The sequence below is a fragment of the Scomber japonicus genome, chromosome 21 (genome assembly GCF_027409825.1).
Source record: "Scomber japonicus isolate fScoJap1 chromosome 21, fScoJap1.pri, whole genome shotgun sequence".
In the NCBI taxonomy this organism is placed as follows: Eukaryota; Metazoa; Chordata; class Actinopteri; order Scombriformes; family Scombridae; genus Scomber; species Scomber japonicus.
In genome coordinates, this window is record NC_070598.1 from 7,425,323 (window position 1) to 7,569,501 (window position 144,179).

General features: G+C 40.1%; 5 protein-coding genes across 6 annotated transcripts; 2 read left to right on the top strand and 3 right to left on the bottom strand.

Annotated features, from left to right (window-relative positions):
• Positions 1–13,051: 13,051 nt before the first annotated feature.
• gpr158a (G protein-coupled receptor 158a) lies at positions 13,052–81,594 on the bottom strand. Its single transcript, XM_053342495.1, has 12 exons — positions 80,720–81,594; positions 64,601–64,706; positions 46,947–47,049; positions 43,063–43,289; positions 40,411–40,479; positions 24,080–24,189; positions 21,566–21,804; positions 18,487–18,625; positions 16,033–16,138; positions 15,567–15,713; positions 15,376–15,459; positions 13,052–14,893 (listed from the first exon to the last, which is right to left on the bottom strand). The coding sequence occupies exons 1-12, from the start codon at positions 81,592–81,594 to the stop codon at positions 13,052–13,054; spliced, it is 4,047 nt and encodes a 1,348-aa protein (XP_053198470.1).
• Positions 81,595–86,164: 4,570 nt separating this feature from the next.
• LOC128382591 (patched domain-containing protein 3-like) lies at positions 86,165–90,886 on the bottom strand. Its single transcript, XM_053342593.1, has 4 exons — positions 90,161–90,886; positions 88,738–88,859; positions 88,050–88,195; positions 86,165–87,744 (listed from the first exon to the last, which is right to left on the bottom strand). Exons 1-4 carry the CDS (start codon positions 90,881–90,883, stop codon positions 86,165–86,167), a joined length of 2,571 nt encoding a protein of 856 aa, XP_053198568.1. The 5' UTR covers positions 90,884–90,886.
• Positions 90,887–97,982: 7,096 nt separating this feature from the next.
• On the bottom strand, positions 97,983–101,859 carry LOC128382506 (threonine synthase-like 1). Its single transcript, XM_053342497.1, has 3 exons — positions 101,758–101,859; positions 100,167–101,575; positions 97,983–98,917 (listed from the first exon to the last, which is right to left on the bottom strand). The coding sequence occupies exons 2-3, from the start codon at positions 101,538–101,540 to the stop codon at positions 98,114–98,116; spliced, it is 2,178 nt and encodes a 725-aa protein (XP_053198472.1). The 5' UTR covers positions 101,541–101,575; positions 101,758–101,859; the 3' UTR covers positions 97,983–98,113.
• Positions 101,860–102,655: 796 nt separating this feature from the next.
• Positions 102,656–104,276, top strand: enkur (enkurin, TRPC channel interacting protein). 2 transcript variants are annotated; one of them, XM_053342556.1, is made up of 5 exons: positions 102,656–102,735; positions 102,960–103,137; positions 103,201–103,404; positions 103,589–103,735; positions 104,103–104,276. In XM_053342556.1, the coding sequence occupies exons 1-5, from the start codon at positions 102,656–102,658 to the stop codon at positions 104,274–104,276; spliced, it is 783 nt and encodes a 260-aa protein (XP_053198531.1). The 2 variants fall into 2 exon arrangements, with proteins under 2 accessions (XP_053198531.1, XP_053198532.1); XM_053342557.1 differs by having other exon boundaries at positions 102,960–103,105; positions 103,181–103,404.
• Positions 104,277–105,238: 962 nt separating this feature from the next.
• Positions 105,239–114,975, top strand: prtfdc1a (phosphoribosyl transferase domain containing 1a). Its single transcript, XM_053342414.1, has 9 exons — positions 105,239–105,271; positions 105,916–106,022; positions 106,114–106,297; positions 108,532–108,597; positions 110,945–110,962; positions 111,634–111,716; positions 112,110–112,156; positions 112,730–112,806; positions 114,928–114,975. The coding sequence occupies exons 1-9, from the start codon at positions 105,239–105,241 to the stop codon at positions 114,973–114,975; spliced, it is 663 nt and encodes a 220-aa protein (XP_053198389.1).
• The last annotated feature ends 29,204 nt before the right edge of the window (positions 114,976–144,179 follow it).

Consider the following 144,179-nt stretch of genomic DNA (forward strand, 5'->3'; position numbering starts at 1 on the left):
GCATCAGTATAAGGCTACAGTATGTACACTAACACAATGCCACCATTTCCAACTTTAACCATACTAATTAACAAAACACAGGTAGCAAATGTAAGTTAAAGGTATGCGCAGTAAAAAAAAGATAATTGATTAATTAATTAAACTTCTGCTAACTTTTGCCTGCAGTTTGAGTCATTCTTTGGGAGGGTTTTTTTTTGTTTCCTAACATGTGATTGACATTTACGAAAATAAACTTTACATTTAAATCAAGATAGATAAGATAAACCTCGAAATAACACACTGGCAATAACATGAATTTAACTGCTTTAACATATTTACCTTTGGAGGTGATGGCTCTTAAATCGTGACTTGGGATGGGAGGGGGGCGGTGGAGCAAACAGGGGTCAAATGAGTAGGAGCAGAGCCGAAGGAGAGTGGTGAATTTTAATTTGTGAACATTTAAAACCTTCAGAATGGAGCTCACGACGGATCAGACGTCATCGCCAGCTGAGGACGTCATGACGTGGAGCTCTCCCGCCACGAGGGGGCGGTGCGTAGCTGAGCGTCCACTCTGCCGTCTGAGAGCTGCTTCCTCTCATTGAACATTGAAACAAGACATGTGACCTTTAACCACAGGTGATTTAACAAGGTGGACAAGACAGAACAACAACCTGCTTTAAGTAATACAAACAGACAGAGCTCTAGGTCTCAGTATTGTTTGAAACTTCTTGTATGTGGTTATAATAGTAATAATACTATATATTTAACGTGTACTGCACATATTATTCACAATGAAACTCAAAGTGCTACAATATTAATACAATAGAAGACACAACATAAAGAAAATACTAAGACTGTCATGTCCAGGATGTATTAAATATGTAAGTGGAGGGTTACAAACACAAGAAGAAAGGCTGCTTTAAATAATACTTTTGATAATTAAAAAAAAATTGAGGAGGAAAAACAATAACTTACTGTAAAAGAAAGAAAACAAAAGAAAAAAGAACTGCTTTATTGATTCTGGTTTCTGGTGGTTCTCAATGTGCACAGTTTGAAGAACAACATTCAGGAAGATACATATTGACATATAACTCAAAACAAGGACAACAAAGCTGAACAAAGATAATTGAACATAAATACGTGACTATTAGGTACAAGCAAGAAGGCGAAAAATAAATACAATATCTATACACAATGTCTGCAGGTAAATCTCTTTCTGTAAACTGGAAACAAGGATAAAAGTTGTGCAGAGGTATGTAAAAGTGCATGGACGGCAGTTAAATATTGAATAAATATTGAATGGGTAATCTAGGTTACTATGTACAGTCTATGCATGTGTGCATGTTTGTGTGTCAGTATATACAGCCTGCCTAAATCTATTTTGACAGTGATGAATGACATGTTATTGCACATGTGTATTTAAAACTCAACATTTTTATCATTTGTAGGTACAGAAGACGTTTTTAAGTCTTACAGGGTTATGCACAGTAGTTGATTCTGACATCATGCGACTGATTTAAGTGTTTGATGATCAAAGAGTGAGGCATGTGTGAAGAAACTGTTCTAATTTTAGATATTTATTTAAATATGTTTTTTGTATTTGATCTTCAAATCAGTGTGTGATCTATATGTTTCACCTGGCTGCAAGACAGGGACAATAAACTCAACTCAAAAAAGATTAATTGAATTTTTACTTCAGCTCCAAGCAGTCATTTTTGCCACTTATGCTCAATTTTTTTCCCTTTATTGTCCTTTCCGAATAGTTTTGCTTATGTTGAGTAAAGTAAAGGCACTTAGAAGGATACTGACCTGTTCACATTTTAATTTCTAGCATTTCCAGTTAAAATAACACCTACAGTAAGATACATTATTTTTATTACTATGCATTAAACAGCATCTTCAGAGACAGACTGACACATAGAAGACATACATATGGTAGAGTCACAGTCAGAAACACACATTTTCAAGTTCACAGCTGGAGTGTGTCCATGTGTGTGTTCATGTGGATCGGCGGGGGTGTTGTGTCTTCCAAAAAGGCAGACGATATTGTCTGACAGCACAGCAAGAAGAAGAGTTTGGAATGGTCTCCTCTCAGCACACAAGGGCTGAAGGGCTTTCCTAATTGGGAGAGGTGTCATCGCTTCCCCCATCAGTTAATCACAGCAATATGGAAGAGAGAATTGCTGCCAAGGAGAAGTTGTTATTTGGGAAAACAGTACTCCTTTTTCCCCTACAAGTGTTCGCACATTGGGCCCAGGAAATTCACAACCTCCTGTCATGTCTACAGGGACTGTAATTGCCACAGAGGACAGAAAATACTGTGACAGTGCCCTCTAAGTTGCCACCCAAAGGAGATAACATACCAAAGTTCTGTTATCACTGTCTTAGTTATGGTTAAATCAGGATGAAGTGCCCTGTAAAGTTCCTCTAAGGGCATGTCTGGTATTACATGCCCTTGTGGATGCTCTTTCAGTGGAAGTAAGTGCTCAGTAGAGAACCAAAAGATGAAATGCACAGGTGTAATGCAAATATGTAGTGTCCTATGAGTTGCTGTTGTAATGGGATGAGCTGGAAGTTATGTATGGATGTCCTTCCAGTGGAAAACTGTGTGATTTAAGGTTCCCCTAAGTCTAGTATACTGAAATGCAGAATTTGCTGCCCTTTCAATGAAAAAAAGGGATAAGGTGCCCTTTACATTACTCTACTGACATTACTCCAATTAGTTGATTTTGGCTCAGTACTAATCACTAGTTTGGTCAGCCACATCCTCTTTAGATTGTTCTGTTGTCATTGAGTCGGTTTAGTCTAAACTGCCTCAGTCAACTGTTCATTCTCCAAACTGAAGGTGATCTTGATCCATCTTAAAAACAGAGGTGGAGAAGGAAGGCCTTGTTATGGTCAGAGGGACACCCCAGCTGATCATAACAAGGTCATTACTGTAATTGTCAGGGTCTCATTTGGGGTGAGAGAGGTCCTGGGTTCAAATTCCAAACATTTGTCATGAACTGGCACAGAGTCACTGACAAAAAAGGGAATCACACATGTATAAAGAATTTATTGTCAATTTGAGTTAAAATATAATGTTAGTCAGCTAAGTCAGAAGGCTAATTAATGCAATATTCAGATGAGTGAAGTATGTCATGCGTACAGACAAAACAAAGCCCTAATCCATCTGGGTGATGGAGGTCTGGGAGGAAGAAAATAGGGAAAGGCTAACAAAGAAGCTGACTAAATAGGCTAAGGGCGTAAACTACCCTGATGCAGTTACACATCTTATCCAATCCTGCCCACTGTCTCTCCTGAGCCAGGAGGCCATAAAAGCCATCAAAGTTTTTACTACAGACGTGTCTGTGAAATAAACGTTTAAAACATAAATACCCTATCCTTGTTTTTTATAACAGAGCTATTTGCAAAATAAATCTTAAAAAGTAAAACCTTTTTAATACAGAGGTGTTGTTTTCCCTACATACTCAACCACCCTATTAAATTTTACCCCCAACTTAATGGGGGATGTAGCTTTTTTACTGCTGATGGCGGCCCATTGAAAGTATCAGGTGCCTATTATATTTTTTCACCCCTGACCCTCAGACAGCCTGAGTCCGCCTCTAACGTTTCTGGTATCATCTGACGTTGCTGGGCAGTTTAGATCTAATTCGGCTCATAAATACCTAATGAACCCCGGTTGCGGAGGAGGAGACTGTCGATTAATGACATCTTGACTTTCAGTAACACTAATAACAACATTGATTGCCAATACTGGAAGAGTTCATCTCCAAAAATACTATATATCATTTTTGGCCCAAGCCATTACCTAAAGTTAGTCATTGAATATCACAGAGGAGCCAAATTTGGCCTCATCCTGTCAAGCGAGGAGATAAATTGGCTATTAGCCTTTTAGAGTTATGATAATTCTGTGCAATCAATCATATTATAAGAATGGGTGCCAAATGTTGGCTCATCTCATTATTACAAAACTGTCCTCAGCTGTATTAATAAGGAGTCTATGTGTGTTTGTTTTTGGGAGATAATGTAGGAATTAGTTGATTAGGGCACACAACCTTTATATTACAGTGAGAAGCATACACTCCTAACAAATAAAAGAAAATACAGAGGAAAAAACATCTAAATTATATTGTGTTGTTTTCTTCTATCTTCATACCTGTTTGTGAGACTTTGACACCAGCTAGCTTTTGGACTTTTTCCTGCCTGCATGATCCCTTATTGACTGAATAAAGCCTGCCTTTATCCTACTACTCCTATCTATTGAGTATACTTGTGGACATATTGACAAATCAAATCTACTAATTGTTTCAGCACAGATTTTTATATTGGTTGTTTTTTTTTCATTACTCATTTAACATTTACATAACCTGACCCTTCACAGCATCCCCTCATAATTAGTCTCTACCAAACCACTGAATAAATATTAGTCAAATTTAACCCAGAACACACTATTGGTTCAAAAAATTTGTGTAAGCTGAACAAACGTCAACATTTCAGGCTGAAAAAAAGGTCTTACTGCTCTCAAATGTAAAAATGGATCAAATTGTCCTTTTTCTGTGACATCTGGAAGGTATAAATACATTTTATACGTCTTACACCATACTCCGTGACTCATCAGATTTTGTGGCCTGATACTTTTCCCCCTTAAATTAACCTCAACTTCACCTCAGTTGTAGCTCAAACCACTAATCTCTGTGATGCCTTACCATAACCTAAACCCAAGAGGATCTTGTGAAAACTAAAATGCACAAGATCACAGATTCTAAGGGGTGCCTTGTGCATCAAACATCATTTTTGTTAACATCTTTGAGAGTAATTTGAGATTTTGGACTATCTAAATAAAAATGACTGAACATGACTTGAATGAAAAATGTTATCCTAGCTGTAAAGAGCTGTAAAGTCTAACTACACAGTCATTACATTTAATACAATGCATACAGTAGCTTGCCATTATTTAACTAAAAAGGGAAGCTTGTCTTATAAATCCTGTGAAATGAAAGCCTTAGGAAGACACTGATTGCCTGGAATAATTCTTTACAGCTTTTCAGTATTGATTTAAAAGGTCCGGAAGGTGCATGTGGAGATGAAAATGAAGTCAATTGCATAGGCATGTTAATGGGTGTTTTTAAATGACGTTAGCTTGTCAGTCCTTCAGAGTTACGTCAGTAGCTGCTAAGAGTTGATCTACCAGCTACAATACAGCAGCTGAGTGACTCCAGCTTCAAGGTTTTTCTGAGCTGCCTCTCCAGTTGTTCGTCACTACAGCAGTCAAATGAGGACATTTTTTTGACGAGGGCATGAAATGACTCATTGAATGACCTATTCATTATCTTACGCATGCATGAGTGCGTAAGTAATTGTAATCGTGCGTGTGTGTGGATCTGAATGCTGAATTGCAAGTATGTAAATGTGTTAATGTGTATATTGTGGATTATCTGCCAGCGTTCCAGCTGTGGAGGTGGCAGCGGTGGCGGAGGAGCGTTAGGCATAGGCTCACGGTGAGTCATGGATGCTCGCATCACCAGGGGCTCCTCTAATGATGATGCCACCATTGAGGCTGTGTAGGAGTCCAGATCGGAGTGTGGCTTCAGAGGAACAGGACCTTGTGGGTGGCTATCTGCTTACTGGCTTTGGTCTCCAGCATATCAAACATCGATTACTGGATGCTACAATAAATCATGCATCACAAGAGACTCTGCTTTCCATACCAAAGCTGCTTGTGTAAGAGTGATTTCTTAAAGGTTCAGTACACCCAAATTCACCAGTAAAAGAAAGTGTAATGTGTAAATGATCTGAACTCAAAAGCCTTCAACTGTATCTTATTATCTACTTCAGCAAATGGATCTCAATCAAGTGTCATAATGTGATCTATGTGGGTGTTAAGGAGAGAAAGAAGCAGAGAAAGATGTCTTTATTTATCTTTTTTAAAGTTTTGGGTGCAGAAAGCATGAAATGTAAATGTCTGATTAAGAAAACCACATGATTTCTGGATATTAAAGTCCGAGGGGTTGTCAGGTGCACTATGAGTAAAACACAACTCTGCACTTGTAATTATGTAGTGTAGTATTTAGTGCTTGTTTGCTTCCACTTGTGAGTATCTACCTGTGTCTGTCCCTACACATCGCCTGCTCGGTGTATCCCACGCACGCAACCCTTCTTTATGAGTCATGAGTCCACTGTGACACACGAGATGTCCTCAACATTGCGCCCCCTCCCACTCCTCCCCCCCTTCACCACCCCCTCCCTCCTGGCCGTCCCTGCATCAGAAAGACAGATGAGTCAGCAATGGAGCATGCTGGCTTGTGCCAAGTGATCAGCTTCCTCTCATCTCCTGTCCGTCCTCTTCCCCACCGCCGTCCATCTCTACCCACATGGCCCCTACCACAAAAGGCTGTGATTCATGCACCGAGTACCGTCTGAGGTTTAAAAATAAGTCCTGCCATGCTGGAAGATGTATCCCGCTGTCCCAGAAAGACAACAAAGAGACACACAAACATCCAGCTGTGACTCTCACATGCACCACGGGAGATCCAGAGCGCTCAGTTTGCATTGGATATTGGGTGTGTCTTTTGCAGCCACATAGTAGCTGCAGGAGTCTGTGTCCTGCAGTTATGTGGTTTAATGATGACAAAACAAAACAAACAAGCAAACACAAAAGCAGATTTGTGGCTATAGAGTTTATACCTGAAACTTGATCTGAATGTTTTTGAGATGACTGATGTGCAGACAGGTAATTGGGATTGGTTTGTGTTTGGCTTTATGTCAGTAAAAAGAAGAAAAAACCTGGCATGGTGATTTGAGTGGAGGAGAAATTGAAGAACTTGAGTCCTCTCCAAGTGACTGGTGTTTTTATGGGATTTAAAGATCTGAATGCATCTCCTTAACACTTTAGATTGTCCTCATTAAATGAAAATTCACACTCAAGCACATGTTGGATCAATATGGGACAGCGATCGCAAGGTACCAGTGTGGTCCCAATCTACTGAATTCACTTCAAAAATGTTTGATTTGCTGGATTTAATTTCATAATTTTTTTCCCCCTTCAATTTTCAATAAATGACTTCATAAGGATACTTGCATGGTAGCAGTGATTCTGTCAGTATTTTATGAATAAAGTCCTCATTTGTTTTAAGTACAGCTAACAAAAATGCCAACATCAAACAGACATTGAACAAACATTCATTGGTGTCGGTAAAGTGTCAGTGTGTGCAATTTGGTGCTGGGCAGGTAGTGTACAGTTGGTTTATGAGAGATTTTTCAGTGAAAATCTGAAACTGCAGCAGGGTAGTCTTAGTAGGTATCAGAAACAGAAAAATGGTCATTAAATTCCTTTAATGGCCAAATTGTGTTCATCAGCACATTCTGTCATGGTAACGTGCAATTGAGCAAGGCGGCCAAGCAGAACCAAGTGGTAACTAGCTGCAGGCTGAATGCCAATTTGGAAGTACCTTAAAGTGTAATGATGCCAACAGCCACTAGATGCCAGCTCCAAAGAAATCTCTGGCTCCAATTTACTCCAGTTTAAACAGTATCAACTTTTCTTTAGAGATACTAAGTCAATATATTTTTTCTACAACCCATTATGGTCTCAATCAATAAATTCAGATCCTCTAATAAAGTAAGTGTGCTGGTGATCATTTTGGAAATTATTGCTCCGTCAAACAAGATGTGAAGACTTGGAATAGCTTACATGTCTGCTGTGTGGGTGTTGACAGCTGTGATTGACACATGGCTCACCTGTGGCTATCTCCGGCACACTGAGTGCAACTATTGTTAATATTTCTGTTAGTGCAATATGGCAATATTAATTGATTCCAATACTTTCTATGATAGAGCAATTTAGCTAAGGTAACTAACATTTGTAGCTACATTTGCCCAAGTAGTCCAGTCCAAGGTCCAGAGGCATCATCCTGCACTCTTTATGTGGAGGGTCCTGGCTCCAAATGGAAAAGATAGGGCCGGCCATAAGCTGCAGCTCAGGTCTTCTCACTGTCTCCAATGCGAAGCAATAGCTGACGTCAAATCTCATTACATCCATCTTTATATACAGTCTATTGTCTGAACTATCCACTTTAGTAAACGTCCTTGGTGCATGATAACAAAATATGGATGAACATCTAAAACTCCTCTAATCACCCTTATCATCATCCTGGACATGTTTAATACTTTAAATGTTATATAAATGTTAAATACTCCCCTCATGGATGACGCACACTGCTAATATATCTTACTATAATGAATATCAAATGGAACATCAATACTTATCTCTTCATCACAGGTTATTTCTCATAGTTAACTGTTTTCTTCTCTGACGTTTCTCTATTTTAGTTCCCTGCAGCAGCACATATTGATCTTCTATTTATTAGAAAGGCTTGGAAAGTGCTTTTGTAAACAGAAATCAATGCTAACATGTTTGGTTTATACAATACCCTTTTGCGATGTTATTTTGGTGCATCGCTGTGTGTACATTCACAGAGACATACTAAAAGTACTACTGACACTTCATGTAATGTTTGTCAGGCTAAATTCATGAGGCTGAAAAAGTATTAATAGAGCAAGTTCTGGATATAATTTATTTTGGCATAGGAAAAAAAATCACCTTGGCCAGTAATTATTTTGGAAGTGGAAAATAACAGTGTTTTTTTTTTCTTTTTTCTGCAGGGGTCTGGAGTCAGCATTTGATACCATCTTCTATCTTTTGCTTCCTGCAGAGCCTTCATTGATCTCTGTCCAAAAGACCACAACAAACCATAAAAGCATTTCAGGACAGTCGCCAAGATGCGCATATCCTAAAGTGGTTATGATGCACAAGGCTTTTAAAGGCCTGCATTTCTCCAACTGCATGTCTACATGAGGAATAAGCAAACAAACCAGAGGCAGGGATGATTACTAAGCACAAATGCATCATGGGAGTGTCTTGTATCTTTTTCCCTATGGGATTACAATTATTGCAGTAAGAGTGAAGATGCTTTGAGATCTTTTTTCTCAAGTTTTTTGGTTTGTAATAGCACATTTGGAAATACAGCAAAGCATATTCAGAAACACAGTAAGCATGCACTTCATTTTCATATAAATATTTATTGCAGAGGAGGTATCTTTTATGTACATGCTATCACAATATAACACAATATAAATCTACCAAATATTCCCATATATTGATGCTATAAGCTTGTCATAGAGCAATAATTATAACAAGCACATAATACAGTGGGTTAGGGACAGAATCACTCACTATACAACTTGTAACAGTCCATAAAAGATCAATTTTTTTTCTTTTTTGTTCTATCAAGGGCAGTGAAACATCGGTCCTACTAATTTCTTGAATTCATGCAGAAGCCACAAGAGCAAGATTTACGACGTTACAGCATTGAATAGTAGTAGTAGCAATAGTAGTAGTTGTATTTTCCATCGGGTGACTTGATTTGGTCACAAGAGAGAAGTCAGGTTTGAAATGAGAGCAGCTAGCCAACAGAATGCACCATGGTAAAGATCTGATTCGTGGACAAAGAGCTACAGGACACAGTATTGTCTATGTCAAGATGGTACAAGAACAATGGTCTTGGTTTGTACACCCAAGTAAATGGTTGAGGTTCAAACTTTCACTGATTCATCCATGATACGGCTAAAATACAATGTCTCCAGAGAAACAGACAATAAGACACTGGATATGCATACACAATTTAATACACAGACAGCTATGGACTGACTTAACTGAGGAAAGCTACGGCAAACACTCTAGTTTTGAAATTATGCAAATAATACAACAGATCAGATTGATTTTTCTGTACTAAATGTGACATAATTCCATAATATAATGGTGGGATATTGCACTGTTATTATGTTCTGCTTTAAGACAGTATAACTGTAATCCTTTGTGCTCCAACGCTCTCTGATCAGTAAATCTCATGGGCCAAGAGTGTTAAAGTTTAAAATCAACATAAGCAAATACATAAATAAATAGAAATTTGTTTAGACACCAGAAAAAGTTCCTTCTTTGCTTGAAATTGCCATAAAATATTGCTTGTATTGGTGTTCTTTGAAACAAATGTTTTGAATTTCACCCAGATCATAGTTGTTTGAGAGCCTGTATGAGCTCAAGTCATTTCGACTTCGAAAATAATCATCATGAACTAAACTAATCTCCTCATTTATAATAGCTTTCCTACAAGGACAAAAAAGAGGTATGTTTTTTTTTTTTTTAAATATACAGAATATTATTCATCACCCAGGGCAGTAAAGTCTAACGCGGCAGTGGTTCCAAAGACTTAAGTCAGTTAAAAACAGAAAGGGCTTTTTGAAATGTCGCTGTTCTCATACCATGGGTCAGGATTCACTGTATCATGGGAGAGCGCATCCGCTACTACAATGCAGATGATGGATGATGCCTAACATCTGGTTCATAAATATCATATAGATCCATCAAGGCATTACAATCAATCCATGCACGGTGACGCCTCTTCTCAGATACTATTCCTAAAGGAGCTCATAAAGCAGAGGTGATGACAAAACCACACTGTAAGGCAAACACTCCACATTTGAAATATTTCAGACAAGCAAGGTCAATGGCAGAGGTAATTTCTCAGTAGGTGGAGGCAAGATATAAAACGTAGTGTCTAAATCATGTTTATAGAGTCTAGCTGTAGAATCATGTTAAACAAAATCGGATAAGCACGCAGCTACAAATATTTGTCACTGGATTGTTTACAGTGCAAAATAAAAATTTAGCAGTTGGAGAACTGTGTTTAATTAAATGAGGACTTTGTAAAATTCTCACTGACAAGCACTGATTTTAATGACAGTAAGGACTCCTACAGAGCTTTAATATTTTGTCATGAGGAATTTGACATCAATTACAGATAATTACAATCAGTGACAACATTCAGTGATACCATGTAATTCTCACAAGATACCGTAAAGTACTGTAGATGCTATATTGATACATAGTTTTCCTCACAATACAGCAACTCTTGTCAGGTTTTCAGCTGTAATTATTTTGAATGTAAAGTGGGAGATTTCTTATTTTTACTGTGGTCCTAGGATGGATAGTGCATGATGAATATTTAGACATTTTGATACAAAACACTGAACGAATCAACCTTCAAAGGGTTTAGTAAGATAAGTAATTGATAACCACATTGCTAAGCGTAAGTCTAAAATGATTACCATAATTAATCAATTGGGCTATAGCCTATTTTGTATTAAGTTGGGACAAAAACATGCATTACACTACTTGTGAACTTGCAATATAGAAATGCATTAAAAAAAATGGCAGTATAATGCTTATTAAAGAATAGTTCCAGCTTATAAAAGCTTGTGTCGTATTTTTCATAGTTTTGACCATTGTTTCTATCTGTGACAACAACATTTTACTCATCACAGTAATTGGTAAGATCTGGGAGCAGAGAAACACGGTATGTAAACTGGAACCAATGTTGGACAATGGACAGCAATGGACAAGTTGGGAGGGTTTGCATTTCTTTTCTTTTCCAGATAAGGGTATGCATATATGCCTGTCTGACTGCTCATGTTTCTTGCCCCATTAGACTTTGTTGTAGCTTCTTTGGTTCCAGATCTCAGCAACTAATTTGATGAGTACAATGTTACTTGCAAGAATCATGGTTAAAACAAAAAACACCCAAGTGGTGATCAACCAATATTATCCTTCAAGCTGCAGGTTGTATGTATCAGCTGTAAAATAAAATTGGCGACCTGTTCACCTTTTACAAAGCGCTGCCAGGACTCGATCAAATATGAGACTCCAGAGGTTCAGCTCTCAGGGAAATGCATCACATTTTTAACTTTAAACTTTTGATACTGTGTGAAAGGACACACACACATATACACAAACTTGGTGCAAGCTGACAAAAAAGATCCATGCTGGATTCATCAACAAAGCTGGTGCAAATTATTTCCTCAGAATCCCTTCAGTATTTCTCTATGCTTTGTTTTTACAGTGTACATATGAGCCATTTTGACACATTCATATTAATGTTCTCTTATAATATTTACCACCCTGAAGGAGCTTTTAAAAATATGAAAGCAGGAAAGTGAGTGCCTCTGGTATTTTAAAAAAGTCAACTATAACGACATTATACTTGTCAACACATTAACTGCTTTAGTTGACAAACTGGTAGGGATCAACAACTCTCGTTACCTGGCTGTGCATGCTGTTTATATAATTCACCGTCACAAAATGCTGAAGAAGAAGCCACTTGCTTCACTTCAGACTGATACAAGACAATGCTAGTTAGTTAGGCACATACAGAACATCTCTGCAGACTTGGAAGCATTTTAATCTGCTGAGAACTACAATTAAATAGATCTAAAAGAACAAAAAGATGCCTACGTTTGGTAGGTGTGATATCCTGTTTGATACCATGCCATGAGGTTGAAAGTAAGAAGACGAAATGTACAAGAAGGACAGTCTGTCCTCAGTTCTTAATTTATGGAGTTGGCTAAAGTGCTTTAGACTGATTTCCTCATTGAGTCCTTCCTTCTGTGCAAAGGCTTGGACACTAACTAATAAATTAACTTCATCACCTTAAAGACCAACATTCCTTTTTGCAATTGTTCCCTTATTCTTTGGCTTTCACTTTTGCTGTTTTGTAGTTAATGTCATACTTCCTGTTCCTATACACAGCAGTATTTTTCTCTACACATCTGTCATGCCATATCCTAGTCCAAGTAATGATTTTAATGCACAAAAAAAATCGATGTAAGATTTGCTGGCGGAATACAGAACATGGATAAATGCAGATTTTCAACATTGCTCATGAAGTGAAAAGGCTGAATCAAAAGTTGCATAATTAGTCTAAGATTCATCGTCAGGATTTTCCTGTAATAATCTGGAATGCTCGTCATGACTTTGTTTGGTTTTTTGTACATTTTACTTATTTTCAAAATAGGTAAAACCGGAACAAAACCTCGGAAAGGAAGGCAACTTGTGGAACTTGATCAACTTTTCTTCCAAGTCACCGTACTAATAGTAAAAGGTAATATTTAACGATTTCAAAGTGAAAAAAAGTATACATCAACAACTATAGTTTCAGTGGTCCATTAAGGTTGAGTGTCACGCCTTCTTGCTCGATGTACTATCCTCAAAGTCCCAGGGACATACATCTGCCTTTTTTGGAGCACTTACAACCCCGCCTTTAGGATTTGGATTGCTCTGTTTCACTACAGAAGCACTTTTGTCAGTACCTTTCTTATCTGATGTATCCTCAAAATCCCACGGACAGACTTCAGCCTTCTTTCCTTTGGCTGCTCCAACATTAGCACTTTTCCTTTTTTCTACCACTGGCACCTCCTGATGACTCTCTACATCCCAGGGGCATACCTCAGCCATTTTTGGTTGGCTCATGTGTTTCTCTGCTGATTTACTCTTGTCCTTTGCTTTTGTTCTACTTCTCTCATCATCAGTGTCTTTTGATTTCTCTTTCTCAACTGTTCTTGTGGAAGTGGTACCCGCCATTTTTGAGGGTGAATCCTTGGTTTTGGAACCTCGAGAGGGACTAGGTGTTCTCTCAGAATTTGGAGATACTGAAGTGCTTTCATAGTCCCAGGGACATACATCAGCTTTCGCAGTTGGTGGCTGCAGTGAGACTCCTATTTTAGATGGATCTGAAAGGGTACTTCTCCCTTGCCCATCCACTGGAGAGGTGCTTTTTCTCTGCTTTGTCGTATTTGGTGAACAAGCTAACTCTGCTGTCTTTTGTGCCTCGTCGATGTTCCAAGGACAAACCTCTGCCAGATGTGTTTGGGAGCTTTCTACTTTGGAATGAGTTTGTTGCTTCAACCCTTCGACTTGACTGGTTGGACTGTCACCTCCATCCTCCCATGGACAAACGTCTGCTCGAACAGCGGTTGTCCTCTGAATTTCCTTTGAATGCCTCGCACTTGATGGAGATTGATCAGAAGCTTTTTGCTTCTGCTGCTGAGATTTGTTGCTTTTGGTGCTACCTCCGTGAACCGTTGTGGTTTCCTTTGGTGCTATGGATACATGCTTCTGGACCTTGTTTTCAGAAGGTGTTGGAAGATCTTCTACTTCCCAGGGACACACTTCTGAGAGATCGTAGAGATCTTTTCCCTTAACTGGATCGGAACAGATTGAAGGCTGGCTGCCACTCACTGGCTGTTTCATGATTCTGCCTTTTGCCGCCGTCTGTTTGTACTCAACTGACTGGCTAATGATCATCTTGGGTTGACATTCATTCTCTGACTCTGCATTTGCCCTTGTGTCTTTGCCCTTTGGCTGACTCTTCTTATTGCTGTCCTCAGTACTCTGGGTCTTTCCTGTCAAGCCCAAAGTCTTCTCTTTGGCACTGGCAATGACACTGAGGGACTTCTGCAACATGGAGGCTCGAGGATGAATTGGTTTCTTGTCTGCAGTGAGGTTATGGGCACTGGCTGACTTGCAGACCAGGGGTACTGATTCCGTAGATTCACTGGGGACACTTACATTCTCACTGGACTTCTTCTTGACTAGTTTCTTGCCCATAAGTGTATCCAGGAGGGATCCTTCAGCTGTGGTCACCTCCATCTTGTCTGTTGCTGAGCTGTTGGAGTCTTCACTCTGGTCACGGACATGGTCATAGCTACTGTGGGACTTCTTCAGGGAGAAAACCTTGTTCTTCAGTGTCTCCTCCTTTGCTGGCTTTACTGGGTGAGTCGGATCGAACGGGTTCTTCTTCAACATACAAATGCTGTTACGATTGCTCCCATGTTCTCCAGCCTCTTTGTCCTCACGGCTGCATTGCCGGTGCACTGATTCGGGAATCTCAGTAATGCGCCTCATCAGAGAGCGACCCAGCCCTTTCTTTGAGCTCCGCTTCTTTTGGAGATGAGGGTTGTTTGCCAACATCTTCTTCCTCTTGTAAATCTCTAATTGGGAGTAGAGTTTCTTCAACTCCTCCTACAGATTCATGAAAGAATTTAGGAAAAGACAGGAGCAAAGTGATCAGTCACTCTTTACAAATAAATAACTGTATTATTCCATATTTTAAAAAAGGGACATCATCAAAACACTTATAATAAAAAAGCAGACATTCTACTGCACAGAAAACATGCAGTACAAATTCATGACACGTGACTACCAACGGTTGTTAATGATGCACTACATAATATAACATGCGTGCCGAAAAAAAAGCAAGGACAGGACAGTCTTGGACAGCATCAAATAAGGAAACAGAGCGCGTTTAATGTTAGGTCTGAAATAGCCTCTAAGCTCAGGTCTTGAATTTTCATGTTTTTTTGTCTATATGAATCTTCTCAAGTAGCAGGATGTCATTATAATACCACTCCCTCGGTTAAATAGACTTGAAGTGGACAAAGTGCCAAACTCATAGGTAGAAAGACTTCTTCAGCTCTAACAGACAAACAGGAATCTCTGCTCACGTTGGTACGTTTTTCCCAAAGACTGTCGCAAGACCTTACGCCACAGCCATTAATAGAACTGAGATGGCCCATTTCGTCTGGTGTCTGCAATAAAAAACTGCCATTGCTCAGTATTTTTGGAGGATTCAAAAGGTATCACCAGGTTATACAATGAAGAATGAAAGCCAAAAAAGAGTGGAAACGGTGCTTACCCGAATGTCTTCAGGATCCAGACTGTGTTCACTCCATGCTGATGTGATGCTGCTGTTAAGATACGACCCAGAACGTCCCATGTCAAGCTCGTCCTCATAGGCCTCTGAGGCTATATCATCTCTCATGTGGGTGCCAGCAAAAAGGAACTGTTGGGAAAACATTAAAAGAGAACAAAATGTGTTTGTTCAAAGGTGGACCTTATTGAAATTGGACCACACAATGTCATATGATTATCAAGAACAGTACTTCCTAATGTTACTCTAAATTGAATAATGATGACTTAATTTATGTATGAAAGCTAGGAAATGCATGGATCAAACTAAAACATAAGATCAAATGAAAAGTAAGAATATAATCAGTCAAATTGTACAACTTCAATTAAAATTTGGTCAAAAAGCAAAAGCCCACACTGTCTTTTTTGTATTTTTCATAATGGTACAGTAAAGTATGAATTGGGTCATTTACCTTAGGGATGAGAAGTAGCCCCATTGTGACTGTTACAGTTAAGTGGGTGTGGGTGAAGAACAGTAGCAGCATCCAGTCTGGATGAAGCTCAGGAGCAAGTGTAAACCTATGAGGATGTGAAGAAAAGTGACAGAGAGGGGACAGAGAATAACAGGAAGAAAAAAAAGGAGTCAGAAAACTAGAAATCGAATCCTGAATGAGAAACCCAGAGCTGATTAGTGACCGCAGACAGCATTACTATTGGTTATACTACAGTATATATAATATTATGCAGGATCATTATTCAAGCTGCTCAACCCCACTGTGTACATAGTGTGTTTTAGTATCTATGCTCATATTTTCTTTTACTACAAGAATTTAGTTATGAATCACATCCTGAGCGTCTTTAAGAGAGCTGATTCCAGTACGTAAATACAGTGAACTATGACTAATTAACGTTGTGATATTCAAACACATTTCTCTGTCCGCAGTAAACCTCTTAGAGAACAGCAGCCTAAGTAGATTAATACACAAGCTGTCTAGGCGTCAGTTCCCCTGCTTTAAGTAGGCTCATATAATGTTCCACTTGGCTGATCCTTTTGCCAGCAAAGACACAATATTTTCCTCATTCTTTTTACTGGACTCTTAATGAAGGGGAGTGACCTTGATCTGGTCACAAGATTTGGTCTATTTATACATCAGACAATAATACACAGGGACGACTGGTGTAGCAGCTGCTGCAAAATGAGATAATTACTGGCAGAAACAGTAGTGGTGCGAAGAGTAGCTCAGGCCTTTTATTTAAAATGAGCTAACAGGCTTTCAGCACAGTGAGACCCTGCATGCTGGATATGAACGCATGTCCTGTCAGTTGCTAATTCAACCACTGGAGACCTTCTATCCAAGCAAATGTCATCTACCAGGCCGATTACGTCGTTGAAGTTGGCAAATGGCTAATTATGGCAGTAATAGCTTAAAGGCGCAAATGAAGGCAAACGTCCAGCAAATGAAACGACCCAAAGCTTTGAAGTCTCTCCTTCATATTTTGCAAGAAGTTTTCTGTGCAGATGAGGATTTAATAACCATGGCATGCCGTTTCCTCACAGTGTGCAGCGTCTCACTTCATGCTTCGACCTCCAGCTATTACCTTCCATTCATTTTCTCTCAGTATCCTGTTCGCACCTGCACCTGGACCTGACTAAAACCTGATGACTATCATAGAAAACAAGAAAGGTCTGGGCTTTAACTGGTCACTGTGGGATCAAATAGCAGGTTCTGTGACTAGCATAAATGGACACCGCATGCCTCTAACAAGCCCCAGTGTACAGTATAGTCTCTGGTGTCAGCCAGTCAGAATCAACCCGCTGCACCAGGCAACTGTCCCAATTTATTACGGGTCTTATATGGCTATTTTCTACGGAGAAAAGCCTCACAACAAGGCTGAAAAGGCCCATTATGGGTGTTGGCAAAGTAATCGCAAAGAGCCAGATGTTCAAATACCTAAAAAAAAATGTGTATATGTTTATATGTTGATGATACAAAATTTATTGGTAATGAATGCTAATATATAACTGAAAAAATGGCTGCCAATAATTCAAGCTATTTATGCTGTCTTGAAAAAAATACATAAATCATTCTGACATGGTTCATTAGTAAATGATGTGATGGAGCTGAGCTCTCAATTAGGGGGGACTCCAACGAGGAATAGCTGTGGCGATGTCAGCTGAAACGTCTCATTTATAAACTACACAGTGCAGCTATTTGACATGTACACTGGAGAGAGAGGGGTGATTTCACTACAATAAAAGACAACTCCCTGATGAACAGAGGGGATGAGCTTCATGCCATAGCTTACATGTGATGAAAATGAGACAATGTGGCGGGGGACGTAAATGTCAAAATGACAAAACCGGAGAGCAATCAAAGGCCATAATATTAAAAAATGGAGCTGGTAAATGTGGAACGGCATGTATGTTGAAAACTATGCAATTGATAGTATTTATGTGTGTTTTTATCCTCCTTTGAGCATCGGTGTAGCTACTCAGAACAGGAGTTGATATTTTAACATTGTACTGTGATTGTCTAAACCTGAAGGTCCAGTTCAAAAAATTTAGAAAATATAGTCTAGAGTTCTGTTTTATTAATAAAGTGTCTGAAATCACTCCTTATTTACCATATCATGCACTATAGTTATCCTTAGCCACTTCATTTGAGTTTCTGAATTCTCTGTGTGAAATGTACGCACTATATAGTACCCTAAAATCCCACAAAAGAATAAAAAAGAGCAAAATCACAATCCCTCAATGCATCCCATTTTTACAAAAATGATTTGCGAATGATGCAAACTGATGAATTTCAATTGAATCTCAATTTACTGCTCACTATTTAATACCTATTATATAGGGAGTGGTGAGTGAACTGTAATTGCCATATATCCACTAAGAAATCCAGATGATTGGTGGTGAGAGTTGTTACCTGATGACATAGAATATTGCTGTCAGGATGAGTTCATTGTGAACAGCAATGGCCATGTAGCGAGGCTCGTGAAACGCCGACGGCACCGTCCTCACAGCGTAACACAGGTACACTGCCCACAGCAGGAAGAGGAACTCAGCTGTAAAGAAAGCCGTAGGAACAAGTAGTGAACACAGTGGAAGCACAGGCCAAGAAATCATTTCTATGCGGTGCACATGCATTCTATACAGGCCAAAAAAAAGGATTTGCACCCACTGAGCAGCCACTTCACAGTTCAATGCTCTCATGAAGCTGGTGCAAACGGTTGTACAACACAGGTATACAGGAAAATACCCTGTTCAATCGAAGCTATTAAAATCATTTGTAACAGCTGTGGTTGCATTCTCTGGGCACTAAATAAATCCCCATGCAACCACCATGGCAACCCCATCTAATGTTTCCCAGGTAGCCATCTCCACAGCAATAAACACACTGCTTTTTCTATGAAAATCTGTGGGCATCATTTTGACATTTATGTTGTTGTCTGCTTGGACTGTGGCGCTGTCAGGTCTGGGTGAATCACATTTTTTGCTCACAACAGAACAACAGTGAACATTAGATGTGATGTCCCATTCAGAGAAGTATTATTTGTTAGGGTTGTATGAGGGCATATGGAGATCAAAATACTTTAGATGAATGAAAGGAATCTACAGTGCATCAGCAAAAAATCTTCATCATCTTCTTTTTGTGTAGTATATTTAACTACTAATACCTTATATCTTTAAAAATATAAATACATTTAAGTAAATTATGGTCTATATCCTGAAACAAGAAAGAATAAGGCAGTTTACTAATGAGAAAATGAAGCAGGTTGAAATAGTTTTAAAAATAGCACTGGCATATTTTTCACCTATTTTAAAGGCACAATATGTTATATATAATGTTTCTGCCTAGGGGTCCCTCGATCAAAACAATAACAAAAGACAGAGTTTGATAACATTGTAAAGTATAGTGGAAGGCCAAATAATCTACAGAGGCAAAAAAATGGACCTGATGATTAAAACAGGTAAAAACACTGAATAAAGCAGTTTCACGTAAAATAATTTGAATTTCTCCGGTGCTGTTCAGCAGGATGTGAGCTGAACTGCAGCTAATGTTTGTTTAACCTGTTTCTCTGATAAGATCCAGATGTCAAGTGACTACAATCTTTCATCCCTATAAGATACACAGTTAAAACAAACAAGATCTAAAAAGTCTTATAAATGTGGTTTAAAAGTGGATAAAAAGTCTTCTGGCAGACACCCACAATGCTGGCACATATGCAAAGGGAATATGACGTCATTGACAGGCAACCAAATGAAACAGGCCTTTCCCTTGATTAAAATTATGGATTTCTCTGGGTTTGAACATTGTTGGATAATGTAAGTACACAACTCATTTTACACATTGGGCCTATAAAGTGGACGTATTACACACATTTCCAGGTCTATAGTTTCATTCCATGACTCTACTGGGATATTTTTACATTACTTATAATTAAAAAAACTCATTATTTATCCTATACTGGCCCAAAGGCAGACCATCAGTTCAGTTCATCCCCCCTCCCACCTTGAGCTGATGAGCCTACACTGTTCTGATTGGTTTTCAAAGGCGAAAAGGACCAAGGTTTTCTCTCATGAAGCCTGAGTCAGCAGACTCGACACAGCATGCAGATTTCTTAAACGCAAGAGATGCTGCTGCCCTCCGAGCATCTTTGATCTATCATCTGTCTTTATCTAGTGCTGGTTGCTCTCTCCAACACAGGAAAACATCCAAAAGTGCAGCACCAGTTGAGAGGATTAATGTCTTCTTTTGGGAAACATAAGAGCAGTGCCAAATGTGGATGGAGGCCAACTGTCTTACTCATCCAAGTTCCTCTCAACTCATCACTCACTCTTCCCTCTCTTTGAACTCCAAATGCTGCAATGCTGTCACTCCTAACAAATTACTTCTTGATTTTATGCCATGAAAATAACCTGTGTTTTCTCACCCCTGGTGTGCACAGTGTGTATTAATCTATTCACAATCCCTATGCAGCCCCTCAGTTCATCTTCTTTCTAGCTCCTGTCTCTTAAAAGGATCTTGATAAGCCCACTCTGTTCTGATTGGTTAGCTTCTCAAAATACAAAGTTCTCAAATAGATCCATAAATGGTTAAGCCGAAATCTGATCCGAAATATGTGAGTGAACAAAGCAAACTACCCGTGGAACAACTTTAGCAACAAAGGCTGCGGAACAGACGGCCATTTGTGGCCGTCTGTTCCGTCTGTCCCGTTTCAGGACATGTCATTAACTTAAATGTAATATTTTAGATCAAATGCATTAAATTGCATTTTTGTTGCGTATACTGGAGCCAAATGATACATTGTTATTGACTTATTTCCTTGTTGGCTTTTGTGTGGTGAAAATAAAGTAGAATGTAATGTGGTATAAAGTATAAAGTATAAAGTTACCTTACTACTACAGTAAGGCTGACTTTCTTGATCTGAAAGAGGTTTTTATAATCTGTACGCAGATGATGTCAGAGTTGACCCACACATCCCTATTAGCAAGCTATTTTTACCTCCTAATAAACATAATGAAAACGCCTCCTCAGTATACAGTATCACAGCATGAGGGCTCTGTTGGGGGTCCATATGTTTCCCCAGAAGTCAGAAAGGACCAAGATTTTCTCTCATGAAGCCTGAGTCAGCAGACACAGAACAATATGCAGATTTCTTGAATGCAAGAGATGTTGCTCCCTTCCGAGCACCTTTGATTTATCATCTGTCTTTGTCTGGTGCTGGTTGCCCTCTCCAACACAGGAAAACATCAAAAAGTGTAGCACCAGTTGAGAGGATTAATGTCTTTTGGGAAAAGCATTGCCAAATGTGGATGGAGACAGACTGTCTTACTCATTCAAGTTCTCCTTCAGCTAATGCTATCACTCCTAAGAAATTACATTTTGATTTTATGCCATGAATACCTCAAATAACCCATGCTCTCTCACTGTGCACAGACCACAGCACAGTATAATCTATTCATAACACCGTATGCAAGCAGGGAGCAGTTGTAAGGCTTACCGACAGCCATCATGTAGTCCCAGCGATCCAACAGGCACATACTGAACTGCAGCCCGTCAGGCGTGTAGCCCACGTCGATGAGAGCCAACTTCCTGTCCGGGTTCTGGCAAACAGCAGATGTCCACGCCACCAGGAACCAGAGGACGATAAGCAGGATGATGACCAGCAGACGTAACACTCGCCAGCTGGTCATATATGGGATCCTCTGGGCTGTACGGGACAGGAACACCTTCAGCACCCTGTGGGGGAGAGGGGGGGGGGGGCACTCACTTTGTAAACATAATCATGTTTGGACAGTAAAAGATAGCATCCATCAAAGGGAGATGTCTCATATTGTTGTAAATCATCATTGACGAGAGTTTTGATGATTTACTTTAGCCAACTTCTCTTTGTAAGTTCCTTCAATTTCCAATATCCAATGCAGAAATCTCAACCTTTTTCTGTCAGCCCCTGAGGGAAAGTAAGTAAGTAAAAGTCAAGTAAAAGCTCTTACTAAAACACAACAATTCTGGTGGCTGCAAATCATTGCAGTCTATTGAGAATAGCACTGGTGGAGAAACTGCAATTGCTTTTTCCATTATACATCTGTCACTGTATGATTGTTGAACATTAGTGGGGAATGTTCATGAGTCGACAGTAGGAATTACCCTCAGGTCCATGAGACTGTCCTCACCATAAATACAACAGTATTCATCAAGAAAATCAAACACTTAAAGCAACCTTTCACTGTGTTTTTGCTGACGAGGACCTGTTGTCGCTGTGCAAATCATGACGGAAGTAGTGTGATGTTGTTCTTTTGCTGCAAAGTACTGCAAGTATGAGAGTCGATAGTTGGGTCAACAGAATGTGTGACTGTGATACCAGACTTCAGTTCACATCTCTTTTCCTACCAAGAGCATATGTTAGTTTAGGTTAGGGGAAGATTGCAATTAAACAGAGTAGTTTTAGTCTTTTTAGGTTCAGATTTCTTCAAGTCTATCTTAATAGAACGCTCACATAGACATATGTACATTGAGAGAGTTGGGTCACTTTACTCCCTTTATCCATAGAGGTCATGATGCAATACCTTGGTAGAGTAACTATTCTAATAAATTGAGTGGATATGTTTGAGTGTTATATAGTCCAAATGAGCCAGTTGATATATCCATCCATGTGTATAGATTTATTGGTGGTGTTTTGTCCTGGCAATGTACCTGACAGGACACATGACCCCCAACAGCAGCTCAGCAATAAAACATTGTCCCATGAGGCACAAATAGGGTATTTTGGGGTTTTTTTACACCTTGATTTGATAAACTCAGAAAGCTGAAATCTTATATGAGCATTGATTAAAATTATGAAAGCATTTCTGCACATAAGTCCCTTATTACTTACAGTTTAGTGCAGCCAGTATGGACAGGAATGGATCTAATGACCAATATTTATTTTAAATGGTAGGTGAGTACAGTCACATGATTAATTTGTAACAGAGTTGACACAAATGACAGAAAACTCTCATATGGGTTCATTTTGGAAGGCAATGACAATCTGTTTGGTCATTTAGTTTGGAGGACTTACACATTTTCTTGTCTTATCTTTTTTTAATGTTTTCAAAATATTTTTAAAAAGCTGGAATTATGTCAAGTGCAAGGTGCATGTGCAACAGCTGTGAAAACTCAACACGTCAAAAGCTTCATAATTCAAAGCAGTTATTTGTTGCACCTCTACAAGACATTAACAGCTTTAACACAGACAAACACTGCTAACCAGGAATTATACTATACCCAAACATATGACCAACCGCTGCTATTATTAGGCTTTGCCCTTCACACACATTGATGAAGTGTCCACTGAGCTCCCTGCTAATGAGCCCCCCATCAAAAATTGATCTGTGCAATATGTTAACTTACACCTCTAAGGGTTTTCTCAGCTCCCATCCGCGTTAGCCACATCTCTTAATCAGCATCTTCATTAAGCCTTTTTGACAGATTCACCTGACAAAAAGCCCCACAGATGAACAATTCCAAGTGTATTACTTTAAATACAGCAGGCCCCTGTCTCATTATCAGCTATTCAGTGCCGGATAACCCCCACCTACTCTCCTCTCATCCTCGCTGTATCCTCTGGCAGTCCTCTCCCTGTGAGGTCCTCTCCCTTCCTCTGCACTCACATGGATTTGTCCCTCGGTTTGTCTCTTGCCAACCACCATTCAATACTATGTTATACATCATTTAGGCTTTTCTTAATTACTTTTACATGGCAATTCTCACTTCCACTTAATTAGGCAGTAAATCCACCACTAAACATGTTCAGCAGTGTAGTCTGGTGATGAGGTAGCTGAGAAACGTGCTGCCTCAACACTTCATATGACTCTTACTTTTACAAAGAATTAAGATGTAAGACAGAGTGTAATTGCACTTAAAGAGGTCAATGTAATCCGATAGTCGTTTCCTGGGATGGATAACGACGTTGGGACAAATGGGTTTTGTGCAGTTGTGTGTGTGTGTGTGTGTGTGTGTGTGCTGTGTGTATTACCTGTACAACTTCAACGTCAGTGTCCCATAGACTGTGGCGAAACCCAGCAGTCGAACCCATCGCAGCAGGATGCAGCGGAACACGCTCGGCTGGAAATAGAGAATTCCGACCTGCAAGAGGACGGAGATAGCCTTAAATAACGAGGGTTGTGCAACGGAACAACAAAAAAAAACAAAAGCAATAATAAGTGAGAGAGCCATCCGACTGTGAGTGCTCCAAATTAAATACAAAGACGTGGGAAGCTGCTGCCTGATTGTGCCCCAGTGGACATCTCTCTAAACAGTGAAGTAATCAAATTTAAATGTTTGTTCCAACTGTCTCCTTTTAGCATCTACCACGAGTGGGTTTCATACAGTTTAGTTTAATATACAGGATGTAAACTCACTCATTAATTCACACAGTCATCAGTCACCTGTCCGCCTTCCTCAAGAGTCTTTTTTTTACTTCTTCTACTTCTACCATTAAACTTTCAAGGGGAAATCTAAACAACTTTGTAGTATATATTCCATCTGTTAGGTTTAAAGGGATAAGAAGGGTTTCTGAAAGATTTCATTATTTCTCTTCAGAGTCAAGTAAAGTTTGACATCACTTCAAACTGTCTGTGGAGAAAAACAAAAGCTTACAGCAGGTGTCACATCCAATACTGAAGAAGTATAAAAACTCCTTGTAGTATAAAGAATAACCTTATTGTGAGCCCAATGACATCGGGGTCATGATAAACAATGCAAAGAACATCTCAAATGTTCTCGAAGTAAAGTTTTTCTTTATACTTCAAGTGTTGTTGGAGTTTTGAAGTTTTGGGTTTATTTTCTGTATACCTTATATCACTTATATCACTACTATCAATAAACCCTGTTTTATTTGAGAAGAAGGGAAATTATAGTATTGAGATTTAAGGTTCTGTTCTTCTAACCCTAACCCAACATCTGAGTACACTATGCTGGAAAACATACACACTCATGCAACTCTAAGTTCCCCAAATGGCATATATTACATTAAGGTGCATGATGTTGTTTCCTGTTGCCATAACACAATGCAACAACAAAAAGTGTGTGCAAGCCCAGAGGGAAACAAAAGATATACTGTACATTTTATATTAATAAAAATTGTAAGGATGAGTATATTAGTACATGAGTAAATTTTACTTTCCTTAATTTTTATGTTCATGTGGATTACTTACCATTTGCCAAATTGACTGCTTGGTTGTGGTTATTTTAAGTTTAAATATACTGTATGGGATGTATGTAGATAATTTATTAAAAGTGTGATGATAGTACATTTAATGAGATATTCATCCATCACCCAGGTACTCCAGTTAATCAAAATCAAACTCTGTATGTCGTTCCCCAATTTTAGCAAAATAAAATGAATTCAAAATCAATCAAATCCGCAATTATTCAACATTGTGCAGTGTGTTTGGTGTAGCCCACAGTGGAGTTCATTGTCTGAACCCCACTCTGAGGGGCTCAGCTCAGATAATCAGTCAAAGAAACATACTTCTAATAGGCATAGAGTGAGCCACAGTAATCCCTCACAGTGACTTTCTGCTTCTTCTCTGCCTCACACACATCGGTGCGGTGCAGCCAGTGCTGTAATATCCTTTCAAGTTGTACAAGTAAACAAGTCCTTAATTTTCAATCATTTAAGCATGAGAGGAAAAAGAAAAGAACAAGTATATTTTCAAACTTGCATGAATCTTGCTCATGCTTTATTACATTTATGAATAGTACAACACCTATGACAACTATTGCTGAATTAATTACCGTAATTTAGAGATAGAGCTCCATTTGTGAGACCATTTTTTCAAGAAATTCACACCTTACTCATCAAAGAGAACATTCATGATTTACAGCTAAAAACAGCATAGGACAGTGAAGCTCTGTTGCCATCCTTGGCATTACTCAAAAAAACAAATCCATCTCAGTCTGCTAACATCACAGAAAGCTTGCCCTTGAGACAAGGAGGAGGGCATTCACCCATGTTTGCTACAACGACTTAGAAACACACTGAAATGGTGCCCATCCCAGCCAACAAAAAAAACAAAAAAACACTGATGGTCTTCCAAAGACATAAAAAGAGCCAAAGCAAACACAAAAAAAGAAAGAAACAAACATCTGAGGCAACATAATTATCTGTCCGTTGCAGATGTGCAGCGATTTCCCCTGTGGGATTGTTAATGTTAATCGGATTAGCCGAGGCATTAATACGTTCCCTCAGGCAACAATGAAGACGCAGGCATGTGGATATTTTTGCTCGCTAGGTTTGAATCAGTTAAGGGACACAGAAGACCCCACGGGAAAAAGGGTGGCCCACATCCTCATCTGCTCACAGACGCTGGACAACCGTACACAGCAACTTCTGACTCAAACAAAGCTCGCTCGGGTTGACTCAGCTCTGTGATGGGGAATGTGGAACAGAACAAATAATGAATAGATGCGTGCTCAGTTGTTAATTTTAAATGCATACATGGTTTTGTCCTGAATTTTGCTTTTAGCAGTCTGGAAAAAATAAAAAAAAACCCAGTGAGGTTGAGGAAAACATCAAAATAAAAACATGTGACTGCTCCTTAGTGCATTTCTTTTTTTCACAAAATAGAGAGACACAGGAGCCGATAAAGAGATAGCAGGCCAGGCAGGCCGCTGAGCAACTTGCTGACGCACATTTGTGTCCACAGGGACAGAAGAGGGCACAGGAAGATGAGTAAAAATGCACCAGGGGAAAACATAGCTCATGACTCCTTTTTAGATAAACTACAAAATAGCGCCTGGATCTCTATCACGTGCCAGTTCAAGGCAGGTGTTATTTGCGAAGAGATAGAGGCACAGGGAGGTATTGCCAGCAGCATTGCTCCCTCGAGGTCCGGCTCCAAACGAGTCCTCATAAAAAAAATTTCAAACCATTTAGCAGTTTGAGATTCTCTTTAATGGTGTGATCTCACCTACTCTTCATTTTCAACTGGACAAAACCACAGTGACAAAGTTTTGTATTTGTTATTAAAGTTTCCAAACACAAGCCAGTGTCAGAAAAGCTGCTTGTTACACAGTGTTTGGTAAGGTGACGTCACCCCAGCTGACCTTCGGTAGACATTCTTCACTTTTGTTTGAACTTCTTGATTTCAGGCAGCGTTGGTTATTCTGAATATAGACTGTGAAGATGGATGTAGTGAGGAGTGACGGCACAAATTGGTTTGCATTGGAGCCAGTTTGAAGCCCAGAATTGCCTTTCATGCTAAAGTAAATGCTAGCTTACTGGGAACACCAAGCGGTGTACACTTGTTAGCAACGTTAGCTAAATTGTACTAAAGACAGGTATCCTAATCAAGCAACATTAAACTTACTGAAATATTGCAACAATAGACATGAAGTGTCAGAAGTACTATATATACAGTATATGTCTCTGTGAATGTACGCACAGCGATGCACCCAAATAACATCCCAAAAAGGGTATTGTGTAAACCAAACATGTTAGCATTGATTTCTGTTTACAAGAGCACTTTCCAAGCCTTTCTAATAAATAGAAGATCAATATGTGCTGCTGCAGGGAACTAAAATAGAGAAACATCAGAGAAGAAAACAGTTAACTATGAGAATTAACCTGTGATGAAGAGATAAGTATTGATGTCCCATTTGATATTCATTATAGTTAGATACAATAGCAGTGTGCGTCATCCATGAGGGACATTTAAAGTATTGAACATGCATCAGGTCTTATGTGCAGGATCATGACAAGGGTGATTAGAGGACTTTTAGATGTTCATATTGTCAGATATGTATCCTGCATGACTCTACGAAAGAACATTTACAGTCTGGATCTAGTGAGGTGTGACGTCAGCCATTGTTTTGCATTGGAGACAGTTTTAAGCCCTGGGTTGCTGCTTATGGTTGGCGCCATCTTTCCCATTTGGAGCCAGGACCTCCCACTTAAGGAACATGTCCCGCTACCTTGGACAGGGCTACTTAGGCTAATGTTAGCTACTAATGTTAACCACTTTGGCTACATTACATTAGAATAGCGGGTATCAGAATCAATTAACATTAAACTTACTGAAATATTAACAATAGTCTGACTCAGTGATTCCCAGAGCTGAAGAAAGCAGCAGGTGAGCCAACGGCAGGCATCAAAGCTACGAAGTCTTTAAATCTTTATAACAGAGCAATAATTTCCAAAAATGACCACCAGCACACTTAATAGAGGACCTGAAATTAACAACTCAGGCCTTAATGACTAGTTAAAAAAAAGACTGACTTTATATTTACAGTATGATGCCAAGACTCACATGATATCTCAACGCATTATAACAACTCTATGATTGCTGGAGTAAGAATTATGGGAGGACACAATGTCAAACTACAGTGGAGAATACATTTTCAGGCAGCCTCTTTACTGTGATTTATTGCCACCTGTATTTCTGTGTCCTGCCCCAGGAAGTAAATTCACCAGAGTTTTAATAAGCTTGTAGTAGTCTGTGAAAAGCATATTCAGAAATTATTACAGAATAGGATGAGGATCAAATGATAGCTCCAGAGCTCATTGTAACACAATTGAACAATGCGTTCCCCCTGGACTCTCAGCTCTCCACAGTTCATCTGATACTATAAGGTATATCCCCATCCCCCAGTGCCCCCATTGAAGCTCAAATCAGTGTCAATAGTCATACTTTAAGGTAAGAACCAGCATAGTCATTGTACTGTGACATGCCATGACCCTCAGACCACACAATGCTGAGCAGAAATTCAAAACGTCAACTGCTCGCTCTGCAGCTGCACTTTAAATCAGTAGGGTTTCTGGGAAGAGACTGGCCCTCAACCTTTGACAGGTTTCTCTTAACGCCAGCGTGCATAAAGAGTAAGATCAGTTTCTGCCCCCCTTCTCTTTTGAAACCTTCCATTAATAATCAATGTTAAGTGCTGGGAATCTTGGATTCAGCGCTGTGGGAAAAGAAGGGGATCAGGTGTTATTGGTGAATGTGTGTGTATGTGCGCACACATGAAGGGATTGAGAGGATCAGGGTGCTGCATACCTATCTAATGGACATCAATACTGAGGAGACAATTATCAACACACTTACTACTCTTCAGCCTGCCTCTCCTCCGTTTGTCTCATCTCAGTTACAGCATGAGTAAAGGCTTCTGGAAATGCTGAGTGAGCGTTGCCAAGCAGCCCTCTTAGCACCCGACGTTTTAAATGTTGCTGATTATTCTGGGCTTCATTAGCATCAGATCAGTGGGATGGACGTGTAGAAATGTCACCTCTTTCAAAAAAAGTGCCACAATTTCAATGAAGACCTTTACAGCGTTCCTCTTTTCAAGTGGCAGAGATTTTTAACTGGTAGAGAAGATATTTTTGGGGAGTTTTATTTGGAGTTCTGGCAGGCAGGCAGGCAGGCAAGCAGGTGAACACGTCCAAGCTGGATGTCTGCCCTGCTGATGATGTTCATCTCCAGGCTCCCCAGACACTTGACTCCAACACAACCAGGATCTGAATCCACACTCCAAAATGAAGTCTTGTCATGTGGAAACTACAAACAGAACAACACGTTCCACAGATGCACACCTGAGGGGAACAACATTTGGCTCATGTAGACAGCTGAAACTTTTTTAAAGTTAGAGACGTGCACAACAGCATATTTGGAGGAATGCTTCTCAGTTAACTGGCTGACAGAAGCAATTCTTGGCATGTTTTTATTGATACGAAATGATGTATCTCTGACTTTATGCTTCCCCCCTGACTATTCATTTTGGACAGGAAGTTTAGATCAGTATGCATCAGACCAGTTTACAGACATTTCTAGATAATGGAGTCATTCACCTTCTATCATGCTAATAATTATCTCTTGCTTTAATCTGAAGACGTGCAAAATTAGGTATTTGGACTTTATGGAAGATTACTGCATCTTGCAACCATCAAAATTAAGTATAAAATAAAACACTAAAATAATCATCTTTTATAAATACTCTATTACCCCTCTCAGTATTAAAGGGGATCATCCTGTTCATTAATTGCTGCTATTTTTAAGCTGTTATGGTGTTGGATGTCTATGTTAAATATGGTCAAAGGTCCAAAACATGAGGTGAACATATGTAAAAATACATGCCAAAAGCCATGGCCTTAACCTAGGCCGCATAACAGTTCAGTATAAGATAAATAAGGAGTTTTCTTAAGACCATGCAAAGATATTCCACTAAAGCCCCAGAATAAGAATATAAACATGGACATATGTATAATGTGTTGCTTCTAAAAGATTTTAATACATGTCACCTCATATATTTAATAATGATTAAGAAAGAAAGGACTGAGCATGCAGTATGTGTTAAATCCATCCTTAATCCCAGTAGATTTAAACTGCTAATGTGAATGATCTCTAAAATGCAAAATGAGGGGTGATGGGGAGTCTAAAAGAACAGACAAGAAGAAGAATCATATGCTCACACATTTATTCATTCAATCAACACTCAGTCACTTAATTTGCAGTTCTCTTTTATTTCTAATCAGCTGTCATTTCAGCACCCACCTGCCATCTCCACACAGAGATTCAGTGGGTTGGTTTACCCACTAGAGAGTGTCCCTGTTGAAATGGCTGTGACGCAAGTCAGCCAGCTGTGGTGCGAGCAGCAGCTTTCCAGGGAGCTGTTTTGATGTTGGGTACCTCTGTGTTAAACTCTCATGTTTTACACAGTGAAGCTTAGTTTTTGCTTCTGTTTGGGGCTTATATGATTATTCTGTACATTTTGAAAAAGAGTACAGACGATCTCCTCTGCTTATTGTTGCTCTCCACACTCCAGAAATGTTAAAAATGAAATAAATAGATGCATGAAGACTGAAGCCTCTTGTAGCGTTTGATGTATTTTACTTGGGTGAGGAGGATAAGCACTGACAAGCAGCCAGGTGGTGCCAGCGACAATTTCCATATCAAATTAAAGCTGCATCAGAATCTTACTCGTGCCCTCATCTTCCCCAAATAACTGTAACTGTACAGCACAGTCACAAGCCTTTATGTGAGTTTCATCATAAATGTGTGTTCGACAATCTTTTTCACTGGTTTTCCTGACAAGTAATCTCTCTTACAGTTGTGTGAGTACAGTGAGTACGTGTTTGGTTTCCAAATTGTAGACCTCCCTTTGCATAGTTCTCCGGCATAGTTTTAGTTGGATAAAGGTAACCAAAGAAGCAAAACATCAGGGAGTCATTTTTGTAAAGCGCACTGACAGGCAGCAAATTATGTGTATGATGACTTTTTGGTTTTTAAGTCAAACTTGTATGAGAGGAACCGGAGCTGTTGGCTGTAAAATGTGCTGGTGGTTTTAAGGTAGAAAATAACTTTCTGCTTCTTGGGTTATTATTTGCAAAAGACACCGTTACAAAATACTGAAGGAATACAGTTGCAATATAGGGTGGGTTTAAGTTTCTCTCCCAAGTGCTCTTTTTTTATTCTTCACTACTTTTATTCCTTTTTGTGTGAAAACCAACATGAATACCTTGGTTAACCTTAAATATAAGCACAGGCAGATAGTGCCTAACTTTAAAGTTATGAAAACACAAACTCTGGCACTCTTCAATCCCTGAAGGCTCCATGTGAGAACAGTAACCCACCCACAACCAAAATATGACGCCCAACTGGATGCACCACAGAGCATACACAAATTATTTTGTGCTAGACCGCTTTAGATAATTAGCTATCGCTGAGGGGCAAACAGGAGATATTCAACAAATTACACTAAAAAAAGAAAGTCAGTGGATTCTTTTATTAGAATAATGCAGTTAGCAAAAAAAGCACCACAAAGCAGCAGTGTGTAATTAACCTGTAACGTGTAGACAATAAAAATGCAAATGTTATTTGTAAGTGCAAGAGGGTCGATGAAGAGGGTGAAACCTTCTGGGATTGATCCCCTCCCTGTGAAGGTCAGGATCCCACAGGGTATTGATCACATATGTCAGACTTTACCCTCAATGCTGCGAAATGAGTTTTCCACACTCAGCTGTGATTAAAAATACCAAACTATAGTAGTTATGAATGAGTAAGATTATGCTTATAGTATACTAGTAATAATATAGTATATAATCATAATTAATAGCAATAGTATAATATTTTAACACTGTATCCATGTTTTTAAATACAAGCTATCATTTGCTACTCTATAATGTTCATTACAGCAGCAGTTCTTTGCCTTTTTCCACATTAACTGAGATAGATAGATAGATAGAGAGATAGAGAGATAGATAGATAGAGAGATAGATAGATAGATTCCTCCCTTCGCTAACATGCATTTGTTTTGAAAAGCTTCCCTTCTCCTGTTTGTGCCATGGAGCAATTTTACTTTGTGACCCTTAAAGCAGTTGAGCAAATTTCTTGCCAAATAACACCTGATAGCCAAAGAGAAAAAGCCATATAGGTGATTTGTGACTGCCATACTCACAAAAAACTTACCTTGTTTATATTAATTACGTTAATATCTTAAAGTAAAAGTGGTCAGAACTTAATATAGTTGAGATGCTGAGAGTGTGACCCAAATGACTTTAATGTATTTAAATTGTACCTAGCAGAAATTCAAAATTACAGTTTGAATGGTGAATTATTATCAGGGTTGGCAGCTGTGAGGGGTAAAAAGAGCAATCTCATACTAATGGTGCACTTACTGAAATGAAAATGCCAAAATAAAATATCATATATTAGTCATCTGTCAGAGTCAGCATAAACACATCAGTTTTTTAAGATTTAAAAATGACTAAAATAGAGAGCTTGAAAACGTTAGCCAGTACCAGTCAAAAGAACAGACGCTGCTGAATTTCAGCCTTTTGTTATTACAGTTACTTTGGAAACTGCTACCAGCTAAAGGGGAGAAAAATGACTTTCAGCCATTACTGTCTCCATCGCAGTAGAGAAAGGGACGATGCAGCCTCGGGAATCATTCTGTCACAACAAAGCTGCACTCTGTGCTACTTTTAATGTTTTGACATGAAATAGTGACAGCCATCCAGTCCGCCCATGCCCCGCTTTTTCTGGTCATCGTCTCCTGCTCGACCCCCACCCCCCCCCACCCCACCCCCACCCGTCTCTTCTTTTTCTAATCTGCGAAACACCTTCAGTATGAGAGAGTGGGAGGAAGCACCGGTGGGAGGTGGGGGCGCAGTAGAGGTGGGGTGTTGTAATAGCAATGGATCCATTTTTATATGAAAGCCGACACTCACTGCCACATGGGGAGGGCAGCTTTCTGGAGGGAGGTAATGGTTTCTTCTCTGGCTTCTGCTCCCTGAGGTGGGCCAAGTGTAAATTACATCCAGCTTGGCCTCTGCACAGGCAAGACCGAGGCTGGCTGGCGCTTGCCTCCCACAATTTCATTCCCTCATCATCACCAGTTAGATCCTGAGAGATATTCCCAACTTGCCAGGACACAATGGGATGGTCAGACAGGGAATATCCAGCTCTCCTTCCAGTCTCTCACACTGTCTATCTATCTGCTCCCAAAGATAGAAATAACACTCCAGCAGCAGCAGTGCATCCTCAACTTCAACTTATGTTTTGGGAGACCCTTCAGCATGTTGCAAAAAGGGGAAAGGGAGCGTGAAGGGAGGGCTAGAAACGCACACAGCACCCTCCAGATCCACTTAAGTCAGATTGAAAGTGTCAGAACAGCTTGGATGGAAGGCAGAAGCAGAGCAAGGGAGCGAAATGGCTGGCAGACTGTGTTTCATGGCCTGTCAGGTCAGGATACATTATCCCCTGGCCATACTGTTTCTCATTAGCCCCCTGATGTGCTGTGAAGCCCTGCCTGCCTGCCTGCCATGCACGGCAAATCCCAGAGTTGGGCCGAGGTGGCACCTTGGCCCAGTTTGGCACCAAAAGTCCTAGACAATGTGTGTTGACAGGTTGAAAGACAAGAAACAGGATGGGGGGCAACAGTCCCCCCACCAAAGACCACCAGTCCTTTGAAAGCCACAAAGGATTTCTTGAGCAGGACACTCTGCTCCCTAACAACCAGATTAGGTTAACAAGGCAGAGGGCAGCAGAGTGATATAATCCCTCTCATAATTTTTGACAGCTCTGAGTTTGCTGGGTCAGCAATATTAAATACAGACCGCCTAATCAGAAAAACAACAGTGTCATGGGTCACAGAGTTGCCCCCTAATTGTCGATGATTTGATGCATCAGATGAGAAGCCTCTGAGTCGACTTGCGTGTTGTCAGTTGAATCACTGTATACAATAACGAGGCTAAAAAAAAAAAAAAGGCAGAGTAACGCGGGGTGACGTGCGGTAAACTTTTACAGAGTCTTGTCTCAAAATGACCTAAATACAGAACTGTGATGTAAACAGAAGACAGCGCGATGCAGAGAGCAGAGCGACTTCATTTCCTGTTCCGACTCTCTCAACTCTCAGCTCAGGTGTTAGCAACGTTAGCAGAGTCAGCTTAACTACTTTTGAAGCAGACACTTGTGCTGTCCAGTGTAACGGACTCTTTGGCTACCAACAGAAACCTGACAAGAGAGATGCTCCATAAACTGATTTTATAAGTGAATATAAAATTCAAATATGAATATCAGGATGCACACTTTCTCAACTATGTGTTATTCTGATGTTTTAAACTCATACAGGCTGATAAGCTGCCCAAGGTTACATCATAATCTTCTTCTTTTGTCCCGTCCAACAGTCCATAACCCAAAGATATTCAGTTTATTATCACAGAAAACTAAACAAACCATAACATTGTCCTGTTCTCATGATTTTTGGACTCTTTGTTTCCTGTAATTTACTTTACTTATCCAACTGAATTCGGTTTTGCTTATTTATATTATTTGGGTTGTTGGTTTGAAGCACTGCCTTGCATTATTGCTCAGCTTTGTTGTGTACTCCTCCGATGGTTGGTGGTATGGTGGATTGTATTAAGAGTATTGTGTTTTCTGGGTTTTGGTTTTCTTCTGTTTCCCTTCTGTGTTCCCTTCACTCCTCCCCAGACTGTTTTTTTCCCCTCCACACCTGCCCTGCATCATGTTCGTTAGCCCTGCCCTGCTCCCAGTGTTTTTCCACAGCCTGCTGTTACTTTCACACCTGCCCTGTATCAGTCTCTGCTTCCAGTCTCTTCCCAGCCAATCAACTCCCAGCCTGACCTTGTGTCTAGTCACCGGTTCCCTATTCCCTCATTAGTTCTGTCTGGGTTTAAGTCTGGGTTTGCAGTTTAGTTTTGTTCCTCCAGTTTATGCTGCTCTGTTCAGTTTAGGCCATTCACTTTCTTCATGCTTGTCCTGTATTTGTTTGTTTTTTGCTCAGCAAGCTTTTTTTATTTTTTGCCTGCACATCTCTAAATAAAGAAGTTTCTTCAGCCTACGGTCTTTGCATTTTGGCCCACCTGTTCTGCTATCTATAACAGAAATATTCACATGTTTGAGGAGGAAGAGGAAGAGGAGGAGGAGGAGGAGACACCAGAGAATTTTGGCACTTATTCTGAAAAATTACTCAAAAGAACAAATTCATATATCAGTTTAGATAGATAGATATTATACATATTTAGATTAAACCACAATTAATTCAGTCCTTTCTCTTTGCTTTTTAAGTCAATTTTATTTATGTAGCACCAAATCACAACAGCAGTTATCTCAGGGTACTTTTCATATAGAGCAGTTCTAGACTGTACTCTTTAAATCGTCAATTCTTATAACAAAAGAGTCTATGAAATATATAATAATGATCATGAGCAGCGAACATAGGCATAGCTGCACAGACAAAGAAAAGAGAACCACAGGAACTCATCAGCTGATTATCTTATCTGAAAATAATCTGCAGTGAAGTCTGAATAACAACTGATCTCTCAGATGTGAACAATGAATACTTAACACAAAAGGTGTCGCCAACTTTTAAAGATAGAAACTTGCACATTACCACTTTTACGTTGTTAACATTTATGAATGCATACGCAGTAGAGCAGGAGGTGTGACATGTCTCACTGGGGAGAGCATGCGGGGAGAGAACGACAACTGTCTCTGGGGCAGCCTGCACTGGTGCACACACAGATGGGTTGGGAAGGAAAGATAAATCTCATATGGTGTGTTTACATGCAGTTCAGTAACCTGGTTGTGCTCAGCTTTTTACAGTAGCCTGATTCACTAAATATTGTAGTTTCCTTATTCCCGGTAGGATTTTTGCAAAAGAAACCTGATTCCTGGGCCAGGTTGGTTTCTGACAAGGTTTTTACATGTGCATATAATACTGCCTTCTTACTAGTCTTACTAGAACTACAACTAGAATACATACTGAAGGTCTGTTTCCAGTTGACTGTTCAAACATACAGGCATGTGCACCCACAGGAAAGACTGTACGCTGCAGTATTGTAGAAATGTAAGACTGCAGAACAACTTCAGTGCTTCTTGACATGGACTCTCCAAGTCTCTGGAACTGTACTGGATGGATGAACATGATTCCTCTGAAGAAAATTCCCTAATTTGGTGTTGTGATGTAACATTATAGCAGAAAAATTAGGCTCATTGTTATCATGTTCTACGTTGCTCCATGCAGGATACTTCTCACTTTATGTTAGTTTTTAACTATTTGTAGCAGTTTAGTTGCTGAAATTTGCTCTATTTTATCATTTCTTCTGAAGTTACCAGACTCAAACTGTGTTTTTGCAACTGAGTTTAGAGGATAACATTTTGCCCACCAAACATTTTGAGTTTGGTCTGAATGTATTGGTTACATATGGGGGAGGTAGAGCGGGCGTCCTCCAATTGGAAGATTGGCGGTTCGATTCCGGCTCCTCCAGACTACATGTCGATGTGTCCTTGGGCAAGACACTTAACCCCAAATTGCTCCCGTTGCTGCGCCAACGGTGTATGAATGTGGATGAACTGTTAAATTCCCCCTGATGAGCAGGTTGGCACCCTGCGTGGTAGCTCCTGCCATCAGTGTATGACTGTGTGTGAATGGTGAATGAGATGTAATGTAAAGCGCTTTGAGTGGTCGCAAAGACTAGAAAGGCGCTATATAATACAGGCCATTTACCATTTACTATTTACACATGAATGCGCTTTATTCATTTGTTCTTTCTTTAATGATAGTGCTAGCAGTAGAGTCCAGGCCTTAGTTTTACTTTGAAAAATCAGTGCAGACTAATGTGATCTATTGGTGCAGCCTGCTCTGCTTTGCACACCCAAAAACAGCAGTACAGGACCGTTGCATCAGACGTCACATGCAATAATGGAGGAGGCACGCACAAACGTTGTTTTTCTACAATAATGTGAATACAACATGTCAGTCCAAAAATCTCCCATATTGTTCAGCTGAGCAGCAGTTTGGACAATAAGGTTCTAAAAATATTATGACAAGTAAAATCATGTTTAATTATTCCACTTTGTGCATTTCCCCCCATTACTGTGAAGCACCTATCAGAGTGTCATTTGGCAAGTTGAGAGCAGGTGCCACCACAATGCAACGCCTCTGATTCATTACTTCGCCCGCATGTGTTCCTGGCTTGACTTCAGGAGCTGGTAGCAACTGAAAAAAATCAAGCTGCAAATCCAATGCAAACTTTACCTCAAAATTTTAAGTCTCCCCAGCAGCGTCAATAAGAAGCTGCGAAGAAACAAATGCGGGCCTCGCAAGCTAATCCAGGGATCACATTGTGAATCACAAATGCATGTCCACCCCCCCCCCCCCCCTCCTCCCCCTCTTCCCCCCTCTCATCTCCACAGCCAGACGGAAATAGCCGGCTTTGGCATTGCCATAATTTTGCCTCTCTCCTTCTGTACTCCCTGTTCCTTCCTCCTCCTCTTTCATTTCAAAGCAGGGGGGCTGAAGTTATTACATGTGACACACCACACTCTGGAGAGAAAAAGGGGGGAAAAAATTGCATTACTCCACAAAGCAGAATGCCATGGGAGCAGGATGAGATGTATCTCCTGCTGCTTAATAACAGTGGAATTATTTAAAATAGAAGCAGCAGTGGCGGCGGAATATTTCTGAATCTATATTTAGATTGGGAGTGATGCGTCTCACCATCGCAGCCGCGGCTCATGTGGGATTCGGAGGGAAGACATGGAAATGCATCAGGGTGGAGATCAATCTAGCGTGCCGCACAGAGCCGAGTAGAAAGATGCTATTTTCACACGATCGGGTTGAGATATTTTATCAAACCGAGATCAGTCTTGTTCACAGTGACCATGTCAGCACAGAATAATCCAACTGAATTTCCATCAAAACTACTACTTATATATGTACAAGGGTATTTCAAAGTCATGAAATTGTAATCTCTAAACTGGGTAAGATTATACAGTAAAGTTCCATTTTCTACAACCTTTTTACAAGCCATCTATTTTTAGCTCTGTCTGCCATCTCTACACCAGCTGGATACAGGAATATCATCTGCTATTTGTTCATTCACTAAGCAATAAACTGACTCTCTGGCTTGCTTTCACTCTGCAAATTTCAAACATTATTACTTTCCAGGACCTTGTCGCAGCAAATTGCATTGATTAGCCAGCTCTAAATCAGTTGGCTTTAATTCCATTTACCCTGCATTGCTTCGCTAAGCATATAGCTCCACATGATTGCAACTAAATTGCAATTAGCCAATGCCCCAAGCACCCAAGAGCAGGACATAATGGAGGATTCATGTAAATCAATGCATGTGGGTGGTGGACAGCATTTGGTCATCTGCAAAAATAATGAGGTGCTTCAGAAGTTGGCAAACAATGTCGAAATGTTATTACTGACACCAAATGACATGGATTGTTATGTGAATTGTATCCACGTCCAAAGTCTCCACATGTTTGAGCTCTTTTAGGCTATATTCATACATTTTTCAGCATATTAAATTATTTTATAGGAAGCAAAAATAGCAGTACAAGTATATAACCTCTGGCTACTTTCTCATATTTAATTATTTATACCAAGAAGTGATAATGGGCCGAAAGAAACAATCAGAAACCAATGTCAAAAGTGAAAAGGTGAAAGTTAAGAATACTTTTTTCCATTGATTGCTTACTCTGTAATAACACTTTCTTTGCTTACACTTTAACCTTGTAACACCTACTCTTCTGCCCTCTGGATGCCAGCACTATGCAGAACTTTACAGAAACACACTGTTAGTGCAATAAAAAGTTATATGGGTATGAGATTGTAATAGATGTTATAGATCAAACTCCTGTACTTTTGGTCCTATTTTCAAAAATAAAGCACTGTTGCAAAAACTAAATTGCTTGGCAGACTTACAGCTGAAACCTTAAAAATGTTCTTTCAGGGTAGTCTGGCAGTGGCAGCCCAAAAATGTGATGAATTCCTGCAAACTGGATGTCCAAATTCCCTGCAGGGGTCTAATGATAAAAAATGGTCGGACTGTAAGTAACAAATATTTTCATTGTTTATTTTAATCTGATGTGTATTTCCTCAATTAGTCATTTAGTCAATAAAATTGTGAAAAATGGCCATTATAATTTTCCAGAGGCCAATGTTACATATTCAAGTGGCTTGTTTTTATCTAAATAACAGCTCAAAATACCTAAAATATTATCAAATATCATCATATCTGCAAAAGGAAAGCATCAAATCCTCACATTTGACAGGCTACAAGTAATAATACTACTTGCTACATTTTAGCAAGTAGTAATAATAAACAAGTAATCAATTAATTGAGTAACTGACCATCAAAATAGGGTTTAAGTGCTCAAAAAGCTTAATGAAAAAAGAAAATCTGGGTAAATGTCAAACAACGTCCAGAGTTTGGGTTAATAATGAAATATCCTCAGAGTTTGAAGTTAGAAACATTTGAAGGAGTTTATTTTTCGTAAAGGGTTGAATGAGCTCAGCCTGTATGAAGCAGCGTGAGTGGCTGGTCAACAGATGGTAGTGTTGACAGGCTGCTGTGTTCATTGGCCAGCTCGGTGTACAGTTAGCGGGTGGGTCACCAACAAGCCCTGGGATGTTCTTCTCTGCCAGTCCCGTTTTATCACACGCACACCTTGGCTGTGAAAACCCTGCTTATCACAGCTCAGTGCAGCCGTCAGAAAGCAACCATACAACCAAAAGGTATGATTTATAGACTAAGGTTTGTCCTTTCTGACATGCTGTATGCCATAGCTGCTGATACGAAACTTTCTTCTGAGCTCTGAGGTTCTGGTTTAGATGAATGAGCGACATCGTGTATTGAAGGTCAAACCGAATGCCAACCTTCAGTCAAGGAGAAGATTTTTGTTTTCGGCTCAGAGGAGCATGGCATGAGGATTATCAGCAAACACGTCGGGAAATGAGCACATGAAAGGATACACACACACACACACACACACACACACACACACACACACACAAACACACACACACACACACACAAAGTAGCAAGTATCTCAGGCTTACCGGAAAGTAGAGAAGCAGAGCTCCGCATAGGATGGCCTCCAGCAGGACTAGACCAGATGCTCTGATACTCTGCCCACAAAGAAACATACAGTACAATCATCAGACTACTAATTTATACATCATAAACCTGCATTACTGGGCCATTTGTGGGCAAAAGGATGAAAACACAACACTGACATACGATATTATAGCGAACATTTACGCATGCAGTAGACATGGAGAAACATAAGCTAGAGTTTCTGGCCACCTGATGACACCAAGTCCAGTCCAGACCAATCATTTTTAGCTCTGGTCTCTTCCCAGAAATAAAAACATTTGCTATCTTGGGTTTTTTTCATTGACATTCAGCAGACTGAGGCAAAACAGCAAAGTTGTGGGCTGTAAAAACAAAATGAGTGAGCTGAAAGATGCTAAAACGTAATATAAATCTTAAGCTAACTGTAGAGTTTCTGTGGGTTTGTGACTACAAGTACTTCCTTTTAAATTAAACAGTCATTTGATGTATTGTTGATGTTTGGTGAAAAAAGGATAGAATACCTGTATATATTAAGAGATGTTAAGAGAAATTCAAACATTTGACATATTCAAAGTATAGAAGGTGATTTAATGCAACATTATAATCTTCTATATTATAATAAAATGATCTATGTTTTTCTACAAATTGATTATAGAGCATTTTGGACTATAACTTTTAAAACTGCCTTCATATCTTAAGGTTTAAACAAGTCTAAAACAACATGGTAAATAATATGCCAGGTGGATTTAAAAGGGGCATGGAGCTTTCCTCCTTTTGTTGCTTGAAAGAGTGAAAGCTCCTGCCTCAACGACCTTTTATAGAAGGGTTCACCATTTCAGGCCTTGTCTGTGCATTTCCTGTGTAAGATATTTAACAACATATCATTCTCTAATTGACAAGACGCTTGAGGGGCTTTCAAAGAGCAGAGGACAGCTGTGCCACCCATTTAAAAATACATACAAAAGACAACACAGAACACTAGTCCCTGCTATGTACACCGGATGAGTGTTTATGTTCTTTAAAATATGAGAGAAATACACATTAGCAAACCAAATGAAGCTGATTTGTATATGAAAATGAGCCGTCTTTAATCAGTCAGGAAGTCTGTGAAAGGCTTTGGAAGTAATCTCTTAAACTTTGTTCGATAAGATTAATGAGCATTACATAAGAAGGTTTTTAAATTATGACAAAGCCCTGGAGTATCTAAAAGTTTCATCTGCTTTATTAAAGTGAACAATCTTTTGTTCAGCTCGGGTTGATATTATGGCAGAGTCCTCAGGTGTTTGGAGATAGAGCAGCCAGATGTTCCCCCTGTCAGGGAAGTGGTGACTCTTCAGGTTAATCCTCACATGTCTAATGCTCAAGACAAATCCTTTAATTAAGCCAATTAACTGACTGAACCAACTAGAGGCTCAGAGGATTTCACAAGTTCAGTTAAAAGTTTACTTGGGCAGAAAGTGAACTCAAGTAAGTAAATTATCACCAACTTTCATTTAAACTGAGCGCAGCAGTTCTGTTACAAAACACATGGAAAATGTGAGACAGTACCTACAGTACAGTCACTGTCTGTTTTACTTGATATTAATAATTCTGTTTAAAAGCCTTTTTGTATTTTAAGGTAATGCTCAGTAGGGTAAAATCTTTTTTGAAGGAATGCATAATTTTAGAGTAAGTGCTGAGCAGTTAGCATTAAAAAAATGACAGAAACTCAAAGTGTCTCCATTTACTCTTAACTGTTTGACTGATGTCTGGGAATCTGCAGAAGCATAACGTTAACCCCTTGATACCAATTACAGTGGCAAACTTAAAAAACAAGATAGTGTTTTTTTTTTTAAATGATAATCTGGAGCAAAAAAAATAGCTTTACCACCATGCAAGACCAGGGCATTAAATTCACTTTTAATTCCATATGCTGAAGTATCCAGTGTTGCATAATCAATTATTAATACAGTGAAAATACCATCAATGATAATGTCTTTAGATGGCAATAACATTGTTAACAGGAGAGGTGCAACCCTTCAAACTCTGATAAATTAAAAAGTGTGGCACTTATCCACCATAAAGATGGATTTTGTATTTGATTGGCTTTTAGTTGTCTGTTTTGCAAGAGACCTTGAAGGTTGAATCGTTGGCTCATTACATTTTTGGGAGCTTGCAGTGCACTCTCATATTGCTTTACAAAAAGTTACAAGCCCACATATTATCACTCTAACTATGAGAGATGAAGTGCTCGGCTCAGTGGCCTGATGTATGAATCAGAGTAAATTTGCTTTAGCGCTCTCATTTGCACACACTGGTCGCTGTCCAAGGTGCTGATGTTGTTGATCTGTAGTGTTTGAGCTGTTTGAAATGATTTCAAAGCGTCATTGTGACCACCCACACATGGAATCACTGGTTTATTCATCCAAAGGGCTTTGATGACCATATGGCTTAGAAAACATCAAACATGTAACTGATGACTATGTTGTAGTTGTGAATTCAATCTGGGTAGTTCCCTCTAATGCACTGTTGCATTTTAAAACTTTACAGTAAGGGACCAAATCCCTATAACAATATCTCTATACCTATCTCTATTTACTGTGTCAACTAAATTGTAATATATTAAAGTAATGGATGGAGCATGTATTAATACCAACCTTATTCCTGCGAAAATGGTAGATGAGGACCATGCTCACGAAGACAATCAGCATGCAGAGACACTGGAAGGAGAGCACAGCCATGCGAAGGGCGCCGTCCTCTCGCGCCACGCAGGGTGTGTCGTCTTTACAGTAGGCGCAGCCCTGCTGGCACGGGAGGCAATCGCTGGAAGAGCCTTCATCCGCATTAGGGCCACTGTCTGCACCTTTCCCCTTTTTCCCCGCTCCTGTCAAACACAAGACTGATTAGTTAGTAAAGTGTAATAAAAATAAAATGAAGATGCACAGTTACTGCCTCAGCAAATATTTAAGGCAAAAAAATCTCAGAAACTGACTTCCATATTGGTATTGATTGACAAGCTTATCAAATTTCCACACATATCGTTATTTTTGGCTCTAGGGCAATACAATCATCCTTACTGTCCCTTTTTAAAGCTGCATTAATTGATTTTTTTAAAGATACTTAAGGGCAGGAGAAAAGGTTGAAAATGCAACATTCAAAATGACCTTAAAGTTGTTATGGTGACTGTGTTACCAAACTGTTATTTACACATCTACTAGACATGGGGCAACATTAGCAGCATTTGGAGTCGTCTCTCTAGCCATCAACATTCACTCACTGTCACTTTTCAGCTCTATTTTGATATCCAACAAGTCCTGAAGAAAATATTGGCTGAGACATTTTTCCCATTTTAGAATGAACAGCTGCCGTTGCTATTCAGTTGTTTTAACAGAGAACACAAGCAGGTTATACTGCAAAGCCACAACTATCATGTTCGGAAGCTTCCTTCCTATTGAATTTTCTTCAGGATTTTTTCAGCCCAGTATTAAAAGATACAGCAAAAGAGATGGAGTGGCTCTATGACAGACTGGAGCTTCCTCAGTGTGTGTGTGTATATATATATGCTTATCCCGCTCTGACCTTACAAGGATTCATCGACATTGTGTCAACACAAGGGAGATGGATCTATATGTGTGAACATGAAAAGTCAACACTGCTGCACCTTGTTCAGTCACTGGCATATCATACAATGACAGACATGCCAGTGGCTGCGGATTTCTCAGAAAAAGCATACAGAGACATGGCAGTACTTAGTTATTTTATCCAGGCAAGGACAGGGACGACGGGAAGTCTTAATATTGTAAAGGGCAGATTGACTCAAAGCATAAAATGATATGCTTTCTCATGCTATAGGTGCAAGATCTGGGCAGAGAAAGAAAATATATCCAAGTCTGAACTGGCTAGTTAATAGCTGCATAAGCTGATATGTAAGTGTTGTTAGCAAACAGTTGCTTATTTCCATATCTGGCAGTTACACATTATCATTCATCTGGAGTCGTGTTTCTGTCCACCTGGTGAATGTAAGTCAAATGTTCACTCTCTTTTTAGCTCTGTTTTTACTCTCTACCAACTCCTGAGGGAAATATCTGGCTCCTTAACTGCTAAATGCTCCTCTATGTTCACCAGCTAGTCACCAACTGTGTCTGTTTGATGTTTGGTGCTGGGCAGGCAGTTCACAGTGGGTTTTTAGAGCTTCTTCTCTGAAAACAGCTGACTGCTGTGGCGGGAAATGACACTATGAGAGCAGTGAGAGTGAACCAAAACAGATGAAAACAATGAGCTGAAACTCGTTACAAAGCTCTGTGAAGCTGAGGGCAGCTGCCCAGTTGGGGGACAATTCTCTGTGGGAACAAAAAGCCACACTTCTGACATTACACATTGTCATTTAAAACATTGTGATAAAAAATATGATTTATAGCCACTTAACGGGTTTCCAAAGTTATTCAAATTCATCATGAAGGGGATCATTTCACGCATAAGTCAAGAGATCATCAAAATCATTAATAGTCATCCTCTGGACATGGATATCTGTACTAAATTTGGTGTCAATATAGCCAAAAGATAAAGAAATATTTCACTTTTGCCTGCTGTCTATAGTCTAGACTCTAGGGTTAATAGTTTTTGACATATTTGAGTCTGGAAGTGGTAGATCAACCAACCAACCAACAGATCAACATTGCTGTCACTGTAGAATCGTGCAGCTAGTGTAGGTAAAAATATCTTCCAAGATAAACTAACCTAAACCAAACAAACCCAGGGGACAACAAGAAGAAACTGGACTTGTTATTGGTTTGTACAGAAATCCCCTGACAGATGCCCATATGGTTGGACAGATAACGAATGGCAGAATTATATAGAGCTTTTTTTGTGGCTTTATTGGAAACAGCCATTGTCTCAGAGATTTGCAGGGATTTTGCCTTTAAAAAGAAACTGGCCTATTTTTCAAAGCTATGACTCTGCACATCATTGATCCTTCAAAAGGACTACTTATCTCCGTAGCAATGAGTCACCTCCTCTAGCTCACGCTCATTGGTTTGTTGCTCAAACAGTTGACTGACAGTCAGAGGCAGCTTAGCTCACTGTAACTTCTACTGCATATTCATATGTAAGATCCACAGTGGAAGATCACTGGGAGACACAGGAAAGTGAGTTGCACTGGCTTTCTCTGCAATGGAGTGTCAAGGATGTCCCCTTGTGGATTAACAGGCTTGTTATTGGCCCCATGGTGGGCCATACTGCAGCACTACGCCTCGCTAACAGGCTTGCCTCTCCTCTCTATTATTGTGTTCTAAAAGACACACACACACATGCACATACACACACTCAGTCAAACACACACACACACACTGAGCTTTCATGCAGACTTGCACACATGACCAGTTTGTGTGCACTCGCAGCAACAGCAGAGGCAGGCAGAAGCAGACAGCACAAATATCCAGCTCTCTGTGAGAGAAATTGTGCAGCCCCTTTTTCTGCTTTTCTGTGCATGAAGGAAAATGTTTTAAGGTAAAAAAAAAATAGATGCAATAAGATGAGCAAAGGAACGGAGAGAGGGGGAAATGAATGAGGACAAGGGGTAAAATTGAGATCGACACAGAGGAACATGCTGTATGAGGTTTGAGTGGGATGAGAAAGGAGAGAAAGTGGATTGAAATGGAAGTACGGCAGAGAGAGTGATGGAGCGCAGGTGAAAACCACTGGGGTTCTGTGTCTGCAAAAGCCTTTTTTAATTAACTCACAGCAGACAGAATAAACTGGGAAAAGTAACTACCATTAAAAAGATATTTCCCATCTCGAACCTGATTAGCCTCCCCAAGGTACTGAGGCTACTTCAATTTTCAGACAGGGCATCTGTTTTATTTCCGTTGTTATAAAATTAAGATAACATATAAGGCGCAGATTAACATATAAACAACACTAAAAAAAGACCTTCATAAACCCTCTCTTCCAAATAGGCTAAATTTTGATGCCCTTAAAGTCTAAAATGCACCAGAGGCTTGCCCTGGATAAAGGACATTCACCAGCCCACTTCAGTGTGATAAACATGGACAGAAGTAATTAACAGACACTTTTATTTGTTTCCTTGTTACTGGAGTTTGAAATGAATATGCTATATATAGATTTTTGAGCATTTTAACTCCCAAAAAAATCACTTTTAAACCTACGTATGTACATTTGGAAAAACTGGGAACACCAATAAAATAAATGAAATATGTAATGAAATAAAATATATGGCCGCAGTTTTGGGACAAAAGTACACAACTTTTGAGATGAATATGATAACTCACAGGCTTGTTAGGGTTGTTCAAGGAGAGTTGAAAAAAAAAAACTGCTGACAAACATTTTCCAGAGCTTTCAACCACATCCCACTCTTAAAAAAAAACTGGTAAGTGGACTTGAGACTGAACGTCAAGCTCAAATGAATAGTTCTGATTGGTTATTTTAAATAGTGACAAATGCAGGGATCAATCATCCTTATTACTGTACAGTAGAGCAATATTGTAATCACTGAGACATATGATTTAATTTGTAACTGACTTACGTGTAAAGCCATTGACAGCTACTCTGTTGGGGTGGTAGAATCCTTTCTTGCAGTGGCACTTGTACTTGTCTAAGACGAATCCGTGACCGTGGATCGGCAAACACTGTGAAGAGAAAAAAAAAATTACATCAACAGTTATCACAGACAGCGGACAATGAAAGCTATTTAAATCTCCATTTTCTGTTTTTTTAAATTAACAAATTCAACATTGGCATTAACACCTCAATCTATTATAAAGACTGATAAGACACCAATATAAAAGCAATTAAAACATGTCAATACTAAACCAAAAGTGAAGCCAGTAGCCGAGAATGTGGGATCAAATGTCTTTTGCGAAGGGACAAGGGTTTAATTATTTAAGTTGTGAGATTCCTCTCTCTGTCTGACCGTGCCTTCTCACCACTCAATATTAAATTAGCGAAGCCTCTTCCATTTGATTAGAAGTCTGATAGGAAGCAGACTGAGGGCTGCTGAGAAAAACACAAGGGGCGTCAGGGGGCATCCTTGGCAGTCTTGTCAGTGCTGTTTGCCAAATTACAAGATATAAAGATACGAGATCTAAATTAAAGGGTACATGTGATGCTCATTTACAGTTCTATATTTTTATTTTTGCAATCTACTAGAGTAACTTTGCATGATTCACAGTTCAAAAAACTCTGTATTTATCTTACACTGGCCCTTTATGCAGAACCTCAGTTCAGCCTCTGCATCTTAACAGGCAGTCTTAGCTCCTGTCTCTTTAAGCCACACACTCACAAAGAGCCCACTGCAGCCGTATCCGAGTCATGCTAAGTTACTACTGATGCAAAAACACATTTTAAATGATTAAATAATGGGGTGTTGTATTGTGAAGAATGTACAGGAAATGAAACATATTCCTCACTGCATTAGCAAAGCTAGCAGCACTACAACCACAAGAAGAAATAAAAATATTTGGAGCTCTTTGTTCAGCAGATCAGTTAGAAATAATGTAGGGCCTAGTATACAGAATAGTAGAGACAGAAACAGCCACAGTGTTGATGATGTTTAATGAAGAGCTGCGGACGACCAGCACACCTCCAACAGGTAAACTACTTACTTTACTTTGTCTGCACCGTAACAGAAACATGGCTTGGTGTGACTAAACGCAGGACCATCAAAAAACCCCAAAATGTTAGCATAGTGCAGCAGTGAACGTGTCTACTGAGCGTGGAGCTGATGACCGTATAAACAAATCTGTCACAAGCTGATGTCAGCTCGGGCTAAAAGTAGAAAAAACCCTGTTAAAAACTGAGGATTAAGAGCAGTCTGAAGCTTTTTGCTCACAGGAATTAATTATATATATGTTTACCTCATTACATTTGACACATTAACAATGTTTAACATGAAAAACCAACATTTGTAACATTATGAAATTAAGGAAAACCATAATAAGTCCCCTTTAAGAACAGCGTAATTTGCATAATTGGAGGAGAATCCTATTTCTTGTGGGAGGTGAGACTCTTTTCTATATGAACACATTTTGGTCATTGACACAGAGCCCTTCTTGACCCTATCCCTCAAACTACAGGCTTTTAATAACAGACTTATATTCACACCACATGAACATGTTTCTCTTAACGGAGACGATAATGACTTATGAGTCCCAAGAAACGACGAAGGACCCAGAATAGCAACGGTACTTCAGCTGACACTTGACATGCTATGAAGTGTTTGTGACCTGACTGTGAGATCTAAAGGCAAGGCCAGTGGCAGCGTCTAAATGAAGCACCAGTCACTGTGATGCTCTTCACAGCGGACTGGACTCTGCACATCTTAAGAGGCAGCTATTTCTGACTATCTCTCAAGGTCCTTGGTGAGGTCTGAATGCATTTTTCAGTCTGAGAGTGCAGGTCCTCAGTCAAAGCCTTGGAGAGGCCAGCCAGGGCTCAAAAGCACAAGGTAATTACCAGGTTACGATTCAACGAACAAGTTCCTCAAACAAAATTCCACTGAAGAGACCAAAGCATTTAAAGTGGCACTACACTAATCTGTTGAAGACAGCTCCTCGTTTTAGCAGTGACAGCCACGAAAAGGGTCCTTTTGATCTTAAAATCTCAAACCTGTGTGCAGTTCTTTGCCATTTCAATTTCTCGAATAAATTATACAAATATGACTTATATTGAAATATTTGCTTATTTTGAGACAGATGTTTTTCATTGCATATATTTAACATATGTTTGAACATTTGTCCCAGATGTTTAGAATGTATACCACTATCATGTATTATATTCCTCCAACACTAGTGATTTTAACAGGGTTAGGATAAAATGTCCCACATACCATACATTTTTCTTTTTGTGATTTAAAATGTGTCACTAGAAACTAGAAAAAAGGGTTCTGCCCAAGCAGCAACAACAACGTCTTGAGGCTCAAGCGCATAAACTAAGTCAGTCTTTTTTTTCACTGAGTCATTATGACCTCAATTGCTAAATTCAGGCCCTGTAATAAATGCATTGAGTTAGATTGGGTAAGATTTGAAGACTTATAGTAGCTTTGATGTCTGCTGTGTGGGTGTTGATATAAGCAGCAACTCTGTGCTTCAAACTAGCTTTAACGCAAACCAATTGGTGAGGTCACACCTTGCTACGTTTATTTTTTTATATACAGTCTATGGTTCTGTCATATTCAATATATCCAATAGCTAGCAACACTTTAAAGCTGTTCTTTTCATCTGCTTTTCAATGATTTTATATTAACACGATCTCTGCTACGATCTCGCAGAGAAATATCTGGCTGGTGCAGCTCTAAATGAACACTGAGGTGCAACGTGAGTCAGGTAAGTGATTTCATCTCTGATTCCTCCAACACTTGTCTCCTAAGGACAGGTGGAGCATGCTGCAGCTACTGCCTGCCACTGTTAATATGCCCACCTCGCAGACATACTGGAAGAAACAGCCATAGACAGGTGTGTGTGTGTGTGTGTGTGTGTGTGTGTGTGTGTGTGTGTGTGTGTGTGTGTGTGTGTGTGTGTGTGTGTGTGTGTGTGTGTGTGTGTGTGTGTGTGTGTGTGTGTGTGTGTGAGAGTATGCATATTTTTCATGTGTGTGACAGTGAGAGCCAGGAATAGCCCTGGCAGTGCATCCCACTCCTGCTAGCCGCGGTGATTGATGCGGGGGCTCGGATGTGGAGCATGTTGAACCGGGGGAAGCAGCCCAGACGGCGCAGCCTGCCTCCCAGCTACCTGCCATCAGTCACATGTGATCTCAGAGGCAGCGGTCCAGCCAGGAGCCAGACTCATTTCAACATGCAGGCCATAAAATTCAGCTCCTGGGCCAAAACTGTAAAGGTTTCCCTGCAAAGATAAAGAGCTGAGGAGTATCTAGAGAGATTATCTTAAGATTTCTGTTCCAAGATGAGATTTTTAGCATTTGAGGGGGAAGAAATCAATAAAAATTACATATTTTATCACATCAGTAGGCAACTTAAAGGTTCTCTGTGGAGCTATGAGGCAATGTTTTGATGAGTGTATTCTAGTTTTATTTTTATCTCGTGCAACCACATGAGAACATGCTTTTAGTGATGGTGTACACATTTTTCCAATTGTTTCACTCTATGCCACTGATCAACAAGTGGCAGTAATGCACCAAGAAAAGTGGAGCAAAATGGAGAAAGCAGGTTTCAAAGTAAAAAAACAAAAACAAAAACAGCCTACTAATATTTTATAGATAAGGAAAGCCATTCAACATGTTTTGTAAGGATCAAAGATACACACCATGTATTTTGGTGAGAAACATGTATATAAACAAAACTTCTCAAGGTACCTTTATTTATATAGATAGATAGATACTGTAGATGGATAAATAGATAGATAGATAGATACTGTAGATGGATAGATAGATAGATACTGTAGATGGATAGATAGATAGATACTGTAGATGGATAGATACTATAGATAGATAGATAGATAGATAGATAGATAGATAGATAGATAGATAGATAGATAGATAGATAGATAGATAGATAGATAGATACTGTAGATAGATAGATAGATACTGTAGATAGATAGATAGATAGATAGATAGATATGCAACTAAATCTTTTTCTTCCATCTTCACAAATGAGCTAAAGGCATTAACTGTGCTACCACAGAGCAGAAATCACATCACATTAACTGATGATTAATTAGGTCTAAAAAAGAATCTAAAGAATCTCTGTTGTTTCTGATTAGAGCTGATGTGAAAGTAAGAAATATGATTTAATTTGCCTTTTAAAACTGACTAGTATAACATACTAACTGTGGTAATATTTTTCAAAAACAGTGTCTGTTTCAGTCCATCTATTCCAGTCATCTACATTATTTATGCAGAGATAAGTAAATACGATCTGCCTCATTTATTCTTTATGACAGTCACATGTGAAGGATTTTGTACTGTATGTCTTTGACACCCCAGGTCTCTCTGCCAGCACCGCTCATTGTTGTTTACATCCCAGCTGTAGCAGCTGTCAATCACATACACTCTGACATGCTAATTGCCATGGTGACATGTGTGTGACCGCGAGCGAGAGTCTTTTTATCGGAGTGCGTCACGCTGTCAGACCAGCGAGGTCTGCCAGCGACAGAGCACTTCCAACAGACCGCAGGACTCAGAAATAGACCAAACATACACATTCAGTCTCTCTTTCCATCTCTTGCTGGCTTGTATACAATTTCATACATCAGTGTTGCCTGTAACATGGTTGTGCTCGATTTGAGGATTTAATGTTGCATGAATTATAATTTCTAAATTTGAATTTGATATACATTAAAGGGGACATATCATGCATATTTCCAGGTCTATAGTTTTATTCTGAGGCTCAGAATAAAGAATTTTTTAAAAAGTGTCTTATGCAGCCTCTCAGTTCATGTACATTTACACTAGGAATTTAATAAGAGACCAGCTGACAGGCTTGTTTAGTGGTGCTGTGAGAAGCATGAGTTATGCAGATTCCAATTATATGTGCTCGCCTTCTCGTTTTCATGACTCTGAGAGCCGTACTGTTGACCCTGACCTCTCTTTGGAAGACTACCTTATATTGTGCATGACCTCTGAACTTGCACATTGACAGTGAATGTTGATTCGCACCGGGCAAAGAGAAGTCTAAAATGTTTTATTATTTTTGGGTGAAACAGTGCCAGATGATAAGCGCACTTGCAGATGTGATTCAGTAAAGATCACTTACAAGTTAGCAGAATTATTGTGGCTGATAATGGCCTTGAATGGTTTTTGTGGTAGTGGAACAATTTTTTCTGCCTCTACTTTTTTTTTTTTTTTGTTAAATATATTCCCTATGATATGAAACTGAATTTTATTTAGCTGTGACAGATTTTTCATACAATAAAGATTGTCCTATATGTCTGAGTGAAGATGTTTTGAAGAGCATGTGCGATATATTTTCTTATTAGATGCATAATAGAGAAATCCTGTGCAAACAAGAGAATAAGAGCCTCAATAAATTATCATATCTACTGTAGCTCATTGCATTAATATACATTAGACTGTGGCACACTACATACGGTTTCCCCTGACATCAAACACAACAGTTCTCCTCCATCACCTCTCTGTGACATGAAGCAGGGGAATAAAACCAACTCTGGGAGTCGCGCTAATTGATGCGGAGGCCAGGCGTCTTCCACCTGACCAGGAAATCAGGAACTAGCTCAATTCTGCGGGCTAATTAGGGCCTGCCGAGGACTCTCAGTCTTCTTGAAATAAGCCCACGCTCTTCCGGTCCAGCACAGTGTCTAATCAACCGCTAATAGGCCTCTGTAGATATTTGTAATGATCCTTCAGAGTGCAGCATAAACCCTGAGGAAAGTTTATCATCCTATAATTACTGATTGAACTATAGAATGCACAGAAAGGAGGTTAGAGGGAGACGACTTGGCTGCAGGACATTTTACTCCTGCGCATATACTGTACAGTACAGCCGTGTGTCTGTGCTTGTGTGTTTGTATCTGCTGTGAACCGCCAGCTCAGGATGTGAATGAAGGCACCAGGGAAATTAGATGATGAGCCAGTGTTTGTTTTTTAAGGAAGAAAAACATATGAGGTGTACATGCTCTGTTAAACACTGCAGCATCACACAATGGTTTTTTATGACACTTAGATACACAGAAATAAACTAAATGCATATATAGATAAATGTTAATGAGGAATCCACTGACTTTATACATAAAGATCTGTTTATGTTTAATTGAGAGAACTATTCAGCCTTTGAAAACAGCTGTTCAATGTTTTCTATGGCTTAGGAGAAGCTTTGTCAGGTCTGAAAAAAACAACCTCTATGAATGTCATCAGGATTACCTCACCTTTGGTTTGGGGCATTCAGACTTTAACAGAAAACTTTGGGGGTCTGACAAAGAGCTGCATCATAGTGCATCAGGGTGTGAGAATGGGAGAAGGGACTGAACTAGCTGCACACAAACATCTTCATTGGTTTCTAATAAATTCTCAAATTAAAAGTAAATAACAGATGACAAAGTTTTGTAACATAACATAAAGTGGACTCTTTGTCTCCATAGTAACAGTGATGAGGCTCAGAGGTAACATAGCCGCTCCAGCTATAAAAACTGACAAAAAAAACTTTTCTCAGAATCTGAGGTAAAATAATTAAAATGGATGGTCTATTATATTTTTGAGTTAATAAGGACACTTTAAAGTGTTTGTGTTGAGAAATGTTGATCATTAAAAACCACTGAAATCATCAGTTGAGGTCTGTTAGAAATCCAAAGAAGAGGAAATATGTCACCCCGTCATCAGTTACACAAAATAGCACAAATAACATAACAGTTCAAATAACTACAAACTATGTGTTCTCAGCAACAGCAACATCCATAGCAACCACCACAGCAACGATGGAAAACGTTGCTTTCCAGCTATTTTCTGGCGGCAGCTAAAACAATAAGTAACAAACAAACATCAATGAATTTTAACGCCAAAACTATCTTCAAACGTATTTTCCACTGAGAATAAAAGGAATGCCAGCCATTTTGTTTGTTCTCACAGACAGAAACTTGACAGTCATGTGATGTGGATGCAGGCCAACAGAAAAGAATGGGCCAAAAATATGTAGGTGTCTCACAGTTTTAGAGCCATTATTGCGAAGCTAATACATTTTGCACTGTCGTTTGACTGGGTTGAAAGGTACAGTCAGTTCACTGGTTACCTAATGCTTCATGATGGATGGAGCAGCAAGACTTTGACAAGTGTACCAGCATCTCTGTGTGTGTGTATGTGTGTATGAGGGAGAGCAAGAGACAGAAATGGGAGATGGAGAGAAAGGAGAGAGAGTTTTGACGTCAATGTATTTGCTTCAGGCTGGGATTGTGCTGATTTTTTTTTTTTTTTTTAGCTGTCAGGCAGGTACTAGGCTAAATAAATCGGTGCTGGGTTTGGCTCAGACCAAAATTTCAGTCCTGTGAATTACTCATACTCAGTCACAGAGAGACACAGCAGAGTGCTGGATGGCGGAGTCTCTGTGCTCAGAGGGACAGCGAGGCAGCCAACCAGGCCTTTAAACGAGGTCAACTAGCAGGAGTTAGCCAGAGCAGAGCTTCCCGGACAGCAGGGCCTTGCTTTGGGTGCTATCCAAGACCAAAGTCTAAACACCAGCTAGATAAACACTCTGGCCTAGAGGGAGCTTAACACTGCCATCAGGCTAGGACTAGTAAATACATACAGCTCCTTAGAGCTCCACACAACAGACACCACGGGGATATTGCTCTCATAATCACATTCACAGCTTATGTAAGTGTCAAAGTAAGCTGGCCGAGCGCATATTTATTTTGTGTGTACATGGGAAAATGCACAGTAATGTTGACTCTTGCAACTTGCAACAGACTGTCCTGCAAATACACACAGCTTACACAGACACTAACGTACAACACATGAGCACATTCAGGCACAAAGAAGGACAATAAGCACTGATAAAAAAAAGGGATTGGGCTTGCACAAAGTTTTCTGACATCCTCGTAGCAGCCTCCAGTAAAGGGCAGGGAAGTCTGTCTCTGTTATCCACTCACCCTTCACTTCCTCTCTCCTCATATAACAGGGAAACAGCAGCAGCTCTTACGTATATTCAATCATTCTATTCTGCAGCTTTCTTACTGTAGGAGTGATTAGTAACTCCAGGAACCCAATTTTATTTTATTTTTTTTAAAGTTCTCCCATATCAGAGTGGCTGCTGTAGCAGGTATTTATTGAGTCGGTAGTTTACTGTATGTTCATTAGCTCTGGTTACATTAAAGAGGACATATTATGCACATTTCCAGGCCTACATTTTTATTCTGGGGCGCTACTGGAATATTTTTTGGATGAGTTCAAGTACAAAAAAACCCTCATTATTTATCTTAGACTGGTCCTTTATGTTATGCTCAGTTCGGCCTCTGTCTAAAACAGACCATTTTAGCTCCTGTCTCTTTACAGCCGCCCTCACAATGAGTCCACTCAGTTCTGGTTGATTAACTCCACAGTTTGGGAAGCCTTTCTCATTCAAGTGAATTTGAAGGTGTATGTTAACCTCATGTTTTGGAATTTTAACTATGTTTAACACCTCAGACACCTGATGTTATAGAAAATAAATGACAGAAAATCACAAAAAGCATGTTATGGCTCTTATTTGTGATATCAGGTGATTAAAAAAAAAGACTAAAATCAGAAAAAAATAGAAAATAATAAAAATCAAAATCAAAAAAATAAAAATCAGAAAATAATTAGTATGATCAACATGTCATCTGACCACAATGGACAAAGTGTTTACAGCTGTTCCAAATACCCACGCTCAAACACGGAGTAAAAATCATCACGTGATAATCACATATGACAATGACAGCGTACTCTTTCAGACTGTCTCTCCTGGAAGGCATTCGTAGTGTTAGTCCTAGTTGTACACATGAAAAATAACAGAAAGAGCTGTAAGGAGTTTTTTTTTTTCCTTTTTAAAGATTGACAGAGAAGTTCAAAACCTGCCTACTGTCTCATCTCTGCACACCTGGCTGTGTCAGATTGTCGGTTTACAGAAAGCTACAGAAACTGTCAGATGCATCCCTGTCTTATTTTGTTGTCAGACAGATGTGGGGCGAGGGAGTTTCAGACTCTCTTAGACCATCTGACAAGCATTTCTTCTGAAACATACTAAGCTACTCACCCTTTAGGGACAGGGTGAGTAGCTTCGACATCTGGAAGAAGCTCGGACTAGAACTGCTGCTCTTTTATGTTGTAAAGACCCAGTTGAGATGTTTTTGACCATCTGTTTTTTCTAGATGCCTCTTTGTGGAAGTATCCCAGGGCAAGTCCAGGGTAAAAGCTTCACTGGGTTCACCCTCTTTCCGTGGTGTTTCATTCGATGCAGCAACAGAACTTCAAGAGGGTCAGTCGAGTCCAAGTTTCTTCTGTATATGGTTCAGTCCTGTTTATGTGGACTACAAATCAAAACTGAATTGCAAGAGCATCAGTCGAGTCCAGGTTTCTTCTGTCAATGATTCTGCCCTGTTTATGTGGACTGTAAATCATAACCAGCAGCAGCCCAGAACACACTCGAGGGATTATAAATCCCAATTGATCTGGAAGCTGGAGTCCATGGCTCGCACCATGAGTGATGGAAAATGGATGAATGGCCTCAAAATATGATTGATTTGTTGGACTTGATCTCTGTCAGGTAGAGAGCAATTTGCTATTAAGTAGTTTACTTGTAGAAACACCAAGTTGCAGGATAAGGTTAATGCTAACAGCAGAGTAAAGCCTAAATTTGAGGCCAATTCTGTGCAGGTAAATAGCTGCTGTACCTCTATCCCTTCTCTCTCTATCACTCACTCTTTTTTTGTGTCTATTTTGGTCCTTTCTGAGCACAAAAACTGTACTGATTTCCCACCCAATCTCATGGGTCCCTAGACAAATGTTACCTACTCTTTTCCTGTCCTCTCTGGACCAAATGTTTGCTTTCTGCCTTGGTTTACAGTGTGACGCCAAGACTGGGCAGAGCGGATGTAACTGCACCCGGGGGCGAGTGTATTCAAGTCTTCAAAGTGTTTCCATGTAAATTCTGAGTTCCAGCATTATCCATAGAGCCAATTAGCGGGAACAGTGGTTAAGGAAGGGCTGCACTGCCAGGGGCCAGGGGCCAGAGTTAAAACCAGAAGTGTCTTGTGATCTCTCATCCCAGTGTGTTATGGCCAACAGTCATCAACCTTGATGTTTTCATCGGCAGCACCCCTGAGGACAAAGGACTGCAGGATACGTCGCATCTTACTGCTGACCAATATGAGATTTTAATTTTCTATATCAGTGGTTTAAACATGCTTTCATCAGACAGCCTTTCCTGATTTTAATTGAGTTTGCATTTTCTTTGAACTGTTTTTTTTCATCTCTGTGTTTATCTTGAACTAAATTGGCCTCTTTTTAAATCTAAAGATTTTATGATTTGTTTAGTTTTGCTGCCCTTGTGGGTTTTTGAAAAGTGCTCTAAATAAAGATTAGAATTATTTTTGATTTACTAGATAAACACAAATGTCCTAAAAGATGAAGAACATTTATGCTTGGTTGATATCACCGATCAGATTGAATTATTATATATTTTTGGCATGTTGAATGATGAAATGTTACATTTACCCACAGAAAATATTGAAGTAATCAAGTATTCTGCCCTAGAGCTTGTTAGTGAGATGTTATTAATTGTTTACAACCTGGTCCCTCTACTACCTTACTACCATGCTGCGTTATTCAACCATTGCAAAAGGATTTGCTAAAATTGAAGGGTGAATCTAAATCTGCTGCACAGCAGTATTCTGTTTCCTTCCTATCAAGTACCCTTATCAACTCTGAAGCATAATCACAGCTTTGGTGAGATCACTGTAGATAATTAGCAATTACCCTATTTATAGGCTCATGAACATACTCTAATAGGCAACATAGCAATGAACGTAGTTAATTAGGATGCTTCAAGCCTTTCTCTCCACCCAAATTGCTGAAACAAGATCAGTAGGTTGAAAGGGGCCGTGGCCTGGTGTGAAACTGTTCTTGACATGGGTCCCTTGTGGGAATCCCTGCCCCACTACGATGCCGTATTTCTAACAGCAGGGTGAATTCCCAAGACGATGAAAAGGCTGCTATTTTTATCTTACAATACGTGGCTGGGCCTGCAGATGAGGGGTAAGCATTTTTGTTGAATGAGCGTAGAGGGAACACTTGGACAGGGAAGCTGTCAGAGAGACAAGCAGATAAACGTTACCCACCATTGCTCAACTAATGTGTATCACATTTACAAAGGGGACTTGGGGAGTTTACAGAGCATGCAGCATGTCAAGTGAAAAAATCAAGTCACAGCAAAGAATGTCATATTTGGATGTGAAATACAATGATGCAATATCTTAGACTTGCATGACTATAAGAATTCATGGCTGAGTGGTGCATTATACAAACTGATTCCCGATATTTATTGTACAGCATTTATCTGGGAATAAAGTTGCAATCTTCTTTGTGTAAGTAAATGTATGTAGGCAATATGCAACAAATAATGTCACAATCCAGAAATCATTCAACCATTCAAGTGTCTATTTTTCTTAAATGGCAGATAATTTAATTCAGTAAAAAAAAAACTTGAAAACACTTTTTAATTACTTTTTTTTTCTGTGGCTCTGGAGTACAATTCTACCTTTGAGAGCTCCTTAAGAAAGTTATTAAAGTAAGTGAATTAAATATGAAAATAACATTTAATTTCATGTTTCATTGCTTTTTATGTTGTGCTCAGAGTGCATTTTAACAGTTTACCCAAGCGTTGCATTCACTTGTATATGCACCAGTTGGGGAAAAAAAAAATTGACAATACCTCATATAAAATGGTTGGTAGCACAAAAGACAACTCATTATGGGACAGAATGAAGCCTTAAACCTTTGCATGCAAATGAAGAAACATTTCTGACGAACAACTCAATCTTATTTGTGACACACTGATTAATGAATTTCAGTTGGCAATCAAGTGTTTTAAAGTGAACCTCATCAATTCAACCTGTCATGGGTCTTTCTCAGGCTGAATGAATGAACCAATCAAAATAAGGGAACCATATACTTGAGCATCTAATTCATTTAAAACAAGCGCTGGTGGTTCAGCTAAATGCTTACATTACCCTCCTGTGCCAGCATCCTTTAAATGTACATTCTTCTGCAGCCGCTCCCACGCTTTGTAAATAAAGGATTTCTTATCATAGCTGCCAATACAATGCATGTTCTTTGTCTGATCTTTTAAGCTATAGACAGCTGCTAGTAAAGATTGCAGGACAAGAGACAATGAGATGTAAATCATAGACACAATGCGTGACATGGATAGCTAGGGTCACCATTGGGGTCAACGCCAATCAGCTGTCTCAATCAGTGTAAAAAGACCACTGTTAAAAGGATGGGGGAGATGATTTTTTATCTCTGTTATGGCTGTGTGTACTGTCTCTTTTTGCATTGTTGGGACAAGTATAGTAGTCACTGTACGGGAAAAAAGTAAAGCTGCTCCGTCACGTTGTGGGAACAAAAACTCAAGAAGCCTGGGCAAAGAAGTTGTCTCAATCATCTGAAGGGGAGATCTCGAAAACCCCATGGGTTTGGGTAAGCCTCCAGACGATGAATATAAGTCAATAAAATGTCCTCACAAGTGACAAAAACAAGTGTCTGTATTGCGTACTTGCCTGTTTGCAAGTACAGGAAGGCAGGCAGGAAACCAGAGAGAGACCAATAGATAGAGGAGAGAGATCAGGAGGCTAGAAGCGTTTGTTTAACACTGATGGTGTTATTAATTCAGCAGCACAAGGTACACGACGGAGAAATTAGCGGGTGATTGAGATGATAGCAGGCCGGGCCAGGACAACCTTGTGAACCAAGGTCGAGATGTAACAGGGATTCAACAGACAGAGCTGGAATATCCACTTCAGTTTGCAACAGCAGAAAGAGCAACACAGAAGGGCAAAAAATAAACCACACATGCTGTTAAGTGTTACAAAACATCAACACCATTGAATGTCCCCTGCCACGCAATGGTTTGACACCATGTGGACATTTGGGGGTTGTATTTCTGGTATTTTGGTGTGGAAAGTGAGGCCTTTGCAGCCTTTGGGTTGTTCAGGTTAGAGCTTGAATGAGTAGAATACTTAAACTTGTGTGGACTGAAATGGCTAGAAGAGGAGGGAAAGGTATCAACCATAAAAATGGTTGTGAAAGCCATTAGTATTCCTCCTATGGTGCTGTGGATATCTGTACCAGATTTCATGGCAGTCCATCCAATGATTTTGAACTTTATGATGGCACTAGAGAAAATAAATCACTAAAATCGGTTGGCTCAATCTTGTGGGTACCATGATTCTTGTTTTTATGGCAATCCTTTTACTAGTTTTTGACTTATTTTAGTCGGGGCCAACAAACCAGAAAATAGGCACAAAACAGATGTTGTAATGTCAGACTTCAGAGGAGCAGTGGTAAACTAAAGATGAGCCCTTCACAAAATCTGTTTATTGATATTTAATCAAAATCAATGTAATGATTTTTTAGACTTAAACAGGACAAATTGACACACAGATAAATCATCTAAATTGGTAATATCTTAAGTGCATAATACTTTGCTGTATCTATGGTCACAGCTCAATTTCTTCATATCACTCTTGGTCTATGAATGTCTAACCAGTGGCCCTCACTTGCAGCAGCGCACAGTCAGGAGCCCTTGACGTGCCGGTTGGAGTAATCATTCAGGTTATGTGTCACTGGCTTTCACAGGCTACAGTCCCCGAGGGCCCCACCACTTGTTCTGAGCAATAAGCTAATTGATTGAAACATTCATTATCATCCACAGCCACATTCTCATATGAAAGGTGCCCCCAGGGCGGCAAAGTCCTAGACTTTTGAAGAACGGTGAAACACACTAATGGAAGTGCAATTAGTGAGAGATGAGAGGTAGAAAAAAAAAGATGAGGAAACGTCAACCTCAAACTGCATGTATGCACCTTTTCAGCAGGAAATTAAGTTGAGATTGTCGCTGATAATCTTTGGGCTTCATGCGTGGCTGTGTAATGACTCATCCTGTTTCACCGTGATTGGTGTAAGTCAGAACTGCATCCTTAATCAAAGAAAATACAATATTTGCTCTTGGCTTAACATATGCAGTGACGGGTCTGCCATACATTGTCCTTGACAGCAGCGTTGGCATTGGCCAAAGTATTCTGGTTGATTTTTTACTGTGCCATGATGATATTCAATGGTGATATATACAGCATACAGCAACATTTGCAAAAACAGCTGATTAAGACCAAGAACTTTCTATATAAAAAACAAATGATTGATGATTGGATCTTGAGTTTCAGAGTGTCATTTTACTTGATTTTAATGCAGTGATTTGTCATATTTCAGGACACAGACACAATTTTTGGGCGAATTCCTGAAACAAGCTGTTTGTCCTAGAAATAAGTAGAATTAATATGGACTTTAAGGGCTTAGTTAAAGAGAAAATAACACACAAAGATGGGCATTTTGAAGTCTGCCAGCCTGCCATGCTCCAAGATCTGTTTTCCTCCATTAATATCCTAAAATACACATACAGTAGGTCGATGCAAGCCACTCCCAGGCGTTACACACACACACACACACACACACACACACACACAAATACACATACATCCTGCTGTGTTTAGGTAGGACTTTTCTAAAGCTCGGGTTAAATGTGCCACCATAGGACAAAGAAATAGAAAGAAATAAAGATAGGTTTATGTGAGAATGATCAGTGAGAAATGAAGGAAAACTGATAGCAATTTATTGGATTTTAAAATAGCGTTCTGAGCCTTAAAATAACCATAAGTTTTTTGATGCTGCTGGGTTATTTTATTTTTCTTGTCAACAGTCCGAGAGCCTCATTTTGTTTTGCCTTCACTGCTTGCCTGGTGAATCAGTCATCCATAGCATCTGCCTCCATCTGAGTTTGGACTGCCTGCATGCTTGGCTGGGCAAACAGCAGCTTGAGAGGCAGGATGTGCAGGGGGGCCAGAGAGCCGGCTGGCTGCCTGACTGCCTGGCCGGCTGGCTAGCTGGTTGGCTGGCTGGCTGGCTGGAACAACTGCATTTTGTCAAATTCAATTGCTGGAATGGTAGCACTAAAAACGTGGCTACAGTAAGAAGCAGAAGAACAACAACAATGCATGTGTGATGAAAGGGAGTCATACAGTAGATGTTGGATAAATCCTGTCACAGAGGTGCATGCAAAACAGAACGTGGAGTCTCGAGTAGAAGTGCAGTGTTGCTGCAAATGTTGTTGTAAAGAGTATCCGAGGGTGGTATGCAAATGTAACTACGTCAATGAGTAAATAAACTGCTCTAAAACCAACGGAACCAACTGCTTTGTTTCCAATAAAACACAGAAATATCCTTACATAGATGTATAGCAGCCTGAAATGACTGTCTTTTTATATCTAAACGGCTCCAAAGAACCCATTAAACAACAAACTGCTGCACATGCAGAGGGAATACCTGCATGGGGGAAAAAAAAAATACAGCAATAAAACAAAATGATTCCCTGTTTGCAAATACGGGGCATCCCTCCCAATTCTGTTTTTATCACATTACCACACACACACGCACGGCCCTACAAGACATGATTACACTGCAGCCGTGCTTTCTATTCATAGCTGGAGAGACATCTGCCTCCCATGTCACCTCTGATTTACCTTGTCATGCACTTTAGGACCATCTAGGTAGATTGTTAGCTGTAATAGATATACAGATGTCATGCTGTAATTCCTGTATGCACAAGACTTGTATTATTGTGAGGGGATCTTGTGTAATTCATGGATTGTGACACAACCTTTGCGATACATATTCCCTGGAGATAATGAGGTTATCGAAATCACTGCTGCTTGTTAAATTTACCTCCATAGATATATATTTCTACCTCTACACCTCTCCCTCATCTATGTTGTTTATATAGGAGATATGACGATAATGAGCACGCTCCTGCATGATGAAGCTGTCATGCAAGACAAGGCGCATCCTGCAACATGCCATGACCACAACAGCTTTCATCATTCAGCTGTAAGCAACCGCATTCCAGACACACCCCTGCACTGTAAGCACACAAGGATCATTATTTTGCCAACCCAGCTAAAATCTATACCAGTAACAATGTATTTCTCTCCCTTTAGCCACTTTAAACACACACACACACACATGCGTGCAAACACACACACACATACTCACACACTATGTCAAATGTCTCTGGCATTGACTCGTCCATAGAGAGGTGGAAGTACTCAGACAAAGAGAGTGATTAATTATTCAAACAGGCTCACTGCAATCCATTACATCACATGCATTATGAAGCAGTCTGATCTACAGCACCTCTTCAAAATCTATCACTCTTAACGATGGGACTGAAACAGAAGGTAAGGTAAGGAAGCATCGGGACACATTGAACAAGAGACTATAGCTGCTAGCTAGATAGCGGCAATAGGCGAATGAGAGATTCACATGAAAGCAGTCACAAGTAATGAATATGTTGTGATAAAGTTTTAGTCAATTGTGCTTATAATATGCATATAAGACAGTATTATTAATTCTTTGTTGCTCGTCTAATTGTTGCCGTGGTAAAAGACTTTGTTTTTTTTCCTCTCCTGATTCAAAGCTGCTATAATCGCGGGCAGATCATAGCAGCCTGGGGCCCCAAACAGCTATATATTCATTATGATGTTTAGATATAAAACATATAAAATTATGTTCTAACTCATTATAATCATTTTGAGATTTGCCTCATTTCAACATGGAGTATGTCAGTATTTGATGTCCTCATGGCACTGGGAGTTTTATTATCTCATCCAAGACCTCTGCCCACATGTTTCAAGGCCTTGAGCATATTTTTCATCAGTATCAAAATAGCCACTGTTATTTTCTCCCCTGTTGATGCTTAACAACTCTCCAATCCTATTCTCATCACTCAAAAATTTAAGTTAAATGTATTTTGTTGACCCTGTAAACAGACCCTGAAGATATGGAAGTCTCTATATCTTTGTTAGTGGACAAATAGAAAAAAAAAAGAAGATAGTTGTCTGGATCATACGTACAATTAAGTGAACCTTGCTCATGTTGGGTCAATGATGAGTCCACCTAGTTTCACCCACAACTGTGCATTCAGCTTTCAAAAGACAAACACATCATACTTCATAGCATAACCTTGATAGAGGTAACAACTGAGATGAGGTGCGGGTGTGTTTAACAAAGCGTGTGCGACTGAAACATATTTTTTCATTGCAACCTTGATACACTGAAGGATACATTTTTAAAGATAAGTATCAAGTGATTCTTTATACTATTACAGGTTTTTTATGAACCGATCAAATGTATGTATGGAATTTGGATGCAATATTACTCAAACTTCACATGACTTATTGACATGTGGAGTGGGGTTGAGATAGACAAACATATATCTAAAAGCTAGTCTGTAGTGCTTAGTTAAATGGTAGCTGGTTGTAAAAGTATCATTAAAGAAAAATCACATCACCATCTATTTATCACCAGTTGTCCCCGATTTAGTGCTTTTCCATTTAGTGCCTGGTGGAGATGTGATAGAATGTGTGTACATTACAGTTCAGGTTTACAGAGCAAATCCATCTTCTGTCTAATCCGCGTGTTCGGCACACTCACCTCCATAGTTGTCAGGTTGCAACGATGGGTTCCAGCGAACCAGCCATCAGTGGAGCACTGGTCGATATCAACATCTTGGAGATTTATGTCCACACGCACCACTCCCCTGCAAGACAGGAGGACACCATTAACCTGGCTGTTGATGAACTGAAAACATGTTATATGTAAACTGAGGAAAAAATATTACAATATGCATTTCTACACATTATATTCGATAAAAATACACCCAATAAAGTCATTTTTCAGGTTTAGATGTTTCTTCTTAAAGAGATAAAAACATAATTTGACATCAATCTTAACCCTTTATTGGGCAAATAATTATATTTGGCAACTTCTGTAAATATCCCAAAATATCCTTCCTTCCTCCCTGCCTTCTTTCTCCCCTTCCTCTTTTTCTTTCTCCCTCCCTCGTTCCTTATTTCCTCCGTTCTTCCTTCCTTCCTTCCATCTGTCCTTCCTCCCTCCCTCCTTCTCTCCTCCCTTCCTTTCCTTACTTCCATCTGTTCTTCCTCCCTCCCTCCTTCTTTCCTTCCTCCATCCCCCTTTCTTCTTCCTTCCTTCCTTCTTTCTTCCCTCCCTCCCTCCCTCCTTCTCTCTTTCTTTCCTCCCCCCTACCTTCCTTCCTTCCTTCTCTTCCTCCCTCCCTCCTTCCTTCCTTCCAATGAGTGTCCTATAAAGGGTTAAAACACCAAATTATAATAAATGGCCAAAACTAGTGATACCAGCTCAGAAACAAGTGACCACAAAAGCATAAAATCCTCAAATTGCCAAGAGCAGCCCTACTGCAACTTCAAGCATTAGTGATATTATACACAATAATTACTTACAGAACTAGTGGTGCAGTTAAGGAATGAGTCCAGTTACAATGGGGGGAAAATCCATAAGCATACTATATCTAGTTTCATTTGAGTGTCAATAAACTTTGAGCATGTGTTTGTGTACATTTTCAAACCTCATGTTTCTATTTCTGTAGAGACACTGGCTTTTTCTTAACCATTATCATGCCACACTAAAAGATATTGAAGTGTGAATGTATACAACACACACACAACCCATGTTAAAATTTGCTTTTAAAGAAAAATTAACAACTACATCCACAGGTTAACATCCTCACTTCCTGCTCAGCTGAAAGTCAGTCTGACACAGAGACAAAAAACTGCTGATAGATCACTGAACACAATAAAACTAGCTCGGAGAGGCTGCGGTCATTGCTCCATTTCGGCCGGCTGAGCCAGCTAGGAAGTTATAACAGGGCTGCAGAGGATTTACACTTACTTAGCTGCCTAAAGCTCTATGAAGAGAAGGTCAGCCTCTGATTAGGAAGGTCAGACTCTATGATTCTGCTTCTTTTCAAAGGTGTGGCATATGTCTTTTCTTGCTGACAACTGCAGCACACAGGACAAACCAACAGCTGACAGGAAAAAAAAGCAATCCCTTTTCCATTATGTTTGTTTAATGCAATAAATATAGACTTCGGACTTGTGCAACTTTCATCAAGAACCCCTCAACAGTCTCTTGGAAACCTTAGCCCATGTACGGGCTTTCCCTCCTGGCAAACCCCGAGGCTACGTGTTGTTAGAAAATCTATTCTGACGTTAAACTTTGTGGAAGACATGCTGTGTGACACTCGAGAGTTACGACAGATGAGCACCATGTGTATCCTGACACCATAATGTTCATTGATGAAATAATAAATGTGTCTGACCTAGCTTTCAGTATGTACAAACTTACTACAGGACACAGTTACATGCAGATGCAGATGTCATTAAGATAGGGAGAAAATCCATAAAAAGTCTACATCCTTAGAAACTACAAGCAAGTTTCAAACTAATGATTTACTAAATCAGTGTGCATCATTAAATTTAAATGTCTTTGCTAGCCCCTTAGCATCCACCTGTTTTGGGTAATTTTCGCCTATTTGGCGTACCCAAATGGAAAAGCTTATAACACAATAACTGCAAGTCCTAGATGCATGTATGATACCTCATTTGAAAGCTGACAAACTCTAGTTTCTGAAAATGTGCTTATGCAGTATGTCACACACACAACCTAAACTACATCAGCTCAAACATGGCTCAAAAACATTTTTTTTTGTCTTCGCCTAACCTATGCAATTTTTGAATAACAATAACTAGGCAATGCTTAGTTATATACCACCATACCATATACCTTCTACATCTTGTCAACCACACCTGGATGAAGTTTCAGACCTCTAGGCCTAACCTTATGAAAGTTATGGCGTTTTTAGTTAGTGGTGTCACTGGCGTTCCCAAATCTCTCCAAAACGTCTCCAAATGGCCAAATTGTGCCAAATGCATTTACTCACTTCTGTGACACTGGAAACACTGCTGAAGCATTTTGGTGACTATAAAACCTTTCACCATGGTTCAAAACACATTTTTTTACACATTCATTTGATGAGTGGTTGGAGGGGTCTCCACATGTTTTTAGGTGGCTATATTGAAATATTGTCATGTGACAAGACACTACAGAATGCTAAGTAACAAAAATGACAGACTATACTGAACTGAATTTCAAACAAGGATTTTTTTTTATTCTTCAAATGTACTAGTACTATATGTACAACTGTGCCAATATCAACAAAATATGAACAATGAATAAACTATACAAAATATACAGAATATGAACTAAATATGAACAACATACAAAAACTATAAAAAAGTGTATAAAAGTAAAAAGTAATGCAAATACTGTTGGGTTTGGGGGTGCAGTGCAACATGAGGTGGATGGGTGGGGGTGGGATGTTGATGCAGGTCCTTGGTCCAGGTGATGCAGAAGAGGATCGTCAACGCTTCTAACGACCGCCCACAGCAGGAGAGGGGGGTTGGGGGTCTGTCTGCCTCAGTCTCAGGCTCCCAATCTACATCACTGTCAGTCTGTGACCTACAAATCACAATGTAATGCACAGATGTAAACAAATTATAGTAAAAAAATTACACAAAAACATCAGAAAAATAACTGTAATAAACAGAATAATTGTATTGGGGTAATATACCCAGTGTCTGGGCATTCACAATAAATAAAAGCCTAATGTAAAGTCAATACAGTAAATAAAAAAAATCTAAATAAAAGTGGAATTAGGGGCACACAAAGAAAGAGGTGGATTACATAACTTTAGTCCTACAGTTGAAACTACAGCTACCAGGGGACAATTTGCAAAGTATTGTGCTGTGTAGTTGTCATTTAGTGGCTGGCAGCTATTTTGTGAAACGCTACTGTATTTTACAGTCTAAATAAGTCTAAATAATCAGACCCCCTCCCCTCCCCCACCACTCCTTGGCTTTACTGTGTTGTTTTGATTTAGTGGCTGGCAGCCATTTTGTGAAACGCTACTTTACTGTACTGTTTTCACTTTCTTCTACTGTACTTCTGAATAAGCAGACTAACCCACTAACGTTTATTCAGCTTTCATTCATGGCTAAATTAATAAATAAATAAACAGATACAATCTATAAAGCATTATCAAAAATACCGCTACTCACCGATCTAAGCTGTAGTGAAGTCCGTCAGTAAACATCTCCTCTTTCTCAGTCATATTCACTATCTTCACTTTCTTCAGATACCATAACCATCTCCAAAAGCCTCCAAAGCCTCTTCCAGTACATACTTGGTCTTCTTTGTAGCTTTCGGCGTCGTAAAATATCCAAAATAGCCGAAGAAAAAAGTTTAAATGTCCGGGCGAGCGTGCGACACTACTACGCTGTATAAGCTCTGCTCTGAGAGGTGAGACTGCAAGATAGGTTACACGGCGTCATAGTTTGAGTCATACTAACCCCCCATGGACATGCCTACCATCGTTGGAAAGGTAAATTTATTGGCTACAATCCTGAATGATTGACATGTTGATAGCCAATAAGCCTAGGCTATACTAAGGCTGCAGAGAACAGAAGACCGAGCCTATTGGTCCTCCAAACTGGGAGCGCTTGGTCTCTTTCACGGGGTGTACCGGGATGAAAACTCAACAGAAAAAGATAGGGACACTTTTGTTTTGTAGATAGGAAGATAAGGAAAACAAACATACCCAACAACACTATACAGGAACTAAGGAAAATATCGCTAAGGCTCGGGAAAGTTTGGATTTTATTTGACGAACAAAGTTGGCAGACGGTGAACAATGGACTTTACAGGACAATATTCAGAAGCTGGAATAATTTTATGAAAAACCATTTTGATTCTTTTGATCAGTGGATTCTTATGAACAAAATGAATATAAACAATTGAGGAATGGACACATAATTGGGCTTCATGACTGCTTCAAAGGTAGGGAGTCGCTGTTTATTTTGTGTACCTCACGTTTACCATGCCGGTAAATATTAATGATTTATGGTTTGGTGCTCATGATGTCTGTAAAGTCAACTGGATGGTTGCCTTGCGGAGACTCTAACCTTTCTAACGATGTATAGCATGTCCATATTGACGGAAGTTGAAGCTGTATATATTGCTGCGTATCATAATTTCAGTCGCGGGAGGGGCAAATCGCCCGCCGGCGGGCGAAGGATGTTAAGGGGCTAGTAAACACTTCAGTGATGTGTACAGTAAATTGGTCGATAGGAAATCTTTAAAGCAACCAACAGCGTAAAAAGGAAGTAATTTTAGCATCTCAAGCTGTCACATAACGTCCAAAAATAACAGTTTAAATTAACAGCCAAAATATTAAATACACTTTAATACCCATCCTTGGTGAATGTAGGTCTGACTTTGTTTAATTACATGCTTATGCATATTCCACACTCCCTCTTTTACTCTTCAGTAGAAACGGGTCACGTATTATCAGGCTAACGTTAGCTGTTAGTCAGTTGCTAACATTGCTATCATTCAGATAGCTAACGAAACAGCCAGTTAGTCAGTGGAAATATTTAGTAATAAAAACGTATCTCTATGTAAGAACTTGTTTGTATGTTGCAGCTGGTTTTAATCCAGTAATATGGAAATCTCTACTTGGTAAAATCTTACGTTATAACTAGGCTAAGCTCGAATTTACGAACAACATCCTTAGGCAGTTTGATTGGTATGAAAATAAAAGAAAACTCCTGGCAATGCTAGCATGAACATGAAGAATTAGCGCAGTAATCGGTTTAATAACTGAATCACTGGAAATGAAATAATTACTGTCTTTGTCATGACCTTTTAAACCCACTTGTATACACCACTAGCTTCGGACTTTAAATTTCCAACCTTTGTTACTTTTAACTTGGGTAAATTTGTTTTTATGTTTCTATTCTCAACAATAGGACATGTATATTACACTTCAGGGTTGATTTTCCCTTAAGCCTGTGCAAGTTTTAATAGTGATCATTGGCTAATAAAGCTTCAGTTCGAGTGCTGTAATTTGTATTATTAATACATTTTGCCCCCAGTGCCACTTTGTTAAAAAACCCTTGGAGGTCTCAGCAAGTAATTAATGGAGACCAATATTTTATCTGGCATACGTTCTTGAATTGAACAGCCCTATTCACACCTTGTTTTATGCTTTTCTTGCAGTTTTGATTGATTCAAAGGTTTTCACACTGGATAGCCTACTATATTTATTATTGATTTATTTTAAATTAACTTCAGTATAATCAGTAACTGCTGATCAAGTCAACACAACCACATTCAAGTGTCTAAAATTTCTATTTTCTTTCTATTTAGTAGCAAATTACCTATTTGGTTTTGTTTCATATAACTTGGTGAGACATTTCTAGAAAATTACAGACTCATAAAATAAAGTATTAACAAATATTCAATTGATGTAATTACTTATAGTTGGGACTGGGTTAGGGTTAGGGTTAGTCATTGAGTTAATCAACAACTATTTTGATAATCAATTAGTTGTTTTACATTAGCTTGGGCTGTGATGGACATTTTCAGTGTTTATTGATATTTTATTTACCAAAATGATTAATCAATTAATAAAAACCAAAATCAAAAGATGAATAAATAAGGATGACAATAATCATTAGTTCTACAGTAGCTCTACCTTTAATTTGAAAGTGTCAAGGACAGGCTCATGATAAGTGATGCGTTTTACATGCATGAATTATTCAAACTATGTAAATGGAGCATGTAAATGTTATATGGGATTAAATGCAAGCCATGAGAAACCTAGCAACTAAGATACAGTGTGCTGATATTAGCTGGGACAGTGAGGCATGTAAACACCTTGTCCCATCTACTGCTGGGTTTTGTGAACAAGGAAAGTGTTGTTTCCATAGTAACACCTTAGTCAAACCATCTCTTGTGGTAACTAAGCTAAACAACACATAAAACAGAAAGCGGCAGAGGATGCTGTCAGCGTTGCTTTTGGGAAGAAGGAGGGAAAAAAAGAAGAACAGACACCGCTCATGCTTTCTATAATTAAAAGAAGGGGATGACATGAAACACTGAAAACTGTGACTGTGACAAACTGTGAAACTGCGAGAAGCGGCGGGTACCAAAGGATAGTTCAAACTCAGTACTGATCTATAATAGGCCTTTCTAACGGCATTCAGCAGACAGTTTTTACACGTCATAGCGGGAAGAGCAGGTGTGATTAATAACATTAATCACTGCTAATTGGCATGGCTGAAATAGAATGGAGCCATGATTAGTGTTATTAGTTACACCTGTGCATTTCCCGCAATTACCTGTCAACATTTCAACAATGAAAAAGGTTTTATCTGGCACAGTCTTATAATTTTTTATAAATTCGACACAGTAAAATGCTTATTTTATATTGGCTGTGTCAGTGTTACCATTTAGGGAGGGTCTAATATAGATCCAGTACAGTGTTGGTTGGAGTAAGGTTTAATATATAGTGAGAATAGACCATCATATCAACTAAATATGGGTTTAATCCCCTTTAAACGATGATAATGATGTCGTCAATTGCTTGATTTTCAGGCAATAGAAAGTTGGATACATGTGAACTTTCAGAAACATCTGATGTTACTAACCTTAATTACGACTATTTGCAAGTCAGAATCTTGTAATAACAGTCACTCTGAGATGACATTAAACCATAAAAATATCGAAATCTGCATTATGGGAAATTTAAGACAGTATTTTTGGAGCTTGACCCACACTAGGGACTGAAAATCAGGATTTCTCAGCCTTTGCTTTTTTGATTTTCCCCCAGGGGGGCCCCCAAGGCACACAGCCTCCCGTTTTTGGGGGTTGCACACTCCAAACCCTCCTTTGGTCTGAACCTTGTCACAACCGGATGGGCTTCTCCAATTTTCCCCCGCCCTGGCAACACACCACACAGCCTGCTTAGCACCTCACAGCCGCTTAGCTCCGAGGAGTGTGCAGTGCGGCAGGCTCGCCATCAGGGTGCCAATCGAGAGAGATTGCAAGTGTGAACTGCGAAGTGTGTGTGATTGGGCTAGAGTCCCAGGAGGTTCCAGGGGTCCGCAGGTTCAGATGGAGGGAGAGGCTGATGGAGGTCCAGAGAAAGTCTTGAAGTTTGTGTTGTTGGATGAAGCGGGAGGTTGTCCCAGGTGTACCAGGGCTGCTAAATATTGGCTGGTGTACCAGGGCTGATAAATATTGGCTGGTGTACTAGGGCTGCGGGGTGGGAGGTGACATCATAGAATATAACGACAGACATGTGAAGCATCATTCAGAGGCTTTGAGTGTGAAAAAAATGCCGTTCTCTACCCTAATATATGAGGGGTCAGTTATCGAATTCCAGTAGTATAATTGTGAATATAAATGCACACACTACAGCAATGAGTGCTTACCTCTAGACATGTAAAAATCTTTTTTTTTCGAAAATGGTAAAATATAAAATATATTGATGTTTAAAACATGGTATAAAATGTAATTGACACCACTGAGAGGCCAATATTCCATCTTACTCGCTTTCTCAGGCATATGGACTGACACCCACACACATCTACAAATACTGCTGGAGTGGCATGTTCTCCAGGTGCATAGGAGGTGGTTTACTATACTCGGCTCCCAGTGGACGCCGGGTGAGTGCAACACTCTTTGCCTGCACTTCTGTTATTAATAACTGCTGCTCCGGATTTGCCTTGGGGCAAACTGACCTTGCTGTATTCCACGGCACTGCTGGTTGTTTCGCTAAGAAATTACCTCTGTTCACCATTATGTAATAAGGGGAGAAAACACACAAATACAACAGTCCGCTGATGCACACAGAATATGAGTGTTTCTTTATGATGTGGGATTCATCAAAATGTCCATTTCAATGCCCGCTCAAATGGAGAGCCTATACAAAGAAAAAATCCACCATCATCTCCTTTTCTTAATGAGCTTTGAGCTCTCCAGGCAATCTTTACCGTCCTGACCAAAATGGACATATGGCGCACAAAAAAGCATGCAGGGTTTGACACAGAGTTGTCGACTGAATATACATACAGCACAAAGACCGGGGTCCTAATTTAAAAGTGGAAGAGCATGAGCACAGGCATCATGGTGGCCATCCAGGCCCTCGGGCATAAAGACAGGATTATCACAGAGAGCAGGAGATAGTGGTGCCCCAGGAAACAGAGCACTCTCTCCTTTCATCCCCCATTCTTTGTGGGTCTAAAGGCCAGGCAAGCAAAGAGAGAAGCATCCCACCAGCAGGGGTTCTGGTTTTCCTGACAGACCAGTCAGATTTGTGCTAATGTTAGCCCCAGCATTATGAAGTTGACTGTATATATCTTGGTAATTGCTTATAGGCTACAAAAGGATATTCATCAAAACATGCTCACTATGAAGGCCTTCACATGCCCTCTTTGTTACAAGTCAGTCTTTGATGTATTCATGAATGAATACTGAATGTCAGGCCAATACGCTTTGTGCTGTATGTCTCTATTCAGGACCAGAAAATGGTCTCTGAGATTGATTAGCCCATTTAGCCTCTGTGTGAGGCAAAGAGAGGCTGTGGTAAAGTCTGAATTTCAACTAATCGTGATACTGAAGAGACATCTAAAATTCTGAGGAGACTCCTGCAGTTTTTTGTCATAGTTAATTCAATTAAATCCATTACTTTGGCAAAGTGTTATGGTAAAACAGTGCAGTACAGTGAATAGATTAAACCTAATAAGAATCTAAACTAATCAAATCAATTAACAGCTATTATGAGATATCTCATACGAGGTTAAGTAATTACATGAGGCTGATATACCAGTGTCATTTATGAGACAAGAATCCCTTGAAATGCCATTAATTACTCCTTCCAGAAAAAAAATCATTGAAAATTAAGGTATTTTAAGTTATAAATTAAGGCGTGGTTTTCATGTTTTTTTACAGCTCTAAAAAGATTGAATAAGAATCATTAATTTAACCCTTAATTAATTATACCCTTAAACATCCATTAATAAAGACCTTAATCTCATCATTATTCAATGGAATTTTAAGGTAAAATTTTTTTTAAAAAAGAGAGAAAGATTTGGTCTCATGCTGATGTATTGTGTGAAAGGTAACGATAGCTGTGTCCAAATTTCATACTTTCTAATCTTGGCATAAGCTTAAACATTCCCCTTTAGCATATCCATGTAGCCAGAAGACCTGCATGCTTAGATGAACCCATATGCACATTTCTCCTGCCTCAGTCTTGACAAGAACACATTACTTTCCTTTTTAGAAGGGCACAGTTTGTGCATTATGTCATGAAACAATCACAATGCAAGAACCGTGCAACCCCATCCCACCCCCCACCCCCCCAAGGAAAACGTCTCTTATGTGATGGAAATGCATTAAGCTGACAGGAGGAGCAGAAGTTAATGTGAGTCTAGCCGCTGGGCAGGATGCTGCTTGTCAACCAGCGTTTCAATGCAACCTATATCACTACGTGTATAGATTGACCTCAAATGGGGCTTGAATAGCTGTTTGTTTGGGCTATTTTGGGATTTGTTTTTGTTGTTTATGTGCTTCATACAAAAAACATATACTCAGTACCACATGTTTATGTTTCTGAATGTGTAGCTGAGAGAGAATTTGTACATGTTAATGTATAACACATGTTAGTTTGATAGTGTTTGCATTACCCTGACTGTAGTAGTGCAGAAGTAACATTTGGGGGAACTATTATTGTCATTGCACAACCCATGCAAAGAGAGTATGGACACTGTCACATAACAAGCTACAAGTTAACTATGATATGATATACTTAAGAAAGACGATTGAATTAAATACATTTTCCTGTTTATACTTGGTTTTAAAGGTAGTCAGTGAGATGTGTTCAATGTAAACTAAGTTAATCTGAGGTTTTTAGCATCTAGTTGATCTGCATTAACTATAGTCAGCAGTGATGTTGTCACAGTGTTTGTGTTATTAATGTCACATATTGAAGTAACGCCTAATATACGATTATACATACAGTAAGCATACATATTACATATATTACATAGCTTGTTGACATGCTTACGACATAGGCTCCGACAATCTAGATTAGATAGATAGCAAGATTCAATTATTTTATCCCCATTAAAGTTAACCAGAAGTAAGCTAGCTCAGTATGCATTCATCTAGTAAACGCGGGTATGACACCACCGACACCAGATTGATAAACGGTGGTATATTGTAAAATACAGAGAGATTTATCTGGCAGTGATTGGCTTAAGCAGCATTGTTTCACAAGAGCTTGAATGTTACATACGTTCATTCATAAGTAAAGATTCTGCATTGAAGGCTCATGTTAAACCACTTTTTTCAGTATTTTTGATGGGAGAGAGGAAAGGATTGGTGGAAAGAATGTTAAAATCTTTATGTTAAATCAATAATAATAAAAAACAAACAAACAGTGTCTAATACACCTTATCTAAAGTGGCTTAATTATGCCTTAAATGCACAATGCTTTCCAAGCCTCAGTATTATGATATATGTGAATTATATATTACACTAATTTGTGGACACATAGTATCTGAACCATACAATATCAGCATCCTCTTATTGGACGTTATTACTGAAGCAATTATGCCTTCTGTAGAGAGGCGGTAAACAAGACAAATATGGAGGCAAGAGAAGCAGCCATGCAGTCAGAGGAAGAGCATGTTTGCCAGCAGTATTAAGCGGAGCTTCTGCAGGTCAGGATGTCAGTAGGTAAGAGTTGAGCTGGCTAACATGTAAGGGGAATTTATTGAAATATACAACATTTTCATATAGCAGTGTTTGAACCAACCTCAGCCACGGTTTTGTTTTAAATACATACATTTAAGTATATGTTTGACGGTTCCGCAAAAGTAGTAATTTGGGCACCTTCCCCCGCTGCCATCGTCTGCACATCCCTGGCAATCTGGGTCATTTTATTGAGTTCTGTCAGTGGTCATCAAAAAAGACAAGACGCCCCTGGTGAAGCGGCTGTCACAGAAAGCGAACAAAGACTTCCCCCCATTTTTTATACATTTTTATTTTATTTTAGAGGGAGCTGGCATTCTGTCATAGCTCTGGACTCTTGACACTCACTGTCATTAAAAGTCGTCTACTGGAGATCGAATGCCAACCCGGACGATGGTTCAATATATTTGAGCTGCTGACAAAAGCAACCTGACAGATTTGATAGCTGGAGTCAGTCCATTGATTGATAGTTTGATTGAAACTGGTGACAGTGCACATGAAAAGAAAAAAAAAATAGTTCTTGTATAATTCTGGTTGAAAATTAATGCGTGACTTTTAAACATTTCCACGCTTACCATCCTATGATCCTAAACATCGAAATCATTTACAAATCAAAAGCGATATCCAACTTTATTTTGATACTGTGTTTGCTCCCAATAGAAGAATCCCAAATTAGTTTTTCCCTGGATTTGAGAATTGTCCGTTGTCGCTGATAGTTTTAGGCTAAAACAGGATGAAACTGTAATCATCCATGTGTGGAAATCTGAAAAGCAAGATACACTGAATGAACAAAAGGACAACATGACATCTGTGTTATACTGAGTCACAGCATCTTGTCCACTTCCTTTACTCCTCCTTCATACATTTCATATGAGACATCTACTATAATAAGCATTATGGAAGGAATTAGTAAGTAATACTTTGCACATTTACACATTATCCCTTATTTTGACTAACCTTTAAGTCCACTTTCAATTTCTTCAAACCTAAGTTTTCCTTAAATCCTTTTCTATAATTCTGCATACCTTTCAAACCCAGCACAGCCTTCAGTTTTCCACTCCAAAGCCTCCTCTTTAATACCACAGCTCTATTTCTCTCACACCAGATTACTAAAGGATAAACCTACAGTAACAATATTACACATTTATAATCCTTTGAAGGGCAACTGAATTACACCAGTATACTGAAATACTATCAAAATCACCCAGATTACTCCCTTCATTAGCAGTGTTATTAGGAAAATATCTCTTTACAGCACACCAGGAAGCCTGGGTGGTTGGATTTTCTTCCCATTACGCTGACATTTACTTGCTGAAGGTATCGTATTGACAGGCCACCTTACTGAGCAGTGGAGTCCCAGTGACGTCAGTAGTGAGAGAAGGGGCACCTTAGGGATCTTTCACCCCTGCATGCTTCATGTTGTAGAAAACCAACAAGGTAAGACTCATTTCAGGTGCACTTATACTTTCAGTATCCTTAAGAGATCTTCTTGCTCTGAGATCAGCGCTCTTCGTGTTATGCTTGGCCACAAATATCCACTAATTTTCCTGATGGATGCTTTTTTTCCCTCCCCCTTCTCCTCTCTTTCATCTCAGTTTAGCATCAAACATTATCGCGTTTAGCCCCGGGAATTGTGGGGTTTCCATCCTATTTGTTTCTGGATGGTGTCCATCTAAGCAGATGCTGCTGCTGGCTCCTCTATGGAGCTCGAGGCCTCCCGCTCTGTAAGACAGCTAGGCGTCCCAGAGAACTCAGGCTGTCCAGGCTCGAGCTGCTTGTACAGCAAAATGGAAAGCAAAGCCAAGCGTAAATGAAGAGGATGCTGCCACCTAATTAGAACCTGGTTCACCTTTAGAGAAATATGCTGAAAAAACATCTTAACCATTTGATTGTACTTTTTTTCAAGTTTCAATTAGTTTGCCTTATTATACTGCCACTGCTGCCTGAGCTTCAGCCTCACAGCAATTAATGTCTGCGTTGTGAAAGGTGAGTTAGTGTGTGTTCACCGAGCACATCCACCTCCTGCATCCCATTCCTGCTAATTCCCAGTTTGTGTGTTTGTTCAAATTGTTTTTATATCATTTGTGTGCCTGAAGGTCGAGTGATCTGCCAATTAGGATGATACAGGATCTTCTTGAAGAATGTCTGAGCCTCCAACAATGGCAAGCACGCACTCATACACACTGGCACACACACACACACACACACGCTGCACACTTGAAAACAGCCAGTCCTCTCTGTATGGTCTAAGTGCCTCTAGTGCAGCTGAAGAGACAGACGGCAAAGAGACGAGATGAAGTGTGAGAGGTGCGATTTCTTACACCTTCACAGAAACAACAGGTCGATCTATCACAAACACATGTCCACACACTCCTGCACTAACAAGTCACATTAGTTGTTTAGCATCTGCGTGTCCAAAAAACAAAAAAAAAGGAGAAAAAGGGCTTAAATTTCCATACGCCAGTTACATAATAAACTCAAAACAAGTCACCTTTCCTCTTGCGGCATCATCACGCCGAACAGGAAGTGACTGAAGCTTTAAAAGGCTGGAATCAAGATGGCCCATGCAGGGTTGTTGTTCTACATCTTTCATTATTAATTCATTGTTGTATTGATTGTGTATTCATCTGGAGGGGAAACGGAGGAGAGCTGATGTCTGAGGCAGCTATATTAGCCAGCGTTTCCCCTCCTCTCCTGTTTCTTATCTGACAGGGTGCTGATGCACAGGGAGGATGCTTGATGAGCCGCCTGCTACTTTGATATAAGCGTCTGAAAGATGGCTGTCAAGAAACAAACTAAGAGAGGGATGGCGCATGGCGAAAAAGACATGACAAGATGCAAATTATGTTGTACGTGGCCTGAAATTAGAATCATATAAACAATTAGTTTTAATATAGATCATCTACCATTTTTTTGCTCGATTAAATACATTGAAAAAGTGCCAGAAAGTTGTTTAAAATTCCCAAGTGGTCTATTCAAATGACTTGTTTTATCCAATCATCAGTACTAGAGACAAAGAGATTCAGTTTCTTTTCTTGTAAATAGACTAATCATTTCAACTCTACTTGAAATATTCCAATATTAACCCTTTGTATTTCAATTCATTTGATTTCAATTGCCTTCTTTATTGATTTATACTCAAGTTTTAGTGATATGTTGCATCTATGGAGCGTCATATATATTTGAATCTTTGGAACTATATTTCTCATTTGTACTTGCATGAAAAGGCACAGGTGTTCCCCATATAACACCCTTTTAAGCTTTGGTCAAAAATACAAAAACTTAAATTAACAGTTTTGGTATGTTGGGAAATACGCTTATTCACATTGTTGCAGGGACTAAGATAAGAAGACTGATATCACTGTCATGTTAGTGCAATAAATGTGAAGGATCCATCAGCTCTAAAGCTCACTGATTAACATGTTGCATCTTTTGTGTTAAACAAATAAGTCAGACTTGCTGTTTCCAGTCTTTGTGCCGAGCTAAACTAACCAGCTGTTGACAGAGGCTTCATATTTACTATACAGATAAGTGAGTGATATTGACCTTCTCATCCAACTCTCAGCAAGAAAGCTGAGCTCAAAAGTACATTTCCCCAAATACTGAACTATTCCACTCAATATTGGTCTTAAAGGTGCAGCGCCATCATGTCCTCATATTGCCTCGAGAGATCCACAAGAAATCCATAAGATCTATAAGCAGACCTTCATGTATTATTTACTGTACTTGGAGTGATAACACAATGTGATAATGTCCTTATTTTGACTTGTGCAACATTCAACCGTTCTGTTTAAAAAAAAGGAAATCATGAATGGATGCTGCTCTCCTACTGTAGCACAGCAGGATGTTCCTTTCAGTGCAACTGAGCAGGCCATTCTCCAGAGACATGAAACAATACAAAACACCAACTCGTGTCACACCTTCGATCTTATGGAAGAGGCCACACACAAAGCTGCTCCTTCGGCAATGATGGCAAAGACAATTCTTTTGGAGAGAAAGAAAAACTAATTTTTGTTAAAAAAATAAGCTGTAAACTTGGATTCTGGTGTAAAACAGCTTTGAGTATTTATCAGTTGAATATGCAGGCTAATTTACAATCAGATTGCTTCAGTGAGAAAGTGAATGTGTGAAGCTGCTCTGAGAGGCTTTAGGTCTGGGATAATACAAGGTAGCTGATAGCCTATTACAGTATAATCACTGCAGGTTTTGACTCATTTGCAATCTGTGCCTGCCTGTGAGCGACTCGAGTGTATCAATTAATGATTCATTGAACGCAGTACACACACAACTAGCGATCCAGATTAAATATTCATTGAGAAGATGTTGGTCAGGATCCTATGGAGCCTTAACACTTGACTACCCCAATGCATATCAGAACCGCTGACATAGACATGGCATATTACACCAGCAGCCAGCAGAAGGGGTGGCTTTAGGACATGGATTGTACATAACATCCAAACATCAGACATATTTCAGCTTTTCTGCATCTACTGATACTGCCTGCTGCACTTTTACCCCCAAATTGCCTCTCTCTCTTATCTCAGGGAGGTTCTGACTCATCTCAGATTTAGCAGCCTCCTCCTTGAAGAAGGGAAAATAAAGGGCAGTAGTAGTAAGGCATGCAGCTGAGCGAGTTTGAAAAATGAATTAGGCCTGTAGCCAGAGGTTTCCACCACTGCTATATCCACTAACATCAAGGGTTATTTTTAGCAACCCGCCGCCTTGTCAGACTGGAGGAGAGAAGAAAATCCCCCCCTCGTATAACAAGAGGAGGCCATTGGGAAGCTGTGGTATGTTTTGGGAAGAAAAAGATTACACAATCACCTTACGGGGCCCTATTCAGGTTTATACATGAGGATTGGGGATGTAGGGATGGTCAAATGCACCTGAAATTACCTTTTAAGTTGACAATCTTTCTAGATTTACAACATAAGTAAGGTCAAGTTAGTACAATACATGTAAGGTCATCACAGGTCAAGCTTTATGAACAGTTTTGATGGCAAAAGGGCAAACCTGATGATATGCTGAGCTTGTTTTTATGTGTGTTTTAACCTTAACCATCAGTGTGCCTACCTGAATTCTGGGGCCAAGTTGGGCTTCAGGCCATAGAAAGCAGCAGAGAGAGTCAAAAGCCAGCGGGGAAGAAAATTCCCATTTTCACACTCCAGGTATGGTGCAGACCATCTAACATGCGTCTTGTCCGGGATAAAACTTTCTCCTCTTTTTAGAGAATTGTCAACTGATGTCAAATCTTGGCTCAGCACCCTCTTATGGAAACTGGGTTTCTTCCTGTCTTTGACATCGTGGTACCACTCGGAGTCTGCTGTGCGGTTGTTTAGATGGTGGTGGGCCATGCTGGAGAGGTCTTGCAGGACTATCTCTCCACCGGCCCTGGTGGCTTGGAGAAGCACCGAGGGCCCCTCCACGGACGAATCTGCTATGAAAGTGACAACAGCCCGATGAATCTTGGAGTCTCCTTCCAATATACTCCTGACGAGGGCATGGTACCACTCAATGTCTCGCCGGAGAGTCTGCTCCCTGGACCTGTTGGCTTGCAGGATCATGTTGAGGAAGTTTGTGGCGTGCAGCACCGTATCCAACACGCTGCTCATGGAGTGATGCGGGGTGGCGTGTGACCTTCCCCGCAGAGAGGTGAGCTCGTACCTCCTTGAGCAGTTGGCGTGCTTTAAGGTGGTCGAGTCCCCAGTGTGCAGAAACGCCGTGACCACCCTGGGGAGGTACTCCTCTATTTTCTGCGGCAGCTTCACCGTCTCCCCGGGAGGATGAGACGCACGGAGATGCGCCAGCTGCCGACGGTGAGTCTGAGCGCCGTAAATCGCCCCCTGTGCTCTGATATCTTTCCCATGCGCTGACCAGTCCGCGTATTCATGGTTTGATCCGATCACAAATCCCACTTGCAGCAGCAACGACAGCCGGAAAACAGCCATCTCCCTCCAGCAAAGCGTCCACAGATGTTTAGGGGGGGGATTGCTGCTCGGAATTACAGTGTCGTCGGGCGGTCGTGCTGTGAAGAAAATCTACCAAATTGCTCCGCTAAACCATCGCTTCACCACTTGTAGGATATTCTCGCAAGCTCCACGCCTCTGTTCTTGAAATAAAAAAAAAGCAGAGGAGGAGAGAGGAGGGGGAGAAATGTAAGGAACCCCCTCGCTGTTCTCGTCAAATCCCTTATTCTTCTTTACAGATGCTTCATACAGCTTGTTGATGTTGAGTATCCGCTTGCAGCTGTTTCCCCCCACCTCTCTCTCTCTCTCTCTCTCTCTCTCTCTCTCTCTCCCTCACTAGACTGTCTTGGCTTTGCTGCGGACGTTCTCCTCCTGCGTGTAGGCTACATAGACTGAATCAAAGCGAGGAGAAAGGGAGGGGTGAAGGGGGTAGGTTATTATATTTATTTATTTATTTTTAGGAGACACCGAGTCAGGGAGCTTTCTCACTTGGATGACAAACGCACTCCGCCCTCTTCCGACCACAACAAGCATTAAGTAGGCCTATAAAAGCCACGAAGAGACACATCAGGAGCTGTGCACTCTCGGAGCCCGTCTTCTTCATCATCTCATAGGGCTCCAGAAGCGCCATTGATCCGCGTATGGCCGCTTCTTCTGTCAATCACTGCGTATAGTGTTTGGTGGAGCTGTGAGGGAGCTGTCCGGTGCTGAAACAGATCAAGTGTATAAGCTTTGACTGATTTGATCGAAATCGAGAAGTTGGATATGGATTAAATTGATCGATATTTCCTCTCACCTTGGCAATCAAGAGTCGTAGTTTTTTTTTCTTCTTCTGGTGATCAATGTCAAAGAAAAGCTTAATTACAACTACCTTTATTTAAAGTTGCAAAACTAAAAAAACTGAGATGACAGAGAGAAGAGGGAAATTGCATGCCAATCTATTCCTGACAGTACAGTATCATCCTGAATAGTTTTTTCATGTATCTATATATCCATTTGTTATATTTTTGTTGTTCTCTTATATTTTCGATACTTTCATGCACACTTTCTACAAATCATAATCCTAAATGCAATGTGTTCTCCACAATTATATACTGTAAGATAAACTTCTTGTCAACTGTATCTTGGGCAGTTTAGGGGCCATATTTATAGTCTCTATGGTGATATGGATGGGAATGTGACCAATAGTGAATGGATACCGATGTCCACATACTTTTGCACAGTTTACATGAAGAGTGAAGGCAAGAAGTATATTAATGCTCATGAGTTTTGAATGATGTTCAACAGCCACATATGTGTAAGGTCCAGGTGTACACATACTTTGGGCCTTAAAGTGTACACTGTAAAACATCATAGAGCAGAAGCAACTCATCTTTGGTCAATAACTCCACTTGAATATATAATTAATTTCAAGTTAATTGAACTTATAATTTCTTGTTTTCATTTTCAGACTATTTCAGACAGTTGAATGAATGTATACTGAGAGAGTATTTAAAGAGACATATTTAGCATATTTGCAGACTTCATGGATGTATTGTTTCAGAGTTAAAACTCTCAGAAACTCTTCTTTTTGTAGTGTGAAGAAAACATACAAGGATGGAAATATGCTGTGTGACTTTATTATCCTACATGTTTAAGACAAGTCATTGTTGTTTCTTTACTTAATCACGTAAACCATGATTAAAGTTAGCATAAAATTCAGTCCTGTGCACTTATAATAATAATAATTTTGGATGTAACTGACCAATTGTTGAGTCAACTGAAGTTTATCGAAAATTAAGTTAACTTGACTTATTGAGATTTCCATTTTCACAACTCATAAGACAACTTTGAACTATTTCTTCAAATTAAGTTGAGTTAATTCACATTTTTATGGCAGCAGTGGGTCGTTTCTAAGTGAGTGAGTTTCTTTTCTGATTCATGAAATACTGTCCAACAGAAACAGCTCAGCGGCAAACCTCGCCTTTCATCTTTACACGTGTTTTCCTATACCGACTGGGCTTGATGGCACTGTGGGAATTCAGTGATGTCTTCCCTTCAACCTAGATATGTTACTAATCAATAAACTAATTTATTGTTGAGGCAAGCTGTGGCTGCTCCATGTGTTAGCCGAGCAAATTACACAGAAAGAGGATCTGATCTATTTCGCTAACTCTGTACTTCATCACCAATCCATCAGTCTCTCTCTCTTTCTTATTAGATCAAGTTCTTAGGTTGTTCTTCCTTTTTCTCTCCTATGTGTAGGGGCATGTCACGTCACGCTGTGTGGCCTAGAGGCATCCTGTCCTGGAAAGAGGATGAAGGGAAGACAGGCATGACGGAGGGTGACAGAACTGGGAGCTAGTCTGCAATGCTGGGCCATCAGGATTGGTAAAACATGAAGACCTGCTAAGTTTCTTGACCAACCTACACTGTAAAAAATGTAATTTGGGAGGAAATGGTCTGTATTATTTTACAGATGAGTATGTTACAGAATATAATATTTTTTAAAGGTAATTTATTGTATTCGTACAGATTCAAATGTAATTTTACATCAAATGTGGGGTCATATTTTACATAATTCCTGGACTACACAAGATTTAACAAATATTTCTCAATGAGATATTCTATTTAAAAACTTACAACACAACATTCAACTTCAATACTTGACACTATAATACTGTACTCTGAATGTTACTGTGAAATCAATACAGTGTGGATGTTACTATGGCATTTGAATTTTAACCTACACAATTGTTGATTACCTCACTAATCAGGGTTTTCTGTCTGGCATCGTATATAATTTGACCCTGCAATTCAATTTTGATTAACAGTTTATCATATGTGTGTTGTAAGCACACAAAGATAGGGTGACTAAGCTTAATGCTCCCCCGGTAAGTGCATCCCGTTTAAATTACATTAACAACATGCAAGAACTCATTTCATTCATTCTGCCAAAAATTGCATGTCCCTGTGACCCTGGGAGCTGTGTTGTCATGTTGTGTAGGGTATCAGCCTGGAAACTTTGCTGCCAGTCTTATTAACCTTTTTTTTACTGTCTACTTTTGAAGTGTACATACAGTACTGTACAGCTGCATCCAAGTCTTGAAACTTTGATTTCTGCAAGCCCTAGACAGCAATTCCACTATGCAGAAAATAATTGTGGAAAAACTGATTTTAAATGCAGCTTGCATTTCCCTCCTATCTATTTCTGTCTGAGGGAATTCATAAGTCATGGTGCTAAAAGAGTGGACTGTATTTTTCCCACTGTTGGAAAAGCAGCTAGTTTTAATTTAGTCAGTCTACTTTTCAAGTCCAGAGCCTCATGGGAATAGAGCTGTGTGGCAGTAGCTATCACATGCACTGAAATCACATGTGTCTGAGCTTATTATTAATAAAATATGCCTGTGTAAATTGAAGGCGGCTCTGTCTGTTGCTATGTATTGTATTCAAAGTCATCTCTCTATGCTGTTGCTGTTTAGGCTATATCTTAAGGTCCTATACAACAAATTCTTCATCTAATAGAGCAATTTATTGGGGACCAGGCAAACTAACATCCACTTATTTCATCAAGAAAGGTTTCAAATATTGGTGAAAAATATGATTCTTAGCTAAATGCTTCAGAGGACAAAAATTAAATCAGTAAAAAAGACTAAAACATCAGTCAGAATGAAGGTGATGATGATTATGGCAGACATATCACCTTCTTTGGAGGTGTGAGCCATCTGCGTGGGTTCTGAGTGTTAATGTGCTGCCAGTTGGAGACTAAAATGAATATGTTATCAATGCCAATTCCATCAAATGACAAATTGCACTGCAGATTTTTTTGGATAATGTGACATCTGAACGGTACAAATCTAATAACATCTTCAAAAACAGGAAGAAGATAACATTTCAACATTTTCCATAGTAGACTATAACTTTTAGGATTGTTGATATGATTACAGTAAGTGTTGTGGCAGATTTGAGCTTCATGGTGTTACAACCTTTGAAACCATGACTACTGGACTTTAGGGGCAACAACAACAGCAGCCACACATATGACTGTGATATTGTCAAAAGGACAAATTCTGCAGTGAGGCACCATATCATGTTTAGGTTGATTAACCTTTAAAAACATCCCACAATATAGTTAACCAAAAATGGTATAAAGATGATGTGTTGGATTTCTTTGGTACAACTTAAGCATGATCTTTAAAGGGTTGCATTGTGATGTGTTTTATTCTTTACCATTAAGTCCAATAATGAAACAGTAAAGAGTACAAAGAATAAATGACTTTACATTATATTTTTCTAATAGGGCCCTGCTCCATGGTGGCTCACTGGGCCACTTAATGGTACTCAGTATGTAATTAACAACACCTGTGAATATGTGACTTTCTGCAAACCAAGAGCACACAAAGTAGGCAAACAATTCAATATGAAAAAAATAACTTTATTATAAAAACAAACGGTAAACACAGCTCCAATGCAATGCATGTATGTATGTTTCTGGAGACCTAAACTAAATATAATTAAATTATCCATCAATTTTTTTTTCCAGTAGCCTACAGTTACAATACTTCAACAGTGGTCATAATTTGCTGACATGAAAAGTCTCGTTTTTACTTGTTTCTTTTAAATTTTTCTCTGATCTACATGTAAATAATGTCAGAATTACTGGAGTGAAAACGATGCCGTGAACCATCCCAAATAACATGACCAGAAAAAAAATCTTAAAAAAGGTTCTGAAGGTGTGAAAACCAGATACGGCCAACGCTGACACTCCCAATATGGTGGACAAGCCCCCTTGAAGTATCGGATAGCCTAGATTGGAGAGCGCTTCCACCGCCTTGTCGTCAGGGTCGGATTTCTTGCTGGAGACAAAGGCACAAGTCACGTGAGCAGAGAAATCGACAGTGAAGCCAATGCAGACCGTAAAGACTATCATGGATATGGAATCAAGAGTGACATTCCATAGCGCCATGAAACCAGTCACCCCTGCCGTCACTGAACCGATCGAAAGAGTCACCCATAATGAACAGAGGGGGTTTGGAATCAGCAGCAGAGAGATGACCAACATGGCAGCTGTGAACACAATGACGTTCTTGATCGTGCTACTGATTACTACACCGTACTGGTCAAAGAAGATGAATTCTCTGTTATAAAATAATAAAGACGCGGCACGGCATCTTTCTGCAGTGGTTTTAAGACCGTTAAGCATTTGCACTTCCATACTGGCGTTGGCCATATCAACAGTCTGAATGAAAAACCGGGATGCGTAAATGGCATTTGCAGTGAGGTTCACATCTTGTTTGAAAAAAGGAAATAAATCAAAAAATTCAGGAAGGTTTTTGAGAAAAACATCCTTATCATCAAGGTTTAAATGTCTTTCTTGTCCATATAACAAGTAAGAGTGCAACCAAGATATATAGACATCCTCATCTACAAAAGGAAGCCTTTTAAAGTTACCAATGCATGCCTGAAGTTGGTTTCTCTTGGTCTTATCCCAATATGGAAATTCCTCATTTACAATAATCATCACAGTTGGACCGTAATCAGTAAAATACTCCCTATCCTTCAAATTAAATCTCGTGACATGGGAGTTATCAGCTGCCAGATCATGAAGCTCAATCCCCTGTTGTACTTGGGTACATCCATAAATACTAGCAGCTAGATATACCACATACAGGAAGATTACACCTCCCTTGACCCACGGTTTGTTCAAAAATGGGCCAAAGTAATCCTTGAAGAAATTACTAGCTGGTTGCTTCTTCTCTGCACCAGTGTGCTTATCATAGTCGCCTCCCACACAGCAGATGTTATAAATCTTAGGATGAGAGGGAGAATTGTCTGATGGTATTTTCATGCAGGTCAACCAATGCCTGTTGCTGGCTTCTCTCCTCCCGTTCAGAGCGAGGAAGGCTCCAAAGAAGGTGATTGTGTAGATGTAACAGAATATGATGGAGGTGCCGGTGTACAGGCAGAACGACTGCACTGATGGAAAGTCGGACATAAAGCCTATGAAGAACTTGAAGACGTCGGTCAGGGCGGTGATGGTGATGGACATGACAGCTTCTTTATAAGAGTGAGCCATCCGCTTCGGCACTGGGTCATTGACATTGGTGTGCTGCCAGTCAGACACCAGTATGAACATGTTGTTGAGGCCGATTCCTGAAAAAAAAATTATTGGTGGTGTAAAATTACCTACAGTTTTGATGTCCAGGCACTTAATTTGAGACATTAAACATTTTACAAGATTTTAAGTGTAAAACATAAAATGCTCCAAAAAAATCCAGAATTGCTAGAGTTGGATCTCTCTAAAGGTATTTATGAATCAGTTAAAATAATGATGTGTGGTTAACAATTCAGAACTCTGCAAAATATGGTATCTGAACTTTTACTTTAAAACAGAAACTTATAGATGTTGCACTCCAAACAATGAAGCAAAAAGGCAGAGGGTGTGTTTTTTTTCTCACCAAGTATAAGGAAAGGACAGTTTGCAACTGTGATAACAAAAGGCACCCCAAAGTAAAGCAGCAAGCCGAAAGAGGAGAGAATAGCCAGGCCAGAGGACAGGACCCCAAAGACAGCAACCCACAGCTTGTTCCTCACATTGTCCGTTCTGTCGAGGCAGTAAAGACAGCAAAGTTAGCAGTCAGGCATTGACTATATTTCCAAATGTCTGTACCATTAGTACGAAAACTGAAGTGTAAAAGCAGCAGCAGCAGTGACTGTCAGGCAACCAGAGGACATTCAAAGAAGTCACTGCAGATAACTTAGAGACAGAGCTGGGTTAGTTATTGCTCAATGCTTCCAGTATTGGCTAAGATTGACTTTCTTGTAATTTTTCCTCTTTATCACTGTATGTCAAGTGTTCCTGTTATTTTGTCCACTCCCTTCAACACTATAACTGCTGCAGACATAATATAATATCTCAAAAATAACAGAAAAACTAAACACAGATATGAATAAAGATAAAAACATAACACATTTATATTGCAATAAACCTGCACAACACAGTAATGCTAAAATGGTTATTATGACTACTTGTGGCCTTTATGTGGCTTCCCTGTGTTAGTCACACTGATAAACAGCAGCGTGTCCTGGACTTGGCCTGCAGTCAGAAAATCGCTGGTTGTGTGACAGTCACTGATTACTTCTTACCTCAGGCAGGATATCACCGAAAAGGTGATAGCACTGGCATAAGTGATGAGGAATAAAGGGAAGCCATCTGTGGTGTGACTGTCAATCTCCTCCTGCTTGGATTTGGAGGTGTAGTAAGACACCTACAATAGTGTACAACAGAAAGGAAGCCAACATGAGCTCTTCACTCAGAAAGCAGTGTTTACACATGGATGTCACGACAGCAATAAAGCCGCTGTGACAGCGCAGCTTGAATTTCAGGACAAAGCAGTGTGTCTTCAACCTTGCCAACCACATTATATGAGAAGGAAGTGTAAAGATAAAGCAGGAGCAGTCAGGCTGTTACTAATATGTTTAGCGAATGCATTGGCACGCTTTTTTGTATCACCTTAAAAGTATTTACTGAGCAAATGCTTTTCCTATCTCAAAAGCAATATCTCAGTACAGCGGTGTCAGGTATGAATCAAAGTGCACCTTTGTTTACTTTTCAGATATTGTCCATTTTATGGCAGTCAGTGCACTCAAGGAGTAATTCTGTCATGATTTATTAGACTCTATTTCAGCTATTGCACAATCTACTTCATCTGTTTCCGTTAAGTGACTTCCTACAATTTCCTCAATGACTTTTTAAACACCTGAATATATAGTATAAATGTGTAGATATCATTAAAGACAATATTGTCATATCCTTTATGTTGTTCCTGAAAATGTGGAGTTTTAATACAAATACAGACAAATTAAGTCTGATATGGATATCTGTAGCCTTTTGTTTTAGTTTTTTTTAAACATAAATTAGTGAAGAAAATGTGTTTCTCCACTAGAATTATATTTATTGATTGCAGAGAGGGAACTGAAACAACCTTGAGACCATTACGTGCTGTAGGAAGATATAATTTAGATATAAAGTACAACTAGACATCATTAGAATAATTTAACCTCAACTTATATCGGACTCAAAGTCCACATTTGCACGCTTTTATGATGAAAACAGTTACTAATAAGTCTTGTGGCAGCATTGCATTACTGTCCAGTGAAGCTACTGTGATGCAAGTGGAAAAAATGGTATGTCTTTACACTATATTATATTATTAATCCCTGTCTAGGAAGAAGTTCTTGATGCTAAATAACTCAAAAATGATGATAAACTGACAGTTCCCTGTGATACAGTTATTACAAATTGATCAATAAACAACACAATCATTTCATAAATCCAACTCTCTCTGCAATTTGAGGTGTGGAATTGTTTTAAAGTGTTTCAAGCCTGTTTCCATTGGTGCAACTTCATGGGAGCTGTAGTGTTATACAAATATATTAGTTAAAACATGGTGAGGTTAAAATCTTACTACATTAATAAACGTTTTGGCTTTGAAAATGCCCAGAAAACTGAGTGTCAATGCAAGGTTACAACATTTCAAGACAATATTAGTAGCAATGTGGTACATACGTCAATGTATTTGTCCTCCGTCTCAGTTGATAAGAGCGCTTTGAATGCTCTCAGCCATAATTTGGAGGATTCAGCCAGGCTTTCCTTACTCTCTAAGTAGTAGAAGAGTTTTACAGCCTGAGCACTTATGACTGAGTTGTTGGCATCTGTAATAACTCCACCTAGCACAGAACCCAGAAAGGCCAAATTGGATCCGTATGTATGTTCTGGGTAGATGATCTTGGTGCTTTGGTCGGTTTCATTAGCCCTAATAATGTCTAGGATGACATTTGAGACGCATTCTCCATTGGCTTTGACACATAACTCATTGAATCCTAGTCTCCCATTGTCCACAGTGATGTTAAGTATCTCATCGTTGAGTCTGAGGATGTCCTCAAAGGCAGGATTTGCTAGTATATTAGAGCCGTCAGTCGGCACGGCAATGATGGATGCAAAGTTGCCGTTGTCATATAGCCTGTCTTCTGAAAACACTGAGTCATTGTTAGGAAAGTTTTCCCGGACAAAAGCTCTCGCTGTCTTCGAGGGTCCTTTCCTGGGTGTGAATTGCCGTTCAAGGTCATTGTCCTCCCTGTCTTTGAGAAAAGTGAAGCCTCCGCCAAGTGCTGCCGAGAGTATAAGAGGAATCACCAAAAAAAAGAAAGGATGAGAGCCAACGGACGATCCAAGTTTTTCAAATAGGCCTGACAGAGGCTTTGCAAGACAGTCTGTGCGTCTCCAGCCCATCTTCAAACATCTGTCAGCACATATGAGGAAGGCTTGCATCCTTTTAAAGGCAGCTCCTTACACACCTAGTTTTTGGAAGTCCAATTCAGTTCAGTAATTACAGTAATTTTTTGCCAGGTCCTTATTACTGGAAAGACACACATGACTTATTTGGTAATCTCATACTTTATAGAGGCTGTAAAAGGGAAAAGATAGGGAAGACGCTGCAGACAATAAATAAAGGAGAAGACAATTCAAAAGAACAGCTTCTAAGGAAATAGGTGAGGTAACCTTTTCCAGAGACATTGTCTTTACTGGCAGAGAATTACGGGCAAAGGCATCAGAGTTTGTTTTTTATGACCTAAGTGTTCAAAGATGCCCCATAATCAAATACAGTAACTATCAACTAAATCACTATGACCAATCAGATTGCCAAATTACACGTGGCCAGTTGATTGGTATAATTTATGAAATAATTATATTAGCCTACTGTAAGACAGTGGTGAAAAAAAACATGGCAATAAAGATATAAAGATTGTTATTGCATGGTGTGTTTGTTTCTGATGTTGGCGATTAAAGTCCAAGTGCTGTGAACTGTAAATGAACGTAACTTTGTAGTCAAACATTGTGGTAAATATCATTATTTTCATTCAAATCCTCCTCAAAAAGAGCTGTAGCATTAAAAGATATTAAAAAATTGCTCTCGTAATCAGGGGCACCACCGAAAAACTTCCGGAAATATTTATTGGTTTTTGATTAACCAATAAATCAATAAATCATAATATTGAATGAACCAATACATTTCTCAATCAGTCAAATATCTAAAGTTTATGGCTCTATGGCTCAATAGACCTGTATCACTTCAAAGAATAGACATACGCCATTGACTGAGTTTTATGGATTTTATTAACTCCACACTACTAATAAATGACGTATAAATGAATATAATGATGCAATGCAATATGAATTCAACAGATTACTCAATATGACGACATGAATGAAAGATAATGGTGAATGATTAATTTAAATGAAGGATATGTAAGTATATGGAAACTAAGAAAACTTGTAAGTTTGACTGACTTTTACTTTTAAAGAAAAATTGAATTACTCAATCTGACATCAACCCTTGATTAAAGCAATATTTGGATCCTACTTTCATCGATGGAGGGCCTCAGCTGTCCATCCTTCAGAACCACGCGTACGCACACCAAGTGGAAGATCTCAGAGAGCGTCGCAGGTCTGGGTGGGGTGAGTATGGTCCGACTCGGCTGGCCTTCCGTCAGACTGCCTGGCTCCGGTGGTTGTCTGCTGCCAAACTCATTATTTGAGATAGCATTACATTTCCCAAACATATCAGTTAGTGCTTATTTTAAAAGTATTTTCTACTGCAAGAAAAAAACTGTTTAAAAATGCAACCAAGTAGTAAACTAAGCAGCAAAACAATAGAACAAAATAAATCAGCTTTTGTTGAGCTCTATCTTCCAAAAATAAGAATTTCAAGTGGTAAATATTCCACGGTTGCCACTGTAATCTGTACCAAAAGGGACAGCTTGATAGGCGTAGCAACAGGGGCACAGGGCTTAGCATACGGTCCATTACAGGAATACTTGAGATTCATGCCACAGCCGGCCTCCGTGTATCAGCCGTGCCCTCAACATGTATCATTTTAACCTTCAGTTCCGCTTTATATTTGGAGTGAGAGTCCAAGAGGGTCAGTTTTACACCTCCGAGCCTGTCGGCCTTCCCTGGCAGTTAACCCCTGTCAGTCAGCTGTCAATCTGAGCCCCACTGAGTCCTCTGAGACGAGGCTCATATCTCATTTCACACAGATCCATCTCAGGGTCATTGATTTCTCATTCTCCTAGTGAGAAATGGATTCTCTTTCCTTCATCACAGAGAGGAGAGGATCCTGGCAGACGGTCGCCAGAAGCCTGATGGACACATCAGTTAAATGTAATCTGTTTCAGGACCCCTCGGTTATTGTGTTCACCTTGAATTGAATCATTGCTTTTTTGTCTGTTAGCTTATCAAAGACTGTTAACAGCAGATAGGCACCGATGTGTTTTGTTCAGCTCTGAGTTTGCATCAAAATGCAAATGAACTCAATCTGTACTCTAATAAAAAATCATCTTCTGGTGGCTAGCTCCTGTTGGCACCTTCATTAGCTCAGCTTTTATCTGCCTACTCTTCTTCACACTTGGTTAAGGTATGTTGGGGTGTGAATCAATGTCTCAGGTAATTAGCAGGGAAGCCTCGGGTGAATACAATGTTGAGATGTGTTGGCTGATTGTTCTGCTCTTGCTTCCAGAAAGAACACATTAATCATGGAGAAAACACTTCAATATAACAGTATAATGGTTTAGTTAAGGAGATAACATGGTCACGTGTGTACTGTGTTGTCATATCAGATTACGTGACTTGAACCATCAGATCAGGAAGTTGTAAACCCCACAATGGTTAATTTTTAAGCTGTAGATCTTGAAGATACCAGAAGGAAATGCACGCTGAGAACTAGAAATGGCAAACCTTTACTTTTATTTTCACAGAGGTTAGCTTCCTTATATCCCTGGGCAATTTAAATTACACAATAGACTGTTCTCAGCAGAGAAGACCATTGGCTGCTCTTTGCCCTACCTGGTGAAAACATCACTACCACCCGCATCTTCAGGAGGGCAAATAATATCATGAAGGACTCCACACACCCTGGTCACAAACTGTTTGAGCAGCTGCCCAGGACTGCCAGAGCACGTACAACCAGACTGAAGGACAGTTTCTTCCCCAGAGCCATCGCTGCTCTAAACTCTCAGACTCTATAACTGCTGCCTATCAATAGCACTTGTATTGTATTTTATTAATTCTATTTCTATCAACAGCATTGCACCTCAGATTGATGTTATTGTATTTTATTTATTTTAGTCACTACACAATGACAATAAAGGATTTCTGATTCTGATATAATATACAGAATAATAACTAAATGTAACAAGATGTGCTCTCCTAATGGTTGAAATGTGATGAAATCTGCTAATTTAATGAAAAGGCAAGAATATATACAGTTACACTAATTATTATTGTATACAGGTTTATATTTGTATACCAGTAGTTACCAATTATACTATTTGAGAAGGTATAGTTGGTGGTTATCGTAATAAACATTACACATTACACATTAAGTTTAATGTAATTTACACAAAGTAAATCTGTTGATTGAATGGGAAGCTAATTACAAATATGTGAATATTTAAAGATAAACAAGTTCAAATTGACAAATGTTAATAGTCATTCTCCTTTTTGCAGTATAACCCTGAAAGGACCATATTTGTAGACCAAACTCAGAGTTTTGGCAAGTATAACAAAATCTCAACACTTCAAAGTGGATTTCAGCACAAAAAAAAAGAAGCTCAAGTCAGGATTCTTGGCAGCAGAACCTCAAATCAACCCGGTTCACCGAATCTTCTTTCCAAACTCTTCCGATGCGTTAATTTCCTCCTCTCCTTTTTCTATTTCCCTCCACAGTGAAAGAGCAGTTTCCATTATGCCACAGGTTCACATTAAGGAGATGGGAACAGGCTGGTACCTGCAATTATCCTTGCTCACCCAGCCGTGGGCCACTAGGTGCTGAGCAACAGCTGGCTCTCTCTTTCCCTTCTACCACTTGTACACACACACACACACATGCACCTGCACACTTCCCTCCTCCCCGTTCAGACTCTTACCCACCCATTCCTCACATTCACCTGCCAAGCAGCTTGATTAATAAGGCCAATGCTCATAGTGAAGCAAACCATAGAAACAGAATGAAGGGAGACAGAAAGAGAAAGAATGAGCACAGAGTTACTACAAAGAAACCTACAGTATGTGACCATGTACTATGTAATATATTCATGCATAGCAAAAAAAGTGATCAGTCATTCTGTAAGCATGGAAAAATGTACAGGAACACACTAAAATATAGTCAGAGGGGGGTGATCGTAATATATTGCACTGATTCAAAAAAACAGCCCAAGTCATAATTTATCTTAATGTCCCTCTGCACCTTTCACTCTCTCTCTATCTGTTCGCCACAGGCCGAGTAACACCAGAGCACAGGTCTTTGATTCTGTCAGGAGCAATGGATCACTTCAAACCATGGAGACTGCATTTTCCTATTTTCACACAAACACCATTGGGGAAACCAATCAAACATACACCGTGTGGCCAAAAGTCTGAATATTACACACATACATGTTCGGCCTGCACTGCCTCGACTGTTCTGTGAAGTCTTTCAAACAAGATTTTGGAAACTGGCTGCAGGGATTTACTCCCGTTTGGCCACAACAGCATCAGTGAGGTTAGGCACTATGTTGGCGTGACTGACAGTTGGTGTTCAAATCCCAAAAAGTGTTGGATTGGGTTTAGGGTCTCTGCAAACCAGTCAAGCTAAATGTGGAATGGGAGGCTCACTTTTTTATGTACCTCCCTCTCGGGGGATATTGTCATTTTGAAACAGGAAAGGGCCTTCCACAAAATGTTGCCACAAGTACTTACCTGTCTAAAATACCATTTTATGCTGTAGCATTAAGACTTACGTGGGATTTAGTGGCATCCGGAAGTGTAGGAGAACCTACGAATGCTGCGAAACTCAGGAAAAATACAAAGGGCCCTCTCTAGAGTGAGCGTTTGGTGGCGATTCAAAATGGCGGCTTCCCTCCTCTTGCTCCCTGTGTAGATATAAAAGGCTCATTCTAAGGTTACAGAAAAAAACAGTTCTTATTTTCAGGTGATTATACAGTAATTAAAACATACTTATGTTATACATTATTATAATTATGTTATAATATGTGATATATTATATTTCTGCCACATCCTGCCATTCCAATAGATGCCACTAAATCTTACACACTGGTCCTTTAATTGGAGATAAGGGGGCCTAGACCTCTCTGGCACTCATTTCCCTCACTCAGTGTTGAAAAATGTCCTTGTTACACTTTGATTGTCAAGTCAAAGACTAATATGGTATATGTTCATGTTGTTTTTGTTTCTCTTGATGTTAATATAGAAATGAAGAAGTGATTGAATGTATTATTGAGGGCAGTTTTTATCTTTCATTCAAGAGGTGAAGCTTGAAAGTTGACAGAAAACAAAAGGGAGAGAAGAACATATGACATTGCATGATGTGCACCATTATATCAGAGATTGATTTTTTCTTGAAGTTTTGGTTTAAATTTCTATGATGTACAGTGTGTAGCGGGATATAAAAGAAAAGGAAACATTTGAAGAAATAGGAATAAAGGGTGTGGCTACATTTTGCTGTTTATAATGAAAAATTGCATTTATAATTAGGACTGGGTAAGATAATGAGATGACAAAAGCAACTATTTATACGAAATTCACCTTGAGCATGTTGGTATCTTAATCTATGAACTTCTGACTGTTTCTTGTGGCCTTCAGTGATCTCTGATTTGAGAATGTGAAGAGTACAAATCTAAGACAGTCAATGCAGTTTTCACTGTCTGACCACTTTCACAAAAGTTCTTGATGTTGTAGACATATTTGGTCCATACCAAATTCATAATGAGGTTTGATACCTAGCCCTATAAATGTGATAGAATATTTAACAATCAAAAACTGTTAAAAAAAAAAAGGTAAAATTCAGTAAAAGACCAAGAGAAAACTCTTTCTCTGTTGTGGAAATGACAGAGAGAGACAGTGATCCAGATCAGAGGGCACGCTAGCAAAGTGCTTTGTCAAATCTAGCCTGCCTTTCCATCTATTTTAACAACTGCAGTCATAAGCAATCCTAGAGATCTATGAAACTTATCTTCTTCCCTCCTCGCCCCACAGCTGCTGAGGCAGCACCTGGATTTAAATGACTCGACTGATAGCCACAGAGACAGGATTCATTTCTGGACTCTCCTGTTATGGATGGAGTGACGTCGAGGGGTGGAAAATTGCCCTGGGGACCACTCCGCCCTTCCTCTGTACTGTATGATGTTTGTTTTAGCAGATGTCTGGCAAAAAAATGGAGCCATTTGGTTTTCTTAGAATCCAAGAAGTGTTGACTGGATGAACGTGTTTGTATCCATGTGGTTTAATACTTGTACATTAAGAATTCTGCTTAATACTTCGATTACTTTCCAAGAATATTTATGTTGGAAAAATATAGGGAAAAGTTACAGTTATGGTCCTGCTTTTTAAGCTGCTTTCATTGATGCAAATGAGAGGAAAACAACACCACACAGGCTTTACAGGACTGAAAAAGACTCCTCACATAGTCTAGAAAGGAGTTAAAGCACCTTTTAATCAACTGCTCCAAAGATTGCATCCAGTACAAATAACATGATTGCACACATAAAGCAAATATATAACAATTTAATACAAAATATAGGAACATTTCTGGACTGTGAACCTCACAGAGATGCATTATCTGTATTTTAATGCCATAATGTGAAGTCCACCATGTTACTGTCTTATCCTCTCATCCTTTTTTCACATCAGTAGAGAAAAGTAATGAGATGGATGTAAGAGGATGAAAAAATTGGCACAATCTGATATATGAAACACAGTGTCTCGATCAAGGACACAATGGAGCTGGACAGATATTGAAGAAATACAATACAAATATACTTTATCATAGTACAATGCATAAGCACGCATAGCAGCAGATATTGATTTAGCATCACAATTTAGTAGTTTATCTGACCTTCTGAGTGAGCCAGAGATTAATTCCTCTGTCTGCGATACACGTATACTGTTACAGAGATGCTGGCACTCGGGTTTCCACACAGCAGTGGCCAAGAGGTAGACATCACCATCTAGTGGGCCATGACTCCAGATAGTGATGTAAAGAAATGTTGAGTAAGCAACACAACAGGCCTTTAAATCAATCAAGAAAACAGTTAGGGCTCTATTACAGTGTAATCAGACTTAATGTGTTGTTCACCACCGCCCCCGCCCCACCCCCCAACCCTAAAGGCTCAGCTTGGCAGAATCAGTTTGGCCTTTAAATCTAAGTACATAATGACCAGGACTGTCTATAATGGGCACTTTTAATTCATTTTTATTTCATCTATTCTTTTTCTGTTTGAATTTATTGCACTTTTTGTGTTTTTTGTGCAAGATTTAACATTTTTCCTCCTGTAATTTTATAACATTTTCTTTAAAAAAGTGTAATACATATGATACACGATATGTACAGGACATAAAAAGAGTAATATTACTATTTGTAAATTATTCATTCTGACCTAAATTCATGATGAAGCTAAAGTAGCCCTACATAACTTTCAAAAAGGAGTCCTGTATCATGTTCTCCACTTCTTCTACCAGCACACCATAATCTGCCTGACAAACAGTGTGTCCCTTCCTGCCATTCTCCTCCAGGCATGCCATCATGTCTCTGTGCATTTCTGGTCTGGATGTAGTTGATCCCAGCTTCTTCAGCTGCTCCACAGGATCCTCTGGAATATTTTGGATTTGTAACGCTTTGAACACAGCGGGAGCAAATTTCCCGTAGTGAGCAGTGGAACAAAGCACCACGGGGCACGAGCCGTCCTGCAGCCTATCAGCCACAACTTTAGCCACGGCGGTGTGTGTGTCCATGACGTAGCCTGTCCGTGTGTGAACGCTCTGGATGGCGGCCAAGCAGTCGTCTTCAGAGCACCAGCCAGCCTGCACTTCCTGCTGTATCTTGCCAAGAAGAGGCTCAGGAACCTGAAAGTGCTGCTGTTTGTCTAAGCATGTGAACAGGTCCTTAACAAGATGGCTGTCTCCGCCTGAGACATGGTAGATAAACCTCTCAAGGTTGGAGGATTTCAGGATATCTATAGCCGGGGAGTGGGAGAGCATCAGAGGTCGTCCCCGGAGATCGTACTCGCCTGTGCTGATAAAGTCTGTGATGATGCGGTTGTGGTTGGACGCGCAGATGACTTTTCTTATCGGGATGCCCATTTGCTTGGCGTACACAGCTGACATGGCGTTGCCAAAGTTACCAGTGGGGATGCAAACATCAATGGGCTCCCCGAACGTGATAACACCATCTCTGCACAGGTTGAGATAGGCGGAGGAATGGTAAACCACCTGCAAGATGAAAAGGAAGATGACAAAAACTGTGACAGCTAAAAGTATTCTGTTGTGTCACAAAAACATTTAGAGCATAACTGTACTGATAAACTGTATTTTTCTGTGCAACTGAGAAAACGTCTTCTAGTAGAAAATATCTGACATAACAGATGAACACTTGTCACTTCTCTTGAAAACACTAGAATAAAGCATAGCGCCCTAAGTTGACATTCAAGTTAATTGGTCGCTTGATAAAAGCGGAAACAAAAATGTCCATATTAAATCACAGTGACTGAGACAATTATAGGATATTAAACACACTTTGCTTTTGCTCGTCATTTAGTCTATCAATGCAAAAAAATGGCAACTTTTAGAAATGACTTAAACAGTGTGCCAGCAGACTCTGGGAATGCTTAATGATCACAGAACACATTACACATAAATTACACATGAAGAGTTTTGACCTGCTAGAGGATGACACTTTGGACTCTGAGAAGTCGTAATGGGAAGTTTTCTCTGTTGTCTGACATTTTTTCAGCAGAAATAATCAATTATAAAAATGATAGGTACACTTTTTTTTTTCTTTTATCTCTGCTAACCTGTATTTTCTATACATTACTTAATGTGCCATCTTTTATTTTATTCAGGATATGAGAGTTAATTATGTCTGGATTCATGTTACATTTGTTTGCAGAGCTTTTCTGTCACAATATTGTAAAGTTTCGTGACTATGTATAACATGTTTTCAATTAAAAAAACTGGTTAAGTGAGGTTTAAAAATGAAAACATATATTCTTAGGAACAAAGAAAACTGCATTGGACATAAATTCAATTATCTCAACTGCTCTGCAGTTTTTTTTGCATAGTTCTTGAAGGAATAACAGAATGAGTCATAGGCCTGAAACTATTATTGGAGTCATTTTTCATGAAAAATATATTAAAATATTCACTGCATTTACTGTTTTTCCATTTTTTTCACAGGTTTTGGACTGTTGCTTGGCTATAAGAAGATGATCTTGCTATGCATATTTTACAATGGTCTTACAAATCTACTTTTGAAAATGTATAGATTTTTTAAAAAAATCTTGGAAAAAAATCTGTTTTAACAATAGGTGTTTTTCACAGGAAGAAAGTTTGACATCTCACAATAGGAAAAGCACATGTGTAAATAGGGCCATTGTTAATGCCATTAATGTTATTAGTGTCTGTGCCTTTCCTGCTATTTGAGTCTTTTTTCTTGCAGACTAACTCAGTGATCATCACCCACCTGTGGTAACAAACGTGCCCAGTTGATGGAGTTGGCGGTGCTGAGGACCGTGCCGTACTCCACAGCGAGGTACCCAGTCAGCCCGGATTCTCCAAACATCCTCTTGATGCTTCTCTGACAGAAGTCAAAGTCTGACAGGACACTGACAGCCCGGGCATTACCGTCTTTGTAGCTCGTCATCTGGAGCTTCTGAATGTCACTCACTCCTTCCTCTGGGAAAAAGACCAGCACCCCGGTCCTTTGTCTGTCAGTGCTGCTGAGCCTGCTGAAGCCACTCAGCACTGCGCTTCCAGTGTCTCCGGACGTGGCTACTAAGATGAGGTAGTTGCACAATGATGGGAGGCAGTAAGTAAAGAGCTGGGGCATCAGCTGCAAAGCGAGGTCCTTAAATGAGGCGGTGGGGCCATGAAAAAGCTCCAGAACATACTGATTGTGCATCAGGTGTTTTACAGGTGCGATGGCCTCACTGGAAAAATTAGACCCATATGCCTTAAATACCATCTGTCTTAGATCCACAGCAGAGACATGTAATGGGTGAATGCACTTTTCAAGCAAAACTAACGCTCGCTCTGGGTATGACATGTCAGCTAGTCGCAGCCATTCACGAGCATCCATCTTTGGGAAGCCATTTTTGGGTACATAGAGGCCTCCATCTGTGGCCAGACCCTCAACCACCACATCACTGAAGTATGTTTTCTGGTTGGATGATCCTTGGCTGTCACTCCTAGTTGACACATACGTTTCTCCAGCATGGTTCTGATATCTCTCCACAGCTTTCAGCACCTTCTCCGCCACCTCCTCCACTGTGTCACCTGTTCCACACAACACCCGCACATCGAGCCATTTCTCATAGAAATGTTTCCTGTATTGCAAAATGTCCTTCATGGATACCCCTGCCTCTTGGCCCACTATCCTGTTCACCTTCATCCTGGCGAGTCTCTGTATGATGTCCTCACTGTGCACGTCCAAGTAAACAATCAGCCCAGTCTGTTTGAGGTGCTGCATCGCCTCAGCATGAAGAGGGTTCGAGCCTGTCAGGGAAACAACACACCCAGAGGCAGAGAAATTACACAGGGCTTGTCCTTCTTCCTCCAGGAAACGCTCTCCACCAATCGCAGCCAGCTTGGCAGCAACTGGCATCTTCCATGTTGTCTCCAAAACGTCGTCATCAACGTCAATGACAGGCAGTCCCAGTTTGTGGGCCACTATCCTTCCAACTGTGGTCTTCCCTGCTCCTGGAGGACCCATGAGCAGGATGTTCCTGTCCCCCAGCAGGGAGGCTTTGGTGGACAGCCATGATTTTGAGTTTGGAAATGGTCTCAGGTAGCATCTGACAGCTCTTAGTGCAAACTGACTTGCATTCAGTAAACCCATTTAGAGGTGAAATGACAGCAAATCAACTTATTTGCCTGTGAAGAAGAAAATACTATTTAAGAGGACATTTGAAATGCAGCAGCACTTTTAATTAATGTACATTATTCATAGTTTCTACCTCGGGTTTTGTTTACAGTGCCTACAGTATGTGCACGTGTCTTTCGTAATACTTTTAAACATACACGATACCTTTAACGTAATGTTAATTTACACTCACGTGAAATGGAGGCTTTCTGTATCTCAACCCCCTTTTAATAAATGATTAAATAAAGTCTGTGGAAACAACGTGGTTTCTGTAAAACGTGAAAGCAGCAGTCAGCTGTAAATACTCTGCAGGAGGATCACACTGAAGTCTACAAACAACTACGGATCGCCTGGTGGGACAAAACTGATGAATCTGTCCTTGGGAAGTCGAAAGCGTACCACACATAATTGTATGAAATTGTTCCTTTTGTAATATTTTTATAAAGATAACAAGACACTTAAAAATTCAACTCTATTGTTACTGAACGTTAGACATCAAGTTTTAGGGGGTTTTAATCGCAAAAAAATGTTATGTCGAGTGACCTTAAGTTGCGTTCAAGAACTCGTCGAAATAACAAAATGTAGTGCTCCAAGTTTGAATGCATGACTCAAATATTTTTAAAAACGGTTAGATGAACAAATGCAGAGTATGGTAATCAGGTCTGAAGTAATTAACAACATACATCATTTTAAACATTAGTTTTCGGTAGCAGCTGAAAAATCAAACGTAGCAGTTTGAATGAATTAAGAATAAATGTACTCTTAATTAGATCAATAAAATGGGTTGTATACACAGGAAAATTGAGACGAATAATTGAAAACAAAACAGCTCATCATGACTTTCTATACTCGGGGAGTTCGGATATCGTAAGAAGGTGGAATCTTATCGAAGACCTCTATTTTACGACTGTAATGGAATGCAACATTTGCTCCCGCGGTCGCCTAGCAACTAGCCGGCAGCGTGTTGTCAAACAAATCGCACTGAATCTCCAGCTAATGTTAGCTCGGTCAAGTTAGCTCTTTTACTGGCTGAACTCAGTGATTGTGCCTTTTCTGAACATTTCCTCCGGCTCCTGCTGAAGTTATTCAACATGTCTGAAGTGCTTTATCCACAGGAAAGTGTCTACAATCTCATACCAAAGGAGAGGGTTCAAACTCAAAAACCTCAAAGGTAGTTCTCGAGCAGTAGGCTACAGCAAAAAAAACCCAAAACATTATAATGGTCAAATTTGATGTAAAGTTTTACATTTTGACAGCTGCAGTGGATCTTTAGCTAATATCTGGCCTTATAAACTGTACAGTAGCTAACTTTGTGTGTGATGGAAGCATTGGATTTGGCATTTAAAAGATATAAGTTACTGTATTATTGTTTGATCTAATGTCTTGTTTCTAAAGGTATATGTCCAAGTTCAGGCCATCAGTTGTTCTTGAGAAAAAGTTAACCAAGGAAGCGATGAAGACAATGGGACCACCAAAAGTTGAGGTACCCTCCCCGGAAAAATACCTCAAGAAGCATTCAAAAGAGCCCAAACTACCCGAAAGTGAGTTCTCCAACAGACTATTTTATCAATATGTGTTTGATAATTATTATTCACCTTTATATCTGTCTTTTTTAGAGAAACAGTGTCCGAAAGAGGTTTGTAAAACCTGCTCTATGAAGAAACCAGCCGTCCCTGCGAGGACAGACAACCCACCTATGGGCATTTATACCAAGAGAGACTTTATAAAGACGAGTACAGCGATGCCAATGAAACCACAGCCTACCTGTGTAGACACCAACAAAGGGCACAAGGAGCGCCTCGAAAATTCAGGACTTGTCCCCAAGTACATCAAGAAAAGGGTGAAAAAAACATTTTGAGAAACAAAAATACAGCTGCAGCAGTCAATATATAGAAAATATATGATTTTATTAAGACACAGCCTTGGAGACTACAAAAATATGAATCATATGCACAAATCTAAAATAAATTTGGAGCCTAACTTCATGATTGTATAAGTCCATTGTTTCCTGTTACTCCCTGCAGGATTATGGAGAAGTACCCGACTACCTGCTGCAGCGCAATGCAGAAGAGCAAAGGGCTAAGGAGGAGTATGACAGGTTTGTGAAAGAACAGACTGATCAGGGAGCCATGAAACACCTGTCTGATGAGGAGCGACACGCCATCCTGGAGGTACTTGAATACACGACTGCACAGTGACGATTCATTCCCTAAAATAGCAAGGAGTCATACAGACATCTGGAAATGACTGGGAGAGCACAGGAGATGGATTAGATGATTTCTGACTGTGTCAAGTTTTCAGGAAAATACTCAGACAGAAAATGTTAGAAGTAGAAGACCACATTAAGCAGATTTAAGTTTCAAGTTTATTTTATTTATATAGCACTTTAAAAAGCAAACATTGCATCAAAGTGCCTCACAAAGACAGATTTTACATTTAACAACACTTTTTAGTTTTTATTACATTATCAAGCTGACTTTATTGTGATATTTCTTTCCCATTGGTTGGGGTTTTTCCCTCTCTGGATTCACTATCCAGCGCCTGAAGTCCAACTGGGATAAGCTGCACCATGAGTACCAGGGCCTCTCGCTGGTCACAGACACCCTGTCGAAGAAGGCGCACAAGGAGCGGCTTGAGGTGGCAATGAAGCAGCTGGAGAATGACATCAACCTCTTTGAAAGATTCAAGACCGTCTACCTCAGCAATAACTAGGACACTTGGTCAGATGTACTGTACTGTGGCCTTACTCCATAAACCACATGGGCTTGCATGAAATAAAAATGTGTATGATCTGCTTTATGATCAGTGAAAAGTCTAAACTTCAGCTAGTGCATTGTTCATTCATTGCAAATCAGAAATGTGACCTGACTGTGGTGATATATCAAACAATGCAGGTTACCAAAATCATTCAAAATCATCTTCATGGGACAAGTGGGGTAAAAAATGTTTCCACTGCTTTATGTTAGCTGTAAATATTTAAAATAACTAAAATTCGAAGGTAAATTCTCAAAGGATAATGACCAATTATTATTCCTTCTTGCTTGGTTTTAAGCTTTCTTCTTTATAAATGGATAATGTCAAAACTGTTCTTGGCCTTCAAAATTAGTTATATTCTGACTGAATAAAATTTACCACATAGAAACTACATCAAACATTTGTTGCTACTTTTTGTTCATTTCGCTCCGTTCTCCTGCAGTGGCCTGTGATGCGGCCACGAGCCAGCATAGCATCACATGAAGCTGATTATCCCCGTAATTCTCCGCGGCTGAAACAACGCTGTCTATTTATGCAAATGACTGAAGCATGATCTCACAAGCCATGTGGCTGGCTTCTCCTTACACTTTTGACTTTGTTTTTTCCCCCCATTTGTTTTGTGAATGGTCGCTGAGAAGGACGGCAACAAAACGGTAAGTTAATGCTTTGGTAATAACTGATTTGAAATGTTAATGCACACACAGAATGTAAGGTTAAGATTTTAATGACGTTCCCCTGAGTTACATGGGATACTGCTTCAACTGAATCAAATTCTCTCCTTCTTGTCCTTCCTGCCCTTCTCTTGTAGTACAAGTATCCAATATATACAATATGTTATTTCTGTGTCTTTCCCCTAAGAGTCACTGCTATTTGTATCTTATCTTGAACCTTCAACCCAGACAAGACTGTTGACTGATGAGATGGAGAATTCAGGGAAGAAAAGAGGAATTGTGGTACGTTGTAACACAAAGCCTGTTGTATCAAACTATGTAGAGCTTCACTCAGAAATGTCAGTCACGTCTTTATATTGTGACGCAGTCAAACATTAGTAGAAAATGATTGTTTTTCACATTTGTGCAGCTATTACAGCTGTTGTCTGCTGTTTTCTGAATCCCTAAGTCACTATTTGCAACTTTTTAAAGAACCTTGAAGTAATTCTCAACCTAGAAAAATATATACAGTAATTGGGTCAAAGTCAATAATTGTAGTAACTAATAGATTTAGGTTATACAGTTTCAAGACATTTGGAATTTAAGGACCAACTTTGGGTTCCTCTCACATCAAACTTGATCCTTATTTCTCTGACAAATAAACTATAAATGACCTAATCTGTAGCATTTGTTTGGCTGAATCTGATGTTTAGCTTTGACTTTAAACTGTATTTTTGACTACAGAGCAGTACAGGGACAACTGAAGCAACTATTTGAATTCTCTAACCATTATCTATTGCTGTGCCTATCCTCATAATCAATAATAGTGCTGTCATACAATGATTAATACATTTTAAAAGTTAACAGAGGAGTGACAGAAGGCTACAGCTTGTATAAACTGTGTATCTTGAACACTTCAATGTCTAACAGTGTGTTGTGTTTCCTAGATAAAAGATGACTGGCCAGGTTACAGTCTTGACCTGTTCACCTACCCCGAACACTACCACGAAGACATAGAGAGTGTTTACATTCCACATGGGGTAATAATGAACAGGTAGAAAACACAGCCAGCACACATGCACAGAGAGAGAGACTGTTTTTTCATAATTTTCTGATCATTTGCAATGACGTGATTTGTCTCACAGGACAGAGCGGCTGTCCCGTTACATCATGGAAGACTTCGGAGACAGCCACATCATGGTGCTTTGCGTTCTGAAGGGAGGCTACAAGTTCTGCTCAGACCTGGTGGAGTTTATCAAGGTTCTTGGCCGCAACTCTAACAAGTACCTTGAAACGCGGGTGGAGTTCATCCGTCTGAAGAGTTACCTGGTAGGTGAACTGTGCTGTGAACTACAACATTATACTAAATAAAGCAGTCTTTGTGATGTAATGCTTCTTATTATTCAGAGGTTTTTGCAGATCAGGTATTAAGATCTGCCAATGTAACAGATTTATTTCCCCCACATTTGCATACTGCTGAAACTGTTAATAAGTCAGTTGGCAGAAAACTGTCACTTAAGCAAAAGTGGTACCAGCTGGAGCTGGAAAATAAAATAAAAATAATAATTTAAAAAATTTTTTAGATGACTAAATAAATCAGAAATCTAGAAAGTAATTTTTTCAATGATTCAACGATTGTCAATGCTCCAGTTTGGGCATCTTAAATGCTGCTTTGTTCCATTTTATTTATTTATATTTAATATATTTTGGTTTTGAGCTGTTGGTCGGACAAACAAATCAATATGAGGACATTTCATAGAGTAAATTGATTAAAAAAACATAATACAAATAAATAATAAAAAATAATATTCAACAGATTCTTGATAACAGTCCTCAAATGCATCTCTACATTCATGCACCAAAGACAGTTTCCCATTTTTAACAGCCTTTGTTTTAACTCGGCCCTCGGAATTGTCTCTGCGTCTCCTCGGCCACTAGATGTCACTGTTGCATATGTTTCATAAGGAAAGGGAACATTCAGGCAGGACATGTCAAGGACAGCTGATTTTGGAGAGACTGCAGAGCTCAGGACATGATACCAGATAAATAAATACCACACTGCTAATTGAAACCTCTGTGCTGTGCCAAGACAAGCAGATCTACAGAATATCTATACCATATCATGCACATGGAATGCATAAAGTGAAGAATTAACCTTGGGAATAATATACATGAATGTTTACAATGATATCACTTTGCAATTGTCACCACTCACTTATCATACTGGGGTGTATTTTGGCACTGTAAAAAAATCTAATTTATATTTCTCTGTATGTGGTCACATTCCTTTGCTCCCTTTACAGCACAAGAGAGGATTCACTGTCTTTATTTACAGAACCGGCTTCCTCGGAGGTTCAAGTAGCTACAAGAGAAGCCTTAATTTAATTAAAGATCGTTTTTTTTTGTGGTTGACCCAGGCAGTAGGATCATCATTACTGATAAATGTGGTCAACGTGCCTGGCTTGTACGCACATTTTACTACCTTAAGTCTTGTTTTTTTTGGCATTTGAATGAACTCAGGATTGTTTTTGATGTCAACAAACAACATGGCAGTACTCCTCTTGAGGACGGTGTCTAAGCGATGACGCTGTTAGTCAATCTCACAAGTCATGGTGGAGTCATGTGATCTGCCCCCAGGGCTGAGTTTTTGTCCATGTCACTACTCCTGTTATCCAAGTGATAAGCAACTTCAAAGCAGTCATCCTTCAGCGCTGAATGCTGTGCTGAGTGCCCATCTCTGTTTATGTAAAATCTAATATTACATTGTTACATTTATACTTACTGTAAAATAAGTCTCCCCCGGTGGGTTTGGTTTTGCATTAGTGCTATTCTGTTTTAAATATCTTACAGTAAAGCCAAATTATTGAGGAAGTTACAGTGTTACACATGTCTTTAACAAACATGTTTTGCTCTGAAGGGGACCTAACATGATCTTGTGATTTCCTGTCATTTATATACTATGTTATAATGTCAGATGTTAAACATGATCAAAGTTAACATGAGGTGAACATATGTGAAAATTCTGCCTTCTGCCTACTTTGAACACTCTGTTTGTAAAGTTACCACAATTTCCCCATCAAACTGATGTTAAATTGTTCATCTTTGTTGTTAAGGTTGTTCACATCGTCCACTTGCATATTTCAGATCAGATTCTGGATCAAACATGTATGGATGCATTTGATTAGAAAAAGAAGTGAAATACCAATACTACATACTATTTACATAGCCTCTGGATTTGGCGTAAGTCTGCCAAGGGCTCATCAGAAGGGGGTTCTTCAAGAGACAGGCTGAACTGAGGGGCTTCATAAAGAGCCACTATATGACAAATAAATAGTTTTTTTAAAATCTAAATCATGCAAATATATCCCAGTAGAGCCCTGGAATAAACATTTAACCTGAAAATGTGCATAATACGTCCCCTTTAACTATCTGACTGAGCTTTTATTGTAATTTCTGGTATCAAACAAATACATCTTGATTTTGTCTCTCTTGAGCTACATCATTTTTATTGATAAAAGAAGCTAAATATTAATAATCTTTCCATATTGTCTTCTTCTCCCCAGAATGACCAGTCAACAGAAGACCTGCACATCATAGGAAGCAGTGATCTGTCTTTTCTGCGTGGAAAGGTGTGCGTAAATTATACTTAATGTAGGATATCATGTGGTCAAGGGGTAGTGCTCATTGTCAGGGATACTATTTAGATTTTTATTTTTTTAATGGAAACTACCTTGGCCTCAAGAGGGAGCTGTCAGTCAAACTGTCAGGAGGTGACCACTTGTATAAAGGTGAACAGCAGAGTTAGAATAAAGTAGAAACTACAGTATGGATTTACACAAGTAAGTTTTTCCCAAACAGGGACCAGATAAATAGTTTTTTGGTCCCAGTTTGAAGCGTTCTCTTCACAGCTGCTGTCTTCATGCACACCTCATGATAAGTGTCACCTTGTTAAAGTCTGGCCATGAATCTTCATATACATTTCAGGCAAACGAATATTCCCACAAGGCAGATTAACTGACTATTCATCCCCCCCAAGCTCTGCTGGGGGAGGATGGAGGAGTCAGTAGAGGATGCATGCTGTTGAATCATGAGGAATAATCCCTCCCTTAACTACATTATTCTTTGAGATAGACATAAGACAGAAACTCTAGGTCCTCACAAGTGTTCGAGACAGTAAGTCCGATGTTGAAATCCAGTATATGAATAGCTGAGCTGTCAGAATGTTCACCGAGCTGAGATGCATTTTCACTGTGGGCAAAAAGGTCAAAAGGAATAAAAACAGAGAGGCTGACAGGCACCTTGCACAGAGAGCATGAATCACTCTACTTTGTCTGCATTAATAAGGTCAACGTTTGTTTTTTTACAATCCTTCACCTTGATGAAAATATGAAATGAAAACCTCCCATGAAGTCTCTCGTAGTTTCAAAAAAACAAATTAACAGTCATCAGTCTTTGCAGGCCTTATACAAAAATGTTTGAATCTTAGCTCCAGGTAGGTTATGAATGTAGTACTGTATACAGTGCCACATTCATAATCTCCTTTAAAATCTATAATAATGCTAACAAAATGACAGCAGAGTAAAAGTGAAGTGACATGAGCAGACTCTCTTGTTTTTGTGAGTTGAATACTAGCCAGCAGCATTAAACAGCACCGTTAGAGGTTCCTACTGTAATTCCTACTCACTGTGTCTGTCTGTGAAGTTGTAGCACTCGGATTTCTTTATCCATGTAGTGTTATTATAGTAATCTGAGTAGTTGAGTTCAAGTTTAGCTCGGTCGTAAATGGAAAATGGTGTCTGAAATACCGATGAGTGGATTATTGGAGCATGGATGAAATACCTTTTTTCGTTTCTAAGAGTTCTTAAGGCAACGAATGAGGTTCATAGCATCACTTTATGTCCACAAAGAAATTAAACTTGAACATGTAATCTCCTAAATAGATTTTTGATTGGCATAATATACTACAACTGAAGCAATCAGTCGATTAATCGATTAGTTAATCAACAGATGATTCATTTCCAACTATTTTGAAAATCAATTCATTGTTTTGACTCTTTTATTTTTAAAGAAAAAAAATGCAAAAATTGCTCCCAGTTTATTAAATGTGAATATTTTTTTTAGTCTTTCATGATAGTAAACTCATAATCTTTGGGTTGTGGGCTGTTGGTCGGGGAAAAAACAAGACATTTTAGGTAACTCTATAATATACATCTACAGTATGACATTGTAAAAAGTATTTTAACTGATTAAATATCCTAATAAGTATCCTATAAAGTAAACAAGAACATAACACCATGATGAAATCTTCAACAATGTCTACAGCACAAAACACCAAAGTAGTCATTGATTTTAATTAACTGAGTCTTAATTAATTAAGTCTTTTCTGCAGCAATAATTCAAAACTCCTGGGAGAACTAAACAAATAAAATAATTGCTTGTTGTTTTTACTTGGCTGAACATTATGTTTATAGTTTGGAGCATGCAGCAAAACAGGTTCGTTACGTTTTGGGTTTTCATGCTCTTTACGTGTCCCCGTCTCCCTTTCTTTGAGTTTTATGTAACAGTGTTCAGGTGTAGACTGAGAGAACATTGGCCAGGCGCCTGCATTCTCTCCGATCACTCTCCCCAAACCATAGATACTCTTCGCTGGTCTCACAAAGAGCCCCATACACCCAGCCAAGGGAACAAGGAGTCACTTGAAACCGTGCAGCAGTGAAAGTGTGCAGCGCCCCGGACACTCAGAAGTGACTTTTTTGCTCACTGTAGACACAGATGTTCATTGCTGGGAAGAACAGAATGAGTTCTGTGTTTTTGTTAAGGCGCTGATGATACTGCCAACATTGTTGCCATAGATACCCTCTCTAAGAAATGTAAATTTCACAAAAACAACCCAGCCCTTTATTTTCAATTTGCTGGAAATTCAAAGGTGATGTTTTACTAACTTGTTTCTGTCTTTTTTTTTCACATGTTACCAAGTGTGTGCTCATTGTTGAGGTGAGTGTCTGGAACAATCAATCTCACTGACTTGCTGTGTGTGTTTATTTTTTCCATCAGTATTAATTCTATGTAGGATTTCCTCAAAATGACCACCTTGTTTGATGCCTTTATCGTGTTTTGTTTGCACCCTTCTTTCGGTGTCTTGTTGATTTAGGAGCCATAGTGCTTGTAAGAGCCACATCTCTTGTGCTTTTTGCTTCACAAAGGGACAAAAAGAACAAAGTGCTTTCTCTTTGAGATCATGTTTCAGTTGTAAAAGTCGGAGACACACCAGCACGATATCACAAGAGCTGTTTACCCCAAGAAGTACAAACTACGGAAGTATTTGTAAGGCTACACCCATCAGGGGTAATCTAACAATATACTACATATAGGTTTGAATAGCTGCCAATCAGCTCTGTGAGGAACTCAGATTCATATTTGACTGGTCAATGTCATGTCAAAAAGTTATGTGTGTGCAGAATATCCACTCTACTTGTATATAAAAATGTAACATGTTCAGTTTAAGGAAGATGTGTGATTGTAAAATTAGAAAAAAAAGGTCTTTTATCCCATCATTTGTAGATCAGACTGTCACTTTTCTCCTCTTTCAAAGCAATCTGCACTCCACTGTCCCACATCCCTCCCTCCTCATCTCTGCCTTTTCCTTTGCTCTTCCCTTCCCTAAGGCCATAGTTGACACAGGAAAGACCATGAACGCCCTACTGAAGCATGTGGAGACCTTTGAACCCAAGATGGTCAAGGTCGCAGGGTGAGCCAGTTTTTCAGTCATCATCTGTGTTTTCCTCACCAGGGGAAATGCCAAGTGTGTGACAAACGCACAAAAAAAAGAAGATATCACTTATCCACATATCCACAGTCCCTATCTCGTGTCCATGGGCTGTTCCTATGCGCTCCAAGATGACAGAGACACGATAAACATCTGTCGAAAGTTTACTTCCTTCTGTGTGTGTAATGCTATTCAAGTGTGAGCATTTCTGTACCCTTTTACGGATTGCTACGATTGTTAAGATGTATATTAGAGTTAAGATCTTCAAATTAAAATGTATGACAGAAAAAAAGAATAGTTAACACTTTTTAAATACTGTATGTGTACCAGCTTTTGTATTTTGGAAAATAACTCTTTATCTGATCTGTGTTTCAGTCTACTGGTGAAAAGGGTTCCTAACATGGCTGAAAATCTAACAGACTGTAAGTACACCCTTTTTTTTAATGCCATTCATTTGAGAGAATGGGCACCATTATCTTTCATTGTACTGTAACCACCATATCTGTTACAGTGTAGCATGTATGCTTTTCTGAAAATGATAATAATCATGTAAAAAATTATTAGTCCCTCTAATATGGCAAATCATATTAGTAAAAATATCTCATTTATCTATTTTCTATCAGGATTTTTCAACCGTAGCATCAATAGAAATAGTTTCATGTCCATTCATTACTGACTTACTGCAGATTACATTGATCTAAAAGCTGCTGTATAACCTTGAAGTGAAAGTGTTGCAGACGGCTTAATTAAGGTCGTCTTTTGAAGAGTAGAATCTCTGACCTGCTGATCAATGATGGATGACAGAAAATCTATATTTCTGACCTTGTACAAAGCACTGACAAACATGTAGAGGAAAAAGATGTGTCTATATACTCTTCTGCTTAAATTATTTACAAGTTACGCATACATACATATTATGCAACCCCAAATCAGCTTCTGAATTGATTTTACACATATTATGTCACTCTTTAACACAGCAGTTTCTTCTCTGATAGATGTTGGATTTGAAATCCCCAACCGCTTTGTTGTTGGTTATGCCTTGGACTACAATGAATACTTCCGTGACCTGAATGTAAGTCCCGAGTCACCATTGCACACCACATGACCTTTTGAAGAGCTAAGAGAAAGGGATGAAAGACATAGGGGTTTTGGGGGGGTAGGGCGGGGAGTAAACACAGTAAATCAAAGAGATGCACTCCTCTCTCTGAAACCTAAACTCACCCTACAGGTATCCTCCCTGCCTGAGGAGACTTTACATGTAGGCAAAGCAGCTCACATCACTTAAATTGATGCAGGTGGTTTCTGGGCATGTTTAAAGGGATACATGTGTGTAGTGTTGACAGGAATTTAAAGCATCATGATCAACTAATCTGACATAGTGGCCATTTTAAAAGTAGTAGTCTGGTGTCAGCATGGGTGCCACTACTTTGGACTGACTCACTTTTTCACTTTTTACCAATTTTATTATTTCATGCTAGTTGTGTGGCTCTAGGGAGGACAATGCCAGTCTGTCCAGCCCTTTCATGAACACTAAAATAACTCAACTCTCTGAAATACTGTGTTAGCATCATTTATGTGGCACTGTGTTGGTTCATCTCCTATCTGTCAATCTGTCAAAGGTCCTTCTCTGTAATGCTTGGAAATGCCTCCTCCTCTTTTGCGCTTCTCTTTTGTGGGGTCCCACAGGGGTCTATTTTGGGTCCTATTTTATTCACTATTTATATGCTACCCTGGGGGCAAATCATGCATAGGCATGGCTTTGATTCCTATTGCTACACGGATGACGCATAGTCAAATGTCCTGTTAAAGTCTGGTAAAGCCTGGTGGAGATTTATAACGAGTTTCAGCTCATTGTTTAGCTGTCTGGCTGCAACTTTACTGTTTTGGCTCTTATAGGCAGCTAAATTCAGACAAAAAGCTCTAAGAAAAAAAAAACACACACACTGTAAAGTATCTGCTCTGCACCAAACAGCAAATGAACATTATAAGTGTCAGCTGGGGTAACATAGTGGAACATTTAGATATTTCCCTCAGCAGTTAGTAGAGAGCAAAAACAGACATTCACAATCACTATTGTATGGTCCAGGAGAACATTTTATAGAATATGATGAATACAACAACATGTTTTAATGCTGACCTTTGACATTGTTTAATAAACACAGGTCAAAATTGTACATTTGCATATATAAAAATGTGTATCAGCTCCACAAAGATTTTTAAAAAGCATTTTATTTCCATGTTTGTATACTGTGGGTCAAGTCTGGCTAAAAGAAATGTGTAGCTATAGGGTGTTTTTACAGCTCTTAAATGTAAAAATTGGTCAAATTTGACCCTGAACAGTATGTTAAGAGTTTAAAAGGTGATGACATGTCAGTGTTGGGTCCACAGTTTGCTTACTCTGCCCCCAAGTGGAACATTATAGGCTACATGCTACATCAGCATGCTAACAATGTTACTGTAAAGGTATTTTACTCAAAGCACTGCTGTTCTTAAGTACAGTATAGCCTCAAAGAGTCATTTTTAGTCTTGTTACATTTTTATATCATACAAAAAAAGGGGAGGGTGGGGGGGGGGGAATCACAGTCCTTTTGCATCTGAAAAACATCTGACTGACTAATTGGTGCTTTAAAATGACTTTACTTCACAGTTTATTTCAGTCAGTCAATCTAACTCTGAAATTAGTGAGCGCAAACCTACGTGAACTTTGTCATTTTTATATCTGTAACGATGTGGCCTCAAATTTACCTCTGACTCATGTGAAACACTAAGCCTAGCATAACCATAGCTTTGTGTGTGTGTGTGTGTGTGTGTGTGTGTGTGTGTGTGTGTGTGTGTGTGTATTCATGTGGGTGTGTATGCTGCATTTACTGTACTTTATGATAGTGGGTGTCTCTTGAGCAGGTTTGAGGGGGGTTGGTATTCATTACTAAAGTTTGAAGGAGGGTGACCTGTGGAATGTCGGGGTTAGGATCTCATTATTGGGCAGAGTTAAAGCTTCCCTCTCTTATCTGTCCTTATCCTACAGAAGAAATATGAGTTGAACCCCTGGGAAGCTCAAAGTTAGATTAATGAATGTGTCATAACTTTGTAGATTACCTTCCCTGCTTTTAAATGTTTGCTAGCTTAATCTTGTTGCATTGCATATGGCATATTGAGGTTAATTTCTCTCTCTCTCACCTCTCCTCCTTTTCAGCATATCTGTGTCATCAGCAAGAGTGGGAAGACGAAGTACAAGGTTTGAGGAGACTTAAAACCACAAGTTATGCACGGTTTTACATTAGCAGCACAAAACTGTCTTTCAGCTATGTCCAGCTTAAAATAAATGAAGCTTTTTTTGTTTTCTGCACGCAAATGCTTTGAAATGTATTGTCCATCCCTCTAACAGTCACTTTAAATTACACAAAAAAAAGTCCATTTGCATTTCTATCTGTCATTTGTAATATATGTTTGAAAATGTGACTGCTTTACAATGAAGAACTGTTCTTCAGATCAAAAGAGCCACTCATAACTTTCACTTGGTGTTCATAAAATGTTTTTTAGATGTGTATTTGATGTGATGCAGTCATGGCTTCACCTTCCCTTTTTGTATGTCAGCGTGATTAACACAGACAACAAAGAAATGGATAAATGAAAGAAAGGAATCCTTCCCACCAGGAGAGGACGTTGGCGACAGATGGAGAGAGCGTATGGACGGTCGCATCCCTGTGCCCGGATAACGCCCACTCTGACTCATGGAAAACACACAGTGGGCACAGCGGGCAGGCCTAACACGTCTCCTCGTCACACTGTATCTGTTTGTTCCCAACTTTAACCAGGCTTTTATGGAAATCAGAACCAAATGTATGTGAGGCAAAACTAACATAAAAGTTCAATCTGGAGTGTCTGTTTATAACTAATTTGAAGCTAAATCAGAATTCAGCCTCAACAGAAATTTAAAGTTGGAATAAACTGTTTATTTTATCTTTAAAAATTATTAGAAACATACTTTTGAAATATCCACCGACCCACCAAAAGGCCCTACTGCTCTGTTGTGTGCATACCTAATGGGAACAAGACTTTTAGAATTACAAATGTAAAAAGTAACTTTGAATTACAATTCATAGTGGACCATTTCTTTATTCATAAACACTGTGGTTTTGTGTTTTTAGAAGGTTTGCTATGCATCAATTAAACCCTGAGCCCTTAATCTTTGGGAGAGAATGCTCACTGGAGAGGCTAGACATCCAAATACCTGCAGTCTCAGGGCTCTGAACTACAAACATACGCCACACACACACATACACAGAAGTATTTTGTAGGGTCTGTTGCCATCGTTAGGGTGACTAAGAGAGTCAATTGTGCATGTCGACAGACCAGAAACATGCTGCACTTCACACAGCGTGCACTCAGGGAGTGTTATCATGTGGCTACGCACTCTTGATTCTTAATCACCTGAAACTCCAAACAGCCGTCACATCACATAACAGGCATGCATGCATGCACACGCATATATTATTCTAAGAGTGTAAAGATTTCAGATTATTTTTCATGACCATGGGATACAACTTCTGGACTGAAAGGTGGTAATATAATTAGGGTCTCTTTTGTTGACTCTGGGTCTAAGTGTTCACCCTGACGTCCCTGACCGAATTCACTGATCCATGTAAAGACCACCAAGGTTTGCAGTTAAACACAATATAACGTATTATAGTGTCATCCTTATGTGTGTTCCAGTGACTTTTGTGTAATTCGAAACTCAAATCATACTGTGTTTTACTCACATTTGACAAACAAGTTCCTCATATTTTTATTCTTAAGTCAAAGGTAATGCCTGTGCTCTGGCTAGAAGGCCTCTCCATGTTAAATGATCTGATAAATGAGCTGCTATTTGGATAATATGAGTGACTGCAGACAAAAGAGAATTTCTAGGAGGTTTGGTGCACTCAAATTGCATTGTTGAGCCCTTAAGTTTAACATCTGTGGTGGTAAACAAGATCTTCACTAATACATTTAGAGGAGTCCTAAGTTCACTCAGGCTTTATCATTTGTCCGTGACCCCTGAAGGGTCAAAGGAGTGAAGTAAGAAAGAGGGAAAAACTCAACAAATTACACAGCTTTTTGCTTTTGTGTTATCCATGCAGCCCGAACCACAAAGACCCCCATTGTAACTCTGGCTGCACCCCCATGTGTTCTTATCGTAAAACATCAGCACTTGGCAGTGGTGGTTAACTTATCCCAGCTCTAATGCCCCCCGCACTGCCCTGGGAACCCGGAGGCCAACGTCTTTCACCTTGATGCAGGTTTTTGGTGAAAGCGAGATGAGACAAAAAGCCCTGCAGGTTTCACATGCTGCGGCTTTGTAGTGTTCCGTCGAGGGAACAGAGAACGGGGCTGACCGCAGAAAGTAGGCTACAGGTAAACTGGGCACAGCACAAAAGGAACAAAACGGGAATTGTACATTTGAATGGCCACACATCCGTGAATTTGACATATGAAGCCTGTGGTTAGAGACGGAGCAGCAGGATTTTATTTCACATCACTGGCACAACAGACAAAACATGTTTACTCCTGAAATCTATTATTTCATGGCACTGTCTTTAAAGGAAGAGTTCAACATTTTGGAAAATATTCATATTAGCTGTCTTGCCATGAGTTAGAAGAGAAGATTTATACCACTCTCACATAAGGCTCATCTCCCCCTCGGCAGGAAAGCACACAAGCATATTTCCCAAACTGTCAAACTATTTCTTTCATCGTCAAAGCTACATAATTCTTCATATTTTATTTATAATTTTTATGTGCGCTTCTGTTGCACTTTTAAGATGAATAAAACCGACTTTATTTGAAAGTTTATTTGACTAGAAATGAGCCACCAGACACTAAAAGATTATGCTCTTCACTCCCAGTTTGGAACTTAATAAATACTGCTTCAATGACGCATTTTGGTACACAAATAGAAAGAACATCCTCGCCAGTGTTCATTGTGTTCCAATTAGGGACTGGCTGGCCAGAGGGCTTGATAGATTGACTGCTGCTGGGTCTCATCCAGTCATCAAACTCAGTGCCAGTTCTACTTATACAACCTGTAGTGGGGAGTGATCCTTATCCTCTTAAAGTTTCAACAGCAGTTTACAGAATCTGTGAATGGATTAAATATATATGTTGTGTTTTTGCTTGATGCATGTAAGGGTGTTGAAAACCTGTTTCACACACTCTGCATGCTGCACTGCAGAGTCATTTTTACCTGTCCTAATCCTAGCGCTGCCTGGCTTTGAACTCGGGCTTCATGTGATGTGCTAATCCAGCCAAACATTTTACTGCCACGAGAGAGCTCGTAATCTCTCGTCTCCTGAATGTTTAAATCACTCTGACTCTGCAAACTATATGCAGTTTGGCACAAAGCAATCCGCAGTGAATGTTCATACTGAGTTCATATATGTACTGTAAGATGTAAAGTAAAGGCTAAATCTGGGAACACAGTAAGGGAAATAAAGTTATAACCTTGAAACCCATATATATATTGACACCCATATAGTAGACATGCATCCAGTCATTACAGCAGACTACAATCTCCTCATGAGATTTGTTTGCCTTTCATTCATCTGATATCTTCTTCAATTTAACATTCATAAAAATAACCCCACGTTGCAAATATGCCTCGAGCTGTAACACCGTTCTTCACACAGGAGAGTTGTAGTAACTGAAGTGGGCCAAGTGCTTTTTTGGGAAAGTACCACAGAAATAATCAGTGTTGGCTCTTAACTTGATAAACCAGTAAAAACGTTTTTATAGGTTGCTTGTGATTCTTTATACACACATCTTATCCAGAGAAATGCAAATTGTGAGCTGTTTGTGTGGGAAAACAGCAGTCCTCCCTATGCTATCATGGTAAGTGCTTCACTGTGAAAGCTGAAGTTACCATTATGAGTTTTGTCTCTGATGTACAATCACACTTTATGTCAAATCAATATATTGCTGTATTAATAATGTGTTAAGGCTTCAATTAATAGATTGCATTAAATAAATATGAGCCTGATGTTTACCATACCAATACATAATGGTGAGTCCAGTTTACATCAGTTTAAGTTCTCCATTGTCTGGATGGAGGGTGCACCAGCTCTGTAGACAATAGCTCCTCTCTGAAACCAGGGAAACCTCGCCACAGTATGGGTCAAAAGAGTCCTATTGTCCTATCTTCTATTGTGCTGTTGGAGTAGCCTGCAAACAGAACACTGTCAGCCTTTGTCTTTGCCCAGATCAGCTGTGCAACCCCTTTTCTTCATGCTCTACAGAGTCCCATGTGGCTGCCATGCCCTACATGTCACCGTAATAAAGTTAAGGACACTGCTGTTACAGTTGATAATGGATAGACAAATATGTTTCACCAGTTGAACGTTAGGAAATTGGAGAGCTCAGCATATGTGCGGGCCTAAGGGCTTTCCTGGCAGTTTACAATGATGTCCCTGTGATTTCATTTGCTCGCTTTAAAAGTCTGAAAGGCTTAATGACTGAGAGTGAGAATAAAGCTTTTATTAGCCCATGGCTATCAGTTTACTTAAATGTAATGTGTGAGTTTATCTCTGTGGTGACAGAGGAGGGAGTATTCAGGTCTAGAGCAAAAAGTTACAATATTACTTTGTAAAAATACTGTTAGAAGTAAACTGTGGATTCAAAACCTTACTCTAGTAGTAGTAGAAGTATTAATAGAAAATGTATCAAAAGTAAAAGTACTCATTATGGAGGATGACCAGTTTCAGAGTGTTATATACTTATAGTGTGTATATTATTATACAGTAATTACTGCTGCATTGACATGTAAGCAGATGCTGTTGTGGCTGGTTGAGGTAGGGCTAACTTTAACTTGCTTTATATACTGCTGGGTAGATCTCAAACCATCTACTGAGCAACTAATTAATTTCAAACCAAATAAATACATGATATTAATGTTCAACCACTAATCGATTCACATCTGCAGTTATTTTGGTAACAGAATTTTTAAGCAAATATTAACAGATTTCAGCTTTTCTGATGTGATGATTTCACACTTTTCTTCATTAAACATGATATAAATCTTAATTTCTTTGGGTTTTGGACCATTGGCCGAACAAAACAAGACACACAAACGTATCACCTTTGACTCTAGGAAATTATAATTGGCATTTTATCATTATTTTCCAACATTTTACAGACAAGACGATAAATCGAGAAAATAATCATTAGATTAATCAATATTGGTAATAAATCTTAATTGTAGCCCTATAGCTACACTATATTATTTGATCATTGTTATTGACACAGCATTTTGCAACTTGTCAAGCATGAACAAATTTAAAGTATCTTATATATGTTGGACATTTTCATCTATTAAAGCGCATTATATTTTATGATGATCTTTGTAAAGTAACTAGTAACTATGGTTGACAAATTTATATTTTGTAAATAAATCATGACGTGGGCTTATTTAGAGCACTTAAATCGTGCCACAGTACCAATTAAGCCCATGTAAGACTTTTTTCATAAAATATCTTTATTTATATATCAAAAATCTTCATGAACTAATGAATACATTTTCAAATGAACAAACATAAGAACTAGTCTCCCTTATACATCATGTCAGTATCCATAAAAACACACCTGAATTTAGATTTTGGTGAGCTTAATGGGTACAAAAGTGATCAAATGTAATAAGTTACATTATTTTGATGAAGTAATTGAAATAGTTACATTACTTACATTTTAAATAGGGTAACTAGTAATCTGTAACCTATTATATTTCCAAAGTAACCTTCCCAACCCTGGATATGTATTAGTATAAAGCAGCATGAAATGGAAATACTAGAGATAAGTAAGGTGCAAGTACTTTCATCACCGTTTAAGTTACTACGTGAATATTATGGGAGTACTATGGTGATTTTTCAGCCAGTGACCAGCACCTACCAGCTCTCCACTCTTCATTGGCAACATTATGTAACAACATCTCCAATTGGCTCGCTTTAAAATTACAAATTTAAACTGACGATCTGATTGGTTGACGCCCTTCGAGGGGACAAACTGAGGGCGGGGCTTAAGCAGAGTCAGGAGAATCGTCAATCTATGTACAGATTGTCGCGCCGCCAACCGGGGACCACGTAGGAGTACATGTTACTACTTTGTATCTATTTTGACTAAATTTTGCATCGAATTGAAGCTCTGAAATGACAGGATATGAATGGACACCAGCTGCATAATTTTCGTCGGGTCTGTCTGGCGAAGAAATGCACACTGAAGGGCGTTTACCATGTTTTTTCCAGTGTGTTTTCACTAACAGGTAGTGAGCCTCAGCGGTCAGTCAGTGTAGCTCTAAAAGGAGACTGAATATCCCGCTTTGTAATCTCTTTGACAGCCTTTTTTTCCCCCTAAAAAAAAAAACCTCAACTCCTCTTTGGATGCACGGAGGCTTTCAAGAAACACAAGACACCACCTTTCCCCAGAAATATGGACAACATGTTGTTTTATCGGAGTAGTTTCCTGAATTTGTAACAGGTAGGTTTATTTCTTTTATTTTTTCATTTATTTTTGGTGTTGTTCACAATTACATAGAGAGCTACAGCAACAACCTGTCGTCCACCCTGCTTCAGCCAGCAACAGCAGCAACGCATAGTGAGAGCCACAAAAAAGAAGAAGAAGAAGGGATTTTTCTTGCCTTTTTAAAAGCGACCGGGGGCAAAAAAAAAGAAAAGAAAAGGGTGGATATAGCTACATGTGTGTCCATGTCGTAGGAGACAGCATTTAGTAAGCCTGTCCTCGCTGTTTATATTTAGCGTGTGTGCTTGATTCATGATGGCTGGTGTGGCGCTTTTTACACGGCAGTCCTTCATGGTCTTGTTGTGCACTTTCTCCCCCCCCCCCCCCCTCACCTCCTCCTCATAGATACTCATGAATTCTGCTTAATATTTGACATGCATGTCTCGTTTTTTCCTCCCCTCATGGTGCTCTCATTATTGCACAGGTGTCGCTGGGTGTTTTTTTCTATCCAAATAACAAAGAAAAAACCTAATTACCACTTGCCATTACCCACTTATAGCCAAATACAGCCTCCATTAGTTACACAGAAATGGGCTATTAAGTAAATGTTTACCTTTAATTGAACTTTAACCCTTGGATAATCACTTTAATATCATTGTTTGAGCTCTGTATTGACTCTAGTGTGGTTGATTTTAAAGCAGCATTGATATTATTATAGTGTTTGTAGATAAATAAGGATTTAAGGTATTATTAGGACCTTAAGAAAGTTATACTCTCAATGTAACATCTAATATTTGGAGTTAGGTGGTGGCTGTGGAGATGCTAGACTGCCCTCAGATGACTAGACTCATCATAAATTCAGAGACGTCTTGTTATTTCATTATATTGTACAGGCATCATCACTCAAAATCAAACTAAAGAGGTTAACCTTGGCTTTAATGTTATCTCTCCACATGATTTTGACTGTGTAACCTGCATTATCTCACTAACCTGTGTCATTTGTGTTTAGATTTCCACCACTGACATGAAGAAGGAGGACGGTGTGGATTAGGATCTTTTTCCTTTTTTCTTTTCTTTTTGTTTTTCTTCTTTTTTTCTTTTTTTTGTTGGGGCTTCACCACCCTCCTCACCTCAATGTGGGCTCTAAAGGACTTCTTCCTCCTCAGCGGTTTGAAATGAAATGATGGCAGCACGTTGGAGTGATTCACCACAGGACAATGAAGAGAGTAAACACAGAGCCATAACTCCGTCTTGCGAGGTAGGTCCTTGGAGAGAGAGAGAGAGATGAGTCTTGGGTGGACTTTAGCATTTTTTTTATTTTTTTATAAGTGTGCATGCTTGTGCAGCTCTGTATTCTTTGTTTTGTTGGTCTGTTCTGGTCCACATTGTCCTGTGGCAATGAGACGGAGAAGAATCCTGAAATTATTTGCCAAAATTTTCATGCAACATTTATTTTTAACACAAGGCAAGCTCTCTGCTATCTCACCAAGATTGCAAAACACTTGCATGAGGATTCACCGGTTATAACTGTCAGCTGGATGCATGTGAGGCATCCATGAAAGCCATCAGACTACTTAGGGACTGTAACTTTATCAGCGGTGTTTTCAAAGGTATCATCACTGTCAGAAAACTCGTGATGCGCCGCACAAGCTACAAAGCGTGTCAGAAAGAGAAAGAGAGTGAGAGTGAGAGGAAGAGAGGAAGAGAGAAAGAAAAACGAGTGAGTGCGAGTGTGCAAGTGTTGCAAGCGCCCAGCACATCACATCTGCCAGTGTTTGGGGTGACAGGGTTCATTTTTTTCCCCACTCTTGACAACTGTTTAAGTGCAAACAGTGCACAAAGAGAGTTTTATATCTGCAGCGCTAATCTTACTGGGTCTTTTGTTGGTCTGCATGCCAAACTCTGATAAATGGCACATTGTAGAGTTCATCCTTTTCCTCTTATGCACGGTAGCTTCAGCGGTTACATCATCCTAATCATTATCAGGGTCCTGCTAGGCTTGACGCATGTCATAACAGTGTTGCAGTGGTGGTATGTTTTGGATTAATCCATCATCAGAAAAATGGCAACAGTGCTGCGTGTGGCTGTAATCCTCTTAGTATGTCAGAACTAGCTGAGGATGGACAGCATAAATCTTTGGGAATGAGGTAAAGCAGGCAAGGAGTTTAGCAAGTGGTTAATGGAGGATGGAGCAGTACAGGGCGCAGGTGTCTGCTCGTTCTTACCATTAAAAAATAAAAATTAAAGTCTTAATTAGAAGTTTGAGCAAGATCAACATTCATCAGAGGCCAGCGAGCATCATTTAAAGTGGTTGTTTCTTAGAAGTTTGGTACTAGCATCGCTTTCCTCCCAGCGCTGTACTAACCACGTAATCTAAGGAAGTGAGATACTATCTAGTGAGATAAAGAGAGACAGAAGAGAACGCTTCACATGTAAAGATAAAAACCTTTTCCTGTCCGCTCTCTGGCTGCATGAAGTGTCAGCGTGCAGTGCAGTTTTCCTCGCATTAGTTTCTGCAACATCACTTATATCTACAACCACCACAGCCTAGTAAACTCCTCCGATGGATGAACGGACACATTATAAAAATCCATCAATTACTTCACATCACAAGCCTCTTCTCTTCTAGCTTCTCCTCAGACTCTGGTCCTATCGAGCTTTAAGTCAGCTTAGGACACTCACAACCGAAGCATTCCAGCTCTGTAAGTTAGTTGAAGGATAACCGATTAAAAAAAAAAAAGCAGGATATTTTGGGTGTCTGCTGAGTTTACCAGGAAGTCCTGATACATTTGATTTAATCCGTTTTTCTGAATAAACGGGAGAGCAGAAAGGATTTGGCTTCACATCTACACATCACTGCAGAAGATGCGAGTCACCTGTGAGTCAGTGCCGGTGTTTAGCCTGATTGTTTGCAGCCCGGGGCTCGACATGAGAGAGGGAGAGGGAGAGAGAGAGGCAGGTCTTTTTTTATCTACCTGATGCCTTCTTCAACACACACACACACACACATGAACACACACGAACACACAAACACAACTCTCGCTCAATTTTCAAGCTTCACTGCTTATGAACTGCTTTCCCTCCCTGAGACCTAATGAGAGTTGAGACCCCGGGCTCCCCTCTTCATCTCCCCTGCATCATCTTGCCTCACTAATGAGGGAGATTGCAAAGGGGCGTTTTCTCCAACCGCCCCCCCCCCCCTCCCCCTTCCCCTCCTCCCATGCCATGCTCATCTCCCCCACTCCTTCCACCCCACCCCACCTCACCCTCCTACCAACTAGCATGCACCACTGCCAAAGCTATGATAGCAACGCCGGGGTAATTTAGGCACAGCTGCCCCAGTCACGAAGAGAAAAACACCCCACGTGTATAACGTCTGCTTGTCTCTCTCTCTCTCTCGCTCTGTCTTGGCCTCAGTCACACTCCCCACCTCACTCGACCTGCTGTCACACTCATATTAGCTGGTTTGTTGTTAGGCAGCTGAGGCCCATAGAGGAAGATGATTTAACACAAAAAAAAGATTGGTGAGTGGCTTTTTTTGTTGGTTGCATATTGGTTGTCATTGCGGCTGCCAAAGAGGCCAAAAAGAAAATGAATCTGCAACTATTTTAGCTCTTATATTCATTTTTTTTTAGCAGAATTTGCAACAGTCTTTTTGTCTTTTTCAGCTTTACATACTGACAAACTGAATATCTTTAGATTTGGGACTGTTGGTCAGACAAAAGGAGACATTTGAAAGGCCACACGTTGAATCGATGAATCGGAAAAAACAATAAACAGGCTAATCAATCATGAAAATAATTGTTAGTTGCAGTTCTAAATAGGAGTCAATATATACCAGTGTAAACAGTTGGTTCTTTATCACTGATTCTCTCCCTCTTTTATCTCATCTTAACACCACTTCAGTGCCCAATTTTTCACTTTGGACACTCATTTAAAATAAGTGTGTACTGCTGAGGCATACAGAAAGAAGAATATTGGATAAAACAACTACACACAATGCTGAGCCCCCCCTCCCCTCAGTGTGTATTGATCACATCCCTCATTCATGGTGGATGAGACCCATGGCAGTGCTCAGAGTGCTGGTGATGCTTTGCTCTAAATATAGCCCCTCCCTACCCTATAAACCCCTGCTCTTTTTTTTTTTTTTTTTTTTTCCTCCACCATCCACATGCTTGTCTTTCACCCGTCCTCTATTCCCGCGTGTTTTCTAGTGATGCTATATTTAACCCGTTTGGAAAGAGGGAAAAATGGAATCACTGTACTGGAATCGCTGTCCGTTTTTCTCCTGAATGCAGCTTATAAGCAGTCAGTATGTGAACGTTGGTCAGGAGAGTATAATTTTAGGGGTCGGGGAATGTGACAGTGGTCAGTTTGTGCCATATGAGAGCTTGTTTTTTTTTTTTCAATGGAAACAAGGAAGACCCAATCTTGCTCTCTTCAATTTTTCCACACACACACCCAGCTGGACACACTTTGTGTCAAAAGACAACTCAAATTTCCAGTGTCACATCCCAGCCCTAATTAATCTCACTATGATCTCACTTTTTAAAAAAGCCCTGGTGGTTTATTTTAGTCACTGTAAGAATAAGAACAAACCTCCATAAAACAGATCACAGTTCCTCCAAAAAGCAAATGACCTCCACATTTATCAGTGTTTTAGAGTCATGGCAGTTCATCAATCAGAGCAGCGACAAAATAATTTTGATTTGCATACATTTGAAAAGCAAATGTGCCTCGTGCAGCACATCGCGCCTCTTTCTTCTTATTCAGCAAACAAGACACTGACCTGCACACGACCTGGCTTCTGTCTTAGCACATACACTCACACACACAGTTAGAGAGAGAGAGAGAGAGAGAGAGAGAAAGAGAGAGAATGGAGAGAGAATGGAGAACGGAGAATGTCATGAGAATAACAGGGCGTGTGCTCTATGAAGGGTTTCCCCAGTTTGGAAACACCAGATCTGCCTCAGTTTACCGTCATTACCAAAAAAAAAAAAAAAAAAAGCTGAAAATGGACTGTGTATTTTGGCATCTCATATCGGAATTAAACTTCCCAGCCATTTGCTATTTTTTTCCTGGAAAAGATAAAAAGGGAAATCTGTACGCGTGCTGCATCATATTCAAGGTCATCCAAACTGTGTGTGTGTGTGTGTGTGTGTGTGTGTGTGTGTGTGTGTGTGTGTGTGTGTGTGTGTGTGTGTGTGTGTGTGTGTGTGTGTGTGTGTGTGTGTGTGTGTCGGTAGGCTACCTTATCTTTTCCTCTTGCGGAGGGGTGACGTTCATGCTCAGCATGGACACTGCATGTCCTCAGTGTGCTAAAAGCTCAGATCGGCCATGGTCATACTAGACGCCATTCTGTTGGCTACAAGCATGGATGGATGATTGATGGATGGATATGCAGGAAGGGAGGGAACGGAAGGAGGGCAAGGGGTGTCGAGGCAGACGAGGGTTTAACCACTGGGGGGGAAAAATGCCACCCTTTTTTCTTTTTCTCCTCATCTTTTTTTCGTTTTTTTTGTTCTCTGTGTTGCCAATTGGCTTAATGTCACCGCCTCTTCTGTCTGGATGCCTCTGTCCCTCCGTAAGATAAAGGGAGGGCAGAAAGAAGACGGTGAGAGGTAGAGGAGTTTATGGGGGGAGGGTTTGCAGACGCAGGCAGACAGGCAGAGCACAACCAGTCTAATGCTCAGTGAGGCTGAGACGCTATCCGTTACACATGCCCAAGGCATCTCCGTCAACACTTGCCCCCTATCTGGCTCTGTCTTTGCCTCCGAGACATGACACAAGACACAAGTCGAGTGTGTCTGTGTGTCTGTGTGTCTGTGTGTGTGTGTGTGTGTGTGTGTGTGTGTGTGTGTGTGTGTGAAGTGCATAAAACGCTCAGTTTATCTGCATAGCTGATTTTTTATGGTGGTATTCACACTCCTCCCTTCATCCTGTCATTTTACACCCTAAAGGCTTCATAAGCTGCATATTATGTAATGCACTGTGTAGCTGCTGGTAGATATGATAATGATTATATAGACTGCAGCCATCAGAAATATTTCACATAACTCTACAAATGGACACAGATGCACCACAATTTCATATCTGCTGCTTCCTGTAAGAAGTTTTTTTTTTTTTTTTTTAACTGGTCGTACTTTCACTTTTGTTTCATGTTCTGTATGTGAAGCTACAGTCAACCACGTGTGTGAGGCCGTGTTTGTTTTCAATCGCACCTTACGTAACAGGGTGTTATCAGGACATATCTTAACCTGCGGTGTTAGTGTGGGCTTTGAGGTCTTGGCAGGTAACCACATTATTTCCTGTCAGCTTCGGCAGTGGAAATGAACTAGGGCACAATGATGAGGGAATCATGCCATGAATGAAGAGCAGGAGAAGCCACTGTTGTTTCAGGAGCAAGTGCTTCTCTGAAATCACACAGTAAATATAATACCCAAAAGTGACCACAACTGCTTAATTGCAGACCAGCTGTTTGTGGTAGAAAAGCTGCAGGATTTAAACCATCTAAGAAAACGGCTAACGAGCTGTGAGTCAAAAACAAATGCATGTTGAGCACAACAGAGCCTTAAACATGTAAATGAGAATTGTTTTCAAGGCGAACAAAGTGGATTCAACACATAATGGACAAGTAATGGTGTGGAAAAGGAAATCCCAGCAGCACATTCAGCACTGAGAACAGCATTTTACTCCTAAAATCAACACTGTCTGGTTTGTCATGTATTGCTGGAATTTCCCTGTTTAGTAATGTTAGCTGGAATATTACTAGTGGTGAAATTATCAATCTATCAATTATTGTTTTTGACAGAAAATAATCAACACTCAAGTAAAAAAAAAAGTCCCTGGCTGTCAAATGTGATGATTTGTAGCATCTTTTTATATTTATTATTTTTTTGTTTTGGGACGTTGGTTGGATGAGACATTTTCTGGCAACTTTTTTGATGGATTTTTGTTGTAATGTTTGGACTCTTTTCTAGACTACACAACCTTAAGATAAAGTACTAAAGTGTGATCTCATTGGCAGCTGATTGACTCACTGCAGGCTCAATAAATTAGACTGGACTGCAGTGAATAAGGCTGCTGATTAAAAGTGTAATAACTCTCTCTTCACTACATTTAATAACCTGACTGGACTGTCAATCATTTTAATGAGCGTCAGGTCTCAAAGCCACTTTTCACCAAGTTATATTCCTCTCTCTGATGCGACGTTCTCATCTATTCTCTGTCAGTGAAATTACATCCTGCAAACACGCATGCTCTCACTGTTGTTTTGAGTAGGAGGGTGTGTTTGTGTGTGTGTGTGTGTGTGTGTGTGTGTGTCCAGAGAGAGAGCACGCCACACAAGATCCATAAGATCAGAATTGATTGGATTATATTGGCTTCAGTGTGGGGGGTAGGGCACATGCTTTTACTCTTTACTGGTCTATTTCTGGCTTTTGACAAAGGGGAGTGGAAGGGTGGATTGAGGGGGGGATTTGCAGCCACAGCTTGTACACATGTTGATGCATGATGTCACAGCTGTTTACTGTGTAGATGTTATTGTGACAGTTGTAACTTTGAAATTCAAGTTCTGTTTTACACACTTTTTCTTTGTATCATGGGTATTTTAGAGATAATTTAGATAAGAATTTTCACTTGGAATATTATCCTGTATTTACTTAGAGTTTCTTGACCTATATAAATATATGTATTTATTGGGAACAGTATGTTGCTGTTGTGGAGCTCTACAGCTGATCTTCTTTTATTAATCCCCTTGACTTCTTAAGCATTTGTCATGTTTTGTTTTAAGTATAAGATGGCAAAACAGGGATTTTGATGGATTTCGTTTTTCCAGAGACAAATCAGGCGATTTTGAGACAGCTAGACGAGCTGGACTGACATCATAGTCTCAATATTGTGTCTCACGTGTTTTGTTTTTCCACTGATGTGATGAAAGCAAAAACAAAAGCAAGAATTTTAGTGTGTCTCGGTGACATTAGCGCGTTGGAAATGGAGAACTGGAGGGGGGTTATGAAGAGAGTTAAGAGTTATGAAGGGCATGTAGAGGGGAGAGCAGTGAGCTTGTTGTTAGTGTTTTGGGACCCGGGGTTGCCATGTCTGATCAGTGAGTGTGGCCTGTGGGACTTGGCTGACCTTTCTCACCCGACTGTGTGTGTAGCCTCGTGACCTAACTCAGACTCTAGTGTCTGTATTATCACTCACTCTTGTCTCGTTCTTTCCTTTATTACATATTTGATGTATTTTACAGCAGATAAACAAGAAACTACTGACTACTGTTAGTGTCAGTCCACCTTTTTCATTTGCCTCTGTGTTACTGCAGATACATAATAGCTAGCAGTGAGTAATGACATGTTGCTACACCTGTACCATTACCAGAGCTGTCTCAGTGGTTTGCTGGACATATCCACACTGGACATTCAGACTTCATGGTAACTTGACATCCTGAGTATCCCTGTAATTTAGAGAAGGAGCTGTGTTTCCTCTAAGTAGACTGCTTTGCATTTCTCTGTTCTCTGTGTAAGAGCAGCAGAGATTAACACTAAAATGAGAATAGCTGGTCATTCCACTTTAAGGCTAACCCATTTTTGCTAGCTTTGGGGCTAACCACTTTCTAGCATTTGGGGAAACAACAGACGTGGCTTTTCTTTGTCTTGAGAAGCCGCTGACACACTGTGGTCTGTACTGTAGCTACTGGTTGTTAACTTACTGCTAACTTTTTCTCTGCTTTGCTCGCATTCAGTGTCACTTTCGTGCCGCTCGCACTCACCCAACCACATGTTCACTACACACCCTCACACATTACGCACTGAGCTATTTCTTAAAAGAGCTAAGCTATCAACAGTTTCACAGGTTTAGAAACAGAAGTTGACTTACGTCTAGCACTGCACACAGGCTCCCACACTCTACCATTGATTTGCGAATGAATGGATATTAACATTATTTTTGGGTCCACGTTGCCCAGACAGGCCTGTACAATTACAGGAGAAACACTGAAGAGACAAAAAAAAGCCAAGCTTAAAGTGACATGTATCACTTAAGAGTTTTTATAAATGTATTAATATCTTAAAGCCCACCTCAGGCTACTCCTGGCTGCTAATTGGTTGTGGCGTTTCTCATTTGAAGTTAGCTCAGAGCATCTCACTGATGAAGCCGCCTCACAGCTAATGTCACAATCACAACCATCTGGACGTCATACAGCATCAAAGGCTGGAGGGAACATAAACAATCCCAGACAACTATTTACTGGCATCCAGTAGTTTGCTAATTCTCTCTTCTCGCATGCGAAAATGAATTTCCGGCATGTTTTCCCCTCTCAAAAGCTTGATGTCTCTGACATCCCATGGTGAGGTGGAGACTAAAGAGGAAGTCTTTAAATTGATGTTCATTTTACTTAATAGAGCTGACTTCCGATGTGGGAATTTGCTCCGCAGTGGTGGGGGCTGCGGCACTCCTCTTCTTTTTTTTTTTGCAAGGGAGACATCTCCTGCAAAGTAGAGGGAAGATTTTTTCCTTTTTTTTTTTTTTTTTTTTTTGCAGAGTAATGAAATAAATAACTCAGGCTGCACAGACTCCTGCATTGCCGGCAAAGTGCAGAATCAGTCAGGTTTGCAGTTGGCAGCAGAGGCAGTGAGCCCTCTTTGCAGTGATGTGTTACAAGCGGAGGAATGCCTGAATCAATCCTTTCCTTGGCTTTTTTTAAGAGGAGTCTGGGAGAGGAGAGAGAAATCATTCTGTCCCAGGGTTAAGTTCTGCAATGCGGCCTGATTCATGATGATTTAGAGTGAGCCTCTGCCTCTGCCGCTGCCTCAGCCTGGCACCGCTGCGGAGACGAGCACGGAGAGGCACAGCCAGCCGGGGCGAGACGCTGTCACTTAGAGAGAGGGAATTGAAAAGCAGTGGGGGGCTCCCAAAATGCAACAGCAGATGACAAGAAAAAGTACAGCCCGCTCCATCGGTCTTGCGGGCTTCTCCTCCACCGGTCAGTCTGCAGCGTAACCATGGTGACGCCTCTCCTGCATGCTGATAAGCAGGTGGACTTATTTGCTCTGGACTGCTGACAACTCTTTTCCACTGCTTCCCTCTCACAGGAAGGCTGATTTTTTTTTGTTTTTTTTAATGTTATGTTTTGATAATCCCTCGGGTATTGGTGCGGCACGAATCATTAACATATTGCTAATGAAGCGCGAACGGGGCGATGGCCACAGCTGACAGGACGCCCGCTGGGCTTGCAGATGGGCACGGTGATGCACCCTTCGCCTTCCTCTGACGGTTCCCCTGTCGCCTCCTCTCGCGCCTTCCTCTCTGTCAAGGTGGCATCGAGGAGCGTCGCTGCCAGCAGGGCGCCGCCGGGCACAGCAGGGTTTGGTACACACAGCTGAGGGCAGGTGTCTGGGCAGCTTGTGTTTCTTCTGTGCATTGCAGACATGGCTCATCTTAAAGTCCTCGACTGTATGATTAATAACAACTGGAATCTGATCTGCAATCTGTACTGCGCCTGGAACAATCAGGTCAGTTTTGCTAATTTTTTAAATCAAAGCTGTGACCTTTTGTTAATGGAAACATCACATTATGGCCTATACTACACTACAGGTGTAATACTATAGCAATAATGTTGTAATGCAGCAGGAATTATTGCATTTTTTATGTTAACTGTAGATTTTACTCACTCTTTTTTTACAAGCTTGTCTCCCTCTGTCCCCTACTGCTCTCTGGAGTTTTCTAGGAAAGGCATCCCTGACATCTCAAGTATTAATAGCCGGCATTCATTCAGTAGTGCAGTGTGGAACTGGAGACTGTGGAGTGCTAGGCATGCTGACCTCTGAGTGTCCCTCGTTCATGCAGACAGACAGAGGGCCTCATGCAGCCTCAGGTGGCTCGACGCTAAATTTGATTTCGCGAAAATCTGTTTTATCAAGTTATTTCACGAGCGATTCTTGGACTGGAATCTCTCTTTCTCTTGATTTTCTTTCAGTTCATGATTTTATCTCAATAGAAAGTAGTTATCATCTTAAGATATCAGTACTTTGTTGGAGCAAGTGCAAGTGGAAACTGGTGAAATAAACCATTCTTTTAATAGTCTGGAAAACTACATTTTCTTGTACTTTTACATCAAACTGACTGGTAAAACTAAATGGAGGCTTTTCACTTTTAATATGGGTTAGATGTTAAGTACAAGGGCACAAAGGTCAAAGCCTTTCCATGTTCAGAAAATGACGTATGTGCGTGTGCATTTGAGCATATTAATATGGATGTCCTCTCTGTCATGCAGCACTCTTTGTGGTCTTTTGTCTCTATGCACAGAAGTCAACTTGGCACCCTCACTAACACTCATATCTCTGACACGCCGCTTGGGCCCTTCACTTCACTGAAAACTCACACAGACAGCTCATTGTTTCTCTTTTTTTCCCCTCTTCTCCCCTTTTTCATTTTGCCATGGAATGCCTGATGTGAGGAGTAAAGAAGCCATGCCGTGTCCAGCAATGCGGCAGCGCTGCTCTCTGGCCTGCCCCTTCCCCTAATTTAATTTTAGCAGTGCTGAAAATTGTTTGTGTCCCAAGTCGAACTGATAGGCCTCTGTTTTACAGAGAGCCTCTGCTGTCCGAGGCGCTGAAAACGGCCTTTGTGTGCGCCAGTAGCACAGCGCTGAGGCCTCATGAAATATTTACAGGCTAACACCTGGTGTGAGACAGAGAGAGAGGAGCCAGGGAACTACAACAACACTGCCGCCAATAACAGCAAGACCACAACTCTATTAATACGTCGGCCCGCTGAAAATATTTGCTTTATTATTGTTTGATCTTTAGCCTTCTCATGAGCTGTAGCAGTCATTCATGTCTCCAGGAAATGAGCCACAAAACCATCAGTTAATTCCTAAAACCAGTGTGACTTAAATGGTGTCATCACTTTGCGCTAACAGGTGTAAAGTTAAATAATGTCATGTTAGCTTCTCATTTATAGAGAGCACACAATAGGGAGAAAGGCACTTATAGATAAGACAAGCTCAGAGGGGACCAGTGCACCTCTGGTTGTCACGTTGCGTTCTCTGATGTGTCTGAGTCTCTGCACTTTGTCCTGACGAGTTTTAACACAACACTCGGGGGTTAAACAGGAGAGCGTGTGTGTCAGAGGGCGCACTGTCACGACCCTACTCTGTCAAAAACCTCAAAGAGCAACCAGGATTAATAATTCATAGATGAGGAAACCAATTATACAGGCCTTTGCTCGCATCTGGGTGGGTGGGTGGGTGTTGTGGGTGCGGGGGGGGGAGACTCCGGGGACTCTAATTGGCCCACCTGCTCTCAGTCCCTGAAGGGCTGGATGAGGTGGCTGGCTGGATGTTGGGGTGGTGTGTATGTCCTCTTTTCTTTGTTCGGATGAGCCTTTAATGTGGGGGGATGGCTTCCTCTGTGGTGCGCTGGTAGCCACCTCAGCTGACATCCCTGTAGTGATGGACCACACCCAACATGACGGGGGCGGCTCCCTGTGTGCCCACCATTAGGTTTTTTTAGGTTAAAAGACAATGGTGAAGCATGAGAGAATGATGAAATATATAATAAAGCTTTATCTAGCTATTATTTTCATTACCATTTAATTTGTAGATTATGTTTTGATGTATTGATTAGTTGGTTAATCAACAGTGAAAAAAGTGTCCTGTCCAGCAGTCTATCAGTTTTCTGTCAGTTGACTGATGTAGGGCTGCAAATAACTTAATCTGTAGATTATTTTATTGATTAATTAATTTCTTGCACTGTTTCCCAGAGCTCAATGTGACACACCTTCACATGTCTTGTTTTGCTCACAATAGTCCACAACCCAAAGATAATCAGTTTTAAAATCATAGAAGACAAAAGAAACTTGAAAATGTTCAGATTTGAGAAGCTGGAATCAGAGAATATGCACATTTTATTTCTTAAAAAATGGCTCAAAGCTGTTTATCATTTATCAAAATAGTTGGTAACTGATGAATTCATGGATTAAATGTTCCAGTACTGTTCAGTATCTGGACTGTAAGGCTCACACTCACCTTCAGCTTCATGTAGACAGGTGTGTTTGTGTAAAAGTCCACAGGCCAGAGAGAAGAGGATTCCTGCACATTGTCCTTTTAAAAACAGATTTGGGATTCTGTCCACAGGCTTTCATCATGTAAAACACCCAGTGAAGACAATTGTAACCAAAATATGAAAAACAAAACAAAAATTCAACCTCCCAAATGTGAATATTTGCTGTTTTTCCTCTATGACAGCAAATTGAATATCTTTGGGGGTTTTCAACTGTTTGACAGACATATAAATCATTTTGTATATTAAATCTTGGTCTCTGGGAATTTTTTTTTACTACTCTCACATTTTATAGACTGAACTGGATAATTTAATAAAGCTGCAGTCCTAAACAACACAACACTGTCATACACTTAAACACAGAGCCATTCTTGGGCTTTTTATACTCTTGCTTATACTAGCAAACCTCTTTGGACAGTAATCTGGGCCTCTGATGTGCATCAGCCTGGTGTTGTCTGGTCTCTCTCTCTCTCTCTCTCTGTCTGTCTGTCCCTTTCTCTCCTCTCTCTCTTCCATCTCCATTTCTCCTTTGTGGAGAGGAATTCCAGGCTGTTGGCCCGCACAATTGCCCGTGCATTAGCATATGAAAGCAGCCGAGGGGCAGTGAGTGAGGGCGGGAAAAAGGGAGGGAAGGAGAGTCATAAAACTTGCAAAAATCACTCCCAAACAGATTGAGAACTTAAATCAGCCTCATGCTAGCAACACATGCCCTTTATGTTGCAGATATTTCATCTTAGAAAAGTCTTTTTATTCTCTTATTTTAATTCATTTGTCTTCTCTGCTTTATTCCTGAGGTTTTTATTCATGTTCATTGTTTGAAATGAACTGTTACGCCTGACAATTTCAGCATGTCAGCGCATATTGACAGCTTTCTCGTTTAGTCGTTGGCATAAAATCAATCAATCTGATTTGCTTTGCTGTCTTGAGAACTCAATGTCCACATTGCATTATACGTGTAGTAAGGTGGAAACATACTGATGTCTCATCTTGTAGTATTTTCAGGCCTTTTTCTGAATTCTCATTGAAACTAACTATAGCTCATCTTTCTTTCATGGTGGTTAAAAAAAGAAGTAATTTTGCATTCCTTTCATGATTTGGAAGCAGTTGGACTGACCTGGTTGCTTTACTGAGTTACACTACGGAGGTTAAACTGCTCTGCCTACACATATTTTTCTATGATTTGGAAGCTTGAGATCAGATTGAAGTTTTATGCTCTCAATATCTGAAAACGAAAACCAAAATAGATCAATGGCAACACCTGTCCCATATGATGTGCTATATACGGCACGCATAATGAACAGTCACAGAAAGGAAGTGAAGGATGTGTGTGAAGTCATTTTCTTTAGTTTTATGAAACAGAACTGAAACAGAGAGGGAAAGAAGCAGTTTCACACAGCTCTTAGTTTGACAAGCTGTGAAACGCGTGTTGTCCTAGTGAGCAAGGATGTACTGAGGCATTAAACCATGAAGTAATACCTCCCACTGGGACAGGTTAATGTTTACACACACACAGGGCAGTTTTTAAGCTCTGTGACATAGTAGATTATCTTGAGACACCTGAACCTCTGACTTTGCATCTTGCCAGGATCTTGTTTCAAGCAAGGAGCTTCCTGGCAGCGGTTTGTTTAATGTGTGTTTCACAATTATTTAAAGTAGCTGGCGACGGGAAACAGCTGAACTTGAAATATGGGACAAACAAGAGCTTGAATAACAATTTAAATCAAAAGAAAAGTAAACAGCTGAGTAGAAGAATATCAATAAATATCGTTATGAAAATGATGACTGTGCTGAACGTCTTTTTGATGAATCAGCTTGTAGTTTTCACTCGCCTACAAAAGTAGGTCACATTTGATACACAAGCTTCTCCTTTTCAATACTCTTGCTGTGTCATTGTCACTTTATACAGCTGCAGACTATGAGGATACGTCTGCCTGCGGCCGTAAATTTGAGACGTACCGCAGCCCCTCAGTGTTTTCGGCTCAGCTTGTAGTGAAAAGCGGCGTGAACAGAATGCTGATTCACCTCATACTGTCACACTAACCCCTCTCTCCTCCCCCTCTTCCTCCTCCCCGCCCATCTACGTGGACACATAATCCCTCCGACATATGTGCGCAGTGCTGCAGGAAACATACAGTGACGCTGCTTGTGTAGGTTAGTCTGTAATACGGCAAAATTACATTAAAAACAAGCTGAAAAAAAAAAAAAGATGGAGATGGAGCTTGTCTCCAGAGGCTCGGCTCCAGCAAAAACCAAAGAAGCACCTTGTCCTTGGAGCGTAACCTTGGCAACAGAGAAAAAGCCGGTATATAAAGACGTCTTTCTTTTATCATTTTCTCAAGTAGGCTATTATTCTAAGCCACAGGGAAAAAAAAAAAGTTTGGGGGGGGGCAGGAGAGAGTGAGAGAAGACAAGCGGGAGGATGTGAATAAGAAGTAGCTGGATGCTGCTGAGTCTCCTTTGCCCCGGATGATGAAAAAAAAGAAAGAAAAAAAAAACTGTGTTGGGAAAAGATGCAGCTTCTCTTTGGTGCAATGCAGACAGAGCTGGGAGGAGCCTACGCCAGCAAGGGTGGTGCTGTACGTGCAATGCAAGCGTGCGTTCAAGACGGCACGAGTGACCGTGTTTGTTAAAAAGGTGTTGTTTTGTTTTTCATGTTGAAGTGTTTACACATTGGCTCCTCCATCCCCCCTTCAGGCTCTTTTAAGGTGAAGTTGTAAATATCACCGTCACACTGGACGAGGGAAGGGTTGCTATGGTGATCTTTTTTTTGTCTGTGTGTATGTATATGTGTGTGTGTGTGTGTGTGTGTTTGTTTTTCTCATTGCATCTAAACTCTGTCAACCTACTAAGAGCAGTTACGTCATGCAAGACAGTCAGCGGGTAGAGGGAGGAGGGAGGGAGGAGGGAGGGAGGGAGGGAGGAGAGGGGGGGCATGAATAATCCCTCTGCAGAGCCCTGACAGAGAATCCATAGATCAGTGGTGTGTGTCGGTCACCCTCTCTGTGCTCTAACCCTCTCCACTCCTGCTATCTGACTCGTCCCACACAGTCACATGTAGCCCGAGACAGACGACTCGGTGACTTTAAGAGACCGGTTCCCCTCGCAAAACAACTCATTTCTGAAACTCTCAAACATAAAAACTCCACAGTGCCCTTCTCCTCTCCTTCCAACTCGTCCATAAAACGGCGATCACGGCATATTTTCCTGTTTTCCTCACACAGCCCTCGAGGCGTCCCAGTAAAAGAGGCGTTAATTGGCTGCCTGCTCAGTGCCAGAGCACGTGATTGGCCGCACAGGCCGCACAGGCTTCAAAGCGGCACAGGCAGTGATAATGATGCGTCTGTCCTCTGTCAGTCAGTGTGTGCACACGCGCCTTTGTTCTGATGCTGATGAGACAACACTGCGTTTGCATTCAGAGCACCTCCACGCCTTCGGAGTCTTCTGACAGTGTGACAGAGAGATGGGGTGAGCCCTGATTCATTAGTCGGACAGCGTGATGGCTCAGTGCAGCACCCTGGCAGTCCCGGGTCCTTTCTGTGCAGAGTTTGCATGTTCTCCCTGTGTTTGTTTAGGTGTCCAATGGGTGCTCTGGTTCCCTCCCACCATCAAAGATAAGCCTGTCAGTATCCCTGACTAAGGCACTTGCAAAAGAAGTGGAGTTGGTCCCTGGGTGCTGCACTGTGGCTCCCCACTGCTCATAGTGTGTATAGGATGTGTCAATGCAGGGGATCGATCAATAAAGTACTCCTTCCTCTACTCGGGATGAATTGCAAGAAAAAACAATTTGAGAGCGTCACAGGACAACGTTGGCACATTTGCCATTTTTGCGAAAAAACAAAACAAAACTGTGTACCTCTCCTCTCCTTTCCTCACCAGCCTCAGGAAATCTATTCCATTGCCATTTTGCGTCTTTATAACACAATGACATCCATCTGTTTCTCCCTTCGCTGTTTTCCTTTCGGCTTTTTTATTTTTTAAAGGGGCCTGTGCGTGCATGCCAGAGAGAACGGCTCACTGAGTGTTTATTGTGGTGATGGAGAATGCAGTGGACACTCCCTCTGTGTTATATGGGGCCCAAGGATGATTAGAAAACAGTGTGATAGACAAAAAAAAAGGAAGAGGGGTGCAAAGAGAAATGGAGAAAAGGTGAGAGAGACACCATATTGAGATCCTAAAGTTGAAGATAAGGGTTTAAAAGTGTGCAAGAGAAGGAGCAACAAGAGGGGACAGGAGATGGAGCGAAGGAGGGAGAGATGAGGAGTATGTGTTTTTTATTGTTTCCAGCTGGGCCCGGGTGTGGTCATCATGGCCTGGAGACCCGCTGTGTTCAGTTCTGCTCCGAGTCCTCCTTCACAGTCTCCGACCCCATCTGCCAAATGGCTTCTCTGTGTGTTGTTTTGTTGTTGCATATGGTCCCGCACGTGTTCTGCTTAATGGCACTTTAATCGTTTTGGTGTGTGATTATTTTGAGTGTTTCACATCTATATGTTTACATTTTAGGGGGTTTCTGGGCAGGTTGTGAGTTTGCAGAGGCGGTGTTATGTTGCTGGAATCCAAACAGTGCCATTTCCAAAACTATCAGGATACCCAGCAAGTGGAAGGCTGTGAATCAGACTGGACAGTTTTCACTTTTAATATGTTTATATCAGTTTTTTTTTTTATTTGCTGTGACTACAAGCAGTTTTATTTCCTGCCGATGGACAGCTGAGATTAGGTGACAGCAGATTAACTTCATCAGCACTTCCTGTCCAAGCCGTTATAAATTCATATTGTCCTCTCTTGTCTCTTTCTAGGACAACAGGATACGTCGCTGTTGCTATGACAGATTTTCACATAAGAGAAAAATAAGCCTCTGATATTGTGGAAATGTATGAATATTTTTGAACTGGACATCCCCGTTATTGTGTTGTACCACATTGTGAATGTAATTTAACACAAATAGGACGGGGGGGGGAAGCAACAAAGACGTCCCATGCACCACAGCCAAATAACCAACAACAGTTACGGGAAGAAAACAGGCAGCCAGATGGGACGGTGAAAAAGCTGCATCAGTGAAAGAAAACGCCAGTTAACATGGCTTGAATTGGCTAAACTAAATTATGCAGCATGGATTCAATTATAAAACATGATGCTGCACTTAAAACAGTTGCTTTTGCGATCACATTGATGGATAGAGTGTGACAAAGAGAGGTGGGGTGGTCGGGTTTGTTTTTTTCTTTTTCTTTTTACCCTTTTTGCAGGATATACTTTTGGCATGTATTAAAGATAATGAAAGTGTCGCTGACAGACATGTAGCCACAGTGCTTATAAAAACGCTGCTTTTAAAACCAAAGGATTCTTGCTTTTTAACCGCACAATCCTCCCCTGGCAGCGTTTTGGTGCAGTCCTCGGCCCGTGTGGTTTTTCCACTTCTCTCATCGCTTCATTATTCAATTAAGCAGTAAACACATGTTAAGGTTAACGCTAACTGCGCTGAGGATCCCCTATTGGGACGAAAGCAGTAAAGATCAACCGTGGGCTTCTTGTATCACGCTCCATCAGCAGAGATGAGGCTCTCAGACTGGTTTCCATTTGGACCACCGCTGGAGGAGGATGATGCCACTCGACGGGTGCACCTAGTAAATACCTTCTGGTTTGGAGTGCGGAGTTGTTGGGTCGGGGGCAGACGAGGCACAAATGGGTTTGAAGAAAAGGAAAGACAGACAAGAAAAAGACATTTCAGCCTGATGGAGGAGGAGGGGGGGGGGGATTCATTTTTCTACTGCTTGTGATTATTGTAAAAGTTCATGGCAATAATCTTCAGCTCTAAATCAGTGTGTGTTATTGTTGCAGGCTAATAGGGTCAAGGAACAGCAGTGTAAAGTGCTTCGGTTCAGGTGCAGGGATGCTCCCGTCCAGCCGTCCCATCAGTCCCAGCGGGGGCATCCATCAACAGCGCTCAGGGCTTTTCTTCTTACATTTGATGGATTGCTGATGACTGCCACTAACGGACATGTGGCTGCATGCGCACACATGTGATACAAAGATGCACACACACACACACACACACATCAGCTTGCAGAGTATCGCATACACATTGTTGAAATTCACACACCTCTTAGACACACTTATTCTGGGCCTTTCCACAGTCTCAACATTCCACTGGCCGTATCTCACCGAAGGCCCCAACTGCTTTTAATCAGTTGGGTCACGAGGCGCTCCAGATGGGCCTCAGCGTTGGGTGGGACTGCCGCGGACGTGGTGGTGGATGAAGGAGAAGAGGGAGGTGGAGAAGGAGGAGGCGGTGGGGGCTTGAGCTCGTAATAGTCAACATATTTGTGCCCCCCCCCCCCCTCCTCCTCCTCTCTCTCCCCCATCCTCAAGCCTCCCCTCGCGTCCTGTATTGCGTCACCCTCCTCAGAGACCCGTGCTGGACGGCTCGCGCTAACACTGGCCCTGCCGTAGTCGGCGCATGCATTTCTGAGGCTCTCACTTTTCCAGTGTTTTACTAGCTAACATTTTCCATCGTCAGACTGCATGCTCCAAGTGTTTTGAAAAGAGCACTGTGTGCTTTTGGAGAGCGTCATCACAGGATGTGCTTTTACAGTCTGAAGAAAGATGTAGGTGTGCGTTGCAATTTAGTAAAAAACCTGAGGTAATGTGTTTTCCTCAGATGTCTGCAGTGTTGAGTTCACTGAGTACAGAATGTCTTGATTTTTGGACATGTGGACCATAAGGAAAAAAAAAAATGTGCAGAATGTGTATGGAGTCTTTTAGCGCAGCATGTATCAGTCCTCATAGAGGTGTCAGCATCAGTCTAATCAGCATCCCACACATCTTATCTAGTTATTATTGGGAAAGAGGAGGAAGTTGTGGGAAAGGGAGGTGATATTGCAAAGATGTCTCTTAATGTGAAAATGCAACCTGTCCAGAGAACCAGAAGAAGTACTGCCGAGGAATCTGTTGGCAAGTGTGGCACGAGTAGCCCAAACAACAACATCGCTGAGTAATTTCATCCCTTCAGTTGTTTTCACACCACAATAGCTGGTCTTTGTCAGCTTGTCATTATAAAGTCTCATGCTTTGATTCGCTCTGTGTTCAGTCTTGCTTTGACAGTGTTTACAACCGTTACCTGGATACCGTAGTACTAATCTCCCTTTTCCTCTCTCCCCTCATCGTCTCCCTCCTCCCCACCGCTGTAGTCTCACGTTACAGGGGGCTGACGTCGCCTCATTCTCAGTGTAGGCCTGTCGGGTTAATACTCGCAGGGGCGCACGCCCTGGGTGAAGGTCACAACACATCCGCGCTACAGGAAACGTCTGGGCTAGTCTCACATACTCTGAGCGGAGTTGGATTCAACATAGTCCTGATTCGTTCCTCATCCTCAGCTCATCCTCACCGCCACGCTGTCTTCTTCCTCAGTCCCCCTGTGGAGCGTGTGGTTCAGACTCCCAAAAATATGGCATGACGTGCAACTCGTCAGCTGCCCACTCATGCTCGGTTGGCAGGCAGAGTAAGACAGAAGAAGAAGAGAGGAAGGAGGGGAAACATGAACAAGGGAGATACTTGCCAATTACAGTATATCCGTGGGCGAAAAGCTAGAACCCCCCTAAACGTTGAGGGTTGCATGCATCTGTTGAAAAGCCCCCTGAGTCAACTCCTATTTTGGTAGAGTTTAATCACTGTATAACATGAATTTAAAAAGGCACTGTGATACAATGACTGGCTGTATATTTGTACAGAGTTTTGCCCTAAAATGAGCTAAATAGGATGGAAATGGAGGACGACGCAATTCAGAACTGAGTGACTATGTTTCCTGACTTTGACGCTCTCAGCTCCAGTTCTGAATGTCAGCAGCATAGTCGGCTAAACTACTTTTGAAGCAGACTCTGGTAAAACCTCCTCTACCATCCAATGTGACTGGCTCTTCTGACAGTGGCTGCTTTGCTTTGCGGATTATACTGTAGACATGAATAACATCTCTCTAAAAGTTGGGAGACAGTTCCAAAGTCGACCTGAAGTGCCAACTCTGAATCAACTGAACATCCTGAATCAGATAGTAGAGTTACGCCCTTATGAGCTCCTATTTTGACCTGTTGGTTGCAAAGGTATCACATGAGTATTCTCAATCAATGCACTGCAGTGAAGGCCTCAAGCCACAGAGCAAGGATACAGAGTGACACCTGTCACTATTCCTGACGCCATGCAGGGAACAGTCCTGTCAATGGGATTGACTGAGTAAGGTTTGCTCAGTTTAGCAGCTGATCTCGGCTCTGCTAAAAGGATTAGAGTGGTTGTACCTCAAGGGTAGACGCTTAGACGCTGGGCGTCCCTTGATGGTTGCCACGGTAGCTTAAAGTTGTGACTGTACATCAGCCAAGCTGCCCAGCGCTCACCTGCAATCTTATCCTCATCCCTGCTTTGTCTTTGCAAATTTAGACTGGCATGGTGCTCGACTAATGAGCTCTGGATTTACCCCCGCTCCCCCCAGGCGACATCGTCTCTGTGTCTCCTTACACTTTCACCTTGCAAGCCATTTAATCATGACTTGTTGCCCGGTCACCAATCCCCAGCCCTCTTCACCGGTGCCACTTGGCAGGCTGATGGCTACTTCACAGGGGATAGACGTACCATTAATAGGATTTGAAACTGTTAAATTATCTCCTTACTTTGTATTAAACTCTATCATTACCATTGCCTTGGCTCGAGAATCAGCCGGGTTAAAGGCAAGAAGCTCTTTACTGTGATGTAATACTACTTTTCTGGGAGGATGCATTTATAGCTAGAAAGAAGTCCTGATATTTAGGATAGATCCAACAAGTTCTCACAGTTGTAGAAAGCCAGGCGTATAAAAAGCACATATGTGGTTTGAGCCTGTTGTAGATTTACGGCATGGAGTATTTCTTTCTTTTTTTTTTGCCCAAGTAGTAGCAGAAACACTGCAGGTTTCTCAAATAAAAGGCGGTGTTTGCTGAGCCTCCAGACTCATCCACCCACCTGGTCTGAGTCAGTGCAACATTACATAAAGAGCTGGTGGCTTCATCTGTCCAAGACTCCATTTAGGTTAAGTGTCTTGTCTGGTGCTACTCACACGTAACCCTTGACCTTTAGACCTAACCTTGAAACCTGATCCCTTTTTACTCGCTAGTAAGCTCAGTGTGTGTGTTTGTGTGTGTGTGTGTGTGTGTGTCAGTGTTTTATACCACCACCAGTTTTCTTGTTACCATCTCTCTATCTGGACACCATTCAAGAGTACTGTCTGTCCTCAGTAGAAATCATCCACTCTCCCGCCAACAGATTAGATTTAATGCTTAATCAGTCGCTCTAGCTCAGCCCCATCACTAACTTCTTCTCCTACATGACAGATATACACTCACACACTCACACACTCACACACACACACACACACACTCCTGCCCCTCCTCCCTCCCACACGAGCCAGTGGCAGTCAGGGGAGGTTGCCGGTGAAGCCATCTGGCCCTCAATCTGGGCTCGTCATACCACCCAACAGCCCTTTTTTTTCTCTTTCTTTCTCTCCCTCCCTCTATATCCTACACAGGAACATATAAACACATCACATGCGTGTCACATCGCAGCATAAACAACAGCTGCTGAGTCACAGATTGGACTTTAACTTCTGTTCAACTGGTACATGTTGTATTTTTTTTTAATAGATGTAGTTGCAGCAGTGCATGTAATAGGCTTTATTTAGCACTCTTTTAAAGACGCACTGACTGATTGGTGCTCGTTCTGATCGTACAATAAAAGCAACAGTGGTCAGATGATGTATGACAAGCTGATGTAGTAGTTTTCCTGCTTTTCTGGTTGAAGAGTAAAAAAAATCGAGGTGTATGTTATGCTTCTCAGATTGTGTCTTGGAAATGAGTTGGTTTTCATGTCGGCAGAAAATGTTTGTATATTG

Coding starts and splice junctions, on each gene's coding strand:
- LOC128382591 (XM_053342593.1), bottom strand. CDS start 90,883: ATGGGCTGGAGACGCACAGACTGTCTTGCAAAGCCTCTGTCAGGCCTA. Junction 88,860..90,160: donor CGGAGGACAAATACATTGAC/GTATGTACCACA, acceptor ACACTATTGTAG/GTGTCTTACTACACCTCCAA. Junction 87,745..88,049: donor CTGTCCTTTCCTTATACTTG/GTGAGAAAAAAA, acceptor TTTTTTTTTCAG/GAATCGGCCTCAACAACATG.
- LOC128382506 (XM_053342497.1), bottom strand. CDS start 101,540: ATGGGTTTACTGAATGCAAGTCAGTTTGCACTAAGAGCTGTCAGATGC. Junction 98,918..100,166: donor GGGCACGTTTGTTACCACAG/GTGGGTGATGAT, acceptor TTCATCTTGCAG/GTGGTTTACCATTCCTCCGC.
- enkur (XM_053342556.1), top strand. CDS start 102,656: ATGTCTGAAGTGCTTTATCCACAGGAAAGTGTCTACAATCTCATACCA. Junction 103,138..103,200: donor ACAGACTATTTTATCAATAT/GTGTTTGATAAT, acceptor TGTCCGAAAGAG/GTTTGTAAAACCTGCTCTAT. Junction 103,736..104,102: donor AGCGACACGCCATCCTGGAG/GTACTTGAATAC, acceptor TTCACTATCCAG/CGCCTGAAGTCCAACTGGGA.
- prtfdc1a (XM_053342414.1), top strand. CDS start 105,239: ATGGAGAATTCAGGGAAGAAAAGAGGAATTGTG. Junction 105,272..105,915: donor GGAAGAAAAGAGGAATTGTG/GTACGTTGTAAC, acceptor TGTGTTTCCTAG/ATAAAAGATGACTGGCCAGG. Junction 106,023..106,113: donor CATGGGGTAATAATGAACAG/GTAGAAAACACA, acceptor TTTGTCTCACAG/GACAGAGCGGCTGTCCCGTT.
- gpr158a (XM_053342495.1), bottom strand. CDS start 81,594: ATGGCTGTTTTCCGGCTGTCGTTGCTGCTGCAAGTGGGATTTGTGATC. Junction 24,190..40,410: donor CTCTGCTTCTCTACTTTCCG/GTAAGCCTGAGA, acceptor GTCCTCTTGCAG/GTCGGAATTCTCTATTTCCA. Junction 18,626..21,565: donor GGACTACATGATGGCTGTCG/GTAAGCCTTACA, acceptor CTTTCTTTACAG/CTGAGTTCCTCTTCCTGCTG.